The 144,179-nt window shown below is 39.8% G+C and overlaps 1 protein-coding gene across 1 annotated transcript; it reads right to left on the reverse strand.

Moving 5' to 3' along the window:
• Nucleotides 1-9,671: 9,671 nt before the first annotated feature.
• Nucleotides 9,672-78,878, reverse strand: lrrtm4l1 (leucine rich repeat transmembrane neuronal 4 like 1). Its single transcript, XM_079803819.1, has 3 exons — nucleotides 78,381-78,878; nucleotides 59,736-61,378; nucleotides 9,672-10,786 (listed from the first exon to the last, which is right to left on the reverse strand). The coding sequence occupies exons 1-3, from the start codon at nucleotides 78,382-78,384 to the stop codon at nucleotides 10,721-10,723; spliced, it is 1,713 nt and encodes a 570-aa protein (XP_079659945.1). The 5' UTR covers nucleotides 78,385-78,878; the 3' UTR covers nucleotides 9,672-10,720.
• Between the last annotated feature and the right edge of the window lie 65,301 nt (nucleotides 78,879-144,179).

Genomic DNA, 144,179 nt, shown 5'->3' on the forward strand with positions numbered 1-144,179 from the left:
GAGTGGTTATTTCAGTCAAAGTTGCTCTTCTATCAGCTTGAATCAGTCGACCCATTCTCCTCTGACCTCTAGCATCAACAAGGCATTTTCGCCCACAGGACTGCCGCATACTGGATGTTTTTCCCTTTTCACACCATTCTTTGTAAACCCTAGAAATGGTTGTGCGTGAAAATCCCAGTAACTGAGCAGATTGTGAAATACTCAGACCGGCACGTCTGGCACCAACAACCATGCCACGCTCAAAATTGCTTAAATCACCTTTCTTTCCCATTCTGACATTCAGTTTGGAGTTCAGGAGATTGTCTTGACCAGGACCACACCCCTAAATGCATTGAAGCAACTGCCATGTGATTGGTTGATTAGATTATTGCATTAATGAGAAATTGAACAGGTGTTCCTAATAATCCTTTAGGTGAGTGTTTACATAACACAATACAATGACAAGAGGTAAGGTTAAAGTGGATGGAGGGAAAAGGGTCAGAACAGATGGATGAGGTTATGTAAAAAGTCTAAACCTTTGGAAGAACCACCATTAATAAACTTCTTTGTCTGAACAAAGCTGTAGAAGACCGTCTGAGGTAAAATCGCAGGAGAAAGTTAATTGGTTCCGTCCGATGGCATTGACGTAGCAATCAAGTTCTTCTGCATCGATTGAAGAAGAAATGATGAGCTTGCATGGTTGTTTCGACTCCACTGAGGTTGCACATGGCGTGCAGAGTCTGGGCCCTTTGGTCCCTGGTCTTGATATACACTCATTGTTGTGAGAAAAAGTCAGAATTGAGATATAAACTAAAAAAATTCCAAATAAACTTGCAGTTGCGAGAAAAAAAGTCAGAATTGTGAGATATAAACTTGTAAAACAGAACTGTGATTTTATATCTTGCAATAACTTTTGTCAGATTTGTGAGATTTAAAACTTGCAATTACTGAAACAATCGAATTCTTTGCGTAATGTACAACTTGTCATTGGCTTTGGCAGATCGCTTGCGTTGGTTTGCAGTTTGAAGGTGTCTGAACTTCAGATTAGGTATCCATGCTAAGGTGTAATACGCCCCCTGAGAAATGCATAAAATAATGTCATCTGTGCCCTTCTCTTGTGATATGACTCGTGCACCATATGGCGGTCTGTAATATTCAGAATTACAGACTTACTAATGTCTGGGGGGTTGAACTCAACCGCACACACTTGAGATCAAGAGCCGTCACAGACACTTCCTTACGTGCAAAAAATGAGTCAATCACATACAGTGCTGTATGATACTTGGTAGCAAGTATGAGGTTTCATTTATTAATAATTAGCATACAATCCTTCTACAGCATTTATTATTCTTAGCTTATTTCAACATTTACAATAATTAACATTAAAACTGTTAATAGCATTAATGACCTAGGGCACAGATGACATTATTTTATGCATTTCTCAAAAACGTTGGACCTTATTGTAAAGTGTTACCAAAGTTTTTGTTGTATTCATTGCATTTTAGGTTTCATCATGTTTTATGCAATGTAATGAAAAAGTAATTTGACAGATTTATATTCAAACTGAAAATCGATGTTCAATCAACAAGATTTGATTCATATTTAAATAAATAAATATATGCATATTTTTTTGACTAACCTTGCAAACCAGGACCAAAACAGGGAGCCGATGGACAATCTGGAATCGTTCCATGCGTTTCCACTGCAGGAAAGGCAGCAGCCCCCAAAACCTAATGGTCTTACACTAGGAATTCCTAAAGTGGGACAACACAAAGTTGTCAACAACCACTAAAAAAATAACTATTTTGCAAAACTGATGCAATAAGAAAACTAGAGTAGACAAAAATAGATTGCCTGCAGACATATAACCAGCAAGTCCGTTTACAGTACAAACTGATGCAGCACGTTCAGTCGATGGGCATTCAAATTCCTCAAAAATTTTAGTCATTTAACTTTTTAAAGGTGCCCTGCCACACGTATTTAATTACTTTTGTGGTAATCTCTAAAGTTGTCTAAAATGTTGTCTAAAATGTCTAAAAAATTGTGGAAAAAATGCCTTGGTTACCTTTTTTCAAGCCATTCTAGCATGGTATAGAAAGCCTGCAGGAAGACATTGATATTCAATGAGCTAAGCTGCTTGACTCTGATTGGCTAACAGCTAGCCAATGAGAGCCTGGCTATCAGCATCCTTTACCCAGTGCAATAAGTAGTGGAACTTTGTTTACTATCGTCTGGAATCGCTGCAGAAATGGCTTCTTCAGATATATTGCCATAATATATATGATGTTCAGCCATCCTTGCTGTATACGAAAACTGTCACTGAGCTAGACGAATTCTGTGGGCGCGGTCTCAACTGGGCGAGCTCATGAATAGTAATGAGCTCAGGCAACACCACGTCAGACTGACCAGCTTTTGTAAATGGCCTGATTTCTCTGCTTATTTCTTTTCAGTGCACTCTCAAAGATAAGAGTACAAAATTGTACATTTTAAGGTACAAGTGGCCGTCACTGGGGTGGTACCCTTAAGGGTACATTTTTGTACCTCTAAGTCAGGGCTAGGCAAGTTCGGTCCTAGAGAGCCGCTGTCCTGTAGAGTTTAGCTCCACCATAGTATAAAACTAATGGCTCCCAGCATGCATTGCAGCATTGTCAAGTATGTTACCATTGTTGAGATTCATATGCTGATTCTTGATATCTGTGTGCATCTAAATTTTTAAAGCATTTAAAAATCAAAATTTAGAATGTCTGATCTGTGGCAAGAAAGTGTTGTTGGTGAATATTATTTAGTAACATTTATAGTCTTTTGATTTGAACAGATTGTGGGTTTTTTCAAAAAAACACAAACTCACATTAAAAGTCCCCAACTAAAGGAAACACTAATCACCATAATGGTGACATTTTCAATAAAAACATCAACATCTAAACCTCTGTTAATTCTCAATAAGAGCTTCTGTAGATGTATTTCAGGGTTGGAGCTAAACTCTGCAGGACAGCGACTCTCTAGGACCAAACTACTCTACCCCTACTCTAAGTAGAAGAAAACAATGGTATAATTACCCAACAACCAATTGTGTACCTTTAAAGGTACAGTTATACGTTTTGTTCCCCAAGAAACAAAATTGTACCTCCACTGTACCTTTTTTTCTGAGAGTGTGGCTAGAGCTGACAGAGGAGGTAGCAGTTCGTTTTCACATTTACAACATAACGCAAACACGTATGGAACATATTTAAAAAAATACAAGTAGAAACGTTTTTGTGTGGCAGGGCACCTTTAATGTTGTGAAAGCTGAGGAAATTGTATTGCTCAAGGTTGGTCTTTCATAGCTCATAAAACTGGAGTTCTATGTTGCAACAAGAGACACTAATATAGTAAATTTGTTTTTGTTGATCTCATTTAAATAAAAGTTAATAAAGCTATTAACGCTAAGCACTATGAACATCATTTTGTTAAGTTGTGAGCATTGTGTCAGGAGGGAATACCCATAATACCCAGTGTATAATTAAAATATGTATGCTCAGTGAAAGTAGGGGCATAGACATTAGAATTAATACATGCTTTGAGCTCTGTTTAGTAATCTCTTATGTTCCACGGAAGAAAGTAAGTCATGGGTTGTAACAACATGAGTGTGAGTAAATGATGACAGAACCTTTATTTTCGGTTGTAATACCATTAAAACAGATGAGATATTAAATAGATCTCATCTTTTCCCTACATTAACTACGTCAACTTTATCTGCAGACTTGTGGATTAAACAGACTACTGGTTTCATATAAATTAACAAGATGTTGGTCTTTTTTAACCATACTTTGTACTTCTGTGTGGGTGAACTGCAAGGCCGGGTGAACTGGGTAGTCAATATCATCTCCTAACTTTTAATTAGCTGTGAGATGTGTTCTGGAAAGACAATTTCTGGCTGGGTGTTACATCATTTTATTTTCATGCTCCCTGGAGGGTGTGCAACTATATGTTGGCTAAAGATCAAGAATAGGTCAGTTTTCTTCCTTTTGAGATATATTCCCATGAGGCCTAAACTTTTCCAGCAGTCAGTCTGTAATATCATGTGTCAATCATCCGTGATGCAATCATGCTTTTCAACTGATACCCTGTTTTTTAACCCTGACATGATCATGTCTGTCGATTCCTGCATAAATTGATTGAATCAGTTTTTTACTCCTTTGTAAGCATGAATATCCTTGTATTATACATCATATTTTATTTAGTCGTGAATCTCTAGATGGCATAGACTGACTGGTCCTTTACATGCAATCTGCACGCATCTCACCATTACCACATAGCACTGATTGGCCTCTGCTGAACCTGTAGCCAATGAGATTGCTTGCTCAACATTTAAATAGTCAGGTTCAGTGTTCGCTGCAGGCTAGTCCTTTCAGAGTTCCTCTGAAACCCTCCACCTCCCCCAGCTCCACCTGCCTAGATCTGCTATGGGATTTATGTATACTATATTACAAAACGTTTTGGGACGTCTGCCTTTACATGCACATGAACTTTAATTACATCCTATTCTTAATCCAAAATCACTGTATAGGATTGTTTAATATGGAGTCAGCCCACCCTTTGCAGCTATAACAGCTTCAACTCTTCTGGGAAGGCTTTCCACAAGGTTTAGGAGTGTATTTATGGGAATAATTGACCATTCTTCTAGAAGCACATTTGTGAGGTCAGGCACTGATGTTGGACGAAAAGGCCTGGCTCGCAGTCTCTGCTCTAATTCATCCCAAAGGTGTTCTACCAGGTTGAGGTCAGGACTCTGTGCTGGCCACTCAAGTTCCTCCACATCAAACTCCTCATCCTTGTCTTTATGGACCTTGCTTTGTGCACAGTCATGTTGGAACAGGAAGGGGCCATCCCCAAACTGTTCCCACAAAATTGGGAGCATGAAATTCTCCAAAATGTCTTGGTATGCTGAAGCATAAAGAATTCATTTCACTGGAACTAAGGGGCCAAGCCCAACCCCTGAAAAACAACCCCACACCATAACCCCCCTCCACCAAACTTTACACTTGGCACAATGCAGTCAGGCAAGTACCGTTATCCTGGCAACCACCAAACCCAGACTCGTCCATCGGATTGCCAGACAGAGAAGCATGATCCGTCACTCCAGAGAACACGTCTCCACTGCTCTAGAGTCCAGTGGTGGCGTGCTTTACACCACTGCATCCGACGCTTTGCATTGCACTTGGTGATGTAAGGCTTGGATGCAGCTGCTTGGCCAAGGAAATCCATTCCATGAAGCTCTCTAAGCACTGTTCTTGAGCTAATCTGAGGGCCCCACGAAGTTTGGAGGTCTGTAGCTATTGACTGCAGAAAGTTGCTAACTTCTGCGCACTGTGCGCCTCAGCATGCGCTGACCCCGCTCTGTGATTTTACTTGGCCTACCACTTCGTGGCAGAGTTGCTGTTGTTCCCAATTGCTTCCACTTTGTTACAATACCACTAACAGTTGACCGTGGAATATTTAGTAGTGAGGAAATTTCACAAATGGACTTACCCAACCTATCACAGTACCACGCTTGAATTCACTGAGCTCCTGAGAGCGACCCATTTTTTTCACAAATGTTTGTAGAAGCGTGTGCATGTCTAGATACTTGATTTTATACACCTACACTCTTACACCGTGTCCTAACTACACGCGACGCGATAAGATTCCAGCGATAAGCAACATGTCTGTCCACACCAGACGCGACGCGACTGCGAGATGCAATAAATCAATCAAAAACCACAGCCAATCAGAACAGCGTGTGGGCGGGCTCTCGCGGCAAGTGCACAGCACCAGAGCTTAATCTTGACGGCACTCGCAAGGAAATGGATAAGTACTAGTGGTGTCAACAATAATCGATTCGGCAATGCATCGCAATGCAGGGCATGCACGATTCGATGCAGCTAAGTGCCATAATCGATTATGTCATCGTTTATTTTCTGGCCTTGAGTTGGACAATAAAGTTGTGAAGTTTCAATTACTTCCGGGCTCATAACAACAACAACAATCAAGATGGCTGAGGCGGAGGGAGGTTACTGATTAATTAAAACACTTATGTTCACTGCTGGAAAAGGTTGGCTGTTATTATTGCTCTATTTAATTCCAAATGGTTCTAAAGCAGAGAAGAGAAACATTTCTCATTCAAAGCACTGAAAGCAGTGATTTATGTTTTCTTTTTCAGGTTTGAAAATGCCATATCCAATACCCTGTACCATTCAATTTTATTTTATTTAATGACATTTATGTCAAAAATACAGGAGAGTGATAATACACACATAGCAGCCAATAAAATCTGTTGTTCAATATCTGACTGCTTGTATTGCCTCATGACTGATTAAAAATTTGCCTTGTTGTGTGCAGTAGAATTTTGATGCATCGTAATGCATCGTAGAATCGAATTGAATCGAATCGTTACCTGGTGAATCGTAATCGAATCGAATTGCGAGGGCAGTCCCAATGCACACCCCTAATAAGTACATAATCAAATTCACAAATATTACACCATTTAAACATTACTAAAATACTTACTGAGTTACTAAAACAATCTGTCATAGAATATACTTGTTTGTTCACAGTTTGAACGTTCTTGTTTTAATTTGTTTAATTTCAAGATCTGAGGAGAATTACGTTATCCCTTGTTGCTTTTAGTATGACTAACAAAGCTGGGAGCATTTAATGATATTCAAAGTCACATTACATGCTTTTGACATTAAATAAAACACATAAACACTACCTGAGATTATCATTGCCATGTTTTGTGTTGTTATTCCAGCCGTGATGTCGCAGACAAATAGAAACCGTTTCTAAAATAGATTAATCGCGTGTCGCCGTCGCGGCTGGTTAGGAAAAAAACTCTAATTAACATGGAAAACTTTTATCGCGTGTCGTGGCGTCGTGACGCGTGTAGTTAGGACACGGTGTTAAAAATAAAGGTTCTTAAATGGTTCTTTGGTGGGGTGTATTGTTCTATGAAGAACCTTTAATATCCAAAGAACCTTTTCATTGCACAAAAGGTTCTTTGTAGCACAGAAAGGTTCTTTAGACTATAAATGGTTAGGAAAAATGGTTCTTTAAAGAACCTTTCACAAAATGGTTCTTCAGGGAACCAAAAATGGTTCTTCTATGGCATCACTTTGAAAACCCCTTTTTGGTTCTTCCTGGCACTTTTATTTTTAAGGGTATATGGCCATGGAAGTGAACGCAACACCTGAATTCAATGATTTGGAGGGGTGTCCCAATACTTTTGGCAATATAGTGTATGTCTACTCATGCAGCAGCATATCTTACATGCTTACAGTCAGAGAAGCGGTTTAACTTGAGTGCTGCGTTTTTATAATACTGTGTCACATGCAAGACAAAGCAAAAGGCGTGAGTGTTTAACATATTTACATTGAAAGGAAAATGTTGTTCTTTTGAATGGCTAATTACACAGTACGTAATTTTACAATCATTTTCCATCAGTGAAAACGTGCAATAGAAAAAGTCAACATTATTTATCGGAGCAGGTGTTATTTGCATTATTATTTTTTTCTTTTTGAATGATTGAACTTTCGATGTAAATTCTCAAGAAATACAGTAGCAAAAAAAAAACATAACATGATATTGGTTTATCTTTAAAGGCATATAGAGACTAAATCACATAATTGCACAAATTAAACATTTAATAGTATTAGTCCAAGGTTTTGTTTGACATTTAACATGTATTGCACTTTAACTCAAATGGGCTTTCACAAAACCGATTTTTGGTTGTTTGTGCCTGAGCACTCTTGGGATATCATGATTGAGGTTAATAGAGCACACAACAGCCAATATCTGGATGCAGTCGGGTCCTCTGAACACCGCACTCTTCCAGTAGGAGGCCGTGGACTGGGCAAAATGTCAAGGCTCCTTTCTGAACAAGAAGGGACGGGGGCTGATGAATAATTCATGGGAGAGTTTGGTCAAACACAGTGCTGTGTCTGTTTAGCTGTCGCTTCGGCAGGCAAGAGAGAGAAGGGGAGAGATACATCACTGTAGGAAAACACCGGAGCTGATATGCCATCTGGACCTCATATCAGACAGCTTGGAGTGTTCCTGGAGGACTTGATGCGGGACAAACTCTTCATGTTAGCCCCCTCTTGAGAAATGGCATATTTAGTGATAATTATGACATGCCGGGATGCATTTTGAACTTCCAGAGCTTTCTTTGTTTGGAGAGGACAGAGCTGGCACAAATCGAGAGGCTCTCCTTCAGGGTTATGAGGTCAATATTGATCTGACAGCTTTAAAAGATGCGATATATGGGAGGACATTTCCTTGGCTTGAGCATGTGGGTGCAGCCAAGTAGCTTGAACTTTCTTTTACTAACTTGTGCCCACAATGACAGAGATTTTAATGGCTGAAGGTTGGAGTACTGTTGGCCGCTAGTAGATGATGCCGCTGGCAGTGTGTAATTGGCCATAGCTTTTGAAAATCGAATCGCAAATGAGAAAAAAATGCCCAAGTCGTCGCCTCGTTGCCAGAAATCGCCAACACTTACTGAAAATTAATGACTTCTGGTGATTTTGTCCCTGCAAATCATGGTCAGTGCAAACAGCCCCTTTAGTCACACAAACTTTGGAATGATTACAATGTTTTTATGTTTATGAAAGTCTCTCATGTTCACCAAGGCTGCATTTTTTTATGGAAAATACAGTAAAAATAATATTGTGAAATAGTATTACAATTTAAAATAGCTGTTTTCTATTTGAATATATTTTAAAATGCAATGTGTTCCTGCACTGTAAAGTAAAACGTTGCAGCCTGAAATTTTTAAGAACAATCAACTTGGATGTTTAAGTAATGTCAACATAAATTGCGTTAAACTGACTTTTAAACATGAGTTGTTCTTGTATAACTTAAAAAAGTTTAAAATTGCTTGACTTATTTTGATAAGTTTAAACAATGTAAAAACATATGCTGTGATAACTTATTGATCATATAATTTTTACAGTGTGCGATGCAAAGCTGAATTTTCAGCATCATTACTCGTCAGTGTCACATGATAATATTCCAAGCTGATTTTCTGCTCAGTTATTATTCATGCTTATTATTATCTTAAGCTTATTATATTAAGTTGAAACAGTTGGCTGCTTAATATTTTGGTGGAAACTGATACATTTTTGTAACATTATAAATGTCTTTATCTGTCAATTTAATGCATCCTTGTTAAATAAAATAATAATAATAAAAACTAGTTTATATATATATATATATATATATATATATATATATATATATATATATATATATATATATATATATATATATATATATATATATATATATATAAATAAACTAGTTTTTTATTAAAATTTTTTTTATCTATTTTAATATATATATTAAAATAGAAAAGTTATTTTAAATTGTAATACTAATTCACAATATTAGTTTTTATTTTACACTAATTATTGCCTATTGTAATCTAATTTGATCAAATTAATGCTGCCTTGATGACCCCAAACATCTGAATTATACCTCATTACAGTTGTTGAATTTTTATTTCCATGAACAAATGAGCTACTTGAAATGTTCAACAAGTGAAACATGATTTGTTGAGCCTACTCAGTTCTTCTCAGTAACATTTTAATTTTTTTTTTCTCCTGGAAAATCCATATGGCTAAATAAAGTATTAATAATAAATTCATAAAAATGGAATAAGTTGATCAATACTAATTTCCATTTGACAAATGTATATTTCCAACCATTGATTTTGACAACATTCTCATTATAAAACAGAACTTGGTGGTGTACAATTCATACAGTTTGTTACAAAAATGTAATAGTTAAATTAAAGTGGGGGAGCATAAAAGGAAATTACACTTTCAGATGGCAATGTTTCAAGATTGAGGGGCAGGTGGAACCTGAACAAATCAATACTCACTACACTCACACACATGCTCTCTATGACCCTTCTCCAACACACATACTGTTTTAAAGGGGTGTCATTTCTGCACAATTAGGGGCACCAAATGACACACTTCTCCTTTAAACTAGCACTATCTTGACATTTGCTTACACACTCTCCTATAACATGAGACGACATATGTACAATTAAACATTGAGCTTGTCACAGTCAGTGAGATCAGAGCTCATGTTTAAATTATTTGGTAAAACAGTATGAAGTCTATCACTGTCATGAAGGGCATGTACATTTGAGAATCTCCTCAAATAAAACTGTACAAAGAGGTTTGCAACAACTCAAAGCATAACAAATCCAGTATAGGCAGCAAATATAAAGGTTTTAAGTCAAGTCATTTTATTTAGTTATTCCGATACACAAATTTTCCAAGGATTTACATTAAATAACAAAGGAAATGGTAAGTCCTAAATTCGAGGGTATATTAACAAAGTTTATAGTTTATGTATAGGTCCACACGATTCGTCAAAGGCTGGATAGCTTTCATTGGTATGTTCCATTACTCTTTATTGAGTACTATGACCCTGCGCCATATGGCCCAACGGAGGCTTCACCCACCTGACACATGTATCCAGGTGCATTAAAGAACAAAGTGAGGCATCCAAATGTGTGGTTTAGTAAAATATACATCTGAGGCATCTGTTCCGACTGTCTCTCAGATGTCCGTTTGCAATATCCAGCACAATCCGTTAAAGAAGCGCCGACAGCATGAGTGGTATCATGAGAACAAAGCTTGATGCGATTGATGAAATGCAGGTAGGCACAAATCCTCCGCAGGTGGATTATTTTGTGGAACAAAACATTCCTTTAGTGTATGGTGGGTATATCGCCAATCCAAGCTCCAGGTAACGGTCTGGGACACGTGTATTCATTCTGTAGGGAGCAAAAAAAAGACGGAATGATTACTACGGTACAAAACCAGGAGGTTCAGCTTAGAACTGCTACAGGGGTCAATGACATAACAATGCATTTATTTATTAAAAAATTTTATATTTCATAAATGCAAATCATACATGCATGTTTAACTTTCTTTTTTTTTGTTTAAAAAATGATTTCAATATTTTTTGAGGAGCAGGACATAAAAAAATATGGGTTTAATAATATAAAGAAGAAAAACTAAATTAAATTATTGAAAGGAAAACCTTATTAAGTAGTAGTTTTATTATTTTTAAAAGACCCTCGTGACTGTGTGCCAAGGTCAGTTCAGGCTTTAAAATGTCCTGTGGTGCGACAAAAAGAAAAAAAAAAGAATTTACCTTGACAAATATATATATAAAAAATGTATGTTGAACACGTGTATTCAAGCTATACGGGGGGGAAAAAGTTATTACTTTTTTATTGATGGTTACAACACACATTTTTTACAGGTAATTAATAAACTACATAGAAAACTTTTCTTGAAAAACTATAAATTTTTTAAACCATAAAAAAAAACGTCTCGGTTACGTATGTAACCCTCGTTCCCTGAAGGAGGGAACGGAGACGCCACGTCGGAGTACCGACGAATAGGAATCTCGCTCGCGAGAGCCAATCTACTTCGAGTGTAACTAAACGAGCCAATGCACATTGGCATGCAATGATTGCACCAGGTGCTCATGCCACGCCGTGCGGGTATAAATGAGACACAGGTGATTGCATCAAATCAGCCTTTTGCTGAGGAGCCGAGTAGGTAGACAGGCACCCCAGCAGGGTACAGAGGACATGGCGACGGGACGTGGCGTCTCCGTTCCCTCCTTCAGGGAACGAGGGTTACATACGTAACCGAGACGTTCCCATTCAGTCGGTCACTCTCGACGCCACGTCGGAGTACCGACGAATAGGAATCCCTACCAAAGCGCCATGGCCGCTGCCCCCTTCCAGTGCCCTGTGTGAGCCACCTGAGCTCTCTTACCTGATGAGACGGGGCTCACACCGGGAAGTCCATCACTGCCGTTCCGCAAGACCCGCTCAGTGATTTATTGGATAACACTGGGAAGCGTGCCCTAGTGAAGGGGACGCTGCGGAGCCCACATCGTACCCCGAAGGAGTTATGTGGAGTACAATGCTGAGCCGTAGCCCGCAACGGAGAGAGGGGGCTCAGTCCCATTGACGGGAAGGCTCTCCCAAGGGAAAGACACGGGCTTCCCGTAGGAGCGACCGTGGAAAGATATATGGGATCCCCGTAGGGTCACTCATATAACCCGAGCCCAATACCGGTTCTGAAGGATTCAGCGGCAAGGGGCCTGATGCCAGACGTTCCGCCACGTCCGGCACCGAGGGCGGTGGAGGACTCACAGAGTTTGCTTCTGGAGAATATAAGCGCCGTAGCGCAGCAAGCCGACAAGAGACGGGGCCTCTCAGTGCTTCTACCCGTTTGAGGTGAGAACACAGGAGGAGACCGGCTCTACACGTAGGCTATAGAATCTAGCGAACGTGTTGGGTGTCGCCCAGCCCGCAGCTCTACAGATGTATAAAAAATGTATGTTGAACACGTGTATTCAAGCTATACGGGGGGGAAAAAGTTATTACTTTTTTATTGATGGTTACAACACACATTTTTTACAGGTAATTAATAAACTACATAGAAAACTTTTCTTGAAAAACTATAAATTTTTTAAACCATAAAAAAAAACGTCTCGGTTACGTATGTAACCCTCGTTCCCTGAAGGAGGGAACGGAGACGCCACGTCGGAGTACCGACGAATAGGAATCTCGCTCGCGAGAGCCAATCTACTTCGAGTGTAACTAAACGAGCCAATGCACATTGGCATGCAATGATTGCACCAGGTGCTCATGCCACGCCGTGCGGGTATAAATGAGACCCAGGTGATTGCATCAAATCAGCCTTTTGCTGAGGAGCCGAGTAGGTAGACAGGCACCCCAGCAGGGTACAGAGGACATGGCGACGGGACGTGGCGTCTCCGTTCCCTCCTTCAGGGAACGAGGGTTACATACGTAACCGAGACGTTCCCATTCAGTCGGTCACTCTCGACGCCACGTCGGAGTACCGACGAATAGGAATCCCTACCAAAGCGCCATGGCCGCTGCCCCCTTCCAGTGCCCTGTGTGAGCCACCTGAGCTCTCTTACCTGATGAGACGGGGCTCACACCGGGAAGTCCATCACTGCCGTTCCGCAAGACCCGCTCAGTGATTTATTGGATAACACTGGGAAGCGTGCCCTAGTGAAGGGGACGCTGCGGAGCCCACATCGTACCCCGAAGGAGTTATGTGGAGTACAATGCTGAGCCGTAGCCCGCAACGGAGAGAGGGGGCTCAGTCCCATTGACGGGAAGGCTCTCCCAAGGGAAAGACACGGGCTTCCCGTAGGAGCGACCGTGGAAAGATATATGGGATCCCCGTAGGGTCACTCATATAACCCGAGCCCAATACCGGTTCTGAAGGATTCAGCGGCAAGGGGCCTGATGCCAGACGTTCCGCCACGTCCGGCACCGAGGGCGGTGGAGGACTCACAGAGTTTGCTTCTGGAGAATATAAGCGCCGTAGCGCAGCAAGCCGACAAGAGACGGGGCCTCTCAGTGCTTCTACCCGTTTGAGGTGAGAACACAGGAGGAGACCGGCTCTACACGTAGGCTATAGAATCTAGCGAACGTGTTGGGTGTCGCCCAGCCCGCAGCTCTACAGATGTCTGACAGCGAGGCGCCACATGCCAGCGCCCAGGAGGATACAACACTTCTAGTAGAGTGTGCTCGCACCCTGAGCGGACAGGGCACACCTTGTGCTTGGTAAGCCAAGGTGATGGCATCCACTATCCAGTGGGCCATCCTCTGCTTGGAGACAGCCTTTCCCTTCTGCTGGCCTCCGTGACAGACAAAGAGCTGATCTGAGGTTCTGAAGCTTTGAGTTCTATCCACGTAAACCCGCAGAGCGCGGACGGGACAGCGCAAAGCTAGGGCTGGGTCTGCCTCCTCCGGGGGCAGCACTTGCAGGTTCACCACCTGGTCCCTGAAGGGAGTGGTAGGAACCTTGGGCACATAGCCAGGCCGGGGTCTCAACACCACGTGGGTATCACCCGGCCCGAACTCTAGGCACGATTCGTCGACCGAAAATGCCTGCAGGTCCCCTACCCTCTTGATGGAGGCCAATGCAGCCAACAGCAAAGTTTTCATAGACAGAATCTTTAGCTCTGCTGACTGCAAAGGCTCAAATGGGGCATTCTTGAAGTGCTCTGTTAGCACCAGAGCAAGAACCCAAGAGGGTATGGAGGGAGGGCGAGGAGGATTTTACCGTCTCGCCCCCCTAAGGAACCTGACGACCGGGTCGTGCTTCCCAACCGTCTTACCTTCTACATGGTCGTGATAGGCAGATATTGCAGCAACATAAACCTTGAGGGTGGAGGGCGACAGCCTACGCTCCAACCCCTGTTGCAGGAAGGAAAGCACAGACGCGATCGAACATCTTCAGGGGTCTTCTCGGCGAGAAGAACACCACTCGACGAACAGGTCCCACTTCAAGGCGTAAGCCTGTCTTGTAGACGGTGCTCGTGCCGAAGTGATGGTGTTAACTACCTCTTGGGGTAAGTCACCTAGAACCTCCACGTCCCGTCCAGGGGCCAGACATGAAGGAGGTCTGAACGCGGGTGCCAAAGGGTGCCCCGTCTCTGAGTCAGAAGGTCCTTCCTCAGAGGAATCGGCCAAGGAGGGGCTGTCGCGAGGAGCATAAGTTCTGGGAACCAGGTCCGGTTGGGCCAGTACAGCGCCACCAGCAGGACCTGCTCCTCGTCCTCCCTGACCTTGCACAGTGTCTGTGCAAGTAGGCTCACTGGGGAAAACGCATTTGCGCAGCCCCTGGGGCCAGCTGTGCGCAAGGGCATCCGTGCCGAGTGTATCCTCGATCAGCGAATAGAACCACTGGCAGTGGAACGTTTCTGGGGAGGCAAACAGGTCGACCTGTGCCACCCCGAACGGTCTCCAAATCAGCTGAACCACCTGGGGGGTGGAGTCGCCACTCGCCTAGGAGCGCAGCTCGTGAAAGCTCGTCGGCCACACGGTTGTGCACACCAGGGACATGAATGGCCCGAAGCGACCTCAGACACTTCTGACTCCAGAGGAGATGGCGGGCGAGTTGCGACATGCGACGGGAGCACAGACCACCTTGTCGGTTGATATACGCAACGGTCGCAGTGTTGTCCGTGCGGACCAGTACATCTTTGCCCCGTAACCGCGCTTTGAGGCGGCCCAGAGCAAGATGCACCGCTAGCAACTCGAGGCAATTGATATGCCAATGCAGGTGCGGGCCCGTCCAAACCCCTGACACTGCATGCCCGTTGTACGTGGCTCCCCAGCCCATGGCAGAGGCATCCGTGAAAACCACAGCGTGCCTGGACACCTGTTCCGGGGGCACTCCGGCCCGAAGGAACGAGGGGTCTGACCATGGACTGAAAGACTGGCGGCAGGCCGGTGTGATGCTCACCCGGAGAGTGCCGCGTTGCCACGCCCATCTCGGGACTCGGCCGAGTAGCCAATGCTGAAGCGGTCTCATATGAAGCAGGCCGAGCGGTGTTACTGCCGCAGCGGCTGCCATATGCCCCAGGAGCCTCTGAAATTGTTTCAGTGGAACCGCCATCCTGCCTTGAAACGTGTTCAGGCAGTTCAGCATCGACTGGACACGCTCCTCTGGGAGGCACGCTGTCCGTTCAACCGAATCCACACCGAGAAAAGAGATCCTCTGCACGGGGGCGAGTTTGCTCTTTTCCCAGTTGACCCGAAGACCCAACTGGCTGAGGTGTCTGAGCACCAGGTCCCTGTGTTCTCACAACTGATCCCTGGCTTGACTGTGCTAGAATGAGCCAGTCGTCGAGATAGTTGAGGATGCGAACGCCCTGTTCTCTCAGGGGCACAAGGGCCCCCTCCGTGACTTTCGTGAAGACACGGGGGGACAGGGACAGCCCGAAGGGCAGGACTCTGTACTGATATGTTCGACCCTCGAACGCAAAGCGCAGAAACGGCCTGTGTCGAGAAAGAATCGAGACATGAAAGTACGCGTCCTTCAGGTCGATCGCTGCAAACCAATCTTGGGGACGGATGCATCCGAAAATGCATTTCTGCATGAGCATCTTGAACGGTAGCTTGTGGAGGCTCCGATTCAGGACTCGCAGGTCCAAGATAGGTCGTAACCCACCGGTTTTCTTGGGTACAATGAAGTACGGGCTGTAGAAGCCGGTCTTCATATCGGCTGGAGGGACCGGCTCTATCGCGTCCTTCGCCAGTAGGACAGCGATCTCCGCACGCAGGGCATGGGCATCTGCGGCATTCACCGAGGTGAAGCGGACGCCCTTGAACCTGGGGGGGGGCGCCGGGCGAACTGAATCGCATAGCCGAGCCTGATGGTCCGAATGAGCCAGCGAGACGGACTGGGGAGCTCTAGCCAGGCTCGCAGAGTCCGTGCAAGCGGGACAATAGGGACCACCGGCGTACCCACCGTGGGGCAGCGAGGTGGAATGCAGGTACCAGGCTGGGGCGGCTGTCTCGTGGAGGCGGCCCGCAGCGCGGTTGTGAGTGTGCGGTGCACACTTACCTGATTCCACGAGAGGGCAGAGGGTACGTGAGAAGGCTAGGTTGCGTCCTCGAACCGTCCACTACTGTCCACTGGCGAAGGAGGAGGATGAGTGTGGTCCGGCGTTTGACCGTCCACAGCTCTCCGAACCCCCTTGGGACCCAGAGATGGGAAGAACTGCTCTTTTTTTTTTTTTTTTTTGAGAATTTGGGTACCACTGGTTGTGACACCAGCGGCAGAACGGATTTTGACTCAAGATTTTCTACCCGGCCCTCCTCCGGGGAAGAGCAGCCCCGCCCATCTCCCGGTCACCCGTCTCAGAGGTGATGTTTCACCGACCGCTTAAACAGCAGCAGAGACAGGTAGCGTCATCCCCTGCAGGACACAGTAGAGCAGGCTGTGCCAAGTGTTTGTTTTTTTTTGCAGGGGACGACGCCTTTGGCGACGAGCAGACTGAGGGGCGGCCCACGAGGCACTCTGATGGTACGTCGGGGGAGGCTCTTGATTGCCTCAGCCTGCTACCGACTGCGAAGAACTGCTGGGCCCAGTTCTCAACAGTGTCGCCCAAGGCCACCTTGTGAGATGGGAGCATCGAGAAAGCGTACTTTGACGACCACTCACATCTCAGCAAGGCAAGCCAGGAGGTTTTTCTGGACCACTGAGGTGGACATCGTCTGGCCGAGGGCCTGCGCCATGACTTTGATCACGGTTAGTCAACATGCACAGCTCAACCTCAACTCAGAACTACCCTGTGCAGGCAGGGGTGGTCTGCGCACAGCCACCCCACCGTTGAGGGTAGTGAGAGAGGAAAAACTTATGCAGTTTTGGCCCTTTTGGCTTTCCATATCCAAAGAAGTGCCACACTGCCAAGTTTTCCATGCACATCCAGGAGTGATCCCGGGAAGCATGGCTGTTAACTCTGAATCCGATTCAGCGAAGCACACACCATTACAGTGGGCTCAGCATCATCCTCATTCCCAGAGCACAACAGCCCTCTCTCCGATGCAGCGATTGACATCTGATCCTCAGCTGGAGCACTGAATGAAATGCTAGGTTCCCCCATAAGAAGGACCAGCAATTCCACCCAGAGCTGCACAGCTTGCAGTGTGCTAGAGGGGGAGGGGCCCTAGGGGGTTGGTTCCCCGAAGGAGAAGCCCTCCTCTCCTCAGATCACCCCAGCCATTTCACTGAAATAGACCTCTCCTGTTGCCAGGGAGGGCGCTACAACGAGAAATAGGCAAGGGGACAGCGCACCTCGAGCGCAGAGCGAGCGCTGGGTTGCCGTGACAACCCGCGCTACAGCCTAGCACTCAACGGCACACGGCACGCAGAGAAACGAGAGGTCCGTTCGAGTTTCCCCGACGGCAACTCTCGCTGATCTCCGCGGTCTCCCAGAGTGTCGAGCAGACCCGCGGCTGTGCTTTTACACACGAGCGGCGGCTGGCCAACAACAAAGGGGACTCAAGCTTCCCGGAGAAAGATGAGTCGCGACCGGCGTGCCGACGTGGTCATGTTCTCATTAGAAAACATGACCACCCACGAACACAGTCTCAGCATGCGCCCAGACATGTGAAACAGTGTTCGTGGCCGTCAGTGAGGACAGGAAACAACCGCATCCAGAAACACACAGATAGAATGTCATCTTTAAAAAGACGCAAGCTCTATCTGTGTAGCTCTTTTAGGGAAACTGCTCTCCGCGGTGCTGAAGCACACAGGGGAATAGTCGCGGCGACACAGACAGGGAAAAAGTGCAGCCTGACATGCGCGCTCTCTCTCTCATAGAAGGCGATCTCTTACCAGCCGTGAAAACGGCTTTTCAGCGCTCTTAATAGCGCACCGAACCAGCTGTGAGAACAGCCTTTTTTTTTTTGCTCAAAATAGAAAAAGAAAGAGAGAAATCAACCCCGCTGCAGTGCCGTCACTCCAACACCAAACGAGGAGAGGTCCACCGAAGAGCTTGACTCGTTATAATGTTAACACACGCTTTGTAGAGAGTGATTTTAGGACAAACCATTCACCACTCGGCTCCGAAGCAAAAGGTTGATTTGATGCAATCACCTGTGTCTCATTTATACCCGCACGGCGTGGCATGAGCACCTGGTGCAATCATTGCATGCCAATGTGCATTGGCTCGTTTAGTTACACTCGAAGTAGATTGGCTCTCGCGAGCGAGATTCCTATTCGTCGGTACTCCGACGTGGCGTCGAGAGTGACCGACTGAATGGGAAGTTTATTTCTAAGATCTTGGCACAAAGCTATTGATTTTCAATGTATTGTATGTTTGTCATTGACCCATAGACTGAAAGATAAATCTGAAGTCCGGATAATAAATCAGACACATTAGTTCGGCCGCATGCAATTTTGCCGTAAAATGAAACGCTCTTGCATGGCCAAGAAATAAATATGATGATTTGGCAGCCATCAGTAAAGAAAGTCAGAAATCGAAATATGGCAGCACGTTGTATGCTATCATTGTTAAGATGTTAATTACAGTTGAGACGACTGAATTTAGTCAGCTCAAGTGACCTTGCTGTCATGAGCACTCCGTCTTAAATGGATTAAACAAACCGCTGTGAATACTAATTAGCGATATGTATTGAGCACAAATCACCATTATCTCAATTATCCTCAAGTTCAACTAAGGTTCTTTCAGAAACCATGGGAATAGCAGCTATACTGCCCAATGAGTCAACCTGGAGACAAAGATTGGAGTAATTAGTTGATAAAGTGAGGACAAAAGAGATGTCCCTTTTCCAACACTTATTTCCAATAAGAATCTTCACCGTCAAATGGATGAAATCTTTCTCCCTTCGTCTAAATTAACTCACAGTGAATGGGTTGTTTGTCGTGTCTTTAACATGTCAGAGTAAATGCAAAATCTTGAAGCAGATTTCATTGGCTGCCTCTGGTCCCCATCCGCTTTCATTGTATGGAAAAGTGCAGTTTGGACATTCTGCCAAATATCTCCTTTTGTGTGGCGTGAAAAAAGAGAAGTCATACAGGTTTGGAATGATATGAGGGTGAGCAAATGTTGATTGTAATTTCATTTGTATCCCTTTTCAGAGGAAACAGACAAAAAAACAATGCCTAATGAAATGTCTTTGAATAGAGATGTGGGATGTAATACTCAAGTTTCAAGCAGAGATAATGTGCAAACTAGAGATTCTTCAAGACGATGCTCTCGGAAAGACTGCAATTTGCAAAAGTAAGGGAATCTGATGTTTTAGTTATAAAGCCATGTTTTTGTGTTTAACAGCAAAGATGGCAACTTTTTTTCCCACCATTGCGAGACTACGTCGGAGCAGCCTGAGGGTGAGCTTTGATTTTCTTGTAGTCAAACTGGCTGACACAAGCTGTACCCCTGTCTTACAACTGAAATTAACTTCTAGTGAGGCTGAAAGTATTTTCAGCGAGCTCCTTCACAGAGATAGGACAGCATATGCAGGGCTCTATGGCATGAACATTTGTCATTGAAAATTACTTGGGTGTGTATGTGGAAAATTATTTGGCCGCAATTTCATTGATTGATATAATACAGGCATCATCAAAAAAAGCTCCATAATGTATCCTCCTTTATATGCGAATGATGCTTCAACAGTGCATTCTGCTTAATTAGAAACAGAATCCATACGCACGCCCCAGTGTGAAATTAAGGTATACTGCGTGAATATTAATTGCGTCGTGCAGATGTTGCCGGGTAACCTTCTGAGAGTGCCCAGTAACTCTTTAAATATTCATGAGCCATGCCCTCACATATTTGTTAGTTATTTAGTGTATTAGCACCAGGGTTGGGAAGGTTACTTCTTATTTCACTACAGATTACAAAATACAAGTTTTAAAAAGTAATTTGTAACGCATTTCGTTAGATTACACAAATGTTGTAACTTTATCGAAATACTTTGGAATACTAATAAGGTATGTAACACAAAGGGACCACCAAACATACAACTTGGTTTTCCTCTGCATATTATTTTAAACAAAATCAGTTTTCCACAATATTTCTTGAAGCAAAAAAATGCAGACAATATTAGACAATATTTCTCAATGTTTCTCAGTGATGCTACTCAGTTTGAGGTACATTATGAGATGTTTCAACAGTAATTCCTCACCAATCAGCATTAGCAAGTGTGCATCAACAAACCTGTGTGTGTGCGCGCGTGCGTGTGAAATGTATTGCGGTGCACATGCGGGAACTGTATCAATAACAGCGCATATGTTAGCCCAGCACTAACGTAAATGACTGATGGAACATTAAAGTTCGCAAAACAAATCGTGCTCCATCCTTTATCTTTACTCAAAGTAGTAAGAATTACAGACAATCTGCATTAATAGACACAGTTTTAGGTAATACTGCAACCCACAGCTGATTTACAGTAGTATTCATTGTTGGGGGTAACGCATTACAAGTAACTTGAGTTAGGTAATCAGATTACTTTTTCAAGTAACTAGTAAAGTAACGCATTACTTTTCAAATTTACAACAAAATATCGGAATCACTTTTTCACATTTATTTGACTTACAGCTCTCCTGTCCCCATGTTGAGAAAAATCGAGAGTAAGTGCAGAGGCGTTGTGTGTAAACATGATGGTTATTGTAGTTCTATACTAAATGTGAGCACTTATTCATCTCACTTGCACAATAAAGATTCAGTCCTCCTCAAAATGAATAAAATCAGTCAAATGCAAAATCAGAGTACTATGCAAACTACCAATCTACCTTTATTGACCAATGTCTTGCTGCTGACCTTTGATGATTCAGTTAAACCATGAGCAAAAATTACTCTATTTTTTGTTTTTATTGGTAAAACTTTTTTCTCCTGCGTCTTATTCTTCCATTATCCAGAATGGCAGCACAGCAGAGCTGTGCCCTCTACTGTTCATGCGTGAATTCGCATTTTTACCTCAGCCTGAGGCTTATTATTTTAATTTTGGTATGAAGAGGTCGTTACATTTGCACAAAAATAGGACTTTTTTTTGTTATAAAAAACAACAACAACAAAAACAAGCCCAACCCAGCCCAGGTGAGAACGCAAAAGTAACGTAACGCATTCATTTTCTTAAAAAGTAACTCAATTAGTTACTTTTTAAGGGAGTAACGCAATATTGTAATGCATTACTTTTCCAAGTAACTTTCCCCAACACTGGTAGTATTTCATTAAAGGTCCTGTTCTTCGTGATCCCATTTTTCAAACTTTAGTTAGTGTGTAATATTGCTGTTAGAGCATATATAATACCTGTAAAATTATAAAGCTCAAAGTTCAATGCAAAGCGAGATATTTTATTTAACAGAAGTTCCCTTTCAAAGCCTACAGCGAACGGCCGGTTGGGACTACATCCCTGTACATCCTGCTTTAATTACGTCAGTAGAACAGTTTGTCGACTAACCTCCGCCCACAAGAGTGCGCGAAAAAGGGGGCGTGGTCTTGTTGCTCCCGCGTGGAGAAGAGGAAGTGTTGCGTTCGGTTGCGTTTGTATAGTTTGTTTGTCGCCATGTCGTCGAGACGCTGTTATTTTCATCCCGGAGTCAAGTCACCTTTGTTTGGCTTTCCCAGGGACGCTGTACTTAGAGATCATTGAGCGCATGCATCCCTGTTATGGTAAGAGGTGTGACCTTTCCGGTAACGTGCGCTCTGCATGTGCTAAGCTGCTGTCGAATCACAACACGGGAACCGCTGGCACAATCAGAACTCGTTACGTGTTTCTGAAGGAGGGACTTCATAGAACAGGGAAATCTTTCAAGCCGTTTTGAGGACAGTGAAAACAGCGGTATACAGATAAGTAAATTGTGTGAAAAATACTGTGTTTTTTTACACGCGAAACATGAACACATGTTATATTGCACACTGTAAACACCATCAAAGCTTCAAAAAAACACGAAAAACGGGACCTTTAAGACAGTAATAACGTGAGTTAGCCAGTTAGCCAGATACCTACACAATATGAAACACATTGTAGAGCACAGCGTCTTCTCGACATGATGCTATCCGCTGCAGTGTTTGAGGGGGTTCAAGTTTTCCCTGGTGTCTGCTCGCAGTAAGTGGAAGGCCAATATGCTTATGTTTCGTCTTGACGTCACAACAAAACGGCTTGTGACTCATTGGAAAAACGATTCGTTTAATTGACTCAGAGGCGTCTCTTACTTTCGAGAGACAATAACTTTATATATGCTGCACTTTCAGATTTAAAACTTTGCAGGATGTTTTCATTCACTTAGAACTATGTTACACACTACATGAAAGGTAATTTTCAAAAATACATAATAGGGGCACTTTAACATGAAACATGAAAACAGTCATGGATCATACGAAAAACAGTTCAGATTCAAGGGTGTCATTTTTTGGATTGTGGCAATTTGTATAAATTCAGTCATGTTGTCTTGTGGAGTGTATGTAAACATCTATTATGTGAAATAGCTTATTTAGGACAGTACTAAATAAAAGTAACATGCAATTTTTAGGATCCCAGATCCCCCTTATTTTGTTAAAAGTATTAAAATTTTGCATATTATGCAAGGGTATGAAACTTATGAGCAGAAATATATCTGAAATGAGTCTGAGAATCCCCAGTTGCTGTTTACATGAATTGCCCGTTACAGTTTACATTAAAGTGTAAATAAAATACTATCTATCTATCTATCTATCTATCTATCTATCTATCTATCTATCTATCTATCTATCTATCTATCTATCTATCTATCTATCTATCTATCTATCTATCTATCTATCTATCTATCTATCTATCTATCTATCTATCTATCTATCTATCTATCTATCTATCTATCTATCGTTACTTTTAACTTATAGGAACTACAAGTGCTCCTAAACAAAAATGTGAGCACAAAGCCCTGCTACGTATGCAATGAAGGAAAATAGCCCAAAAACAAGCACTTCAAGTCACTCAAAGAAATGCTCGGAGCAGATGCACATTCTAGAATGCTAAAAAAGATGTAGCATAATAGATGATGTTTATTTCTTTGCGTTCTATAGCCGAGTTCATAACCCTGATACAGCATTCGATTCGACCTTTACCTTCAAAATGTTTTGCATATAATACAACATAAATGACAGATTTGTCACTGGCTGTGTATGGAATAGAGCATCTAAAGAATAACTGACGACAGGCCAATGAATTATTTAAAAAAAATAAAGTTTGCTTGATCAGTGTCTTTGTGGGTTTTGGTTGAATGTCACTGTCGTCATTAACTCTTTCCACGCCCGTGTTTTCTAAAAAGAACAAAAAAAATAAATAAAAGTTGCAAGCCAGCACCAGCATTTTTGATTATAGTCACAAAACTTTCATGGCAGTCACTATACCAAAAGAAAGAACAGAGCCTCTGCTTAAAAAAAAATATTCTAGCTTCATTCATTCTTTTTTATCTACACTTGAATGTAGATGTTTAATTAAAAAAAGACCTTCAAAAAAAAAGCTGAGAAAGTCCCATTTTTGACAAAGACTTAATCTGGATCGAGTTCAAAACATACATCAAGTACATGGAGTCCATCATCGAGCTTCACAGTCCAAGCTGTAACCTGTTGTGGGTTCATATTTGTTTCTGTAACATTAAACAGTTTTGATTTATATTCTGTTGATATTGATAAGCAATTGTCATAAGCAATCTTCTATCTACTCCTGGTTTCAGACATGGGTTTCTGGAGGTCGGAGAAGTGGGCTGAAAGTTCTTTATAATTTGTTGTAAAAGCTGCCTGTTAGGGTATAGGGTTATGAATTAATATTAGATGCGCATTGTGTACCTTTCAACGCACCCATTTCTATGACCTGCAGCTAATCATGTCTCCTTGGTTTGCGCAGATCTTCTTCTTTGCTTGTTTTTGGATCCGTAGATGCTGTACTGTGCCAGAAGGCACAACCTGATTTCACCAAGTGCAACATGTTCCTGGATCAAAATCTTTGTTATTACAAACAATCAAGATTTAGTTTTGTCTATTTTGTGTCGACCTAAAACGTACACTTTTAACAATATTGAAGTAGCCAATTAAAATGATTCAGATATTGCGTGCCGTTGCATATTGCGATATGAACATTTGCGATATTTCGATCATTTCCATATATTGCGCAGCCCTAGTTTAGGCTGCTTCTACATCAGTGTTATTCACCATCATTTTCCTCTGATTTTAGGGATAACTTATGGGTAGAAATATGGTTAGGAGGATAATTTTTTTTAGACAGGAATGTTGTTCCAGGATCAATAAAATATATTGTCAGGAACGTGTCTAACTCAGGACTTGCCTGGTCGGATAGAAACCTCGCAAGACAGTGGGTCCCCAGGAGCAGGGTTGCAGACTTCTGCATTACTTTTATTATTTATAATTTTTTCACAAACTATGCCATAAATTGTACAAACTCCAATGTGGAATATTCAACTGTTCAGTTAATCACAGAAATAATCATCAGATGCATCAATTATTAAAATAGTCATTGCTTATAGCCATCGTATTATACATTCAAATAGTAAGAGCAGTATGATAGCATGTGATTGAAAACATATTTCGCAGTTATGGCAGTAGAGACAGAAACAATGACAGGGCAAAACGACAGTCCTGTGATTGCTGACAAGAGCCTCAAATCAAAATTGCAGCAGCAAAAAATGAATATAAATCAGACTTTTCACACAGTTAGAGTAAAGGAGATGAGCATGGCTCTAAATTCCAACAAAGAGGTACACAGAAACCCCGGGTGGCGAATCTATCTTAACTAATTAGTGTGCTAATAAGTTTATCCAGGCTGAACTCTCAGCAACTTCAATTATCACAGGGTAGCAAAATATCCGGTTTAGAGCCAGGTTAAATCGTGGATGATCACTTGTACTTACACTTTATAGGCCAAGGTGATTACCTAAACTGCATTTTGTCTTTATTTAGGAAAGTAAAATTAACCTCACTTCCTCGTGGGCAGAGCTGTAATTAGATAATATTTGTGCGGTTTAATTAGAGGCAGAAATATGTAGTAATTAGCTTGTATTGTGTCGGGAGTGAAGCGCTAAGTGAGACATACAGTATGTATGTCAGGCTCAACCTGTCAGTAAAACCGTGCTGTTTCTCTACTAATATCCGGCCCAAGGCTCCAATTATCCCATTGTGTCTTGCAAACAACGGGAGGTCAGCTGCTGTGCACAGGGCTTTCGTTTTCACATATAGAAAAACATGAAAGAGTGAGCAAATGAGAGAAGTTTCAAACAGAAGGAAAAAAGGTTGCCTTTGAAAAATGCTCCAAACTTCCAGTGAGTTTTGCTCTTGTTGAACTGCTGCCTTTGAACAGTCTCTTTCATGATGCCTGAATGTGTTGATTTTGGCTGTACTTTGGTTTTTGTGTAAGATAGATAGATAGATAGATAGATAGATAGATAGATAGATAGATAGATAGATAGATAGATAGATAGATAGATAGATAGATAGATAGATAGATAGATAGATAGACAGACAGACAGACAGACAGACAGACAGACAGACAGACAGACAGACAGACAGACAGACAGACAGACAGACAGACAGACAGACAGACAGACAGACCATATAATATAGCAATACAATTCAATATTTATCTGCATATATAAAACCAGTGTTATTTTAGTTTTATTTATATAGTATTTAATATTTTGAAATATTTTCATTTTTTTATTTTAATTTTAGTTGTTTAGTCATGTGCTTTTGTATTTTTTATATAAATAAAAATAAAATTGTATATAAATTTGATATAGCTATATTTTGATATAATATAATTTTGATATAATAAAATATTTTGATGTAATAAAATATTTGATATATAAATATTTATTTCAGTTTCAGTTTTGTTGCCATGGCAACATTTCTCATTTTCACTTTTAAAGTTTAAGTTATTAATCTAATATTTATATTTCATTATGAAAACGATTTTTAATAGTTTATTTTTATAAAAGCACTGAATCATCAAATGAATCATCTTAAAGCTGAATCAAATTTTTAAATCGATTAATTTGAACTGATTCAAATGTAACACCATTTTGACGTCAGGAAGAATCATGAAACTAATCTAATGAAACTCTCCTTAGGAGACGTAATCGCTGAATAAAAACGGAATAAATCACAATATTCACGTTGCTTAATGTCTCGATGGACTCGATGTACTTGATGTAGGTTTTGAACTCGATCCAGATTAAGTCTTTGTCAAAAATGGGACTTTCTCAGCTTTTTGTTTGAAGGTCTTTTTTTAATTAAACATCTACATTCAAGTGTAGATAAAAAAGAATGAATGAAGCTAGAATATTTTTTTTAAGCAGAGGCTCTGTTCTTTCTTTTGGTATAGTGACTGCCATGAAAGTTTTGTGACTATAATCAAAAATGCTGGTGCTGGCTTGCAACTTTTATTTATTTTTTTGTTCTTTTTAGAAAACACTAGCGTGGAAAGAGTTAATGACGACAGTGACATTCAACCAAAACCCACAAAGACACTGATCAAGCAAACGTTATTTTTTTTAAATAATTCATTGGCCTGTCGTCAGTTATTCTTTAGATGCTCTATTCCATACACAGCCAGTGACAAATCTGTCATTTTTGTTGTATTATATGCGAAACATTTTGAAGGTAAAGGTCGAATCGAATGCTGTATCAGGGTTATGAACTCGGCTATAGAACGCAAAGAAATAAACATCATCTATTATGCTACATCTTTTTTAGCATTCTAGAATGTGCATCTGCTCCGAGCATTTCTTTGAGTGACTTGAAGTGCTTGTTTTTGGGCTATTTTCCTTCATTGCATACGTAGCAGGGCTTTGTGCTCACATTTTTGTTTAGGAGCACTTGTAGTTCCTATAAGTTAAAAGTAACAATAGATAGATAGATAGATAGATAGATAGATAGGTAGATAGGTAGATAGGTAGATAGGTAGGTAGGTAGGTAGGTAGGTAGGTAGGTAGGTAGGTAGGTAGGTAGGTAGGTAGGTAGGTAGGTAGGTAAGTCGGTAGGTCGGTCGGTCGGTCGGTCGGTCGGTCGGTAGGTAGGTAGACAGACAGACAGACAGACAGACAGACAGACAGACAGACCATATAATATAGCAATACAATTCAATATTTATCTGCATATATAAAACCAGTGTTATTTTAGTTTTATTTATATAGTATTTAATATTTTTAAATAATTTCATTTTTTTATTTTAATTTTAGTTGTTTAGTCATGTGCTTTTGTATTTTTTATATAAATAAAAATAAAATTGTATATAAATTTGATATAGCTATATTTTGATATAATATAATTTTGATATAATAAAATATTTTGATGTAATAAAATATTTGATATATAAATATTTATTTCAGTTTTAGTTTTGTTGCCATGGCAACATTTCTCATTTTCACTTTTAAAGTTTAAGTTATTAATGTAATATTTATATTTCATTATGAAAACGATTTTTAATAGTTTATTTTTATAAAAGCACTGAATCATCAAATGAATCATCTTAAAGGTCCCATTCCGCATGATCCCATTGTTCAAACTTTAGTTAGTGTGTAATGTTGCTGTTAGAGCATAAATAATACCTGTAAAATTATAAAGCTCAAAGTTCAATGCCAAGCGAGATATTTTATTTAACAGAAGTTCCCTTTCAAAGCCTACAGCGAACGGCTGGCTTGGACTACATCCTGGTACTTCCTGCTATAATTACGTCAGTAGAGCAGTAGAACAGACTAACCTCCGCCCACAAAGAAACGCGAAAAAGGGGGCGCGGTCTTGTTGCTGTCCCATGTGGAGAAGCGGACGGTCGCGTGGAGAAAAGGAACTGTTGCGTTGAGTGTGTTTATCGCCATGTCATCGAGACGCTGTTATTTTCATCCAGGAGTCAAATCACCTTTGTTTGGCTTTCCCAGGGACGCTGTAGAGATTATTGAACGCATTCATCTCTACGTTAAGAGGCGTGATCTTTCCAACATGCGCTAAGCTGCTGTCGAATCACAACACAGGAACTGCTGGCACGTGCGCTAAGCTGCGGTCGAATTACAACACGGTAAGCGCTGGCACAATCAGAACTCGTTACGTATTTCTGAAGGAGGGACTTTATAGAACAGGGAAATCACCAGCCGTTTTTAGGACAGTGGAAACAGCGGTACACAGATAAGTACATTGTGTGAAAAATACTGTGTTTTTTTACACGCGAAACATGAACACATGTTATATTGCACACTGTAAACACAATCAAAGCTTCAAAAAAACACGAAGAACGGGACCTTTAAAGCTGAATCAAAGTTTTAAATCGATTAATTTGAACTGATTCAAATGTAACACCATTTTGACGTCAGGAAGAATCATGAAACTAATCTAATGAAACTCTCCTTAGGAGACGTAATCGCTGAATAAAAACGGAATAAATCACAATATTCACGTTGCTTAATGTATGATTAACAAAATTACTGTGAATATATCATCAGCAGATAACGTAGTCCTAGTATGTCTTAAAAAAGAAAGTGTCCGCTCTGTGCCGGTACCCTTGGACTCAATATCTATGACAAATCACATCACACGGGGCATTTCCACCCTCAACTCTCTCTGATCCAAGGACAGCATGGTCTGTTTGAAACCCTGGGGCCGGGTTTATTTATTTTGTGAATTATTGAGCTCATTACTTCTGAGCCACATCTAAGCGTCCAGCCATTCACCCCAAGAAAGACTAATCTTGGTTTTCTAATCTTGAGAAATGCAATATTAAAATTCAGTAGAGAGAGTTATTATGAAAACAACTGTACACATTTTCTTCCACTAACTATAGTGATGCTAATGTCTCATGATTTCCATCAAATGCTATTTCTTGGTCAGTTACACTTTGGAAAGATCTTATTTTATAGAGATACAGGATTAGACTAATTACCCATCCTTCAAGATTATATATAGGCTAGATTGTTATCTCTATTTCTGCACATATTGTTGCCATACCATTCTGTATTTAAGTGTTTATTTAGTTAAAATATAGGGGAGAGTATGTCTCTGAGCAATCAGTGACTATATGAGAAATGTCTTTCTTTAGCTCCTATATTATATCATTTCATCTTGAATGATTTGAGATCTAATCAAGGACAATACTGTATACATGTATAATAGTGCATACAAGGCATAGACTTTTCAAATGTTGTGTCAAAGGTCAAACATGAAACCCAGCCACAAATCCAATTGAACTACATCACAGTAGAATGACTCACACAAATACACATATCTATAGTAATGAACCCCAAAAGACGAATGTCATAGAGCCACGGAAAGACTGTGGATTATTTCCCATTAGTCATTTCAACTGTGTTCAAATCATATTCGGTGTGAGAAGAGACACACACACAAAAAAAAAACTATTTCATAAAAGTACTGCTGTCCCTTGTGGCACAATATGAAAAAGAGGTAGAGAGGGAATGTGGATTGTTTCATTTCAGTGGACTGCAGCCGCCATATGTGAAACATGCATTTGTGTGCCCGCAGGCAAAAAAATAAAATCTCTTCAACCATCTTTTCTGTGCACTGCTTATCAGCCTTTAATAATTCAAAGATTTGCAAAAGAAGTTGCTGAAAGGTGCCTCTAAAAATATGACCAATAATATAAAAACCTACTAAAATGGAGCTATTAAATTAAACCTTAAATGATGCTTTGAACAAATAAATAAATAAAATAATAGGAATATGGGCTATAGGACATGGAAAGTCACTGTTCAAAGATTTTAGTTTGAAGTGCCATACAATGGGATATGCGTTTCTTTAGAAAAACGGAATACTTGCCGTGAGCATGACTGTAAAAAAAGATATATGATCAATAAGTTATGACAACTTATGTTTTTACATTGCTTTAACACATCAAAATAAGTGAAGCAATTTTCAACATTTTTTTAAGTTACGAGAGATTCAACTAATTTTTTAAGTCAGTTTAATGTAATTTAAGGGCGTTTTCACACCTTAAAGTCCGCACCAAGGTCCGAACCGAAGTTCATGTTTTGATACATTTTATACATTCGGTTAGTTTTGGTTTGGTTTCACATTGCAATTATGCGAGCGGACTAAAGAACTTTACATGACACACTTGCGTCCTTGCATCATCATCTATGTGGGCTGCACCTGGACATTGATTGGTTTGTAAACAGACGTGCGTCTGACGTCAGCGTCTTTGACAAGAATGAATGAACAGACGCATATCGTTGCCACTATTGAACAGTGCGCATTTCTTGACTATTTTCTTTTCGTTACGTTTAAAAGTGGACATTTCAAGCTTTCTATTCACATATTTCTCATTTTTGTGAGACAAGTAGCTGCTGAGTCTCGTTTTATTTGAGACGCGCTCCAGTTCATGTAAAGCATGTGATCGCTCCCGCGATTATTGTCTGCTATAGACTATTTTTTTCTTATTTATTAAATACAGGCAATTATCTGATTAAACGTTGATTAAAATTAAGATACAATTTATATGAAACGAAATTCACATTAAAGAAAGGCTTTCTAAGCAAAATCATACAAAATTTCTTTCGAAATCATTTCTGACCTTCTGTCTTCTGACATATTGCGCATCTTTTCACTTTTCATAATCAATGTAGCCTAGATTGAATTTAAAAATAACATTATAATATTTAAACATAAACAGGAACTTCCTGTAAATGGTCTGAAAGTCCGAACCATACAGAAAATGCTTTCACACTAGAAACGAACCGAACCTTTGTTCAGTTTGATCCGGACCGAGACTACCTCTTTTCGTCGGACCAAATTTCATCTGTTTGGTCCGGACCGTGGTACGGGGGAGGTTTCACACCTGTAATTTTGATTCGGACCAAACTGAAAAGTCTGAAAATCCGGACCAAACAAGGTAGGTGTGAAAACGCCCTTAGTTGAAATGATCCAAGTCGATTGTGCTTAATTTTAGGCAGCAACTTGTTTTAAGTGTACGCATCAGCTGATTTGTATTGTAAACAACAACAAAAAATACTTATGCACTGTACTGTACACAAGAAAAAATTACCTATGAAGCAGAGATGGTTACTAGGGATTGGCATTTTAAGGAAAAATTATATTGATAGCTGGGAATCATTCGATTATTATTCAAAAATCGCAACTCCTCCCCGCACGCATGTGTAGGGTAGGCTACACACATGTAAACAGAGAGAGAGAGGGAGAGAGGTCATTCGTGCTCTCAATCTCTATGATAACAAACTGTTTAAATCATTAGGGAAAAGGCTATATTAACTCAAGCAAATGTTAAAAAACATGGTGAATGTGAAAGCAACACTCGGGTGCGCACTTGTTCAGGAAGTAAAGTAACCAGCGCATGCGTTTTAGCCGATTACAATGTCATTAGTTCAATAACATGCATGTAATGGATGATAGAGTTGATGATTTTCCTTAGATTTGAGCGAGAGCGAGCCTGCAGTGTATTTGTGCATAGCGAGTGCAACCAGGGCAGCAAATGAATGGCAATTCACTGTATCCTCAAAAGAGTCTGTTTGCAAGCAGAAAAAGCTGACTTCAAGCAACACACATACGGTAAACCCAAGTGTCGTTTACTCAGCTGTGCATAATAGCACCAAATTAATAAAAAAATATACACTCACCTGAAGGATTATTAGGAACACCATACTAATACTGTGTTTGACCCCCTTTCGCCTTCAGAACTGCCTTAATTCTACGTGGCATTGATTCAACAAGGTGCTGAAAGCATTCTTTAGAAATGTTGGCCCATATTGATAGGATAGCATCTTGCAGTTGATGGAGATTTGTGGGATGCACATCCAGGGCACGAAGCTCCCGTTCCACCACATCCCAAAGATGCTCTATTGGGTTGAGATCTGGTGACTGTGGGGGCCATTTTAGTACAGTGAACTCATTGTCATGTTCAAGAAACCAATTTGAAATGATTCGAGCTTTGTGACATGGTGCATTATCCTGCTGGAAGTAGCCATCAGAGGATGGGTACATTGTGGTCTAAAAGGGATGGACATGGTCAGAAACAATGCTCAGGTAGGCCGTGGCATTTAAACGATGCCCAATTGGCACTAAGGGGCCTAAAGTGTGCCAAGAAAACATCCCCCACACCATTACACCACCAGCCTGCACAGTGGTAACAAGGCATGATGGATCCATGTTCTCATTCTGTTTACGCCAAATTCTGACTCTACCATCTGAATGTCTCAACAGAAATCGAGACTTATCACACAAGACAACATTTTTCCAGTCTTCAACTGTCCAATTTTGGTGAGCTCATGCAAATTGTAGCCTCTTTTTTCTATTTGTAGTGGAGATGAGTGGTACCCGGTGGGGTCTTCTGCTGTTGTGTCCCATCCGCCTCAAGGTTGTGCGTGTTGTGGCTTCACAAATGCTTTGCTGCATACCTCGGTTGTAACGAGTGGTTATTTCAGTCAAAGTTGCTGTTCTATCAGCTTGAATCAGTCGGCCCATTCTCCTCTGACCTCTAGCATCAACAAGGCATTTTTGCCCACAGGACTGCCGCATACTGGATGTTTTTCCCTTTTCACACCATTCTTTGTAAACCCTACAAATGGTTGTGCGTGAAAATCCCAGTAACTGAGCAGATTGTGAAATACTCAGACCGGCCCGTCTGGCACCAACAACCATGCCACGCTCAAAATTGCTTAAATCACCTTTCTTTCCCATTCTGACATTCAGTTTGGAGTTCAGGAGATTGTCTTGACCAGGACCACACCCCTAAATGCATTGAAGCAACTGCCATGTGATTGGTTGATTAGATAATTGCATTAATGAGAAATTGAACAGGTGTTCCTAATAATCCTTTAGGTGAGTGTATATATTGAACAGCATTCTGTTTTCTATCATGCTCATTTATGATGACATAAGATGAATGCAAAAGCACCAGGGTTCAAGTTGAGTGTGAAACCAGACTAACGCTGCCGAGGTGCTGGTAAGAATCACGCACGGACCGCAGCAAACGTGCCCAGTATAAAACACCCAGAGAGTTGATTGACAGCTTTTAGGTGCATTATTGGCAGTGCCACCCACTGGTTACATGAACCAGTGGGTCTACTGTAAACTGAGCGTCATCACCACATCAGCACCGAAAAAAATGGGGATTTTTTTTTTTTTAACTCGCTAACATCCTTAAGCTTGCCCATTTTTCCTGTTTCTAACAAATCAACTTTGAGGACAAAATGTTCACTTGCTGCCTAATATATCCCACCCACTAACAGGTGCCGTGATGAAGAGACAATCTATGTTATTCACTTGACCTGTCATAATGTTATGCCTGATCGGTGTATATACTGTGGTGTAGCTGCATGGCTCCTTTGCCAGTCTGTTAGAATGAAAAATCTAGCCTTTAAACCTATCACTACGTTTTATCAATCTTTTTGTAGCCTATATATGCGGCTTTTCTCTCTCTTAATGTGTGGGTATAAGAGAGAGAGAGAGAGAGAGAGAGAGAGAGAGAGAGAGAGAGAGAGAGAGAGAGAGAGAGAGAGATGTTAATGCATACAGTTTGTCCCATATTTTAATGTATTGCAAACAGCATGCTTAGAGTTTTCTATTGACTTTAAACAGCTTGACACATTTCGAGGTCAGATATTTTCAAATAATGATCGCCGTCAATAGCACCGCTGCAAAACAAACCAAAACTGGCATCTTACTTAACGACTGTATTGAAAATGATTACTCACTTTAAAGGCACAATATGTATGATTTTGTATTAAAATATGCAAAACCCACTAGAACAGTTATATATTTTGTTGACTTGTGTACTTCCATGATCCCAAATATTTCCAAGAATGTTTATATCTAGAGAAATAAATACATTTTAACCAGGTCACGGATCATGTCTGTGTATCGCCAATCTGTGACATCATACCAGTGTTACCCTTGATTTCTCCATTTATTTTGTAGAAACCATGAAAACACCAAATATACCTTAAAGGGTTAGTTCACCCAAAAATGAAAATTCTGTCATTAATTACTTCCCCTCATGTCCTTCGACACCCGTAGGACCTCCGTTCATCTTCAGAACACAATTGAAGATATTTTAGTTGAAATCTGATGGCTCAGAAAGGCCTCCATTGGCACAATGTACTTTACACTCTCAAGACCCATAAAAGGTACTAAAGACATTTTTACAAAGTCCATCTCACTACAGTGGTTCTACAATAACTTTATGAAGCGACGAGAATAGTTTTTGTGCGCAAAAAAAACCTAAATAACGACTTATATAGTGATGACCGATTTCAAAACTGCATCATGAAGCTTCAAAGCTTTATGAATCAGCGAGTCGAATCAAGATTCGCATCGCGTGTCAAACCGCCAAACTGCTGAAATAGCGTGACTTTGGCGATCCAAACCGCTGAATCGACTCACTGATTCATAACGCTTCGAAGCTTCATGATGCAGTTTTGAATTTGATTTTGAAATCGGTCATCACTATACAAGTCGTTATTTAGGGGTTTTTTTGCGCACAAAAACTATACTCGTTGATTCATAAAATTATTGTAGAACCACTGTAGTGAGATGGACTTTGTAACGACGTCTTTAGTATCTTTTATGGGTCTTGAGAGTGTAAAGTACATTGTGCCAATGGAGGCCTTTCTGAGCCATCGGATTTCAACTAAAATATCTTTATTTGTGTTCCGAAGATGAACGGAGGTCTTACAGGTGTCGAACAACATGAGGGTAAGTAATTAATGACAGAACTATGACAGCCTTTTTTGTGAACTAACCCTTTAACCCTTTCATACGTAAGTTTCAAATATTTATGTTTTTCAAGGCAAACGTTATTTAGAACGTATCACTTTTTTGTTTCCATGGTGATGCACCAATGCTTGTCATGTGACAAACTGCAGTCACAATAATGCTGCATGACTGATGATCTGCTTTTATTTCATTTTTCCTTTTTAATTAAAAAGATTCACAAATTTGTTATCTATAGCATGAAATATCTGCTATTCCGATTTTAGAATCTATTGGTTCAGAAAATATCTATTGGATTTACAACACGTGAATTCATCCACTTCTCCCGAAATACATGAAAGTAAGTGGCTGGTGAACTGGAAGAAAAATAGAGTAAACTTTAAAGTTACTTACACAATGTATATGTGATATAAATAAAACTTGTTATCTAATTATAACAGAAAGGATTATTATTGCCGCTTCCATAGATATCAGTGTGCATTTTACAAACTCTAAATGTATTGTTTTGCTGGTACTTATGTGTAGTTAAAATCTGAAAACCTAAAATAAACTTGGTTGAAAATACTGAATAGTCGTTGTATATGACAAGCACGGAGTGCATCTGTCCCTGGCTCAGCCCTAGCCAACGCGCAAAAGAACATTTTAATTTAGCAGTAAATCACATGATGCACTGACCAATCTGATCACACCGGTGTGATTGTATACTCCAGGGACCAGCCAAGACCGATGTGATCGTACGTGCTAAAGGGTTAATATATTGTGTGTTTTATTAGACAGATAAGCAACTGTTTGGATACAGTTTTGCCTGAGTCCCGTCAGATTCTTTTCCAGCTTTGCATAAGCGACCTCTAGCGGCAAAAAATTACATATTGTGCATTTAATATTGTTGTAGTGTTTTTCTTGTTACCAGGATTCTAGTGATAAAGACTCCAGATCTGACTCATTTGACTCTTGTGAACATCTAAGACTCTTAAATGGTAGAACAACCATTCCAGACAATCACACAAAAATCGAATAAACCCAAGTCCTCAGAGACTACAGATCCTTTATTTCACTGTATTCTGTCCTTGCACATTTATTGAAGCTCTTTGGTAAAGATTTACTCTGTTGACTCATATATGGATGTAGACTCATACCGAAATATCACTATCAAAAGCCCTAGTGTTTTACCACCCTCATAAGATTCCATTGACCTATCCAAATGAAAGTTTGCTAGGAGATGCACAAACAGTAGATAAAAATGATTATTTTATTAAATATACTTCCTGTATTTAATTCGAAAGATTTTACTGAGGTTGCACTACATCAACAAAGCTGAAAAGCACATTAGAATGGCATTATGGGGCTAAAGTGTACATCCTCCATCTGTGTAGTCATCAAATGAAAATTTTAATGTCATATTGAAGTTGTGTAAATATTTCAACATGCCGGCTTGTCAATTTACTCATTTTGTTGTTTGTTTTGCCACTGCAGTGGATATTTCTCTCTCCATAAAAGGAAAGAAGGAAAAAAAGAAAGAAAAAAAATCAGGCTTCCCTTGTCTTTGCCTGAGGACTATACGTGGTTCCAGGTGGGGCTTAATAAAACGCGAGACCCACAATAAAGCGTCCATTTGGGGCAAGCTTAGAGTCATTTACAACATACAAACAAGATGATTTGAGTTAAGACGTTCACGCTTGGTTCACTAGAAAAAGTCTTTATTTTTGCTTAATATGTTTAATTCATCATACACATAATCATTTCTTTCACCTGACTTACCTCATGGCCTAGTTTTGTGTTTATTTTTAAAGAGATGGCGTTGACATGCCAGCCTGTTTAAGGGTAAAAGGAGAAGGAGTTTGAAAGACACGTTTTACTTCTCTTTTTACCTTTGAACTTTACTCTTTCTTCACTTGCTTTTAGTGTCTCAAGTGCCTTAAAAGTCCAGTCGACTATTAATCTCCAGAAGATTGATGATTGATTAATACATTTATGGGTAATTTAAGAGGTGTGAAGGAAAACTGGTCTTAAAAGAACAGCTTTTAAAAATATAACGAATGTGAATCATACATTTCCTAACCTTCATAATAAGGCCCGCTTTGTCATCTAGAGGCATTAAAATCGTATGAGGTAATGAGAGTCAAAGGAACATGTGCCGCATCTGACTCATATGATGTCATACAACATCGCTATCGTCTCCAGGAATTGTAGGGAAGAATGCTGCAGAAAATCCAATCATCTCATTCAATCTATCAGTAATCATCACAGACCCAAACACTGGAATTGATGATGCTCTATTTACTATCATAGACACTTGGCATGCTTTTGTATTGGCATTTTTTCCCTATTAAAAATTAGATATCATTTGAATCCTCAAAATTCATCATTCATTCGCCATTTTAAAATTGGACACTGCATTACCATGTAAACTGTAGGGCTGTAATCTCCCAGTCGATTAGTCGATTATTAGTCGATACGTTCTGGCTCGACCAAAATTCTGATTGGTCGATTTTTTGCCGCGTTCATTTCATTAGTTTTGCTGCGTTCATTTAATCAGTTTTGCCGCGCCGCGTTCATTTCATCAGGTGGAAAGCACTAATTGCTAATGGGGGTGTTTTGAGAGCACCCTTGTTTCACAGGTAACAGTCTGCCTTCAGAACACCCCCATTGTTTCCACTTCTTTTGGATTAGCCCAACCCACTGGAGAAGAGAAATCTCTCGCGGGTCCTTTGTTTTTCATTCCCCGCTGGCTCAAACGCACACCCATAGCGGTAAACTTGAGGAACGCCCATCAACATACACATGAGGGGAAGCGTCACAACACCGCGCTATAAGTGGATCTGTACTGTCAGTTTTGTCGCGTTGATTTCATCAGTTTTGCCGAGCCACGTTCATTTCATTAGTTTTGCTGCGTTCATTTAATCAGTTTTGCCGCGCCGCGTTCATTTTCATCAGGAGGAAAGCACTAATTGCTAATGGGGGTGTTTTCAGAGCACCCCTGTTTCACTGGTAACAGTCTGTCTTCAGAACACCCCCATTGTTTCCACTTCTTTTGGATTAGCCCAACCCACTGGAGAAGAGAGACAGATTGAAGAAGGCTAGTTTTCTTGTATATTATTTATTTAATTGTGAGCGTTTTTTCTGCTCTTGATCTGGCTTGTTAATAAATATTCCCTTTTTATTAAAGTGGACGTGCCTTTTGTGTTTAAGAGTAAAAGCTTTAAGTTAATAGTCTATTCGTGTCTCAGCCGCTGAGTTGAGCTCAGCTCCTGTTCGAGCTGCACAGAGCGGCTGAAATGAGTGTCTGTCAGTTATTATAATACATATGACAAAAACAATTGTCTAAATTATGTTGCATATTCCTCAAAAGTTCTTGTGATGATATCTAGTTGACAACATAGTACTATATTTTCGGAAGTCATAGGCTATGATATTGCGCAGGTGCACTTGATGCGACGCTGTCAGAGCCGTCAGACTCGTGTGTCAGACTCATTTCAGAGCAAAATAATCAGCTCAAAAACCATTTAATATACTGCAAATAGCCTACTAGTTTTTTATGTTTATTTATAATTAATTTAGGCAGACAACATGGCTACCAAGTACTGCACACAGTGTGCAGCTTATTCATTAAAAGTTTTTTTTTTCCTAACGTCATTTTAGTCGATTTTTAGTCGAAAATTTCAGGACTTCAGTCGACCAAGATTTTCTTTGGTTGATTACAGCCCTAGTAAACTGTACTTTAAAAACTTTTAGTACACTCCAAAAAATGCTGGGTTGTTTTAACTCATGTTTGGGTCAAATATGGACAAACCCATCCTTTGGGTTAAAAAAATGTGTTCACACTTTAGCTTAGGGTCCAATTCCCACTATTAATTAACTATGACTTTTGATTCAATAAACTGCTAATTACTGATTATTAATAGTTAGTAAAGTAGTTGTTAAGTAAGGGATAATCCACGGCTAGCTGTGCATTAAACAATTTTAATGCATGACGTGGAAGCAAAGTGCAAAGTGCATTAAAATCCTTTAATGGACAGCAAGCCGTGTATTATCGCGCTTATACCGTGGTCAGCATTGACAATTTAAAGCTGCTATTGATGTTTGCAGTGCAATATTTGACCGGAAGAGTAGAATTGACGGTTATTTTCATCAGTTACGGCTTGTTAGGTCTAGCATTCTGCCCATTTTGAATCAGACAAAGAGATAAAGTATATTTATTTGAATGTCTGTGCGCTTCAGCGCATTAAAATAGAACAATGATTAAACTGACTTGGTACTACCTGTGCATTAAAAGGTTTTATTGCACATCTTACATCCAATCAGAATTGAGTATTCAGACAGACCATGGTATAAGTTTAGGTACTGGGTAGGATTAAGGGATGAAGAGTATGGTCATGCCCAATAAGGTATCAATATGTGTTTTATAAGTACCAATAAACAGCAAAAATGCTAATTGCATGATAATAAGTAAATAGTTAATAGTGAGAATTGGACCCTAAACTAAAGTGTTACCAAAAATGTAATATAAACATTTAAACCAATTGGGTTTGTCCATATTTGACCTAAACATGGGTTAAAACAACCCAACATTTTTTTTAGAGTGTAGGCCCAAGGTTTGGATATCAACTTCAAATTTGGAACTCAGCTTAGTTAGAGAAATGGCTTTGATTTTCTAGCAATTTTAGAGTCCAAATTATTTAGAAAAATACATATTTTGTATAAAATAATACATGTTTATTTCAGCACATTTGCTTTACAGTAAACTCAAACTTTTTTTTGAAGTGCTTTCACATCTGCTGAGTGTCTTACACTAGGGGCCTGATCATACACACGCGGCGCAATGCGACGCCAGGCATGACGCAAGTGTTTTTTGCTAGTTTCAGCCTGACGCAGTTATCATTTTCACATCCAGTGCCAAGTTGTTTAAATAGCAAATGCACTCGCACCCATCTGTTGGTCTGAAAACGAGATGTTTTCAGGCATATTGTTGGCACGTTGATATTTTGAGGCAACTGAAAACGACTGCAGCATTGACCAACGAAAACCTGGTCGCAGTATTTTTTGTGTTATTTAAAAGGCACGTTATTAATATGCGCCTATAGCCGGTGCACACGTACACTCTGCTTGTTACACACACAGGGACGCGTAGCAGCACACAAACATTTTTAAATATTAAAAATAAAAGGATTCCTCTCTGGAGAAGCCTTCAGTCTTTCCACTCGCAAATTCTGCCATGTAAATAGCGAATCTGCCATGGTGCAAGAACAACTGGCTTTGGAGATGAGACTCTCATTGGTTTATTACACGTTATGCCTAAAACACACCCATGACTCATTAAGAGACTAGGTACAACCCTTTTGGACCACGCGCCTAACACGCCAACCATTTTTTTCTGTCGTTAAACTAGCAAAAGTGGATTCGGACACGCCATAAGTGCACCTGCGCCATTCGCTTCAGACCATGCGCTCAGATCGTTAAAAAAGGGCCCTAGGTCTGTATTCCAAAGTTCAGATATATGCCCAAAAAGGGAGTGACAGTTACAGGTTATCCAGGTTTCTATAAAAATTTTTGACAATGCTCATCTCAGAGTGCCTCTTTACTGGTAAAGTACCTGACAAAGCATTCATAGAAGGCTTAAGGAGGTCCAGTAAGAGTTCAGTCCTCTCAGACTTTATTTAAATTTTCATAGGGCTATGCCAAAATAATTTAAAAGGCTTGGTGAATATAGAAAAAAAATATTGACCACTAAGGCCCACAGTTGCATTTTAGTACATTTAATACATTTTCAATAAATAAACATAAAAATTACAGGTCAAATAAAGAAACTAGTTCCAGAAGTTTTAGAAATGGTGTCAATCAGTAAGCACTGACCTTGTTGTGCAACTTTAATACTATTCTATATCTAATTATTTCAAAACGGAGATACAATTCAGATTGCCAGCTACTGTTATGTTTAGCAAACAACAACAACGAAAGTATTATTTAATCTATTCTTTAACAGGTTTTCTCAATTGCTTTGGCACATTTTTCGAAAACATTCATCTGAAACATCTGAACTCTATTGAATGTCTGCAAAAATTTTGTTACTCACCCAAAACATTTCATTCAAAACTGTTATTGTGTCAGTAAATTGGCCAATGCCACCAAAATAAAAAATTTTGTCATCGCCTACAAATTTAATTTGTTTTCTACTTTATAGTTTACACTCTGTTTTCTACACAATACAAGAAAGTTTTGTCTAGCCGGATGCTCTTGTGTCTCACACTGAGCTTTTTAGATACAGATTTCAGCAACAGGTAAACAATTTTGTACACAAAAAGAAAACGGACTGGTCACACATTCAAAAAAAAAGTACAATGTCTACAAAAGTACTTATTGTGTTTTCAATTGTATTGCAAAACACTTTTACTGCTCTTGAGGAGCTATACGGGTATGGCTAGGGACAGGTTTGGTATGGGTAGGTTTGAGGGTGGGTTAAGGGGTAATGGAAGGTAAACAGTGTAATTATAGATTTATTTACAGCTGTAATTGCATGAAGTATTAAAAAAAATTGGTACAATGTAAAAACATGTATGTGCGTTGTATCAAATTATTAATTTAAATGTTGGTACATAGGCTAGTAGTTAAAGACACTTTTGCTCAATTTCTTCAATGAGAATTATTGCACAAAACAATAAATTCAGATCTCCGAACAACCCATCAGTTTTGATCAACAAATCATGTGCGTTTAGTTATTGTGCAAATTGTAGTTACGCTTTTACACACATGCCAAAACACATACAATTTGCCTAAAGCAATAAGAAATTAAAATATGTTCAGAGATCTCAACTTATTGTTTTAAGATTCAATTTTTTACAATGGGTCTTCAAGGGTTAAAGACATTCAGAATTGTATGTTTATCAGAAATGTCTATTCATCATTTCAGGGCCATGTTTTTGTTAGGTGTTCATGCTTATTTGTACTGACTTAGCTGTGTCTTTTGTTTGTGTGTTCACAAAAGTCTGGCAGAATCTATTAAGTACTCCACGAGTTTAAGCGAGAGAAATGTGTCTCTGTCCTTGCATATTATTGGGTTGACAGCCTGCCAAGGACTGAATTTAAGCACACAATAGATATTGAAGCACAGTGGGTTCAGTACCCCGCCTAAAACTTGAGTAAATGCAGTTAAAGCACTGAGAATTTTTAGCAAATGGTGCCTACCTAAAGCACTTTTGATAACATTTATTAAGAATTGTCCACTTAAGCCGCGTTTTCACCGCAGGAACTTTCTCCAGGAACTAGGGACTTTGGGGTGGTCCTCGGTGTGTTTCGACTGCAGGAACCAGGATCTAAATGAAGTTCCGGGTAAATATTTCCCCCTCCAAACAGCCCTGCTCGCGAGGTAATACTTTTTCAAAGTTCAGGAACTTTCGGGGGTGGGACTTGGGCACCGAACATGCTGATTGTTTGAGCTCACGCAGCATTTTATTTCAACCGGCATTTTTAAAAGTCTTGCGAGGTTCGTTCTGCATTTAGTAAATATCCGTCTTGCTCTTTCTGTCTGATGGCACGCGTTGTCTCAGCCATTGCACGGTCAATGTCCGTAATAGCTGATAACATACGTGTCCTTATATTAAATCTAGCTTTACGAGCTTTCAGAATACGCTTTAGTATCAGTGCTCGTCTCTTTTCCGCCGTTTTGTTAATTACATCTTTAGTAAACCAATACACAATACACCAATACACAATACGCTGCTTGCATCTCCTCCACTTGTTATTGTTGCAGACAGTATCTTACAAAAATGATTCCGGTCCGTCGCTGACTGGGAGGAGCAGTCGCGCGCAGTCCCACGTCTCTGGACTAATTTGCCTAACCTTCACTGTACTTTAGACTGCAGTAGAAACGCAGACAATAGCAGGTCTGGGGGAAAAGTTCCTGTAAAAAAAGTTCCTGGTACAAATTGTTCCGGGTAACTTCGGTGGAAATGGGGCTTTATTTAACAGCACTCTGGAATGTTTGATTCTGATTGGTCAGTCAAGGTATTCTGCTGATATAATGACAATATACAGGTGCTGGTCATATAATTAGAATATCATCAAAAAGTAGATTTATTTCACTAATTCCATTCAAAAAGTGAAACTTGTATATTATATTCATTCATTACACACTGACTGATATATTTCAAATGCTTATTTCTTTTAATTTTGATGATTATAACTGACAACTAAGGAAAATCCCAAATTCAGTATCTCAGAAAATTAGAATATTACTTAAGACCAATACAAAGAAATGATTTTTAGAAATCTTGGCCAACTGAAAAGTATGAACATGCAAACTATGAGCATGTACAGCACTCAATACTTAGTTGGGGCTCCTTTTGCCTGAATTACAGAAGCAATGCGGCGTGGCATGGAGTCGATCAGTCTGTGACACTGCTCAGGTGTTATGAGAGCCCAGGTTGCTCTGATAGTGGCCTTCAGCTCTTCTGCATTGTTGGGTCTGGCATATCGCATCTTCCTCTTCACAATACCCCATAGATTTTCTATAAGGTTAAGGTCAGGCAAGTTTTCTGGCCAATTAAGAACAGGGATACCATGGTCCTTAAACCAGGTACTGGTTGCTTTGGCACTATGTACAGGTGCCAAGTCCTGTTGGAAAATGAAATCTGCATCTCCATAAAGTTGGTCAGCAGCAGGAAGCATGAAGTGCTCTAAAACTTCCTGGTATACGGCTGTGTTGACCTTGGACCTCAGAAAACACAGTGGACCAACACCAGCAGATGACATGGCACCCCAAACCATCACTGACTGTGGAAACTTTACACTGGACCTCTGCAACGTGGATTGTGTGCCTCTCCTCTCTTCCTCCAGACTCTGGGAACCTGATTTCCAAAGGAAATGCTAAATTTACTTTCATCAGAGAACAGTCCTTTTTGTCTTTAGCCCAGGCGAGATGCTTCTGACGCTGTCTGTTGTTCAAGAGTGGCTTGACACAAGGAATGCGACAGCTGAAACCCATGTCTTGCATACGTCTGTGCGTAGTGGTTCTTGAAGCACTGACTCCAGCTGCAGTCCATAGTGGTTCGTGAAGCATCTTGAAGCATTAAACATTTGAAATATATCAGTCTGTGTGTAATGAATGAATATAATATACAAGTTTCACTTTATGAATGGAATTAGTGAAATAAATCAACTTTTTGATGATATTCTAATTATATGACCAGCACCTGTATGTGTATAAATAAATAACATTTCTTGACAGCAAACTGGTGGTACAATAACACTTTATACACCGATCAGGCATAACATTATGGTGAAGTGAATAACACTGATTATCTCTTCATCACGGCACCTGTTAGTGGGTGGGATATATTAGGCAGCAAGTGAACATTTTGTCCTCAAAGTTGATGTGTTAGAAGCAGGAAAAATGGGCAAACTTAAGGAATTGAGCGAGTTTGACAAAGGCCAAATTGTGATGGCTAGACGACTGGGTCAGAGCATCTCCAAAACTGCAGCTCTTGTGGGGTGTACCCGGTCTGCTGTGGTCAGAATCAGGTGGCTCAGGTGGTCAAAGGACGGAAAATGGGCGGCCAAGGCTCATTGATGCACGTGGGGATCGAATGCTGGCCTGTGTGGTCCGATCAAACAGACGAGCTACTGTAGCTCAAATTGCTAAAGAAGTTAATGCTGGTTCTGATAGAAAGGTGTCAGAACACACAGTGCATCGCAGTTTGTTGCGTATGGGGCTGCATAGCCGCCAGTCAAGGTGCCCATGCTGACCCGTCCACCGCCGAAAGCACCAACAGTCCATGTGGATGTCACTTTGACACATACCACCTACCTAAGCATTGTTGCAGACCAATAATGTTGCAGTTTCATGGAAACGGTATTCCCTGGTGGCTGTGGCCTCTTTCAGCAGGATAATAAAAATGACTTCAGCAGGATAATGCCCTGCCACAAAGCAAAAATGGTTCAGGAATGGTTTGAGGAGCACAACAACAAGTTTGAGGTGTTGACTTGGCCTCCAAATGACCCAGATCTCAATCCAATCGAGCATCTGTGGGATGTCCTGAACAAAAAGTCTGATCCATGGAGGCCCCACCTCTCAACTACAGGACTTAAAGGATCTGCCGCAAACCACAGCACACCTTCAGGGGTCTAGTGGATTCCATGCCTCAACGGGTCAGGGCTGTTTTGGTAGCAAAAGGGGGAGCAACACAATATTATTGTAATATCATAATGTTATGCCTGGTTGGTGTATTTTATAATAATTAACAAAAATATTAGAAACAAAAAAACAATACTGTTACGTGATAAAGCATTCTAGTGAAACATTCCAGAAATATTTGAAGCATGCTCCCCAGCTGTACTGTGATTTTATTTTCACGTATTGCTAGTTTAGACCCAACATATCTGAATCGTACTAAAGCATTCTGTGAGAAAGGAGCAGATGAATAAGCTCATTCAAGTCCAAAGAGCTGCCTGGGCTTTCATTCCTTCTCCCCTTCCTCCTCGCTGCTGCAGATTCCATTACAGACCAAAAGCTACAGCACACTATGATACACGGTTACTGCTCATGATCAGTGCGTCTTACCAGCATCCACAGGGACAGCCTCCACTGTGCATGGGCTGAAATGAAAAGCTCTGAACTCGGCACAGCAACACTGTGCTTGCATAAGCAGAATGGACGCCTGCTCTTGTATTATTAAACATCGGTAGAAACCGGTGTAGGAACAAAAACAAAAAGAAAATTGAAAATATTTCTACTGAGACAACTGAAAGGTGATACAGTTATATTTAAACTATGTTTTCTCCCACACACTTTGCTTTTAATGTACTTGTTTTGTAGTTCTTGTTAAAAGTTTCAAAGGAACTTAATCATAGGAATAAAGAAATATTCTATACATAGGCTCCTCTCCTTAAAAGTTTTATTGCTCGAAGTTACTTGAGGCTCAATGAGTCAAAATGAGATGTTTGAACAAACTAGAGGATGACAGACTTAAAGGTCCCATGGTATGAAATTTAAATTTTATGAGGTTTTTCAAGAGTTCTAGAGTTCTAGAGTTCCCCTAGCCTGAATATTGTCCCCAAGTGGATAGAAATGTTGATCGGTGTAAGACCGAGTTCTGGCTGTCTTTCTCTGCCCTTGAGAAAATGACAGGCCAGACTAGCCAATCCTGAAAGTCTCCTGTTTTGACATCAGAACAGGAACGGTTACCTCCCTTTCCTCCGCCCAGAGAATTTGGCACGCCCATGCAAGCGCCATATTTGTCATTTGTCCTCAGGAGATCATGGCTTGTGAACGAGTGAATGCTGGCAGTTTCTCAGTGTTTGGATGTACAAATGAAAACAGAAGTCTTTTTTCAGTTCCTTCTGATCTGTGATCAGTGATTTCGTATGTGCAGCTAATTATTTATTATTCTTGCACACGCTGCGGCTTCTCTCCCGACAGAACTGTTTTTGTGTTTTCTATCTTGTGAGTCAGTGTTTTTGTACGTCCTCGTCACGTCTATCTGTTCTAAAATGTGCATACAGTCGTTTCTGCTCAACATCAGCAGAGTAACATCTTTAGAGATAAACCTCACGCATGCCGAAGCTCGGGCTGCACTGACCAGTCGGCCTTCAACATCCCCGACCCCCAGTACTGCATCTGGCCCACAGCGGAGGCACCAAAGCGGCGCGAGATTAAGCAGACGGGGGGTAAGCGTGAGAGTATCCGGGCTAGCCAGCCAGCTATCCCCAAAATAAACTGGATTACATTCGATTACTGCTGTTGTGTCTTTTTTGCGCTGTGTACTCAATGCGCGTCACTGACACGTTTCATATGATAGGAACATATCTAAAAATAATGCTATAATCAACACTTACTCGTTCATCTCGACAGCTGTAATGGTACATTGCATGTGTTACAAAGTTGGTAGAATAATGATGAAGACGGACTCGTGTGTGACTGGGACTCGTGTTTATTCAGAACTCTCAGATACAAACACAATAAACTTGCGCTGACAGCGCTCTCACAAATCATCGGTAGTTACTATAAATAATTTTGTTAGCAATCGCTCAATCTCTGGTACATTAGTGATGTCCGGTTTGCGAACAAATCATTCTTTTGAACTGGTTCTTTTTAGTGAACCGAATCAGTTCACCAAATCGGACTGAATCGTTCTAAACGGTTTGCATCTCGAGTCTGCGCTGATCCATCATTTACTAAAGTTACTAACTTTCTGACATGAGTGAAAGCCCCTCCGACTAGAAATAAACTACTAACCTGAAGTATATGCTAGTAACTACAACAGTTCGATGAACTGATGAGAAGTTAACTCAGGTCCATCCGTCTCTCTGGCAGCAGCTCGTGCCTGCTCGTGCCTGGTAGACCTCGTTAAACCACGCTCCCTCCGCTCATTTCAAATGCAAAGATGTCAGCCAATCACAACAGTGGCCGTTTTTACTGAAGTCTCACAGCAGACACGCCTCTTGAAACAGGGCATTCAGCCACAGGGCAAACATCAGTATTGAAAAAATGCCTTTTATTTCTAAATTATGACATTTTATGATGTAAAAATCATACTAACAATATAAGTACACCTCAGGAAACATTATAAAATAATAGAAAAATGCCATGCCATGGGACCTTTAACTCTTTCCCCGCCAGCGTTTTTAAAAAAAAAAAGTTGCCACCATAGGGTTTTTGATTATTTTCACAAAAATGTTGTGGCCCATAGAATATTTTGTTGTATGAATATCTGAGCATGCAATATATCAAAAGAAAGAACAGACCCTCTGCTTTAAAAAACAAACAAAAAAAAAATTTTTTATTCTAGCTTCATGCATTCCTTTTTTTATCAACACTTAAATATGGGTAAGTTTCATAAAAAAGCAACATTTTGAACAAAAAGCTGAGAAAAAAATCACGTTTTTGTCAAAGACTACATCCAGATCATATTCAGAGCGATGATCAAACACAGATGGAGTAGATCGAGTCCATCAACACCCCTAATGCTTGCACAGTCCTATAGCTTGTTCTGGGGTTGACATTTCATTCAGTAACATTAGGCAGTTTTGATTTATATGATGTTTAAAGTTGATGATCACGTTATTTTACATTTGCATCTGCTTACATACGACCGCTTGATTTTCTGTGTCTTCCTCGCCTGTGTTTTGATCAGGAGAAGATGCGTAATAGCACCCCCAAGCGTATAACAGTGAAAACACAGAAACCCGTAAAATTGCGTGTTTGGCAGGGAATCGTTTTCTCACAAATAACGGAAAATTACGTGTTTTTTGGTGGGGAAACCGTTAAGATGATATCTTTAGTAAAGCCCATTTCACACCAAATGCTTTAATGTTAAATGGTCTTTTCACAACTGTTGAAAAGTTTATTCAAGTGTGCTATTAGTATACTTTTTTAAACTAAAAATAAGAATGTATACACTGAAAAAAAAACAAGTACAATTAAAATATTAATGGAATTAAGTAAATTCTACTTAACTAAGTTAGGTAAAAATAACAAAGAAAATAAGTAATTTTAACTTGGCCAGTAAAAGGTTGAGTAATTTCTACTTAGTTGAAATTTCCTTTGCAATACATTTTACTCAAATAATATATAACACTGATTTACACCAAGTTTTTTAAGTGTATGCTTTATTTAGACACTAGTGATGTCCGGTTTGTGAACGAATCGTTCTTTTGAACCAGTTCACCAAATCGGACTGAATCGTTCTAAACAGTTGGCGTCTCGAGTCAGTGTTGATCCACAAGTTACTAAAGTTACTAACTTTCTGACATGAGTCAAATATCCGTCAATATCTGTTACTCTAGTAACTCCAACAGTTTCCTGAACTGAGACATGTTGTGCTGAGAGAACTGATGAGAACTCTCGAGCAGCTGATACTGAGCATGCGCGTGTGCTACCGAACGTACAGCGGTTCTCGAGTTAACGGTTCTCGAATACGGACTTAGAACCGTTTCTTTCGGACACGTTCGATACTGAGATCCTATAAATCTTAAAATGCATTAATCAAAAGAGTAGAATATTTAACATACTGGAAACATGCTTTGACTTACACACTTACACACACTGCTACAGCAGTTCTCGAGTCAGCAAATGGTTGCAGCGATATATAACAGTTAGGTCCGGTTAAACAATTTATTAACCCTTTCACACGAAGTTTAAAATATTCTGTCTGACCCCCCCAGCGTGAGTTTTTCAAGGCAATCGTTATTTAGAACGTATCTCTTTATTGTTTACATGGTGACGCGTCATCGCTTGTCACAATAGTGCTGTATGACCTGTAGGATCAGCTTTTATTTCATTTTTCCTTTTTTATTAAAAATATTCACCAATTTTCATAACTATAGCATGAAATATCTAATATTCCGATTGTCAAATATGGGCTACTGGATGTGTTTTGTTGTTTAAACACCTTTATAACGATCACGATAGTTGAGCTATATGCGCGATGGGCGCCGCCATTTTAGTTCAGAGAATCAGAGATATTGGATTTATAACAATTCATTCACTTCTCCCGAAATAAATGAAAGTAAGTAGCCGGTGATCTGTGAGAAGAATAGAGTAAACTTTAAAGTTACTTACACAATGTGTATCTGATATGAATAAAACGTGTTGTCTAATTATAATGGAAAGGATTATTATTACCGCTTTCATAGACATCAGTGAGTATTTTACAAACTTTAAATGTATTGTTTTTCAGGTGCTTATGTGTATTTAAATGTCGTTGTATATGACAAGCGCTGAGCGTGTTGCTCTCTGGCTCAGTGCCAGCCAACGCGTGAAAGCACATTTGAATTTAGCAGCTGATAGGGTTGGGTACCTGTACCTATATAACCGGTATCTAACCAGACCGAATCAGAATGCAGATTTCGGTGCCTCAATTCGGTGCCACTTAAATTCAAACGTGCTTTCACGCTTTGGCCTGTGCCGAGCCAGGGACAGAGCTTAGTGCTCGTCACATATCACAACTATTCAGTGTTTTCAACCAAATAACATTGATTTTAGGTTTCAGACATTTAAATGCACATAAGTACTAGCAAAAAACACACACTGATGTCTATGGCAGCGGCAATAACAATCCTTTCAGACAGTTATAACTTGACTAAGTGTTTTATTTATATCAGATACACATTATATAGTTAACCATATTGTTTAATCTATTCTTCTCTCAGTTCAGCAGTCACTCACTTTCATGTATTTCGTGAGACGAGGATGAATTTACATGATCTGACAGATCCTATTCTCTGAGGTGCAAACTAACATGGTGCCACCCATCGCTCATTAGGCCAACAGATCAACTAACATGATCACTATAAAGGGTTTTAAATAACAAAACACATTCACTTACACATATTTGAAAATCTGAATATCAGATAGTTCATGACATAGTTAACAAGTTTGTGAATATTTTGAATAAAGAAAAAATATATATATAAAACCGATACAGCTGTCATACATTCGGCCACTGTTTGTCATGTGAGAAGCATGGCGCGTCGCCATAAAAACAAAAAGATGATGCGTTCTAAAATATTTAGCCAGAGAATATGGTCATATTTCTGCAAAATAATGCTGAACAATGAAGCTGGTTTGTAGCATACCAAGAATACTGACTACTTTGCTATTACTAGTCCTGTAACTGTTATTTAGTGTTCAATTAGGCCTATTGTAGTTGGGTTAGGTGGCTTAGGTTTTACTGTGAATTTGTTAAGTAAATTGTGTTTTGTATCTATTTATATATTTAAGTATACTTTAAACTTTAAATAAATTGTTAATTTTAAAGAATAAAAAAAAAAAATTCAATTAAAAGCCATTTTTTAATGTCATCCACCGTCGTTTTGTGGCTCTTTTTTTTAAGTATCGGTTCATGCACCGTTTAGGCACCGGTACCGTTTTAAAAGTATCGGTTTGGCACCAGTATCAATGAGACCCAACCTGATCATGTGATGCACTGACCTTTCTGATCACACCGGTGTGATCGCACGTGCAAAAGGGTTAATTCAATGAATTAAATTATAATCAATGAATGAATTAAATAAATTCTGATTATGTTGGCAATAGGCCCTTCCCTAAAGCTAAAAGAAGTTTCGTGCCTCTGACAAGTACTTTCAACCTTCTTTTTGATCTGAATGGTATGCGGAAAACTTGTCCCACCGCCCTGTACGTAATGCTTTTTCAAGAGCCTCCATACTTGAAAACCTATGGAAAATTACTTTTAACAGGAAATTATGAAATATTTATGTAAATATTTACAGCAGGTCTATTTGCACAGGATTACCAGAGGTAATTTTTCCAGACCTTTTTACAATAGGTAAAAGTCGCTGTAATCTTTAATCAAACATTGTTCGTAATGATTACTGAAATGGGACATTCGGACGGGACTAAAATCACTGATCAACCATGTACAACTAACTATAATCAATGGTGTTAATTTAACTTGAATGGTTTTAGTTTGTCTTAAATAAATGGTTTTCATTTCATTTGAACTATTCATTATTACTTTTTGTTTAGTCCTGTAATTTAAATAACACACTAAATAACTTTTCTTTACACATGTTCGGTGTTGGCAGTCTTGAAGCAATACTAGTTTCATCCAGAACACTACCATAGTGATTGCTTTATTATTAAAGCAATTTGAATTCTTATTGTCCTCAACCCCAGCAAAAGCTCAACACTTCACCAAAATACTGAAACTTTTTAATATCAACATAATATAACATTAAACATTAACAACTCTCTACATTTTCTCATCTTTCTGAAAAATGCTTAAAATAACACTTTATTTCAACATTTACTCTCCCAATTCAGCCCCTTTGCAAATCATGATAGGACGTGAAAGTCCTGTTTGATTGGGTTACATGATTGAAACATGTTTCAAAATGAAATCAAGTTAAGTCCAAGAGTAACCGTTTCAATTCAATTTAACATAAATCTATAACATTTAAACCAGAAACCTGGTACAATGGTATAGTTGTAGCAGAGAACAGAGAGCGCATGCAAGGGAGAGACATTTCTCACTCGTGAGTCGTGTTAATGTATTTGGAATGCCAGAGAAAGACGTCATCCAAACACATTGTTTGCCAAAACCACGTTATTTTTACACGTTATTTTCACTGCTCTTGGTAGATTGTGTTGGTCATAATGTCAATTAACTGGCTATGTCTATATTCTTTAAAGGGATAGTTCACCAAAAAAATTAACATTTTGTTGAACACAATATATATATTAGATTAGATTAGATTAGATTCAACTGTATTGTCATTACACAAGTACAAGTACAAGGCAACGAAATGCAGTTTAGGTCTAACCAGAAGTGCAATAGCAGCAAGTGCAGGATATATACAATGGTTGCGTAAGTGCAGGACATAAAAATGTTCTGAATATATATAAATATGTATAAGTAGAGAGATGGTTATTACTATAAGTAGAACTGAATTTACAGATGAATATATACAGTGAATAAATATACAGATGGCTATTACTATAAACAGAATTTACAGGTGAATATGTACTATGAATAAATATACAGATGGCTATTACTATAAACAGAATTTTACAGGTGAATATGTACTATGAATAAATATACAGATGGCTATTACTATAAACAGAATTTACAGGTGACTATGTACTATGAATAAATATACAGACGGTTATTACTTGAACAGAATTTTACAGTTAGAGGTATACAATAATATGTTAGGCTAATATGAGGAATATAGCAGTGGATTAAGTTAGTACAATAAATTATGGACAGAGCTATCCGAAAGAAAGTGTAAAAGTGCAGTGGAAAGTGGTTGCATATTCCAGTTAGAAGTACGGTGCAAAATGCAAATGTAAACATTGTTACTGTAAATACAGTCGGCAGTGCAGATGAGCATAATCCAGTTACGGTATGGTGGTGCAGAATGCATAAGTAAACAGTTGTTACTGTAATAAACAGTCAGTAGTGCAAATAACAAAGTGAAGGTGGATGTGAGGTAGGAGAGTTATCAGTTTATGAGGGAAGTGGATCAACGGGGGTTTGAGTTCAATAAAGAGACAGCTCTGGGGAAAAAACTGTTCTTAAGTCTGCTGGTCCTGGTCCGGTGGATCCTGAAACGCCTGCCGGAGGGCAGGAGAGAAAACAGTCTGTGGGCTGGGTGAGAGGAGTCCTTGAGGATGCTGCGAGCTCGATGCAGGCAGCGTTTCCTCTGGATGTGTTCGATGGCAGGCAGTGGAGTCCCTGTGATGCGCTGGGCAGTTTTCACCACCCGCTGCAGTGCCTTGCGCTCCGCAACAGAGCAGCTCCCATACCACACTGCCACACAGTTGGTCAGGATGCTTTCTATTGCGCAGCGGTAGAAGTTCACCAGGATAGCCGAGGAGAGCTGATTCTTCCTCAGTGTCCTCAGGAAGAAGAGGCGCTGGTGAGCCTTCTTGACCAGGCTGGAGGTGTTGGTCGTCCACGACATGTCCGCCGAGATGTGGGTCCCCAGGAACTTGAAACTGGAGACACGCTCAACAGCCATTCCATTGATGTGGATGGTGTCGTGTGTGCCTCTTGACTCCTTCCTGAAGTCCACAATGAGCTCCTTCGTTTTGGTGGTGTTGAGGAGCAGGTTATTATCAGCGCACCATGTGGCCAGGTGCTGGATCTCTTCCCTGTAGGCAGTCTCATCGTTGTTGCTGATGAGACCAATCACCGTAGTGTCGTCCGCAAACTTGACGATGGAATTAGTTCCATACACAGGCTTGCAGTCGGAGGTGAAGAGGGAGTAGAGAAACGGACTTAGCACACAGCCCTGTGGTACACCAGTGTTAAGAGTGATGGATGTGGAGCAGGTGGATCCTGATCGAACATTCTGGGGTCTGTCAGTTAGGAAGTCCAAAATCCAGTTACACATTGAAGTGTTGATGCCCAGGTATATATATATATTAGGGCTAGGCAAATTAACGCGTTAACGCGGGCGGTTACATTTTTGCAGCTTAACGCAATTAAAATATTTAACGCAAATAACGCAGCGTCCGTTTTTATATCCATTTTTGCTTAGCGTTACATGATCATCACGCTCTTATTCATGTAAATGCTTCCAAGCATGACAAGACACAAGAGAACGCGCTGTATGCCAATGTCCTGTGTGTCCTGTCTGTGTGGATGCGTCTCATGTCAGCTAATCAAGGGACACACACACACACACACACACACACTCGACGCATAGATAGACTCGCGTCAGTTTCCTGCTCACATCGAGTTCTCTTTTGCTCTTGAACAAACAATAACACAGAGGATTTTGACTATTCTCATATTAGGAGTCTTAAATTAGTTAATTATCGTCTTAAATGAACTTAAAGAGTTGTGAGTAAATGAGATGTGCGTGAGATCCGCGGCTGTTCTTAAAGAGACAGGAGCACTGATGATGATGTCATTAATGTTCATCAAAGAACAACGGGAACAGAGAAAATTTTAGCTTTAATGATGATTCATCTATATTTAATTTATTATTTATGCAGCTAAGAAAGATAACTATTACATTTCTGTATATGTATAACAGGGAAGGCAATGGGTAAACATAACATTTATTATTTTGGGTTTATGTAAAGATTGTTTTAAGTTCACTTAAATTAAAAGTTGTTTTTTTTAAAGCCTAATAAATGTTGAAATTGGGAGCTTTCAGTTATACTGTAATGTAACGTCATTAATGTTTCATAGAGACATCAGTGATACTGGCCTTCATTCATAAAAATATGACAATACAACACATATTTAAAATATGCTGTCTTTAAATTGTTTATACATTAATTTGGAGAGTAACTGAAATTAATACAATATCAAAATATTAAAAACGTAAAATATTAAAAACTTGCGATTAATCGCGATTAATTACAGAAAAAAGTGTGATTAATTAGTAAAAAAAATGTAATCGATGCCCAGCACTAATATATATATATATATATATATAGATATTAATTATTATTTTTTTTATATATATACAAAAGAAATTTGAACAATGTTGGTAACCAAACAGTTGACAGTAATCAGAGTATTGTTTTTCCTACTATGGAAGGCAAAAGCTACCATCAACTGTTTGGTTACCAACATTCTTCAAAAAAAAAATCTTCTTTTGTGTTCAACAAAAGAAAGAAACTCATACAGGTTTGGAACAACTTGAGGGTGAGTAAATGATGACAGCATTTTCTTTTTTGGGTTAACTATCCCATTAAGTTGCGTATTGTCAGTAAATTATCTGTAGACCTTTGCACTCCCACCTGTTTAGTAAATATGGACCTAAATTTAGAAAAAAAGAGAAAAGTAATTTAGATTACATAAAGAATAATTTGTTGCAGGCTTACATAAAGTTGAGAGTTTGTTTTTCGCTCTGATACTAACTCATAAGTGAAATAGGCAACAAAGATGCGAACATGCAGAATTATTTTAGCAGACTCACTCCCAAAATATTTATTTAAATTGGGAATGGATTAAATAGTGACATATTTTGTAGGCCAACCCGTAAGTTAGGATCCCCCCCGGTTCCCTCGAAAAAAAGCTAACTTTTGGATAATTGCAGAAAAGTTTATGATAATTACACATTCATCGTGATACATCGTGACCATGATAATAAAAAAAATTAACATAACTTTTATGAATATTGAAGCCTAATATTCATTAGCCTGACAGAATTTTAATTCAAAAGTGTGAATGTGAATATTTATTCAAGCAACTCGCCAATCACAGGTTTTGCTCTGGTATATGTATCTGCAGCAGCCCCGGACATCTTAATGGTAGAAGCATTTCATTGCAGGACTAGGGAAAAAAAAACACTCTCTAAAGAAAATAAACTTTTTCAGCTGCGAAAGTTTGCATCCGATGTGAATAGCTCCATAGTGGTCCATTGCTCCTATTCAAAATCTTCTTCTAAGACTTAGACTAAGGAATGGTACGAAACCTTTGGAAGGAAAAGAACTCCATTCAGCCCAGTCACCATCAATGGTGAAGACATTTGGGGAGGTATAGGACTACCTGGGTTCCACTTGGTCAATAAACTAGAGTGGGCAGCAAATACACACTGCCTGTATAAGAAAGGGTTGCAGTACCACAGGGCTTTAGCTTAACCCCTAGGAGTCTGAGCTCTTTTTAGGGCCCTTTAGAAGTTTTGACATGCTCTGACATTTGTGCTTTTTTCAGTTGCTTGTAAACACATCAATGGCAAAAGTGCCATTACACTGTATTCAGCACAAACTGGGCTACCATAATATGTGAGCAACATGTAGGTACAGGCTTGTATTTTTTAGAAAAAAATGTTTTTGCATGGTTTTTGAAAAAAAAAAAAAAAAAAAAAAATTAAAATTAAGGCCTCAATACACACAATAGATATGTGTCCACAAGACTTTTGACTAATGGGTGTTGTTGCCTATAGTTTTTGCTTTAAACTGATGTGAGAATCATTGAGCCTACTCATTCACATAAAACAATATATTCATTTATAATTTGTAAGACACGTTTTCTTTACAAAGCCAGTATGCGAGGAGATGTGAACGATAATGAATAATGCAGGGTATCACCTGAGATAACAAAAGACCTGCATAATGACCCGCATAATGAATTAGCTTCAGGTATGTGACTGAGAGAGCAAAAGAATTCTCTACTTATTTAGTTGAAATTGTACTTATCTAGTAAATGCATCTTGATTTAAGAATGTTTAAATATTTAGACTAGAAACAAGACAAAAATGACTATTTTTTATGACTTTTTTATGTTTTTAAAAGTAGTCTCATGCTAAAAACTTAATAATAAATAATTAAAATTAAGATACAATTTATACAAAATGAAATTCACTTTAAAGAAAGCAATTAACTTTCTACAAAACAAACAAAAAAATCACTTTCTACAAAACAAAACTCCAGAATCATTTCTGACAAACTTTTATATTAAATAAAAAAAATAACATTAGGCTATAATATTCAAACATCAATATGAAGCAAAATACGTTTGACTGGTGCTATATTTATAGCATCTGAGCAGACATTTGCGAATAAAAGCTTTTTTGCTTTGACACTAGGCTCTTTTACAATAAACACGTTATAACTGTTGCTCTAAGAAATTAACAGCTTTTCATGAGGAGAATAAATCCAGGATTATTTCTCAACGCGTCTCAAAACGATGTAGCTGAAGTAGGCTATAGCAGTACTTGATGTGTTTATTTGAGTTGATGTGTGGGAGTCGACTCTGGATCTACAGTATTTAAATCTCAATATAATGCGCGCTCCGTGGGCGTGGTCGCATTACCGGATAATGAAGTGGTTCGCAACTGACTGACATCTATCTCTTTTCAAACAGATTACATAAACACAGAATATTTGTTTTCGATTTGGTTTACATTGTTTAAAACCTGACATTTCAACGTTTCTTTAGACATACGTCTCATGTTTGTGTGACAAGTATTCACTAAGCTAGAGTTCCTTTTCTGAAGATGAATTCTGAATTAACGTCTTTGACAGAAAGGCTGCAGATCGCGCATCATGTTTGTTTTCTTTATTTTGCAAAAAGCAAAACATTTTGTTTTTATTGTGGCTGTACAAAAAAAAAATTTTTACTTAACAGATTATAATGATGTATAACACTTGCCTGAATGATAAAACAAACCACAGAGTTATTTGAGTCTCTTTGGCACTGATAAGAGAAAAAGCAAGTCGCGACCGCCGACTCGAGGGGGTTAATCAAGAAATAGGCTATCAAAAATCATGAAAACCACTGGTAACACTTTATGTTACAGTGTCCTTGTTACATGTTACATGTACTTACCATAGTAATAACAGTAAATTATGTATAATTACATGCAGCTAACCCTCAACTAAACCCTAATCCTACCATAACCCTATAGTAAGTACATGTAGTTACTTAATATTACTCAGTACTTAAATATATAATTACACTGTAACAATGACACCTTAAAATAAAGTGTAACCAAACCATCCATATCATCGGGTTCCATGAAGTTCCTTCTTCCCTGCTGCTATTAAGGTGTGCAACTTTCTCTCAGCTGAATATATTTATGAAGAAGTGTAGCTGCTACAATGCAAAGTGTTGTCTTACTTTCTCACAATCCAACACAAGAAGTACCTTCATGGGGTATACCACCAAGTACATTGACAAGGTGCAAATTAATCTGTCATGTAACCACCCACCCATTAAGGTGTGTTTTATACATCATCTTTAAAATAACCGACTAAATCTGAGGTATCAGTTAAATGGAAACTTGTATTGTCTTGAATTATTTTAGCACGTCTCATTGCCCTATTCTCTATGTTCATTGTCTCATTAATTCAACTCAGTGATTTCATTGCTCAAACTAAACATTTACAGATTTTAATAGCTATTCTTATTCAGTGATGTTTGGTTACCTCCATTAGCTAATTTGAATAAGTAGATCACTTCCAGTTGAGCATTTTGGTTTCTTGCCATATACAATTTCTCTTTTAAGTCCAAATAAACATTTTTATCAAACATGCATTGATAAGGTTTATCTTTTTGCACTGAGACATACTATAGAACATCAAATTAGGGAAGACAAAAATCATGATTTTACAGGTATACTCCTGGCTGCACTCTTTCAAACTGATAAGAAAAAAAGCAAGGTAATCACACTGGGGTGACGGAAGACCCCCAGGGGGATCAAATATCTCATTCAGGTCTCCACGGTCATTGTTTGGGACATGAAATATAACAATTTTTTTAAAAATGCAGCCTTTAAAATCTTCCAAAACAGCTGCTTAAAAATCACTTATGGGTTTCGACAGATAAAGAGATGACATGACACAGAGTGAAGTAGGCATTTTGCATGCCCTAATGGGTTGTGACAATCAATATATCATTAGCCTGCACTGCAATTTTAATTATAGACAGATGTCTTTTTATTTTTATTTTTTATATGTTATTTATGTTGTATTCTCAGAAGCGAAATGATGCAAACCCATTCCCAATGTAACAGGCATGGTTTTGACTGTCTTAAAAAGTCTCAAATCAGAGGTTTTCAGAAACCCTTTTACATCTCAAGTGAATATCAATGTTCCTAACACAAGCATACTAATCATAATCATGAGGACAAACAAAAATGAATAAGCCTTTCACAAGTGAAATAACTTAATGAGGCCAAAATCAAGATGCAGATGTGTGTGGCAGGGCAGTGCTTTTTGGTAAAGGAACCATTGACTCCTGGATTATGATTTACCTTGTACAACAACATTAGGGATGCGGTCATATTGGTATCAACTGATAAATATAACTTTTAAATGTCATCATTATCAGTCTGATAAGTAAAAAAAAAAATGCAGAGATATTTATTATGATGTTTGATGCCAATTTAAGCATGTGAGAGATCTGGAATTTCAAGGTGAGTTTTGCAATCAATCACACAAAATGTCTACTGTTACATAATATCAGCCAATTTACTGGTTATGAGCTTCTAAATACAAATAATCAATGTATCAACTAAAAATGTCCATATAGGTGCATCCCTAGACAAATTATCTATCCATTTAAAAAGTGGAGGCAAGGAAAGTAGACTAAATGAGACAATCCTTTCATGAGACAAGTAATTTTAAAGGACCTAAGGAGTCAAAGGTGCTTACCCTTGCTCTGGTGAATATTTGCAGCATGCACAATTAAGAATTTACCTCTATTTCCTGAGTCGGTCATTTGTTTTGATCTGATTTGATTTTAGGCTGCTTTCACATGTCATACCTCACATTCCCGGGAGCCGGATATGGTGCAGGTGCAGGTACCTGTCCCATTGCCCAGCACCTCCAAGGCTTCTGGCGTGGCTGCGGGGTTGTAGCTCATGTAATATTCCTGGAGCTGGGAGCTCAGGTTCTGCTCTGGTTCCTGACTCTTTTTCCTTCGCTTTCGGCCCACTGAACTCTGCTGCAATAGCCGGGTGGCACCAGGGTAACGTTTCCAGGAGATATAAATTATAGACAGGAGAAGGGACACTGAAAGGAACAGTGCCACGCCACCCATTACCACTTTGTGAAATGACATGTCCTGCTCAGGAGCTGGTGTCACTAATAAGCTGTCGGAAGATGAGGGTGTCCATTGACGGGAGTCTCTGGGATCTATGTTTGAATGGCTGGGAAAGGTGGGGCGTTGAGCCGGGCGAGGATGGGGAGGAGGAATGGGCGCCTCAGAGGCAGGTGAAGGCAGGGGTGGAGGCGGTGTTGTAGGAGCCATTGTCGAATCAGTTGGTTCAGGAGTAAGGTCAAAATTCGGATCAAAGGTCTGCAGATACAAAGGTGATTGAGCAGTAATTTCATAGTCATCACAGTCAATGAAGCTCTTTGAAGCCTCCATGACCTTCTCCCCTTGAAGGTGCTTGGGACTGCTGCAGATTATACTAGTGTCCTTGGTGCCTCTGAAATTCTTGAGCCAGACAACAAGAGGACAAATGCCTGGTCCGCAATCCCACATGTTGCCTGCAAGGCTAATGGTTGTTAGGGAGATCCAGGCAGCCACAACTTCCTGAGACACATTGGCCAGTTTGTTAGACTCTAAGTTGAGAACCTGAAGATTGGGAAGGCATTGAAATACTACAGGATCTAGTACCTGTATCTCATTGCCAGAGATATCAAGCTTCTGCAAGGTATACCAGCTCCACGGAAGGCCTTGGTTGACAGCTCGAATACGATTCCACTGTAGGTACAGGGCACGAAGGTTAGCAAGGCGAGGAAAGAGAAAGAAGTTGATTCGTGAAAACTGATTATGTTCCAGGTGGAGTTCCATAAGTCGAGACAAACCCAGGAATGCCGTGCGAGTTAGAACCCTAAGCCGATTATAGCCCAAGTCTAGAAACTCCAAACTTCTGCACTCCAGAAAGGCCCGGACAGGGATTGTCGTAAGCCCGTTGGAACGCAAGTGCAGATTCTGCAGTTTTCGAAGACCATAAAACTGGCCTGGCTGCAGCTCTTGCAACTTGTTGTAGGAGAGATCGAGACTGCGAAGGTTAGGTACTCCATGAAAAGTTACATTATGGAGCTGTGAAATCCTATTGGAGCTCAAGATCAACTCCTTCAATCGCCGCACCCCCTGAAAAGCACGACTATCCACAAATGTGATTTGATTGTGGTCCAGGTATAGCCACAGCAGCTGGTTAAGATGGGCAAACTGGTAGGGGAGCATTGTGTGCAGGTCATTGTAGCGCAGGGATAGACCTTGGCAACTAATCGAAATATTTTCTGGGACATCCTGGAAGCCAGCTGACTCACAATGCACAATTTTTCCCTCGCAGCGACAGCTATAGGGGCACATCCTTTCCCCAGAACTGAACAGCAGCAGGGAGGAGGCTTGAAGGATGAGGAGGCCTGCTAATCTCCTGTCACAAGCAACAGAACCTGCAGAGGGAAACAGCACAACGTCAACTTATGTTGTCTAACAAGAAGATCAATTTTATTTGGCTAAATATTCAGTTATCAACATGTATAATTAAATGCTGCTTCCATACACACCTACAATATTTTTGTGAGGTCAAGAGGTCTTTTTGACATAACTGTTTAATTCTCTTCTGTAATGTTTAAAAAACTGTTAGGGACCGTCAGATTTTATTTTTATTATTTATTTTTAAATCAAACACAGAATCATTTGCAATCTTGATGAAATTTAACTAGGATTGACGTTCAAAATTAGCAAGGGTGTTACTGTGTACTTGTATCACCCTGAAGTAATTTGTTTTGTAATAATGTCCACCTGACTATACATCATCACAAAATAAATAATAATTCAAATTAAATAGAAAATAGTAATACAATAAACATGAAAGATGCTGATTTTTAGCCTAGAAATCTAGACACACCCTAGCGGCAGCAAATCTAATTTGCAGCCAGGGCGTCTAGCAACTCTCCATTGGCTTGCGAGCTGGAAAAACCAAACTCTAGGCCAATCACATCGTGTATAGAGTCGATGGGCGGGCTTAACATAATGACGGTAGAGTTGCGGCGGTTCCGCATGCTACTTGAAAACAAAGAAGCTGGCGAACAGCGGTCTTTCGAATCGGCAGAGTTGTGCCAGACGACAGTTCCGTGTGAATTCCCTGCTACTTCTCTTCTAACAAAGAAAGGCACTGAAGTCATTCTTAAAAAAGGAAGATGTGTTCAGAGTCGGATATGGCAAAAGTTTAATCTATCAACTAGCTCTGCTTCACATTCTTCGTTGCACTGGTTGGTTGTAGCACTACCCTATTGCGTGCAGAGGGAATTTGAAACCATCTTTATCACGCGTCTCAGATTGAGCACTGTCAATGGTGTGTTCCCAGACCCAACATCTTGATGTGGGTCTGGCTTGTCAGACTAGCAGATTTTGTCTTCTGGATTTCTTTTCAAACAAAATGTGTTGCTCAAGGCACATTTTGTGGATCTTTTAGCCTCTTTGTTTGCTACTTATTTCAGGATTGGTTGACTGCATAATTGGAATTTGGGGTTTGTCTGTCTCTCCAAACTGAGCGGTAATAAATCAGTTCGTGAAATAAAACCTTCCCAATCCCTGTCAAGATTAGCACACACAAACCTATTACCTCTGATTGGTTTGCTTTTGACATCGGTCTCAGAATATGAGAGATCTTATATGCATATTCTATATTAATGAGATCATATGAGATCTCATATTCTAGAAAAACATCATAAAGAGCACCAGTATATGATGTAGAGTGTTTAGGAAGTTCTACACAGCATAAAGCAAATCACTATAAATCAATTTAGTTTTTGCCACTCTCTTTTGAATTAGACGAATTACATAAAGTGTCTCAAGAGAGTCATTTGGATTAATTTACTTGGAACCATTTTTAAAGCTTAGTAATTATCACCTATGAACTAGTCATCTTTAAGATATGACTAATGTCCAGCAATATCTTTAATGCCACATTTTTTACTGTTCTATGGAAATTGATTAGTCATTTTAAAGCTGAATCATTACATCAAACATAATTACTTTGAATCCATTTCCCCTGCTATTTGAAATGTGTTTCATATTGCATTATCCATGCCAGAAATGATGCAAAATGGACAATTTCATTACAATCTTTTGCATCTCATACGTTTTAAGTGACTGGAATTTTCTTTGCCAGGAAAAAAAGAATACAGCAATATGCAGAACAAAGAAAAATTGATCGAAGTCTTAATGTATAACCATTCGGTTGAAGATCTGCACTGCGTGTACCATGAACTCATTGTCTACTGTAAAAAAAAGGAGGACTGGGGCCATCCAAGCATATACAGCAAACTACAGAGTCATCAGTTTTACCAAACTATAATCCCATTGGTGCAGTTAAGAAAATTTCAGAGGAGGCTGAAGGAAAAAAAAAAACAAGAGATCACTGTCATTACATCTTACATCACTGTCCAATGGTCTCTTTTATGGGCTTTACGGTGACAAAACCAATTCAGAGTCAAAGCAATAAATATCATAATTACATATCATTGTCATCAATTGTGACATGGTATAGATTTCCTAGTAAACATATGGCCATGGAAACCATCAAACCGCTATTACCTGTCCTCTGAAGCTTTTTGAGGAGAAAAAAATGGCCCTGGGGCATCTCTCTGTGTTTCCAACTGACTTGTTGACTATTTCCAATTTGTATGCTTCACTGGTAGTCCATTACACTCACACATATTATTTCCCTCTCTACAAGGACACACATTTGCGAAGGGTCATTATGTTTGGGTCATGTTGTCCCACAGTCCATGCAAGTCTTAAGAACAAGAAAGAGGAAAGATAAAACGAATTAGAATAGATTAACCCTCACAGTGATTATGTAGAAAAACACACAGCACTGTCCATAAACTGTAGCCGCAAATGTAGTCCTAAAATACCCAGCCTCAAGTTCCAAAAAAAAGCTGTTAAGTACAAAGGTGTACAAAAGTCCAAGAACTACCTGTTTGTCATCCTACAATATAATATACATTGTTAGCCAAGGTCAATGTTTGGCTATAGTACATTCTTCAAATAGATCATCTGGCTGCAAAGAGCATATTTCTACTGAATTTCTAATGCCACAGAAAACTAAATTATAAATTACCTAAGCTGTGAATGTGGGTTACCACGCTGAATTGAATGTAATGAGACATTGTACTTCAAAATAATGGCAAGAAATGTGTATTTTTACTGAGATGTAGTTTACAAGGTCTCTTCCAGGCCATTATTTGAATAAAATGTTTTAATAACAAAAACAAAATTGCACAGCCAGTAGGGTTGTGCCAATAGACAATATTGTCAGCTATCTTCAATATCAAGAGGATTTGGCATCAGTGTATTAAAACATTAGGTATATTTAACAATGAATTATATCATTAAAATGATACTATAATAACAGTCTATAATATGTTAGAACACTGCAATAATTAGTCAATGAAAATTAAGAGCAGCTTTATTCAAACACATGCCCCTGGTTTCACAGACAAGGCCAAGCCCCACACTAAAATTTATATTTGAGCTGTTTTAATTGAAAGCAACTTGCTGATATACAGTATCTTAAAATACGTCACTGCAATTGTTTTGTCTCAAGATGCACAGCAGTAATGTTTTTTTTATTAATGGCATGTTTATAAAAGCTACTAAAATGTCCTAGTTGAACTAAGGCCTAATCCTGGCTTAATCTAAACCCTGTCTGTGAATTCGGGCCCATCTTTCAAAAAACAACTTATTTTTTCACTACATATGGGCCGCAAGAGATATTAAAGTCGTCATGAAATCAAAATCGATCTTATTTACTTTGTTAGCACACATTAGAGGTCTTAAGGTGAACAATTAATCCATGCAAATTAATAAACAGAAACAAATTGTTTGCCGTGGTAATCTTTAATCAAAATCTGAAAAGTAACTTCCGGTCTGAAATGGCGTTCCCTTTCCGATGAAAGCAGTTTGACGGCTTGGGTTTGAATATCCTTAACCACTCCCCTCCAACCGTTAGCCTGCTATGAGCGAGAGATGGAGAGGAGCGCTGAAGTAAAACCCTGCCCTCTATTCAATATTCCGTTTCACTTGGAAATACGTCACAGCACTGAAATAAAATCAGTTGCAACTTCCGGTTCACTGAGACTTAATTTATTTTCTTAAAGGCTGATTTGTATAGTAAAGAATAACGAGTTTACAGTAGATGTACGCGCTGGAGAATATGCTTGTTCAATGCCCGATCGGCGTATGACAGCAAAGTCCCGCGAGAGAGTTTCGAGAGCAAACGAGAAACGATTCGCCCTATGTACCCTCATTCTCCATTACTCCACTACTCCAAAAACGAGCCCACAAGCTTGAAGTTAACCCTATTGCTCTTTACTTGTGTGGCACTGAACTTACTTCGAAAGGGTAATTAATAATAAAGTAACTAATAAGCATTTCATTAAAAAAATAAAGACTATTTTTATGTACATAATTTTTATGTACTAAACATTTTACTGGAGAAGATGCAATTTACAATAAATATATTTAAATATATCGGCTTGTTTAAACATCTGGTTGAGGAAGAAAAAAATACGGAAAACTCAATCTTCATCCGCAGCAATAGTGTAGGGGTAAGACGCATGGCATCAAGATTTGACACAAATTGATCAGAGGTTTGAATCCGCCTTTTGCCAAACTCGCTCTGATCCTTTTTCCCATCACATATCAGATCGGAAAGGCATTTATTTTCAATGAAAATTAAGAAAATGTTAGAAAAGTGAAAATAAAGCTTCTAACGCATTTAATCAGTATTTATCAGGGTGTGTAAACAGACATGTGCTAATTAGAGACGATAAAAGTGAGTGGGTCCAATATCATTGGTCTTAAAAAGTGTTTGGGTCGATGTCATCTCCTGGCGAAACGCAGGAATTCATTCAATGCACTGCGCGACTCTCACAGTGCATTATGGGTGTTTTCTAGCCGTCAAGCATACATCGGTTGTAAACTCGTTATTGTGGTGCATTGTGGGATTGAATGAGTGCACTTAATAACGTCCACTATGGCCTTGGACACCACTAAATGGCTGTTCCCTCAAATAGTGCACACAGCTGAATCAATCATCCATCCATCTTCCGAACCGCACTGGTCCAGCGCAATATCATGCATACAGGTATAAATTATCCATTTTAAAATTATTATTATATTGTTTGATTAAGGTTACATGCTAGTTTCCGTGGCAGAGTTCAAGATAAATCTTTTCATTATTACTGTAGCTGGCAAACAGCAAGCACCAACTGCACAAACGGCAGCCTTTCCGGCGAACTTTGTGTCCGAAATCACTCACTCGTTTTCGAAGTGGACTATATTAGTGGACTAATGTAGGGAATAGTGAATGTGGGTATAGGGGGGGATTTCGAACACAGCCCATGTTTCAGTTTTAATTCGCGTGGTCATGAGCTGTGAAGGCCCCGCCCTCTGGGGTGGGGAGCAGCAGCTCATTTGCATTTAAAGGAGACACACACAAAACAGATCATTTTTCTCAAACCCAGAAATTGGCATTTTCAAAATTGCATGTTAAATGATCTGTTAGGAATTTGAATCTGAAACTTCAGACACACTCAGAGGACACCTGAGACTTATATTACATATTGAAAAAGGGGCATAATAGGTGCCCTTTAAGTGTATTAGCAGGAGTTTAATGTTGTAATGCTAAAAACATCTTGGTCTACATTTTAAATTCTGCAGCAAACTGGTATCAATAATTTTCATATTCCAGTTGCAATATTTGATATTCAAATCAACAAACTGCCAGCTACTGCCAGCTGATAACAGTAACTCTCCAATTTAGGATCCTTATCGACCAAGGCAGCACCAATCAATGGCAAGTTTGGCAACTGAGTAGGGTTGGGCATCGAGAACCGGTTCCAACTTGGAACCGTAAAAAAAAAACGATGCCATTGGAATCATTTAGAAAATTTGTTTTCGATTCCGATCATCGGTTCCAAACACGAAAGTTTTTGTCTCCATAGTGGCCACCGGATTTTTGTAAGTGCTTGCCACGCCCGTTTGTTCTGTTGCAGCCATGGAGCACGGTAAGCAGCGCTCAAAAGTGAGGCTTTATTTCACTTTAAAAAAAACCTGGGTCGGCACAGTGCAACACATGTGACAAACTTGTTTCTTGCACGGGAGGATGCACTACAAATATGTAAAAATATGTGGTGTACAAATGAACGAGTGTAGAATGTTTGACATGCTGCGCAGGTCCACTGTCTCGTCCCCCTCGGGCAACCCTGCACTAACCAATGTTATTAAAGGGATAGTTCGAACTGAAATGAAAATAAAGCCATCTTTTACTCACCCTGCTGTTGTCCCAGTGCCCTATGTCCTTCTATCTTTTTCGAACCTCAAAAGCGGAAATAAAAAAAAAATTGTCCTGCACGCGCTCCTTCCTATTATGGCAGTGAATAGCGAACAGGCTAAAACATTAAAAAAAATAAACAAATGTATCACGCAATGATACAGGGAGACGCGCGCCGTATATGGAAAGTGTTCAGAGGCATACTATAAGGTTTTGCGAGAAAGAAACCTTATTATTCAGTCAAAACACTGAGCTCGGCCATTATTCTGCGCACGTTCCTGTGTGTGCGCACCATGGTGTCAGCAAGCGCCGGCGCTCATGCCTACTATAACTCGCACTGTTGTCATTGCACCCAGGATAAGCACACACACGCACCATTTTGAGAAATCAGACTCAATAGAAACAAAAACGCGACTCTCGTCTTTTCTATAACGTATATGATAAGAAATAATACAAAAATACTAATAATAAAACCTCCTGAAGCGAATGTTGTGTACCGGTTGTCATGACATTATTGCGTGAGGCAACTGACGGCTTGGAGTGCGCACACACAGGAACGCGCGCAGAGTAACGGCCGAATTGCCCACGCTAGTAGCAGTCCTAATATGACTGCTGCTAATGCTATTGCTAAACCGGTGGAGACTCGGTGTGAAACTCCATTCACCTTTGCAGCAAAGCAGGGAAAAATGCCAGCGGAGAAAGTCCCAAAACTAAAATTCATTATTGAATCAAAATAAAATGTTCCTCTGTGAAATGAGCCTGTGACATGTTTTGACTCCACCCCTCAAAGAATCGGAATCGAGAATCGAAAAAAAAACGAATTCGAAAGTGAGAATCGGAATTGGAATCAGAATCGTTCAAATCAAACCAAACGATGCCCAATCCAATGAGGTTAATTATTTACAATACTCCTCACCAAAACTCAGACTCTGAATGTCTTTGATACGACTCAAACCAAGAGAATAACTAGCAAGCCACATACAAATGCAGCAGCACAGTAGTATTTGACTGCAAATGTCATTCAGTGTAAAATGAATCAGAGATCTATGGCAGACCGTGGTGGCAAGTGTGCCACCTGTATTACTGCAGATACGAATCGATCCGGACACCACTATTTTTACTCCGCAATTTAAAACACTGTGAAGGCTCATGCACCATAGCTCATCCAAGCTTAGTTTATTTAAAAGCCACTCATTTAACATTGTACAACTGTGGTAGACCCTTTTCAAATGGCTAGGGAAGATGCTGGCACATACAGCAGAGTCAGCTGTCGTATTCCTTGGCACAGTGACAAGCTGATATTTCATATAAATGCTACGGTGAAGATAAAGGCATAGTTCACCCAAAAATGAAAATTACCCCATGATTTACTCACCCTCCTCAAGCAATCCTATGTGTATATGACATTCTTCTTTCAGATGAATACAATCAGAGTTATATTTAAAAATGTCCTGGCTCTTCAAAGCATTATAATGGCAGTGAATGGTAGGCCAAAATTTAAAGCCCAAAACAAGTGTATCCATCCATTATAAAAGTGCTCCACACGGCACCGGGGGGTTAATAAAATCCTTCTGAAGTGAATCGATTGGGTTTTTATAAGAAAAATATCCATATTTAACACGTTATAAAGTATAATATCTAGCTTCCGGTGGACCGCCTTCTGTATTCAACTTACAAAAAAAGAGTAACTGGCGCAATGATGATGTCGGATGTAGCGTAAGTATTTTGAATTACAAGAGGCGTTACACTTTCTTCTTAAGTTGAATACGGAAGGCGGTCTGGCGGAAGCTAGATATATTACTTAATAAAGTTTTGAATATGGATATTTTTCTTACAAACCCATCGATTCACTTCAGAAGGCCTTTATTAATCCCCCAGAGCCGCTTGGAGTACTTTTATAATGGATGGATGCTCTTTTTTGGGATTCAAATTTTGGGCTGCCATTCACTGCCATTATAATGCTTGAATCAGCCAGGATATTTTTTAATAAAACTCTGATTGTATTCGTCTGAAAGAAGAATGCCATATACACCTAGGATGGCTTGAGGATGAGTAAATTATGGGATAAATTTCATATTTGGGTGAACTATCCCTTTAAGGCTATTCTCTAAAGTGCCAAGATAATGGCAAACCTGGATACAATATGAATTTTTGAAGCAGAATGGAATCAAATGGTTTTAACTCATAAGTTTGTGCATTTATATTGGTTTCACAAGACTAAAACTTCAAATATATAACTGGTATCCCGCTGCTTGCATCAAGCTCAGCTGTCAAGTCAACACTAATTTTAATATCACTTCATCCATATGATAGATAAATGTTTAATGAAAAGAACTGCACTCACCATATTAAAACTCCCTCTAAACTAAACTTTGAGAGGAACACCGAGTACAAATGTTACATTAATGGCTACCGTGAGACCAGCATGGCTACAGGAAATGCAAATGTGCCTATTCTTAGAATATAAAATAATGGTCATTTTCTCTACAAATCCAAACTTTCCCTCAGGTAAGATGAACTAGGACTCATAGCCAATGCATGATGTGTTTAAGTCCTACTCAAGTTTGTTAGATTCTCTATAGGATCCTCTCTTGAGCATGACTTGGTCCCATTTAAAGTAAAAATACAGCCATGCATATGCTAAACAGTCCATTCCCAGAGACTCCTGAACCATTTCACAACACTGATTTATGAGTACTGGGGCAAGACAGGCTGTAAAACTAGAATAAATAAAAGTTTATGTTTCAAGGAATCATTATGGATTAATCTATCCAGCGTTTTTGTAGGTATTTACCCACAAAATTAGTTTTTTCCTTGCCTCAATATGGGTCAATGAAAATATTTATTATAATTATTGGTAAAGTTGTTTTCGTCAAATGAATGAATTAAGAAATCAGGGTGGTTTCAAATTGATTTTCAGCTCGAATTGCCACCACAGTGAGATAGAAAATCAGAATATCACAGTTGATGCAGCTTTTTTGTTGGGCAACTAATATTTACTATACTTAAAACAAGAAAAATAATCTAACAATCCCAATTTCTTTTTTAATTATAAAAAGATAATTCATGAATTCAAATAAATGCAAGTACTCTATCAAGACTAAACTGACATTGTAGATTTAGAGGAAGATACTGACAATGTAATGTCATTATTTTGATAAAGTAATGAGAAAATCCAATTGGTATAGGGACACGTTTAGTTCCATCTCAAGAATCATAAATAATCCACATCAATAGTAATCCATAAAAATCAACTGAAACTGCACCCAGAAAGGCTCGGTTTTTATTTGGATAGGGCTCACCGTGGCTATTCCATAGCAATGTCAAGACCTGCTCTTTAATGTGTTCTAAGATTATAAAAAGTTTTAGGATAATTACATTTTAGAGTGGTTAAATAAGAGATCACTCAGCATGATGGAATCCATCCAGTATTTAACAAGAGATAGTAACAGCGCTCCAATCACTTGCATGGTTCCAGAGCTGGGATTCTGGATGTTATCCACATGTGACCACAGCTCAAGCACATCATTTACGCAGTCGAACCAAAGCTGCGATATTAAAATGATAGATTCAACACACATTAATTGTGAGATTGAAAAGTGCTGTAACTGAGTCACGCTCAGGATGTGGAGCGCAGAACAAAGGAGTGATTTATACTATGAAAGCATTATTTATGGCAGAATTGTGATTGTAAAATCAGCTTAATCCATTGCTATGAATAAAGTGTGTTGCAGTAGCAAGACCGATATACATTTGAATTGCACTTTAGTAACAGGATGCATGATGCGGCTCAAGATTAAAAATGCTAAATTTGGTGGTGATTGCTTGTAAATAAATTAAATGCTCCAATAAGATAAAAGAGAAGCTCATAACTGTAAAGACAGGCGTGCATAGACCAGTCATCTTTCATAATTCAATATTAAGAGAGGCATATTGCATACTGTGCAGCTGAATACTTTGTTGTGCCCATGGTTTTTAAAGGAATAGTACAATATCTGTCATTGTTTCAAACCTGCATGATTTTCAGCAGATATTTTGAAGAATGCTTTCACGTTTTGTCTATATAATGACAGTCAATGAGGACCGAAACAACACTGGGCACAAGAGCTGCACATTTAATTGTTAAAAGAGGACGATCTCGATTCAAACACTCACGGGATCTCATTCCTCAAATGACAATGTTTCGCCTATAATAGATCTTTGACAAAATCATACCGAATCTGCATTGGCGCTGCCACTGACCCAAGAGAAAGCAATTATCATGTGTAAGTGTCCCGGTGTGTTCTGGTTTTGTTTCCTGTTCATGTTTCATGTCTTTTATTTTGAAGTTTATCACTGTCGTTTCCTGGTTTGTCATGTGATTCCACTGTGCCCTCATGTGATCATGTCATGTGCTTCCCTAGTCTCTTGTGTCATTTTATGCCGAGTTCAGACAGCACGATTTTCAAACTCGTCGGATCACTGCTCTTTTCACACTGCATGACTATCTGGGCCAGCATTCAGTTGCTGCTGTGTTCACACTGCACGATGGATTGGCGACAGGGGGTTTCACACTGCATGACTGTACAAAAGGAAGAATCGCCGACAGCGCTGTCCCATCCGCAAATTGCGTTTCACAACCAAACACACGCGAGAATTGAGAAGGAAACAACGCAAGATCACACGTGCGTCAGACTGGAGTTCTCTCGCGAGACTGGAATTTGTTATTAAAAATATAGACTGCAGTGCAGAAACTTGAGATCCAAATTGTATGTGCGCTGATTTGCAGCAAAAAGGAGAAAAAGAAAAAGATTATGGCAGAGGAAATGGTTGGGGAGACACAGGGAGCAAGTGTTGTGTTCTGCAAAGAGAGTTTGAGGTAAATATATAATTTTGCACCGTGCTGCTGTTGCGGCTGGTCAAGCTAATGTTTGTGCTTTGTTTCTGTTTGATATAATTGTAAATATATCTATTAAAATACTGATATTCTGGTCCATAACTCCTCCTCGAACCTCCCGCTGCCCTGTTTCTTGCTCTCTCATTGGCTGTCGGTCATCGCAGATGTAATTGTCAGTCAAAACACATTTCATACAGCAGGAGTTTGAATCGCTGACAGGTCCAGATATTAAGCATGCCAAATATATCGCATTTTTTATCATCCACACTGCGTGATTGTCACTCACGTGCACAAGCACCGATTTGCCTATGATTTCGGGCATTTGTCTGCGATTTCGCAAAACCTGTCGGCGAGTCAAAATCGGGCTTAAAATCGGCACTCTGAACTCGGCATTAGGTGTGTTTGACATCGGCTGCGGCTGGATAGCGCTAAAACCAACCAGAGCAATGAAGAAGGTGAAGCGAAGCCAGTTGATAGATTAAACTTTCGCCGTATCCGGTCGGCAAAACTCCGAACACATAATCCTTTCTTAAGAATGACTTCAGTGCCGTTCTTTGTTCTTTTCTCAAAGAAAAGCTTAACTCCAAGTCTTCCAGAGTCGCGGCCAAAGCCGATTCGAAAGACCGCTGTTCGCCAGCTTCTTTGTTTACAAGTAGCACGCACGCGGAACCGCGGAAAGTTTTATTTTGATAAACATAACATCGCTACATGAAAAGAGGTTTACCTGTTATAAAATACAGATTTGTGAGCTGAGTAGAACTGAAGGTTTTAGAATAAACACGAAATGCACGTGATTGTTGTCATGCAGTGAATCCGGCCAATTGTGGAACAGTTGTGTCGTCATTAGCTCTCGTGCAGTCAGACTGTAGAAGCTACGCAGAATGCACCAGCCGGCTGCTCTCGAATCGCTCTCGCTGCACTTTGATGGCATATACGTCACAGTCACGTGACGCCGGCGCTGCCTCAAGTCGGACAAAATTTCGAACCAGCATGTTCTCAAGAACAAGTCAGCCAGCGATCGGTCTGCGCTAGTGATGTGACATTTGAACCGAGGTGTCGGAGCTTGTGTCGAGAATAAATGGCCGTGCCAGATGAAGCCCCGATTTGAGGCTTGTGTTGTTAACGGAGAAATCACGTGACCAATGACAAACGAGGAATCGGTTTGTGTGGAATACACCATCGGTTTGGTCTGAGTGTCGTTTCGGGTTCGAAACTCGCGCCACCTTGTGTTGTGGCGTGTCAGGACAGAGTAGTAGAAGTGTGAGTGTCAGAGAGTTATAGAGTTGTGTCATTGTCGTTTTTGTGGTTCATATGTGTTAGGGCTATATATTATTACATTATGCTATTATAACGACATTATTACTATTAGGTTAGATAGTTTTTCTCTAATAGAGTTTCCCTCTATTATTAGGTGTCTGCTGGATATACTGTTGATCACAGTATAAATAAATAATTAATTAATAGTGTGTCTGACAGTTGTCTTTGTGCAAGTAAAGTCAGACAGAGAAAGATACATATTTTATTTTATACCCAGGCAATGGACAAATGTCTGCTGAGGTCATTGGCTCAGGATTAATGGATTTGTCTGCTATTTCTTTGCACAATAGCTAGGTGTCACTAGTGAGCAATGATTAATGAAGCTTTGGGTAATGAACCTTTTGGTGAAGCAATGGGCTGCAAGGTCTCAGAGGTCCAGGACGCCGAACAAGTCAAACAAGCCTGTTGTCATTGGTTGATTTAGTCATGTGGGTTCTCAGTTCATTTCCGTCATTGGTACATTGTCTTGATTGTTCACAAGTGTGTCTTGTTAGTCATTAGTCTCTGTGCATTTAATGCCGCGTTCCAGGCAACCCGTAACCAGAGTTTTTCCAACCTTCTACCCGTGAAAGTACACTGGAACAGCAGTCAAACCCGTGACTTCCCACCTGTGAACTCATACTAGATCGATGCACTCCCAATTACGAGCTCTGACGTCACGGCCCGCGAAACAACAATGGCAGCCCCTACGGATGCGGTGTTTATGAAACAAATATACAAATAACGTAAAATAAAAGGTATAACAACTTCTCTTGCCGTATGCGCCATTTTTTCTCCACCGTTTCCCTCAAATAAGCAAGGATTAAGCACCTTTGGCGATAGAAATGATTATAAATGAGCATAAGCACAGTACGGACCGTCATGCTTTGTTTATATCTAGCTACTACAATTCCTCGCGCTCAGGCATTTTGCCGTGACTTTCCCTGGAACGTTACAAAGTCGCGAGTCGTGGTTTGAAGTCGCAACTTACGGGCTCAGAAACCTCCAGAACACAGCATAAGCCCTCATGTTTGCCATGTGTCTTTGTCTAGTATTGTTTGTGTAAACCTCTGTTGGTGAGTTTGTTTATATCAAGTCCAGGTTCGTGCTGATTTCAAGTTTAGTTCAAGTCATGTTAAGTCTAGTTAATTCAAGTATGTTGTTTACATTGCATCTGTTCACATTGGCATTGTATATAAACTGCACATGGGTTCTTCACCAAGCTCGCCTCCAGTGGATCATGACAGTAAGTATGAAATAGCTTCACAACAGTCTTTTCAACCACACAGTATCGTTATTTATTTCTGTGTTACAAATATTCTTATGATCACAGAAGTAGTGGATTAAAAGTTTAAAATTGTCTGTTCAGAATTGTGGGAGAATAAATTGATTCTCAGTTTTTCCAGAATCGTGCAGCGCTACAGGACATTCTATCATTAATTCTATGGCATTTTTCACTGAGGCATTTTTTATGAGGCGTCTTTTTTCTGTTCCACTGAAGAAATAACATTTCATTAATTGGGTCTACTGTCTCCATAACATTTACCAGGCTCACAGCAGTTTTAACGCATTGTTCTCAGTTATAGATACTTTAGGTATTGCTTTGACAGGGTGAAAGAATATACTGATATAACCTAGTAGAATGAAAACATTTGTCTTCTTTCGAAACCTATTCTCTCCAGTCAAACCAAACTAGAAAAAACAGCTTTGAAAGATACAAGGTCTGTGTAAAAAAAAAAACAAGTACGAATGTGAGTCACTTTCATCCCTGAAAGGTTGTTTTATGTTAGAAAAGAGAAGAAAAATCTAAAAGGTGCAGTAAGCCATTTCTGAGAATTCATCTTTGAAATCAACCCAAACATACAAAACCCTCCCTTCATTGCTCCGCCCCAAAAATGCATGAATGCAATGCAAGAATGGATGTCTCTTTATCATAGCTGAAGTGAAGCAAAATAAAGCTTAGCGGAAACTATAGTGAAGATTACAAATGAACGTCAAGGAAGGACAACAAATTTACCTACAGTACACAAGTATAGTAAGAGTTGGTTGTTGGTCGCCAGCAGCACACACTCAAAACCAATGTTACTCATCTATGGAGCAGAAACAACACAACCTGAGCGTCTGTTTTCACGCCTTTCCGCTGAGGTCTCTCCAGCTCTGGAAAGCTTTTCTAATATTAACACGGGTCTTAAAGGATTAGTTCGCTTTAAAATGAAAATTACCCCATGATTTACTCACCCTCAAACCATCCTAGGTGTATATGACTTTATTCTTTCTGATGAACACAATCAGTTGTAAGTTGAATACAGAAGGCAGTCTGGCGGAAGCTAGATATTTTACTTTATAGATTTTTAAATATGGATTTTTTTTTACACATCGAAGGCCTTTATCAACCCACCGGAGCTTTGTGGATCACGTTTATGAGGGATGGATGCACTTTTTTGAGCTTCAAACTCAATGGACCCCATCAATGCCATTATAAAGCTTGAACGCGGCAGGATATTTATTAATATAACTCAGATTGTGTTAATCAGAAAGAAGAAAGTAATATACACCTAGGATGGCTTGAGGGTAAGTAAATCATAGGGTAATTTCCATTTTAAAGTGAACTAATACTTTAAAGTCCTTGCCTGATCATAACCCTTCTTTTTCCAGTGGTATTCCTCTGAGCCTTTCTCTTTTGTAATGTCTCTTTGCCATCTCTCTTTCTACAGTCTTTCTTCACATCTCCCTCTTGCTCACGCTCTCTCCTCCCCCATCATGAGTGGACACGCCCTCTATTGCTGATTGGGTAAAAATGTGTTGTGTTGCTTGGTCCAATCCACTTTCAACAGCGTTTTTCAGAAATCGCTTCCTGCACCTTAAGGGGATTTTGATTGTGGCATGGTTGTTGGTGCTACAAGGGTTGGTCTGAGAATTTCAAAAACTGCAGATCTACGGGGATTTTCACTCATAACCATCCCTACGGTTTACAGAGAACAGTCCAAAAAAGAGAAAATATCCAGAGAGCAGCAGTTCTGTGGGCAAAAATGCCTTGTTGAGGTCAGAGGAGAATGACCAGACTGGTTCGAGCTGATAACCAACAGTAAATCAAATAATAACTCGTTACAACTGAGGTATGCAGAAGAGCATCTCTGAACGCACAACACTCCGAACTTTGAAGCAGATGGGCTACTTCCAGCAGGATAAGGCACCATGTCACAGAGCTCAAATCATCTCAAACGGGTTTCTTGAACATGACAATGAGTTCTCTATACTCAAATGGCCTCCACAGTCACCAGATCTCAATCCAATATGCACCTTTGGGATGTGGTGGAACGGAAGATTCACATCATGGATGTGTAGCCGACACACATCTGCAGCAACCGCATGATGCTATCATGTCAATATAGACCAAAATCTCTGAGGAATGTTTTCAGCACCTTGTTAATATGCCACGAAAAATGAAGGTGAATAAACAACCCAGTACTAGTAAGGTGTATCTAATAAAGTGGCCGGTGAGAGAATATTAAGTTAGAACTGACGTTTTAATAATTAAACTTCAAACACATTTAAAATGTATATAACCTGGAGAAATATTCCCTTGACTAAGTTGTGACAAATAGCCTCAGTCTCCCCTCTAGGCGTAAACTGCACTGTAAAAACTGTTTTGCCAGGTAATCTAGATCTAAATGAAATGGTTACCATTAATTAAATATTACTGCTTCTAAAGGAACAGGTCGGATTGAAACTGCTCTATAAGATCACAGCGTATTCATCGTTTACATTTTGAAGACAATAAAATGGTTTTAAAAGGAGTGAATGGAACAGACTGAAATCCTCCTCAGTGACTGGATGCTCCACTAATCTATCAAACTTCTTTATAGGCTACATGTTGTTGTCTCGGCTAGCCATGTCTGATTTGAGAACAAAATTCAACGAATCATTCTTTTGTATTACAACTTTTGGAGTGAGGATTTGACTAAAGGGGTGAAAAACTCATTTTAAAGGCAGAAATGTTAACAGTTAAATCTTGAGTGTAGGCCAAATGGCAGTTTTACATAGTTCTAATAGTACTTTATTAAAACATAATCTTTTCATACAAAAGATGTCAATTAATTGTAGATAAGTGTAGTTAGGTTCTAAATATTTTAGAACAAAATGTTTTTTATGAACGGAATCATGATTGTAAGAAACTAAACAGGGACAAAATAAATCACAATATGAATAGCTAAATCGAAAAACAGAAATGAACAGCAAAATCTGTACAAATTACTTAATCGGAATAAATCGTGTATTATGCCACCCTGTGATGTCAGAGACCACGTCATCAAAAGATGTCAATTAATTGTAGATAAGTGTAGTTAGGTTCTAAATATTTTAGAACTAAATGTTTTTTATGAACGGAATCATGATTTTAAGAAACTAAACTGGGACAAAATAAATCACAATATGAATAGCTAAATCGAAAAACAGAAATAAACAGCAAAATTTGTTCAAATTACTTAATCGGAATAAATCGTGCATTATGCCACCCTGTGATGTCAGAGACCACGTGATTACTTAAAAAAAGCTGTTTTTCTAATCGACACAAAATTGTACATTCGTACAATTCACAAAACACAAAGAACAGCCCATCACTAATTTGTGCGTTGCAATAACAAAAAAGCCAATCATTTTGACAGGCAAGCCAAAAATTATTTGAACACCTTGATAAGATTTTAATATTGGATGAATAATCTGACAAATGAGGGGTGAAAAAATGTATTCCTAAATTTCCTAGATAGCCTATGTAAAAAAAAGAAGGTGCATTTCTGTTTAATTTTACATAAATATGCAGACTTGTTTTAAATCTGCAAATTATATAACATCAATTATAAACATAAAGATATATTTTTTAATGAATCATCAATGGTACGGATAAACTTTATCCCAGGATGCCAAGTAGGCTACTCACCCATATCAGCCGCGCGCTTTTGATTCCACTCGCGTTTAATCCCTGCGGTTACTGCACAGATATTCAGTCTCTCAGGATCCACTCCAACGTAGACTTTTACCTTTTGTCCGAGCAGAATTACAGCCGAACTAAAATCATTATCAATCAGACTCCATGTCGCAAAACACTTTAAAACATACTGCGTCCCCCGTTTAATCCAACAAAACGGCAAACCGGTACATATCCAACAGCATTTAACATGATGGTCATCCGTCGATCAAACGGAATATGATTCAATTCTCGTTACGCAGCAATCAACTGTCTGAAGAAAAGAGCAAAAGTTGTTCTGGGTCGCATAATTGGAGCAATAATGCTTAAATCATGCGGAACTTATCGACCAGAGGTAAGCAAAGGCAAAAAAAGAACGAGTCTTGAGGGCTTTGTGTGAGAGGAAATCTGTGCTCGCCGCAGCAGTGGAGTCTCAGAGCAGCTCCGTCCCTGAGAAATATCACAGACCGTGATGATTGCGCGCTCCCGCCCTCAGGTCCTCCACAGTCATAATAAAGGTGACCCGGAGGCAAACCTGCTGCGGTAAACACTAGCAGAATGCCAGAACAGCCCCATACCCAACCAAGAGTGTTGATGAATGTAAATGACACTCCTTTAACCGCTAATAGAGACCCAGTGTGTGTATGGTAGGCTACCATTACAGGTATGGACACCAACAATGATTGACTGATTGTTTTTTCCCCCTCAGTATGACATTCTGCAACAGTAATTTATTGCTTTAACAATATTGACATAAATGATTAGATTATGCTAAACTAGTTTTGACCTAATTCCTCAACTACTTTACATCATTATCTCTGGAAAGGTTTACATTTAGGCTATGTAAAGATGATTTAGGCTATGCTCCATATAATCAATCAAATGAGAAATAATGAGAAAGAAAAAAAACGTTTGAAATAGTATTTTTTATAATATAACTATATATAATTTAAGTGACTCCCTGCAGTATATGGAACTACAGAGCTGTATGAATCTGACCCTTAACATTTTTTTCCTAATGTACTCAGGTTAAGACATATATCAAAATATTTTTTTATAAAATCACACAGATCTGGAATACTTGTTTCTGACTCAATCATGGAATTATGCATCAATATTTTATGTATAAACTGTATATTTGACCGAGGCAACCTTGCTCTGGAAGCTTTTTGTTCTCACATCTTCAAATAATTTCAGCTCAAATCAATATTTAATGTCCATTTATTTAATTACTTGGTAAGGCCCATGAGCAAGATAATGTATAGTCAATCCATCATTAGCTGTACGTTGTGTGAAGATACATGCAAAACTGTATGTGAACAGACAAATTAAAGAAAAGGACTTATTATTTATAATTATTATTATTTAATATATAATATAATATAATTATTTAATGATGAACAAGATATGGAAATTTCCTTTTTGGTCCCTAATTTAGTACAAACAGCCAAATTATGTCCATGAGTTCCAATTTTGTGATCAAAATAGTGGAGAATTTAAAGTCAACATGAAATAAAAACTGACAATTTAAATTTTTTAATGGAATATTGCGGTATTTATCATACATAATTTATCCGTGCACATCATTTTTTTTTTTTAAGAATTCATGTGCCTCATAATCTTTAAACAAAATAACTCCCCCTCCCACTTGCAGTGGCATCTCTAATCTTCTTTGGTGATGTGTTTACTGACACGAGGGCGGGACAACCTGTCACTCACATGAAATCCACCAATAGCAAACCACAACCATCCAATTCCATGGAAAAGTCAAGTCCCGCCCTACATTTTTTCTCATTTAAGAAGTCATTTCAATTGGATATATGTCCGTAGTGAAGAAAAGTCAATCGCAACTGCCGTTTCATGCCAACTTTAACTCTTGTTGTTTTGTTATTCTTATTGACATTATTTCAAACAAAGTTTTTCTGGCAGTCTTGAGTAGTTATAAAAGAGAGCCAGCAGCTGAACTAAGAAAACCCTTTTGTGATCTATGAAAACCAATTATTCTGATTTATTTTCTGGTTTGAGAAGCAGGTTTGTTCCATGCTGTTCTTGTGTTCTGACTGACTTGTCCATATATGATTCAAAGCAAAGAAAAGTAGCCACAAAGAAATGTCAACTTTAAATCACAAATACTTTAAATTAATAGGAATGTAGTGGTTAGGACATTTTTTTTTTACTGTCTATCCTGTGGGTAAATGTAATTGGCATTGAGCTGAAATGTGCATGTTGATGAGTTTTCTTCCGGTCTTTACCTGTGAATCCGTCTAATTTTATGCTCGGCAAGTCGATTATTTTATCATGGGCTCTTTTAACAAGGTGCAACTACGGTTTTTGAAGCTTTCGAAATGTTTTTTTGGCAGATTATCTGCAAGTGAAAAAGACAAGATGATAAAGCCAGGACTACAATTTTTCTTATTATTATTTTATTTTCACAACTCGGTTCCATCTTGGCTGCCTTAAACAAGATTTTCACAATGAAAAAAGAATTTCTTGGAACTTTCGCACATTGGCAATCGTGATATGAGTGGATTAAGGATGCTATGGCTTTATTTGATCTCTTGCCGCATTGAAGACATGCAGATAATTTTAAGCAATGGAATACATTTTAGCAGGGGATTATCCAGTTTAAGCAGTGCGAGTAGTTAGGCACAAACAGACAGTAGCCGATGGCAATGTAAGGATGGACCAAGGCAAAACAAGGTCACTGTTAGCAGCAAAGCTTAATTCGTCATTGTGTTAGCTGCTGTGTCGAAAAGAGATGTTTATTTACTTACCAAACCAATGATTAATGTAAGACACACAGTCTTGTAAGGAGAGTTTCTAAGCATGTGATTAATATCATTTAATTGAACTAAAGTAATGGTTCACCCAAAAATAAAGTTCCGTCATCATTTAGTCTCTGTCATAGGACTAGCTGCTGATTTATAAAAAGCATATTGTCTTTTGAGTCTGTATAGAGAGAGTGAATGATGGATGTGATAATCAGTGGTAAAAAAAAAAAAAATTCAGCCCAGGCAGGAAACCAATTGTCACCCATTTGTCTTGAAACAACACCAAAAGCTTCTGCTATGCTGATGTAAGCCAATTACATGGTTCTCAATATCTCTCCCAGGGCATCTTAAATATTTCATGATTATGACACATCATAACATTCATTCTGGATGGAAGTTCACACATTAAATTACATGCTGCGCAACACAAAAAAAGTTCTAGCCTGATGTGATTTTCTTTGCTTGGAAAAAATGCATGCATTCCCTTGAGGATGTCCTCAATAAGCATGTGACATTTTGAAGGTAATAAAGGAAATGTCGCATAACTGGTCAGTTCTGTCTGCTCCATTTGAGTGATTCAGAACTTTAACATGGGTTAGGTTGAGTTGTCTTTCTATTGATTGTCTTTAAGAATCCTCTCTCTGGAGGGAATCTGCCGTTTTACCAGGCTCAACAACTCATTGCAAGCGGAAGGTTTCATATATTGAAGTGATCATATCATGCTTTTTTTCCCCCCTATCATTAGGGTGTGAGGACCCTATTGTATTTGCTCAGCCTTTATTTTTATTCTTCTCCCAAATTGATCACATTTTTGAGGGCCTAAACATGCTCGAAAGCTCATGAAACTTTGCACCCGCGTCAGAAGTGGTGAATATTTACGTCTGATATGGGTTTCAGAATTAAGCGTGGCAAAATGGCCCGATAGCGCCACCTACAACATTTCAACTAAGGGTGTACTCACACTAGGCATGGTTGCCTTGTACCGTGCCCGAGCGCGATTGTCCCCCCTCCCCACTCCCCCGCTGGCCTGCACTCACATTGCACTTAACATACCGGACCGGAGCACGCTTACGTCATTCATGATGCAAATTTTTGTTTTGAAGAAAACGGGAATAAAAGTGTTTTCGCTAATAGACTGCCTAAAACATTTATCATTAATGCCATGCAGCGATTTTCACTTGATTGCACTGCACATATCAGAATATTATTACGGAGGCAGCTGACTTTGACAGAGGAATTTACAGCTTTACTCGCAAACTACAATTCATGTTCATCAATGAGGTGAGAACCAGGACCGTTATAAACGTGAATATACTTGATTTAATTGGAAAGTGTATCCAAGTAGTAATAGTTTGATGTTTGCTGTCGTAATGTTGATAGTAGCGCGCAGCTGTTCCGTGCTCCAGCACGGTTAGCACTCACACTGCATGCGAACCGCGCCCGGGTCCAACTGAACCGTGCTCTGGCCCACCTCTTCCAAGCGGGCCAGGGCCGGCTAATCGAGCCGCGCCCGGGCACGGTTCGGATCACTCACACTAGTCAAACGAACCGCGCTTTGGTGGTCAAACGCACTCGGGCACGGTTCAAACTGGCTAGTGTGAGTACACCCTAAGTGCCCCTCCCGCTATGTTTCACGTACTTGTAGGAAATTCGGTAGACACATGTAACAGCCCAATACCTTCAAAAAAGTCTCCTAGTACGAAATCTGAAAACAAACAGGAAGTGAGATATTTAGAATTTTCCATTTTCAGACGTTGTACTGGAAATCCTAGAGATTTAATCAGATCAACATCACATTTGGTCAGACTAATGCAATGTTATATTGTGAAGATCTTTAGTTTTCCCCGAAGGGCGTGTCCGTGGTGGCCTGAGAAGTTTCGATGTTTCGCCATGAAACAGGAAGTTGCTGTAACTCGGACATACAATTTCTGATCTGCCCCAAACTTCACATATTTTATTAAAGTCCTGGCCTGAACACATCTACATGCCAATTTTCAGTTACAGGCATAGCGCCACCTGCCAAAGGCCATGTTTTACACTGTAATTGCTCCTGTGATAACTCCTCATTGAGATTTAACCAGAACAACATCATGTTTGGTCAGTCTAATCTTAAGGCCTTGGTGATGTTAAATTGTGAAGATTTTGAGTTTTTGCTGAAGGGCGTGTCCGTGGTGGCCTGTCAAAGTCTGATGTTTCGCCATGACACAGAAAGCTGTTGTAAGTCAGTCATACAATGTCCGATCTGCCCCAAACTTCACATGTTTGATAAGAGTCCTGACCTGAAGATATCTTCATGCCAATATTCAGATAGTCATAGCGCTACCTGCTGGCAACAGGAAATGGCATGCTTTACACTGTAATTCTCTCCCAGAAACACATTTAAATATGCCATTAAGTACCAAACATGCTAGAAACACATTCAATCATGCAACACTGTGCCAAGTGCTAATGTATGCGATTAACGCCATGAAACAGGATGCTGTTGTAGCTCAGGCTATAGTTATAGTCAAAGTGCCACCTGCTGGCAGAAGGAAGTGTGGCACATCAAAATGACTTTGCTGTATTTCTCCTATATTTACCCGCTTAAATGCATCTTGCTCACTATTCGCTGCTGAACTATTTCTTTTTTATTGTTGTTGTTGTTGTTGTTGTTGCTGCTGAGCCTATGCCGTTTGCATGTGAAATATCGACCAGGATGCAGACTTTGGGCCCTATCATACACCCGGCACAATGCGACACCGGGTGCGGCATAAGTGTTTTTTGCTAGTTTCAGCCTGACGCAGTTATCATTTTCACATCCAGCGCCACATTGTTTCAATAGCAAATGGTGCAAGTGCAACTGGCTTTTAAAGGGAATGAGAAATGAGGCTCTGATTGGTTTATTACACGTTACACCCAAAACAAACCAATGACCAGGGCTGGACTGGGGCTAAAATTCGGCCCTGGACAAACCCAGCCCATCTGGCCCATGAGTTTCCCCGTGAATGTTTTTGCTGGGGTTAGGGCCTTAAATTCGAGTAAATAAATAAAACTAGGACAGGGACAAATAATGATGGATATTATTGAATTTACTGCAAATGCAGTTAACAAATTTAATATTGCACTTTTTTCACACAGAAATGCACTTGACCCTCAAGTTGTTCCAAACCTGTTTGACTTACTCTCTTCTGTGAAACAAAAGAAGATATTTTAAAGAATGTTGGCAACCAACCCATTTTGGTTTGGCTACCATTGAATATTGTATGGACAAAAAAAAAAACAGACTCAAAAAATATTGTAAACACATGTAGAAAATACTGCAATATTTAATGCAGTTAAAGTGCCGTTCATCACTTCATAGAGCAGCAGAAACGCAGCGCACGTTTGTTGCAACACTGTGCGGATATTCACTTTTTGCAGTTTCCCATGCGCTCAAAAAAAGGGAAAAAAAAACAGGTATCTCTCGCTTTGACCGGTCAATTCAGAAGACAAACCAATAGGCCGCAGTCCCTGCATGATGGGCCAAATCCGTGGCAAAAAAATTTAATAAAATAACCATGTAGGCTATCGACTCCAAAGTGCGTCGGCCCACCGGTAAAATGCCCGGAATGCCAGATTACCAGTCCAGCCCTGCCCATGACTCATTAAGAGACTATAGGTACAACCTATTTGGACCATGCGCCTGGCGTGCCGACCTTTTCTTTTCCACCATTAAACTAGCAAAAGTGGATTCGGACGTGCCCTAAGTGCACCTGCACCATGCGCTTCAGTGCGTTAAAATGGGGCCCTTAATCTTGACTCTGAGTTTTATTGAAATCTAAAATTTTCATCACAACCAGCGTAGCCCGATTTCCAAATCAAATCGCCATTAAAGGATTAGTTCACTTTCAAATAAACTTTTGCTTATAATTTACTCACCCCCTTGTCATCCAAGATATCCATGTCTTTCTGTCTTCAGTCGAAAAGAAATGAAGATTTTTGATGAAAAGATTTCAGGATATTTCTCCATAAAATGGAAGTCAATGCCCTCCAAACGGTTCAAGGTCCAAATGAGAGGTTCAGTACAGCTTCAAAAGGGCTTTAAACCACATCAAACGGTACCAGACGATCAATAAGGGTCTTATCTAGCGAAACGATCCGTCATTTTTTTTTAAATAAATAAAGTTTAAGTTTTATAAGCACAAAATGCCCTTTTGAAGCTGTACTGAACCTCTCATTTGGACCTTGAACCGTTTGGAGGGCATTGACTTCCATTATATGGAGAAATATCCTGAAATCTTTTAATCAAAAATCTTCATTTCTTTTCGACTGAAGACAGAAAGACATGGATATCTTGGATGACAAGGGGGTGAGTAAATTATAAGCAAAAGTTTTTTGAAATTGAACTAATCCTTTAATGGTTCTATTTAGTGAATTAAAAAAAAAACAGCCAATGCTACGAATATGGTACAAAGCATTAATTTGCAGAATCAAAAACATATAGCATGATCCAAAAACACACTGTGAAAAATGTAGCCCTATTCCAAAACCACTGGTTCTTTTAAAGTTGTCATCGGATTCCCATTTTCCACAAGTTGGCATGATTCTTTAGGGTCTTCATGTAAACTATGTAACATACCTTGGTTAAAATTTCTCAATGTTTGTGTAAAACAACGCTCTTTTTACCTCCTTTTACCTCTCTGTTCACAGCGACCCATTTCGGTGCATGTCCTTTAAATGATAATGAGCTACTGCTCACCCCACCCCTCTATTCCGTGGGGCATGATGTGCTGCCTTGGCGGACAGTGTACAACTGGCTGAGGGCGAAAATATGCTAATGTGGGACAGTCCCTCAGCGGTCGTGAAAATTAAAACAGCTTGATTATTGAGAGTGTTTAGGCTTTTTGAGGATCAACAAAAGGAGTGAATGAATCTATCTGTTACAGTCGTCCGGTGCAGCAGTGACGAGGAGAGTTGGGACTTCCACAAAGATAGGTTTATTCCAAAGTAACATAGGACAGAACACCACACAACGTGTAAGTACAACAGGTAGAATAACTGAGAGTATAACTGACACCAGACAAGGAAGGAATGAACAAGAGGGAACTAAAAACAAACACTGATGACTGACTAACGAGGGGCACAGGTGATACAGATGAGGGTAACTAAACACAGCTGAACAGAACTAGACTAACGAGGGTAACCAAGGAAACAGAGAAAGTGGCGGGAAACATAGACAAAGGAACATGTGACCAGAGTAAACAACACGACAGAAACACAGATATGTAACAGTATCATAGTTGGGTGGTTGTGTCCACAGTACACACCATATAAAAGTGAATTTTGCATCCGATGACCCCTTTAAAGTTAGCATTAAATGAATATTTACCCAATCTATTTTCTAAATGCATGTTATAGATCTTGTGAACAATTCATATGTGCATAGGTTTCTTTTATTTAAAAAAAAATTATAATGTTTTGACCTCGTAATGTCATAACTTGATCTTTCGGTGTAATGACAGACTTCTCTAATCATTTAGTCTGCTTAACCCTCTGGGGTACTTCATTTATGGGTCACACTCAGGACCTTCGGGTCAAAAATGACCCGGAAATTAATGGGAAATTGGCAAAAATATGAAAATACAGAGTTTTTTTGTGCATACAATCTACAAATCAGCCAGGATGCAGAAAAAAGGACTCAACAGTGAAGGGGTGGATCTCTAAAACATCAAGAGTGCAAAACAGACAAAAAAACGCACACACACACACAAAAACACACGCACATACAAGTGAACGCGTGCCATTCCAAAAGCTAATTGTGTTTTTGTGTGTGTGTGTGTGTGTGTGAATGTGAGGTTTTTTTGTCTGTTTTGCTCTCTTGATGTTTTAGAGAATCACCCCTTCACTGTTGAGTCCTTTTTTTCTGCATCCTGGCTGATTTGTAGATTGTATGCACAAAAAAACTCTGTATTTTCATATTTTTGCCCATTTCCCATTCATTTCCTATGGGGGTCATTTTTGACCCGAAGGTCCTGAGTGTGACTATTTTTTTTTACGACCACTTAGACTTTTCAAATCCTGTCCCCAATTTTTTTTGTGTTCATATATCAAGTACCAATAAAGTCACCAAGTTTCGGACCATTCCGATGAAGCTACGATTTTTTAAAAAAAATTATAAAACGCTTCAGGTCTTCTTTCGAGGTCATTTTTGACCCGAAGTACCCCAGAGGGTTAAACCCTATGCAAGCTCTCATTCATCTGCCTCCACTTTTATGTGCAACACACACACACACACACACACACACACACACACACACACACACACACACACATCTCAACATCCAGTCCACAACCGATTGATAGAACCATGAACCAAGTCTCTTTTCCAATAATCTGTTAGACGAAGAAAATATCACAGTAGCCAGTTGCATAAATACAGTTACTATAAGCCTAAAAGAGCACCTATCATGGCATTTAAAATGTTCCTGTAAGACCGCATGAATTCGCTCCAAGGATCGGTAGCGAACCGCGGTGAAGGCCGCACGCGTTCAGTGTTTCAGCTGGAAGAATGGATTTGATTATAATATTCTTTATCTGACTCCATTTATCATAGTTATCACATTTAGAAGAGAATCCCAACCGGTTGTTTGGTCATCTATATTTGATAGTTAATCATACATTTAATCGTTCCGTTTTAACCCTTTGTTGCAATTATACCGTTCCACATTGGAGATAGTTAATAATTAAAGATTAATTCAGAAAGGATCAAAAATGTAACAATTTATTAACAATCAAGTAAATGTAAAATGTCAATTACATCATAGACATAAATCTCTTCTAAAAGGAAACACAAATTCTAGTTATGGTTACACTCTAAATAGTTTCAAATAGATGTAAACATAAACCATTAATTATGCTCTGTAGGCCTCTGCCTAGAATGTTATCTGTGAGAGAGAGAGAGAGAGAGAGAGAGAGAGAGAGAGAGAGAGAGAGAGAGAAAGAGAGAGAGAGAGAAAAAGGGAGAGAGCTAAAGAACAGCTCTCTCCAGAGAAAGCCAGAGAATCCAAAGAGCGCGAGCTACAGATGAAATCCTCTTTTATACTCTTCCCTGATGTCACCAAATTCAAATCTGACTCTTGTAAAACTGACCAATCAGACCAAACCGTGAGACATTTGAAAATAACCAATCAGGCAAAACTTCCCCCATTGTATCAAAGGTGCGAAAACCTCATTCCTTTGTCCTTCTAACTTCACCTGGCCCTTCTGATGACTTTAAGGGGGAGGGGGTTGAGTCAATTTCAATATCCTGATCACGACGATGGCTGCTAACAGCAAAGCAGATGATTTTGTTCCATTTCAAATATCTTTGATTATTTTCCACCTTACATTCCAAATATTGTTTTAGAAGTCCCCAACAACAGTTTTGCATGCATGCAATGACAAAAAAGACTTTAGTTTTCTTATAATATGCATTTATTTTTACCTGTTTTGACAGCGATTCTCAAATGATTCCTTTAGTGATTCACTTTTCAAAACCCCGCCTTTATGCGACGCTAATCTGCAGTGATTGGTCCGATGACCCAGTCAGTTGTGATTGGTATAGTCTGTGCAGATATTTTCGGAAACGGAACGCCCATCAAAGTCTTATAGTGACAGTAATTTGTTAATATGTGTCAGGAGTTATGAATATGAAAACCGTGTCTGTACCTTTTGATTGTAATATGAGCCTCAGCTGATCTCATTCATAAAAAAACTCCTCTATTCTCCTCACGAAGACTTGCGACAAGTCAACATCCCTCAGTGCTTTTAGTTCAAAAGTGTGCAGATGAGGAGACATATTGATAGATTCTCATATGTCTGTGTCAAATTTCTAAACAGAGGAGTATTTTTTATTCAATACTTCCTCAAAATGCGCAGATATAGCCTAATCATGAGCGATTGAGTCTCTTATGTGTTGTTTTCAATTCATACTGGCAGCCGGAGGGCGCTCTGTGCACATGTAGTCCACGTACAGACAGACGAAGAAGAACCATGTGCCATAATAGAAGTCCATAATAAAAGCTTCCTGAGATCGCGAAACATACATTTGACGACTAATAAACACTCCATCGCGACGATGGAGTGTTTGTCTTCAAGCCACTTAGTCTTCAAATGCTCATCCTTGGGCAGATGAAAAAAGTTTGCTTTTGAGTCACACTTCAGAACACAGCGTCTCGTCGCCATGATGTTTTCTAGTTTTCACTGGCGTCTTGGAGCGCAATAAGTGGGCGTATCGTATTCAAATAACTTGACAAGTTGACGTCATCTAGTCAGAGAAAAAGCTTCGGTCTTCTAACGATTCTTAAAAATGACTCAGAGTCGACTCTTACTTTTGAAAGAAAATAACTATATATACGATGCACTGTCATATTTCAAACTATGCAGGATGTTTTTGTTCACTTAGATCTATGTTACACACTACATGAAAGGTAAATTTCAAAATTCCATGATAGGTGCTCTTTAAGAGAGTCTTAAGAGTCTTAGAGTCTTAAGAACTAGTGTTATCCAAGGGGCAATCAATCTTACTTTTCAGATTCAAATTAGACTAAATACCTTTTAAATAACTTACTTAAAGTTATGATCAGTCTTGTAAGACTCAGTCTAAGCTGTTTTTGCAACTGGCCCCTGTTTTTACTTCTGTTTCATTTTAACTTAAGGGAATTGGATCCAAATAAATCAGAATTGTGTGGAATTGAATTGAGAGGATGTAACTCAAATTGAATTGGGAAATCTCCATCGATGCCTATTTTCATGGCCTAATACAGCAGCACAGAACACCCAACAGGCGTTGTTAACATGTGCCATTGAAACTAGTTCCCAACAAAGTCACAGGAGAATGAACGTTGTATGTCTCTGAGCAACACAGTGGCATAGATAAATGAATCAGTATTTCCCTTTCGAGGGAACTCAAAGCTGCGTCAGAATGTTGACGCTATGGGAATGCTTCTGTGTGACAGGTTTCTGAAGCACTGAGACATGCCATTATAACTATAAAATGGATCATGCATTAGACGTTATAAGCTTTTTTATCTTAAAAATTTACCTCAGTGCATTCGACCTCTGATTTTTCAATCTGCGGAACAGGAGAGTATAATACATTTATACACTGTTCGGCTCTGAACATTTATGTCCAGGCATCCTTTCAGTATGGCATTGTGGGTATTGATGTTCCCATAGTGTCAACGTTCTGACGATGTCTCAGGTTATGACTATAACCCCGGGTTCCCTGAGTATGGAATGAGACGCTGCATCTCATTGGCATACTTACTGCATGCCTGAGTGTCTTCCTTCAACCAATCAGAAGCTAATGCAGGGCCCATTTTATATTCGTAATGGCGCACCATTTCACGTTATATGACTGCCGTCGGCCAATAGAATTTCACACGTGATTCTAAGGCTGGTCATGCGAAAGCATTCCCATAATTGACATAGTATCTTGTTCCCTACTCAGGGAACCCAGGTAATAGTCATAACATGAGATGTTTTGAACAACTTGATTGAGCGAATAATTCAATGACTTCAAGGGTTATCACCCCCACTAATGCACAGACTGTGGAAATTGCTAACAAAGTCTTTAGTGATACAAATAGTCCCAGTGCTGTTAGACTGTTAGCTATATCAGCACTCTTGGAACGCCACTCAGCCGATCAAATTCAAGGACCAGAACTAACTATTAAACTAACTGCATAGCAGTATATACACTACATAAAGCACTATACATATTATAAGAAGATATATTCAAGCACAAACACCTAGACTCACAAATATGCATGCCACAAGCTCACACACAAATTATCACAGGCTATGAGGGGTAACTAAACTTGGCAGCGGAAAAAGGAGGATATTTACAGCTCTCAACAGCTTGCTGAAAAAGCAAGGAAGACATTAATTGCATTGCGCTGTCGATGTCTTGTACTGTATGTATTGATCAACCAAACATAACACCCACTACACCACACTGTGAGCACAATAACTCGGATGCTAATCAAATAATAGAAGAAGAGATATAAGCATGGCAAACAAATCTGCAGAGAGCAAAGAGACAGCACCCATACATGGTCTAATAGTCACCTGTCAAAGGCTTAATCACTAATGCTGTCTTCCTGCAGGCCTTTCCCTGGAGTGAGCTGTACTTATGGGTCTGTGTGATTAAAGGTAAATGCATTAATATGGAAAGGAGGAGAGGCCAACATGTGACCTTCCAAAGGACACAAGTCAGAACCATTTACATCAAAAGAAAACCTGACTTCAAACAAACATTGAAATCCACTTAACAGTTGTTCTGTGGTGGTGTCAAACACATGTGTTCTCATTCAATTGTCTCTGTGCTTTTGAATAAAAGAGAGATTGAATTGTTAGAATGTGTTTTTTTGGAAGTTTTGAGGCTGGTTGATTCCAGATCTTTGGAAACTGGAGTTGTAACATCATACACCCGGCGCAGTGCAACACATGTGTTTTTTTGCTAGTTTCAGCGCGGCGCAGTTACCAATGGGCGTGATGGTCTGAAAACGAGTTGTGATCTGGCGCATTGTTGGCGCGTTGCTATTTTAAGGAACTGAAAATGACTGCGTCATTGACCAACAAAAACCTGGTCTAAAATCAATAGTGCAGTATTTTTGTGTTATTTAAAGGGGCACTTCAGCGCTGGGAAGATGAATGTGTATTTAGACTTTGTCATTTATGTAGTAGAAATGTGAAATTTTTGAATTTGGTGCCTTCTAGACTGAGAAAATACTGAAAATAATTTATTTTTGTCTCATGTGGATGAAAGACAACAACTCCCAGAATGCACTTGCTTCACTGCCCTACGAGGCCACTCCCAAAGCCACGGCTATTGGTTATCACTTGCCCACCGCGGCACCGCCCCACTGTCGTTTTGATATTCATAGTAATAAAATAATTTAGTTTAGTTGTAGAATAGACACTACAATTGAAAACTGAACGTGTCTTTTCAATAAAGTGTGAGTGAGCCGAACGACAGTCACGTCACAGACGCAGCAGAAGTCAGATTTCATTCATCACAAGAAGAGCTGAGCAGAGCTGAGGTAAGCGCGGCTGTCATTCACGGCGCGTGTCCAGGCTGGTGCGTTATCAGATCGCATGTGGAAGCTAAACTTTCATAGGAATTCATTGAAAAGTTGAAACACTCACTTTGCTCTGTACCGCTCCGTTATGAATGCCCAAGCCGAGCGGCAGTGGCTGTGCGCATTTGCATTCTGTGAGTGAGATCCCTCCCCTGTGGGCGGGTTGAAAACATGCGGAACTAGATCCTGTAGTCTCTAGGCTCTGGCCAAAAATCCTCCGATGACGCAAAATTATGATATTTGCGTCATCTGAGGATTTTTTCCAGAAATAAAATGCATAATTGTCATAATTGGGAAAAGTACCATAATTCGAATATACTACCGGGTTTCTACTGATACAAAACTTAATGCTAAATCACTGAAGTTACCCTTTAAAGGGTGCGTTAGTAATATACACCTATAGGCGGGTGCACAACGTGCGTACACCCAGCTTGTTACACACACAGGGATGCGCAGCAGCACACAAACATTTTTTAAATATAACAAATAAAAGGATTCCTCTCTGGAGAAGAGTTCAGTCTTTCTGCTTGCAAATTCCGCCATGTATATAGCGAGTCCGCCATGGTGCAAGCGCAACTGGCTTTTTAAAGGGAATGGGAGATGAGACTCTGATTGGTTTATTGCATGTTACGCCCAAAATACACCCATGACCCATTAACTAGGTACAACCCTTTTGACTATGCCTCTGGCACACTGATACAATAGGGCCCATAGTCTTTATTGTCAGCAGTTTGGAACTGGTTTGGCCAATTACAAGCAAACTGAGCTGTCAAACACAAACACTGCGCATAGAATACTGTAAGTGTTCTGCCAAGATAAAAAGTAAATTATTTAAAACAACATCCATTATTAAAGTATAATTATTAAACATGAAGACATTCATGGGCATCACAGAAATTGTTTAGCTTCTTGTTTATGATAAATATTTTATGCCTATGCAACATTTTCCCCCATTCTTTCCTTTTTTAGAAAAAAAAAAAAAAAACTAAAGGGGGAATATCTCATGCACAGTCTCTCAAGTGTTTTTATGACTTTTCTTTGTTTTGTGGAGCTCACTTAATTATTTTATCACTTTACTAATAATGTTTCAACACATACATTTATATGTCCAATCAAGCTCAAATATCTTTCTACTCTATTCCTCACTTTCAGGGAATACCAATATTTAGAGACAGCATTAGTTCAACCCAAACAGGTATTTATTTAAACATGATAAATGCAAGCAGGTGAGTAATGGAGAAGTAAAGGAGATCGCTGCAGTATCACATGGAGATATCAGGAGTCTTAGGAGATCGCTGGAGTCTTCTCAGGTGAAGATAGTGTCATATTTTCTAGTTTACTGCGTGAATAAATAGCACACAAAGGTAATGAGTCAGTAATCCACATTGGAGACTGGACAATGAGTGACTGAGGTGTGCTCAAGTACTGTTTGTGATTGGCGTGCTGATGAGGAACAGGTGTGGGTGATGAAGATGGATGGGACCAGCACAGACACAGGAGTCCTGGAAATCGCCCCCTGTCCCTAGGGCACTTTTTAAGGGGACAGCCATTTGTAATGGTGTCCGAAACCATTGTGAACATTATCGAGTGCACTCATTCAATCCCACAATGCACCGCAATAATGAGTGTACAACCTGGTACGCTCACCCATAGATATCCATAATAAAGGCTAGATGTCTCGTCCGCACTGCTGGCCAATTGAGGTCGACGTCCGCACCTGGCGGCCATCTTGTCACTTTATCCAACTTGTTATTGCCTTCCGTGTGTGCCTCCACGACGCATGCGTGAGAATATGACGCAGATCCGGCGTTCGGACAGATGACCCAGAAGCGATTTGTTGACAAGCAGAGGAAGACGCACGTGTCTAAGCTGTTGGATTCTACATTGATCGTGCTTTAGGTCTCGGCGTAGTTCTCAAAATGGGACTAAAGTGTGCATTTCATGGATTCCCGAACCCCGGCGCTACGTCATATTCTCGCGCATGCGTCGTGGAGGCACACACGGAAGGCAATAACAAGTTGGATAAAGGTGTTATTTTGATATTTTTTTGCGCACAAAAATTATTGTCTTCGCATCGTAAAATGATTGTAGAGTCACTGTGGTGAGATGGACTTTCTGGGTCTTGGGAGTATTAATGTACTGAATGCCAATGGAGGCCTATCTGAAGCCTTTCTCAGCCATTAGCTTTCAACAAAAATATCTTCATTTGTGTTCCGAATATGAACGGAGGACTTACAGGTGTCGAACGACATGAGGGTGAGTAATTAATGACAGAATTTTCATTTTTGGGTGAACTAACCCTTTAAGGCACTTAACGATTCGATCCAATTCCGATTCTGGGACTAACGATCCCATCCCCAAAACGATTCTTAACATACATTTTTGGTAACTAATTATCCAGCTGTGCAAATACATGAACTTCACATTTGAACCAAAATTGGTGCTAATATGTTTTTTGTTTATAGCTAGAATATCTGCTTGACAGTATTGCCATATTAAAAATGATTATGAAGATTTCTTTCAATACTTTTATTTTATTAACCAAGTTATATTCAAGATTAACAAGTGCTAATGAAACATAGTAAGCCATACAATTGCAAAGAACAATCATTCGTTGCACCACTTCGTTATTTTGGCTCAGAATTTCGTTTGCTGGAAATATGAACTTAATTTATAAATGCTTTTGAAATTAAAAACTTTGCATTTAATAAGCAAAATACATTTTTGAAATGGGGAGGCAGCCGCTGCAAGCACAGACACAGAGCGGCCAGAGAAACGGAGGAGCGACTGCTGTAAGGCGTTTGTGCAAAACTGCAGAAAAACTGCATAAAAAGTGCGGGTGTTGAACCCTCTCACTGGGAAAAGTGTCCCCACGGGTGTGACGCCCCTGAGTAGGTCCTAGTTTGTCCATTTGATCTTAAACGAAGCGAATTCACCAGCATACGAACGTTCGCCTATCAACAGGGTTTTCTGTTTGGCCAGTGACTGCGCGCGCGCACAGTGGTGAAGTGGGCGTTTGAATTGAACACAGAATCGATTCGGAATTTTTGAGAATCGATTCGGAATCGTTAGATAACGAATCGCGATGCATCGATGCATCAACCTTTTCTCCCACCCCTACTCCTGTTTCAACAGTCCGTTCCAAGCAGGACTCAGACCCAGGTCCGCCGGCATGAGAGTCGGGCGCTCTAACAAGGATGCTAAAGGCTGCAACCTCTAGCGTCAGTCGCTAGAGCGTCTCTTGAGATCAGAGGAGTGAGGTTTACTCACACAGCGACTACTAGCTGGCCTCCGTTACACATTCAGTGTCCAAATTCACTCACTCCTTCTTCAAGTGGACTATATTAGTGGAGTTATGTTGGGAATATTGAATGAGGGTATAGGAGATTATTTTGAACACAGCCTTGGTTTGGGAATAGGAGGGAACTAGGGAGCCCATTATATTGATCGGGCTTGTAGGCACACGAAGGGGATATGGATGGGACCCAACTCCACACATTTAAATTCCACTAAAATCCCCACTGGGGCGGCCATGGGTGCCGACTCTCACACCTGTTCAGGCAAAACGACTGTCTCCAGGACGAGTAGGGCTGCAGGCTCTGTGTAACTAATTGTATTAATTCCTGTGATGGAAAATTAGCCATTACTCCAGGCTTTAGTGTCACATGATCCTTCAGAAATCAGTTGTGTCCCAGGATTCTTTGATGAATAGAAAGAAATATATGTTTAATAAGATAAGATCTTCCCCTTAAACAGTTTCAAACTATATCGCCAAAACCTAGACAGAGTATTGTAAAATAAATTGTTATCATTGCTATTACACCGATCAGGCATAACATTATAACATCCTTATATTGTGTTGGTCCCCCTTTTGCTGCCAAAACAGCTCTGACCCATCGAGACATGTGGACTCTACTAGACCCCTGAAGGTGGGCTGTGGTGTGCAGATCCTTTAAGTCCTGTAGGTTGCGAGGTGGGGCCTCCATGGATCGGACTTGTTTGTTCAGCACATCCCACAGATGCTCGATTGTATTGAGATCTGGGGAATTTGGAGGCCAAGTCAACACCTCAAACTTGTTGTGCTCCTCAAACCATTCCTGAACCAGTTTTGCTTTGTGGTAGGGCACCAGCCTTTGCTCCCCACGTGCATCAATGAGCCCTGGCTGCCCATGACCCTGTTCCTTCCTTTGACCACTTTTGATAGATACTGACCACACAGACCCGGAACACGCCACAAGAGCTGCAGATTTGGAGATGCTCTGACCCAGTTGTCTAGCCATCATAATTTACCCCTTGTCAAATCCATTTTTCCTGCTTCTAACACTTCAACTTTGAGGACAAAATGTTCACTTGCTTTCTAATATATTCCAGCCACTGACAGGTGCTCTGATGAAGAGATAATCTGTGTTATTCACTTCACCTGTCATAATTTAATACCTGATCGGTGTATATGATTATTGTAAATGATACAGTTATCAATGGAGATTGAGACGGACTCAAGGTCATCCACATACATGTTTCACAGTACCTGCAATTCGACTGTTAGAAAGGTTGGCAGCATGTTCAGAAAATCCTCTCATTGCTGCAAGGTTTTCGCACAACAAATCACACATTCATCACAATCAAAAATAGAGCAAATGTTATAACAGGTCAATTCTGTCAGTGAGATGAATTAAAAAAACAATAACCCCATTTTTGCTCTGTGGCAACAACATAATGTATGCCGCTTATCCTTGAGTTTGAAAAAGACAGCTTATTTAAAGGCAACAGCAAAGGTAGGCATGGAGCTGGAGGAGGAATTTAAAAAAGCACATCAAGCTGAGATTGTGTCTTCACAAAGACCACGCAACACACACTGTCTGCACTCTCCGCTATTACATTAATACCCCAGGGACCGGCCACAGTGATCTACTGTACACACGTGACTTCATAGCCATCTTCACTCTCTAAAGTCAGAGCAGGTGCACAAAGAACAACAGCACAGTGGCTCGACCCTTTATCTGGTAAAAGGACTTAATTATAGATATGGATCTAACCAGTCAGCATGTACAACAAAGACATTAGCTCTAAGGAGCCGCTCTTCACGTGTCTCCAAACACTACCTGCACTCCCCATGAGATTCAAGCAGCATCTCTGATTGTCAACATGACATCGAACGTCTCGGTTACGGATGTAACCCTCGTTCCCTGAGGAGGGAACGGAGACGTAACGTTAGTGACTAACGAATGGGGGTTTCGCTTAGAAGCCTATCAACTTCGAGTTTTGAGAAAACGCCCAATGGCGTGCCAATGCCATGGGGCATGCGGAATTTGCATACGTAGCTCCGCCTCACTGCGTGAGTATATAAGGAAGTACGAGGCAATATCGCATTATGTTACCTGCTTGAGGAGCCAAGACTGAACTCCTGCGTTCCAGGCAACACAGCTGATGTGGCAAGGGGACGTTACGTCTCCGTTCCCTCCTCAGGGAACGAGGGTTACATCCGTAACCGAGACGTTCCCTTTCGTTCAGTCACTACGACGTAACGTTAGTGACTAACGAATGGGGGTCCCAATATAATCCCGCCACTCAGCTGTCTTCCAGCGCCCTGCGTAAGTGTGAGTACCCTGTCGTAAGACTAGTACGGACGAAGGACTCCCACTTAACACAGGATTACCAAGGTACACTGGGAAGCATATCCCAGTGAGGGAATGCCAAGATGCCTACCCGTGGGGAGGACTTAAGAGACACATATGACCCGGAGAGGGTTGCATATGGGAGATCTCTAGGGTACCAGCCGAAGGTGGATTTTTAACCCTAGGGGTGGCGGGGACACGCCAAGGGAAGAAACCCGCTCACTGCGGAGACTTACGGTGAAATACACATGTGGGGGTCGCCAGAGGGAACCATGCACATGGGGCACCTGGCCGGACATGAGGGTCTGGGCTCGAGAGGGCAGACTGAACTGATGTCGGCGTCGACAGTGCTGGAGGAGCTCAGGGCTCTCGGGGAACTCACCTGAGGAAATATCGCACGTATCCAGTCCGTGGAGTGGAGTGGCGAGCAAGCGAAGACACCTGAACCTGGTCCTTACCGGCCCCTCGGGGGAGCGAGTACATAGTCGGACACTGGCTCCACTCGGAGATTATAGAATCTGGCGAATGTGTTGGGTGTCGCCCAGCCTGCAGCTCTGCAGATGTCTGCTAGCGAGGCGCCATGCGCTAGAGCCCAAGAGGAAGCCACACTCCGGGTGGAGTGTGCCCTCACACCAAGGGGACATGGTCGGCCTTGCTGCTGGTAAGCCAAAGCAATGGTGTCCACTATCCAGTGAGACAGCCTTTGCTTTGAGAGAGCACTTCCCTTCCGCTCTCCACCATAACAGACAAAGAGCTGGTCTGAGGTCCTGAAACACTGCGTCATGTCTACGTAGGCGCGGAGAGCGCGTACTGGACAGAGCAATGCCAAGGCTGGGTCTGCCTCCTCCAAAGGCAGCGCTTGCAGGTTCAGCACCTGGTCCTTGAACGGAGTGGTGGGAACCTTGGGCACATATCCAGGCCGGGGTCTCAGGATCACGTGAGAGTTAGCCGGCCCGAACTCCAGGCACGCTTCGTCAACCGAAAATGCCTGCAGGTCCCCGACCCTCTTGACTGAGGCCAATGCGGTCAGCAGAGCCGTCTTCATAGACAGAAACTTAATATCGACCGACCGCAAAGGCTCAAAGGGAGGTCTCTGCAGAGCAGTTAGTACTACTGCGAGGTCCCAAGAGGGTACGAGAGGAGAGCGAGGAGGATTCAGTCTCCTAGCTCCCCTCAGGAACCTGATGACCAGGTCGTGCTGACTTACCTTTTTGTTCTCCAAGAGATCGTGGTGGGCAGATATTGCGGCCACATATACCTTGAGGGTGGAGGGAGACAGCCTTCGCTCCAGCCCCTCTTGGAGAAACTCAAGCACGGACCGATCGGACATTTCCAGGGGTCTTCTTGGCGGGAAGAGCACCAGGTGACGAAGAGGTTCCACTTCAACGCATAGGCATGCCGAGTGGACTCTGCCCTAGCGGAAGTGATGGTGGCGACCACCGTAGGTGGTAGGCCACTCAAACCTGCCGGGTCCCGTCTAGGAGCCACACGTGGAGGTTCCAAAGGTCGGGACGCGGGTGCCAATGGGTGCCCCGTCTCTGAGTGAGGAGGTCCGGTCTCAGAGGAATAGGCCAGGGAGGGGCTGTCGCAAGGAGAATGAGTTCGGGGAACCAGGTCCGGCCGTGCCAGTACGGGGCGACCAAAAGGACCTGCTCCTTGTCCTCCCTGATCTTGCACAGAAGCTGTGCGAGTAGGCTCACTGGGGGAAACGCATATTTGCGTAGGCCCCGCGGCCAGCTGTGCGCCAGTGCATCCGTGCCGAGCGTGCCCTCGGTCAGGGAATAATACAGGCTGCAGTGGGAAGAGTCGTGGGAGGCAAACAGGTCTACCTGTGCGTCGCCGAACTGTTCCCAAATCAGCTGAACCGTCCGGGGATGGAGTCTCCATTCACCCGGGAGAGGCTGAAACCGCGAGAGCTCGTCGGCTGCGTGGTTCAGGACTCCCGGAATATGGACAGCACGAAGGGACCTCAGGCGCTTCTGACTCCATAAGACGAGATGGCGGGCGAGTTGAGACATGCGGCGGGAGCGTAGACCGCCCTGGTGGTTGATGTACGCTACTACGGCCGTGTTGTTTGTCCGGACAAGCACATGTTGACCCTTCAGCAACGCTCGGAAGCGGTGCAGGGCGAACCGTACTGCCAGCAACTCGAGGCAATTGACATGCAGGAGACGCTGGGGTCCTGTCCAGGAGCCCGCGGCTGCTTGTCCATTGCACATGGCACCCCAGCCCGTGGCAGAGGCATCCGTCGATACGACAACATGCCTGGAAACTCGTTCTAAGGGCACACCGGCCCGTAGAAAGCTGAGGTTCGACCACGGGGTGAGTGTCTGTAAGCAGGCCCGAGTCACTTGGACCCGGAGCGTGCCAGACTGCCATGCCCATCTCGGGACTCGATCGCGAAGCCAGTGCTGAAGCGGTCTCATATGAAGCAATCCGAGCGGCGTTACCGCGGCTGCAGATGCCATATGCCCCAGGAGCCTCTGAAAAAGTTTCAGTGGAACCGCATTCTTGCTCTCGATTTGTCGGAGGCAAGTCAGCAGAGACTGCGCGCGCTCGCTCGAAAGCTGCGCGTACATGGCGACCGAGTCGATCTCCATACCGAGAAAAGAGATCCTCTGCACGGGGCAAAGTTTGCTCTTCTCCCAGTTGACCCGAAGGCCCAGACGGGTTAAGTGGTGGAGAACCAGATCTCTGTGTCCGCAAACCTGCTCTCGAGAGTGGCCTAGTATGAGCCAGTCGTCGAGGTAGTTCAGGATGCGGACCCCGTGCTGCCAAAGGGGCGCAAGGGCTGCCTCGGCGATCTTCGTGAAGACGCGAGGGGACAGAGATAACCCGAATGGGAGAACTGCGTACTGGTATGCCCGCCCCTCGAAAGCAAACCGTAGGAACGGTCTGTGTCGAGGAAGGATGGAGACATGGAAGTAGGCGTCCTTCAGGTCAATCGCTGCAAACCAATCGTACGGACGAACGCATTCGAAAAGGCGTTTCGCAGTCAACATCTCGAACGGAAGCCGGTGAAGGGATCGGTTCAAGATGCGAAGGTCCAGGATTGGCCGTAACCCACCGGTTTTCTTGGGTACAATGAAGTAGGGGCTGTAGAACCCCGACCTCATTTCGGCTGGAGGGACAGGCTCGATCGCACCCTTCGCCAGTAGAGTGGCAATCTCTGCACGCATGACGGGGGCATGGGCCCCGGTCATGGTATAGCGGACTCCCCTGTAACGGGGAGGAGCCTGCGCGAACTGAATCGCGTAGCCGAGCCTGATGGTCCGGGCAGCCCAGCGGGACAGCCCCGGAAGCTGAAGCCAGGCTTCCAGAGACTGCACCAACGGGGTCATCCGGACGACAGACGTACCCTGGGTGGGGCAGCGAGGCAGCGTTACCGGCGCGGACAGGGGAGGCTGTTGGGCGTCCCCGGGTCGGAGCACGGTTAACGGCTGCGCCCTGACAGAGGAGACCAGGGAAGGACTCGCGTTCCACTGGGGTCTGCTCTGCCAGGGGGCTGGCGACAGAGAGGGATGCGAGTGGCGAGACCCGAGGGTGGCGCGCACTGTCATCACCGGTCTCTGGGTGCTCAGAGACAGGAACATGAGTTCTTCCCAAGCGCTGCTAGCCCGGGGGCCAGCAGCGGAAGGATTTTCCCCCGGCCCTCCACCGGGGGAAGGAGAGGCCCTGCTACCATCCCCTGGGAAGAACTGGAACCCATCTCTGAGTTGTCCACCTCCATCCTGGCGTTTAACCAGTCTGGGGAGCGGACTGGGCGACATCCTCAACCACCTCCACGGCGCGGCCCAGGTGAAGGCTGCTGCTGGGGCCGGGCGGGAAGAGGGAGGGCGCCCTCGGCGGCGAGCGGACTGAGGCGACGTGTTGCAGCCTCAGTCTGCTCTGGGGCGGCCGAGAACTGTTGGGCGCAGTTCTCAGCCGCGCCGCCGAAGAGGCCAGCCTGGGATATGGGTGAGTTGAGGAGGCGGGCCCGCTCAACGTCCTCCACATCACCAGGTAAGGCCTGGTGTTCTCCCGGACCACAGCTGTGGACATCGCCCGACCCAGGGAGCGTGTGGCCACCTTCACCGCCCGGGGGCGGGGTCAGTTGCGGCACGCAGCTCAATGAAGAGCCCTGGGTCGGCTCCACCCTTGTGCATGTGCAAAGGGGCGGCGGCCTGCCCGTAGCACTGCGAGACCACGCCACCGAAGTAGACGAGCCCACAGGCTTTGGGGGGGGTGCTTAGGACAGCCACACCACGCCACGTCAAAGCCCTCTGTGGACACCGTAGTGCGCAACAGAGAGTTCAACAGTGGGGGGGGAGGGGGCCCCAGTGTACCCTAGGCCGCGGCCCCATCAAGGGCAGAGAAGGCGGAGGAGGCCACCAAACGGTCGCGAGAAGCACAGGGACTTCCGGGACCGCGTGATCTCCTCATGCACCCCGGGAGCGAAAGGCATTGGGGGCGGGGCCCAACAGCTGTCGGGTGCCGCCCCCAAAAACCAATCGCGCAACCACGAGCACCCGCGGCTGGGCGGAGTTCCACACCAGCGCGAGACTCGCGGCTGCCCGAGATAACATGGCTGTCAACTTTAGGTCAGATCAGGCAGTGCTGACACACCCGGAGGCGGAGCACAACCTAATCGTCATCCCCAAAGGACTCCAGCCCACCTTGGGATGCGGCGATCGACATCTCACTGCTATCCGGAGCGTGAACTGAACGAACGGGGCGTCAGAGACGGGCCGTAGATTCAATCCAACACTCGCGGAAGCGATGTATAAGAGGGGGGTGTGGCCCGAGGAATGAACGTCGGGGTTCTTAATACCACAGCACCGCCCTCAGGTCACCCTGGCCACCAGCCAAAGTACCATCTCACTCGGGGACGGTAGATTGGGGTGTGGCAGAGGGGACTCTCTCTCCTCACGGAGATCATTGAGTCTCGACCGTGACATCGCGATGGTCACGCCCCCGCAATGGAAACGTGACACATCCGCAAACACTGCCCGTGCGCGCTGAAGCCCAAACACGCTCGAGCAGTGAATGCGTCCTCAGACAGCAGCGGAAAATCGATCGCACCCGGAAGTGCACGGGCGAGCCGTCTTGAAAAAGACGTGCCACGCGCAAGCTCTTTTTGTGAGAGGAAAACCTTGCAGTCGATGCCGAAGCGCCCAGGGAAACACACACCAGCTGTCAGGCGGACCACTGCACAGATCAGCAGGCAGGAAGTATGCGATCACTGGAACGCGCCGTCACACCAACACCGACTGGAAAGCTGCTCGTCTCGAAGAAGCTGACAGAGTCTCAGAAGGCTGTAGGAGTGAAGAGGTAGGTACTCTTGGCTCCGAAAGCAGAAACATAATGCGATATTGCCTCGTACTTCCTTATATACTCACGCAGTGAGGCGGAGCTACGTATGCAAATTCCGCATGCCCCATGGCATTGGCACGCCATTGGGCGTTTTCTCAAAACTCGAAGTTGATAGGCTTCTAAGCGAAACCCCCATTCGTTAGTCACTAACGTTACGTCGTAGTGACTGAACGAAAGGGAACTTTACTTCCTTAATGCAGGTTACTGGTCTCATTCTGCATAATTCATCAGTGCATATTGTTTCAAAGAAAATAAATGTTTTGTCTTTTTAATTTTTTATCGAGATATCAGTCCCTCCAACCATCTTGCAGTATCTATTTACGATGCTGTTTATTTCATTGGAAAAAATGAAAGTCATAAAATGGAGGTTGCAATAGTCTTTTCTTCCCTGTTGTAATGTATAGCTGAGTGAAACGGAAAAATGTGAGACAGGACTTGATTTTTTCCATGTGGAATTGATTGGATGGTTGTGGTTTGTTATTGCTGGATCTCGTGTGATTGACAGGTTGTTCCGCCCTTGCGGCAGTAAACACGTCATCAGAGAAGAGAAGAGATGTTGCTGTAAGAGGAAGGGGAAGTTATTTTGATTAAAGATTATGAGGGCAATGAATTTAAATAAATAATGATGTGTACCAATAAATCATTTATAATAACATTAAAGGGGTCATGAATTGAGAAATCAACTTTTCATCCAGCCTTTGATATATAAAAGTTCATCGCGATATAAGAATATCCTGTAAGTTTCAGAGCTAAAACCTTCATTGTTAGTCAAAGAAAAGCTTTTAATGACACCAGGCCCAGCAAACACTCAATCTCAGAATGTGCCAACCTGTTATGTCAGAGTGTGGTGAAAAACGCCAAATAACATGGGCCTACGTGGAGCTAAACGGAAGAACACAGTGGAAGAACACATTCGCTGCATAAGCTTCCTTCAGATTCTAAAATTAGGAATGTGTGGTTGAACTTTATTTTTAATGAAGATCCATCTCACGGGTAAGACATGGCACATTTGTTCCTTCATTTCACCACGGATTCGTTTGTAAACAAGAGACTGGATTTGCAGACAGGATGAGATTACATGAATGAATAAAGCAAAACAATTATGTGAGTAAAAAAAAATGTTTTTATAATGTGATAGTATTGCATTGTTACAGATCGTTTGATATCTATTGATTATGTGTACGTCTCTAACTGAACATAACTTAGCATGCTGTCACAGGGTGGAGAATCCTTTATTTGAGGTGTTGTTGGTTCATTTTGCTGCGATTCGTGATCAGACTCGGACATGTATGAGCCAGGGCTCGCAAAGCCCACCGTCCCGGGGCTATGTGTTTTCCAGACGGGCTACCATAATGTAAGCCTGCCGGCAGGCCAGTGAATCTTAAATAGTGAAATAACATTCCTTTCTTGATATGCGTTGTTCACTCTCTTGACTTGATATTTGAAGGAAAAATACAATCGCGGAAATTTTGATCACGCTGATTTGTCCGACTCTGCAGTGAGGCTTGCGCGTGTGTGTGTGTTAGTGATGCTCGGTTCATGGTTATATCCACCGATCGGGTGGGCCAAGTAATAAAAAATAACATTCCAATTAATTGACCGTTCGCAAAGACCCGCCCCCTTTAGTTACTGTTGCTATGTCCAACAAGCCATGGCGCTCTCACACCACACATGTTCTCACGTAGAGAAAATAGATCTAGATATAAAACAGAATCTAAACTTTGAAATTGTCATTTTTTTTAAAGAAATTAAAACAATAAATACCGTTTTGTGTCTCTTTAATGTGTCATCATCGCTGTAGCGCCTCAGTTAAAGCTGCTCGTGAACCGAGTATCTGTTTCTTGTAGTTCATTGATAAGCACAATATAAACATGAATGAACACTAAAAGAAATGTTGTTTCAACCGTGGAAAGACGTCAGTAGTACACACCGTTTTTCCAAGTTCAAGTCCACCAACGTTAATATACTAACTCTCCTGATTGCCTTGTCGGACAAAACGTCAGATTCGGCGACTTGATTGGTCAGATCGCCTGTCAATCAAACTTGTGGCGAAGGGTGAATTGCGGGTGGATGAGAGATAAATCATTGCGTTTGTTTGATAAAGACATTTTGCGATCCGTGTGGGCGAATCATCATTTCGGTTGCCGTTTTCCCACACGCTTTCAAAACAATTCCTCAAGTGTACTCATGGGGGAGCCGGAGCTCAATAAAATTTGCAACGCTTATCCAATCCTAACAGTGGCCGTTTACTTCCAAGTCTTCAGTGCGGCATTCCCATAAAAACCAAGTGTTCCATGAGAGGCTCAAAACCAGGGTAGCAAATGAAGAGTTCAGATGCAAAAGCCTCTAAGTCCGTCTGAGGTTTTTCTTTAAAATAAGCATTTTTGTCAGGCTTCTATGTATAGGTTTCTACCCAAGTACCGGTACTTCTTAATGGGCTGATGCTGGGATTTAGTGGGTTTGAAGTGAAAGTATTTTATGAACGTATACTATATGCGGAGAGCATTCACTTTCTCATTTTTGACCGAAGTGGCTTTTAGAGGCTTTTGCAGCTGAACTCTTCACATAGCCTATTACTTGTTTTTGAATGTAAAAACCACGCAAACGTCATAAGTTGACCTCAGACAACAGTATAATAAAAAATAAAAAAAGCCAGTTCATGACCCCTTCAAGAATTCTACATTTTAAATTCATAGTGATTTTAATTGTAATGTTTTTGAAAGTCTCTTATGCTCACCCAGTCTCCATTTATTTGGTAAAAAATACAGTAAAAACAGTAGGATAAAATTGTGAAATATTTTTACAATTTAAAAGAACTGTGTTCTAATTTAATATTTTTTTAATTTATTCATGCTACGGCAAAGCTGAATTTTCAGCATCATTACTCCAGTCTTCAGTCGTCACATGATCCTTCAGAAATCATTCTAAATTGCTACTATATATATATATATCTTTTATTTTATTTTATTTTTATTTATTTTTTTACATGATCAGTGCTGTATTCTCAATTGGGGATTATTAAACTTATATGAAATAATATAGATTTTATTCAATAAAAAAAAAATTGAACATACAGTAGCATTGAATTAAAATGAAGTTAATCCTGTCCGTGATCCAGCCTCCTGGAGCTGTGGCGGATCGCAAACAGGGATATTTTCAGGCAGGGAAGGGTCGTGGGTGGCCATCTTCATTACTTACACTTTGTCTCCTTCCATCAGCAGGGCGATCATGAGGGCCAGTGGAGTCTGCTGTCAAGATGCTCAACACTAATTGATTTCTCTGCTTTTGACAATGCCTGGCAGCCAGATAATGGATGACAGGAAAAATGATGGCTGCTACTTGATTCCTTGCCTTGCTGACACTCGGATAAACACTGTTTATAGATAACATGCTGGAGGTTATCAGAGGGTGTCTTGACAGCGCGGAAGCAAAACCAAAATGTGAGACTATTTTCCTACGGGCCTGATTCTGTGCTTAACATTACCCATAGCAGCGCTCTTTTATACTTTAATGACTATGGAACAGACAGTGTTTGCCATCAGAGACACCCCTAGAGGCATCTTTCTCAGAGATCCCGACCTCTTCGGTTGAAAGCCACTTTGTGCACAATCTTGCAAACACTGAAGAGGGCCTCGACAGGCCATTCGATATTTCCATGTACAGTGCTGCTTACATTCACAGGCAGCAAGTCCAAAAATAATGGCTAATAAATGGCATAACTGCAGTTACAAGACAGTGTTTGTCCCCAGTGCCCTCACAGGTGAACGGAGGTCCTATAGGAATACATTATAGGCATGCAGTGACATTCAGCACATGCTATTACTTTGTTGCACTTGAATCATTTATATTTTATAAGTATTGCTGAAAAAAAAAAAACTTTATGAGCTTGCTTCATTTGTTACTGTATCCCAATGGGTAAAAAAGCGTCATTGTATTGTTTATGATAATAAATTGCTCACATTAAAAGCTGCAGCAACTAGGTTTACATATACAAGAGCAATGTATCATGAATTTTCCCTTGTAGAACAAAGATTATCTATTTGACAATTTGTGCAAAGACACAGTGCTGTTCAGGAAACATACTTTTTACATTATTTAATGTGTATTATTTTTTTATATTTTCTTTGTTTAATATGTTATACTTTTTTGTATTATTAATTTGTAAGTCATTTCAAATTGAAACATCTGCTAATTATTTTGTGTGTGTGTGCTAATTCATTCAGTTAGAAAATGTTATTAGTGTTGTATGGCCGAATCACTTCATTCTTTCAAATAAACATATGCTTTTTTTCCTATGACATATTGGATCAGAATGTAATGTGAGGTTATCTTTGCATTGCTTTTGTGATGGTAGTAGATGGAAGTATAATGAATGAAGATGCTTGTGAAGAAGTTTGTGTTATGGTAGTGTTTTTGGAGGTTACCATTGTGGTGAAGTGTAGAGCATGTGCTTGGGGTGAGGACATACTAATAACTATTAAAGTTGTTTTAATAATAAAATAAACTATATTCTGGGCATGCCATGGATGTAACAAAACCATCTTCTGGCTAGCCATTAAAATCTTGTATAAGATTTTTTAAATGCATTATAAAGCTATTCTTTGAATTAATGTAATCAAATATGGAAAGGATTTCCATGTGATTTAATGGATTTCTTTCAGCATTAAGCACTTTTGTTAGGCTAACTTAAATAAATTAGTTGGTCCAAAACATTGCTAATTAGTTGGGCTGACACTATTAAATTAAGCTGTACCTAACCTTAGTAAATAAGTTGAATCAACCTTAATAAATTAAGTTGACCCAACGTAAGTATATTAAATGGGAATAACAGAATTGCATGATGCTGAAAGAAAGCAAGTTAATCATGTGGAAATACTTTCCATGATTTTTTTAATGTTCATTCAAAGAGTTATTTTTTTGAGTGTGTGGTATCTGGCAGCAAGATGTTAGCAGCAGATCCTTTAAGTCATGTAAGTTGTGAGGTGGGGCCTCCATGGATCGGACTTCTTTGTTCAGCACATCTCACAGATGCTCAATTTGATTGAGATCTGGGGAATTTGGAGGGCAAGTCAACACCTCAATCTCGTTGTTGTGCTCCTCAAACCATTCCTGAACCATTTTTGCTTTGTGGCAGGGCACATTATCCTGCTGAAAGAGGCCACAGCCACCAGGGAATACCGTTTCCATGAAAGGGTGTCCATGGTCTGCAACAATGCTTAGGTAGGTGGTACATGTCAAAGTAGCATCCACATGGATGGCAGGACCAAGGTTTCCCAGCAGAACATTGCCCAAAGCATCACACTGCCTCCGCCAGCTTGACTTCTTCCCGTAGTGCATCCTGGTGCCATGTGTTCCCCGGGTAACTTATGGCACGCAACCGGCCACATGATGTAAAAGTATGTAAAACTGTATTTTGATAAAATAAATGCTGCTTTGCTGCTCATAAGAGACTTTTTCTTTCAAAAACATTAATACATTTTACAGACCCCAAACGTTCAAGCGGTAGTGTGTATATAAAATGTTATGGTATTTTAATAATACTATAACTCAATCAGACTCACTATGTTTTGGAGAAAGGAAGACGTTTAAAATATCCATTACCTGAGGGTTATGAGACACAGCCGACAAAATGATGTGCTATTTATTATTCATTCATTATATTTCCATCTGCTACCATCAAAAAAGAAGCAATAACGATAACCTCACATTACATCTTGATCCAATATGTCATAGGGAAAAAAAGCATATGATTATTTGAAAGAATGAAGTGATTCAGCCATACAACACTAATAACATTTTCTTACTGAATTAATTAGCACACACACACAATGAATAGCAGATGTTTTTTTCTGAAGTGACTTACAAATGAGTGATACAAAAAGGTATTAAATATACTTTATAAGTATTTAATATTCTAAACATACAAGCACCCGGCCGTCCACTTGATGTAAAAGAAAACGTAATTCATCAAACCAGGCCACCTTCTTCCATTGGACCAGTTCTGATTCTCATGTGCCCACTGTTGGCGCTTTCGCCGGTGGAAAGGGGTCAGCATGGGAACCCTGACTGGTCTGCGGCTATGCAGTCCCATACGCAACAAACTGCGATGCACTGTGCATTCCGACACCTTTCTATCAGAACCAGCATTAACTTCTTTAGCAATTTGAGCTACAGTACTACATGGGCCAGCCTTCTCTCCCCACATGCATCAATGAGCCCTGGCTGCCCATGACCCTGTTCCTTCCATGGACCACTTTTGTAGATACTGACCACTGCAGACCGGGAACACCCCACAAGAGCTGCAGTTTTTGAGATGCTCTGACCGAGTAGTCTAGCCATCACAATTTAGTTAAACTTGCTCAAATCCTTACGCCTGTCAATCCTTACACGTCAACTTTGAGGACAAAATGTTCATTTGCTGTCTAATATATCACACCCACTAACAGGTGCCGTGATGAAGAGATAATCAGTGTTATTCAGGTTTGGGGAATCTGTCATGGATTTTTATTGTTTATTTATAATTAACAAAAATATATGAATTACCCATCAATGCCTCAACGAGTGCCTACAGCATAACTAACTAGAATTGTCACCGAAGAGCACAAAAATTGTCTCAATTTGAAAACCAACCGTACAACCGACCTTTATTAGATACACCCACAGATATTAATCTTTTCAGTGTATAGTGGGAATGTTTTATGAGAAGATCGCTAAAACATAGTGCACCCACTATTGACATGATGATGAAACAGCTAGAAGGCTTCTGCTCGGAATTTTTTAGCATACACCCACAGGATTCATACAGATTTATGATCATTACCATAATATGCAATAGGATTGTGCAAGAGCTTAAGGATAGATGGTTTTTAAATTGTCATTTTATGAAAAAAGCACACCAGCACTTCAGAAATAGTGTTTGAAGGATAACACATGGACAACTAATTAGGTGGGGAGTGGTTTCTAGGACGTGTCCTTAGTGGTTGCTACGTTACACACTGGCTGACCTTCATGTATGATATTATACTCCCTAAATATACAGTACAGCAGCTAGGTTCCCTTCTAGAATGTTACTGTTTATGTTGTCCATCACAGCAAAACCAATTACTAAGTAACACAACTCAACATAGAACATTTACATTCATGATACAATCCGCATTGCATTGGAAAGAGCATCATACTGAATATTAGATTATTAGATCACTGAGATCATTAGATCAATAAAGCTTTATATGCAGAACAGCACACCATGGGGTGACCTCTGCGTCAAGCCTTGAATATTCATTCCAGCCCTTTCAGAAATGTATGCTTGGATTTTTTTCTACATTCCATATATTTATTCATTTGTACATTTGCTCTCACTGGAATCAGCACAACAATTGTTGCAGAAAGCGAATCACTGTAAGAGCTCTAGACACAGGCCTATATATATATTGAGGAGTGCTTTCATGAGCATCAGGACGGCAATTCAATCACAAGATCTCATGTTTGTGAACACTTATAGGGAGTTCTGGGACACAAAGTGCAAAGTCGATATTGCTGAAAAATAATGCAATTTCTCATTAGACTACTCCAGCTGGAAATTAAAATTGCACTCAAGCAAACAGTCAGAAATCCGCAAAGGAAAAATAAATATGCAACTACATGCTGAAATGGATCATTAAAGAAAAACAGAAATATAAAATTAAAATTTCTACCTTTTATCTCCCCAACCATTTATTTATGTTTTATATTGTATGTGATTTGTTTATCATCTCATTATTGGCAATTATTTATTTTGGAAACAACACATTATCTTAAAATTAATACAATTTTGAATAATATATTAAAGGGTTAGTTCACCCAAAAATGAAAATTCTGTCATTAATTACTTACTCTCATGTCGTTCGACACCTGTAAGACCTCCGTTCATCTTCGGAACACAAATGAAGATATGCGTCATATTCAGTTGAAATCTGATGGCTCTGAAAGGCCTCCATTGGCACAATGCACGGTTCACTCTCAAGACCCTTAAAAGGTACTAAAGACGTCATTACAAAGTCCATCTCTCTACAGTGGTTCTACAATAACTTTATGAATCGGCAAGAATAGTTTTTGTGCGCAAAAAAACCCTAAATAACGACTTATATAGTGATGACGATTTCAAAACATGGCATTATGAAGCTTCGAAGCGTTATGAATCAGTGAGTCGAATCAGCAATTTGGATTGACAAATTTCAGCAGTTTGGCGGTTTGACACGCGATCCGAATCATGATTCGACTCACTGATCCTGTCACTCAAAGTGGCCACACCCTTAATTATGCAGAACTTTAAGGCTTTATATAATGTAAGTATATAATGTAAGAGTTATAAAAAAAATCACCTCCCTCACAGTTGTCATGTTTATAAATGAATATTTTAATAGTTTGCTTTGAAGCCAATTATTTATTTTGGAAACAACATTCTGTCTTTATAATATTAATATATTATATTGGCCAACTTTCCCTATTAAGGCGAGACACTACAGGTGAATAGGGATTTTTTTTTAATTACAAGATATCACTGTGAAACTTCTCCAGTTTATTACTGGCATAAACATAAGAAAAAAATGTATTACAAGTTTTGTGTAAATTAATGTTTTAATATGCAAATGAGGCCTTATATACTTAAATATATGCTCATTTGCATACTTTTCCAAAAACAAAATCTGGAAATTGGAAAGGACCATGTTTAAAATTCTTGGTTCTATTTGTTGACATGTTAGATGAGAGGGCTTTTACAGAGGGGATTCTGGATATCTTATTTTGTGCTTTAGTAAATTAGAGAATACTGACAATAGCCTTAAAAAATCAATTTTCGCCATGTTTTTTGGAGTTAAAGGGCCTATAACTCAGGATAGGAATGATATATCAACAAATCCCTCTGTAAAAGCCTTCAGAATATAGTTCAGCATAAGACTGCTAAAGTTGGTACTTGTAGGTGCTCTTGAAGTGGATATATCTGACTCTGAGTGTGAGAAAAAACTAATTCTGAGAAAACGGCCTTTAAAGTTTTATACTGTATAACTGCATACATTTCTATAAAACCCCCAACCTACAAACAAAATATATATTCAGTTAATTAATATCAGTAGTGTATAATATTTAAAACACGTGGAAATTGATAAATGAATAAATTATTAATAGCAATAGCTATTAGAGAACTACCTTAAGAGAACTACCTTAACAAACACCAGTCACAAAAACTGCAGACGAACTGTCCCTGTTTGTTGCATATGTCCATCTATAACTATTTGAATCTAATTCTGACGGGGTTTCGTCGTCTAATCTGTTGTTGTTTACTTTCTTTTTACTTGCTCTTGCTACTTGGTCTTTTCTGTGAGCGTTTATGAGCCGATTTCAGCGTTGTCTGCACTTTCTCTCAAGCAGAGAATACACAAGCAAGCGGCAGCGCGTGAGAAATTCACATCGACCAATCAGATGTGGTGTTCGGCTGCAAACTTTCGCGGTTGGTTAGTTCTACAAAGGAAATATCCATATTTGGATTAGACAGTGCTGTGTGTGAGACTGCGAGCTTTATAATGAGACCAAGCATGACATGTTTCTGTGAATGGAGACGGCACGAGAGATCGCGCTAGAATAACTTCTGATGATTTCGGGTAGAAATCTAAAGGCGCACGGTGACAAAATATAATGAAATAACCAACTTAATGTGTAATGTTGACATTTTTTTTATTTTGACATGAAAGCTTACATGTTAAGGGAGCAAACTGGCCCAAAATCTAAAAATTGACCACTGCATGAAAAAACGATGTTTTCACCTGCCGTGTCTCGCCTTAAGTCTTTCTAGTTTTCTTATCCATTCCAAAGTTGGAGACAAGCAACAGCAGCAGATGAGCGATCTGAATGCTAATTCGAGTCGTTGCTGATTTAATTATTTATTGCAGTTCATTACACTACATAGTTGGCATCTGTACATGACAAATTAAAAGACTAAGCAACTAGGTTTTCTTTGAATTAGCATCATTCATGCCTTTTCATACTCACACTTTTGAAGGACATAAAGCTGAGGATTCATTATCACCGTAACATTGAAATGGCTTGAAAATAACAACATTATTCTTTACTTTTTATTCACTGACAGTTATTTTAAACCCATGTGGGCTGAATCCAGGATGAAGTCAGCTAGGCTCTTGCCTTCCTAAACCATAACATAATTTAATCTTTCCAGGATTCATGCCAGCATCTCTATAGTGTTAATATGTGTGCTTGTTTCATATACATTTTTAGGATACACAGCACCCAAAAAAGCACACTTTAAAAATGTTTGACTGTCATTGTATTAAGTGACAAAATCAAGTCAGGTGAGGTCTTCGGGTGTTCAGGAGCAACTGCTTAATCTATCCGGATCAGATACGTGACAAACAAGATAAAATAGTTTGGCAGAGCTCTGACAGCAAATGTATTCAATAGTATTAATCTCATCAACCAAATTACTCAAGAATGGCAATTTCTGGTTTGGTGAATTTTTTTTATTTTGTCAACTATCATTTTATGTAAATACATTATATTTACATATATATATATATATATATATATAAATTTATACTATTTATATTATTCAAATAATAAGTATTGATTCAAAAGAATAATTTATATTTTGTCAACAATACAGTAAAATGATTTTCATTAAAGGTCCTGTTCTTCGTGATCCCATTTTTCAAACTTTAGTTAGTGTGTAATGTTGCTGTTAGAGCATTTATAATACCTGTAAAATTATAAAGCTCAAAGTTCAATGCCAAGCGAGATATTTTATTTAACAGAAGTTCCCTTTCAAAGCCTACAGCGAACGGCTGGTTAGGACTACATCCTGGTATTTCCTGCTTTAATTACGTCAGTAGAGCAGTATGTCGACTAACCTCCGCCCACAAGAACGCGCGAAAAAGGGGGCGTGGTCTTGTTGCTCCCGCGTGGAGAAGAGGAAGTGTTGCGTTCGGTTGCATTCGTATAGTTTGTTTGTTGCCATGTCGTCGAGGCGCTGTTATTTTCATCCCGGAGTCAAGTCACCTTTGTTTGGCTTTCCCAGGGACGCTGTACTTAGAGATCATTGAGCGCATGCATCCCCGTTATGGTGAGAGGCGTGACCTTTCCGGTAACGTGCGCTCTGCGTGCCCTAAGCTGCTGTCGAATCACAACACAGGACCCGCTGGCACAATCAGAACTCGTTACGTATTTCTGAAGGAGGGACTTCATAGAACAGGGAAATCTTTCAAGCCGTTTTGAGGACAGTGAAAACAGCAGTATACAGATAAGTAAATTGTGTGAAAAATACTGTGTTTTTTTACACGCGAAACATGAACACATGTTATATTGCACACTGTAAACACAATCAAAGCTTCAAAAAAACACGAAAAACGGGACCTTTAAAACATATTGTTGACAATATATCATCAACAAAAATAACACTGCTAGATATTAACAATGCATTTTTCTGAAGATGGAAAATGTAGAAAGAATGTGATTGTTTTATATAAAGCAGTCTTGTCTGCTTTATCAGATCTAATTTTGAAGTCAGCATATGTATCCTTCACTATGGATGGACGGACGGACGGATGGATGGATGGATAAATGGTTGGTTGGATGGATGGATTATGGATGGATGATAAATGTGTGAGTGGGTGTTTAGGTGAATGAAGGGGTGGGTGGGTATATGGATGGATGAATGGAGTGGTTGGGTTGGTAGACGGATGAATGGATGGATGGATGGATGGATGGATGGGTTATGGATGGATGATAAATGTGTGAGTGGGTGTTTAGGTGAATGAAGGGGTGGGTGGGTATATGGATGGATGAATGGATGAATAAATGGTTGGTTGTATGGATGGATAAATGGGTGGTTGGGTGGGTAAGTGGGTGGATGGGTGGATGGATGATAAATGGGTGGGTGGGTAGGTGGATGAAGGGGTGGGTGGGTCTATGGATGTATGGGTGGATGGATGAATGAATGGATGGATGGATGAGTGGATGAGTGGATGGATGGATGGGTGGATGGATGGATGGATGGATGGATGGATGGATGGATGGATGGGTGGATGGGTGGATGGATGGATAAATAGGTAGTTGGGTGGGTAGATGGATAATGAATGGATAAATGGGTTTGTTGGGTGGGTAGATACATGGATGGATGGATGGATGGATGCTAAATGGGTGGTTATATGAATGGATTGATGAATAAATGAGTGGATGGATGGATAAATGGGTGGTTTGGTGGGTAGATGAATGGTGAAATGGGTGAATGATAAATAGGTGAGTGGGTAGGTCAATGGGTGGATGGATGAATGGATGATAAATGAATGGGTAAATGGATGGATGGAGGGATGGATGGATGGATGGATAAATGGGTGATTGGGTGGGTAGATGGATGAATGGTTGGTTGTTTGGTTGGTAGTTGTTTGGTTGGATGGATGGGTGGGTGGGTGAATGAATGGATGGATGGGTGGCTATGTGGATGGATAAATAGATCTTTTTTTGCTGCTAATGTGACCACACCTTAAAATGTTATTTTCCTTGACTAAAACTAGATGCTATTTAAGTAAGTGTAAAATTGGTTAAAATTACTAAATGACATGACAAAATATTTACTAAGTTAAAAAAACTAACATGAACACTTCTATCGATTTCCAATTAAAAAAAGAAAGGTGTGCAGAAAAGTCTGATAATAAGTAAATCTCTTCCTCCCCACCTCACTCTACAACTCTGGCAGTCTCTCTCGCTCGCTCTATCTCAAATTCAATTCAATTCAATTCAAATTTATTTGTATAGCGCTTTTCACAATACACATTGTTTCAAAGCAGCTTCACAGAAAGTGCATTTCATAAATGTACATTGAAAAATGTTAGAAAAGAGAATGTTAAAGAAAAAATGTTAGGATAAGTTAATCAATCATGTATTATTTTAGGCCATAACAACGCTGGCGTTGAGTCGTTTCTTCACAGGCGTCGAGTCGTCTCATCACAGGGGCATCTGAAGTCTCCATCAGAGGCTGGATACAAACTGGAGCTGACGAACTAGTTACCTCGGGACTAGTGTCCCGAGATAACAACAGAAAAGCAGATGGGAAATAATTAGCATAGCTGCTGTTCAGAATATTAATGCTGTTGGTGCGATTTAACTGTAGTATAAAACTTAATTATAATGTGAATGCTTGGCTAAAGAGATGCGTCTTTAATCTAGTTTTAAACTGGGACAGCGTGTCTGAACCTCGAACAATATCCGGAAGACTATTCCAGAGTTTAGGAGCTAAATGTGAAAAAGCCCTCCCTCCTTTAGTGGACTTGGATATCCTAGGAATGACCAGAAGCCTCGAGTTTAGTGATCTTAAAGAGCGCGATGGATTGTAGGGCGATAAAAGATCAGTTAAATACACTGGAGCTAGCCCATTTAGGGCTTTATAGGTCAGTAGCAATACTTTGTAATTGATACGGAACTTAATAGGTAACCAGTGTAGAGATAGAATGCAGAGAATGTAGAGAAAGAGGGTCAAATGCACAGCTCTCTCCACTGGTTTTCATTTAATGGGTAATGCGACTAAGAGTTCATTTGTTTTTCATCCTGATCACTGTGTCGCACTGAGCCAGCGAGGCCCCAAATCCTCTTCCCAGCAGTGTCGGGCGAACCGCTAGCTTTACCTCTGTTGTGCCATAACAGGCAGTGTGGGAGTGCCCCACTTTGCTCCGCATTAGCGGGTCTATTTGAAGGGATAATGATGCACTAACTTGAACACTGATGACTGGCAAACGGTTCACAGCATACATACAGATCTCCTCAGCGTGAGGCCAACATCCTGGGCTGCAGGTAGGCTGATGTCCACCCACTCAGATACTGACTCAGAACAGCCCCACACGTGCTGCAGAACCCTTCTTTGAAAATCACTTCACACATGGTGGGAATCTTGCAGCGCAGTCAACATCAAAAGATTTGAGCTTAAATATATTTGAAGTACATGAACAGACGTGAAAAGCATGCTTCGGTGTTCATCTGAAAAACAGATATTTGCCATTTAGTATGTTTGCGTTTTGCTTTAATGCACCAATTCTGGCTGATTTCTTTTTTAATGTTACGGTAGATTACCAATTAATGGCCAACAAATACGATTTTCAATAAATAACACTAAAAATGAATTGTTTTAAAGGGATAGTTCACCCAAAAATAAAAATTATATTATAATTTACTCAACCTCATGTCATTCCAAACCTGTAAGACTTTGGTTCATCTTCAGAACACAAAGACATTTTTTATGAAATCTGAGAGATTTTTGTCCCTTCAGATGTAATTTAGGCTTTATTCACACCTAAATGTTGATCAGCAAACGTACATAGATAGAGCACATCAAATATGGTAAACAGAAGCTCAACTGTACTTGCTTGACACACCAGAGCCAATAAGGTTCATTCTCGTATGTTACGCGGCACTATTGAGCTTCCACAAGAACCAATGAGGTTTGTTCTAGCGCATCAAGCATGTACGGTTCTGATTATGTTCGCTAATAAATGCTTATATGTGAATAAAAGCATAAATTACATCTGTTCATCAAATAAAGTAATCGTGTCTCTTCAGAAGACTTGGACTGAACCGATCGATGCGTATGGATTTTTTTAATTAGCTTTTTGCTTACATTTTGAAGCATCAGAGTTTCAATGGAGGGACCAAAATCTATCAATTTCGTTAAAAATATCTTTATTTATGTGTTTTTTTTTGGAACGACATGGGAGTGAATTTTCATTTTAAGATTTGCTAAAGACTAAATTATTAGTGTTTTTAAAGATTACCATGACAAAGGCAATAATATAAAAATATACAGGAATACATATAAAACAATAAACCGATATACATCGATCAGGCATAACATTACGACCACCTAATTGGTCCCCATTTTGATGCCAAAACAGCTCTGACCCATCGAGGCATGGACTCCACTAGACCCCTGAAGGTGTGCAGTGGTAACTGGCACTAAGATGTTAGAAGCAGATCATTTAAGTCCTATAAGTTTCGAGGTGAGGCCTCCATGGATCGGACTTGTTTGTTCAGCACATCCCAGAGATGCTTGATTGGATTGAGATCTGGGGAATTTGGAGGCCAAGTCAACACCTCAATCTCGTTGTTGTGCTCCTCAAACCATTCCTCAACCATTTTTGCTTTGTGGCAGGGCACATTATCCTGCTGAAAGAGACCACAGCCACCAGGGAATACCGTTTCCATGAAAGGGTGTACATGGTCTGCAACAATGCTTAGGTAGGTGGTACGTGTCAAAGTAACATCCACATGGATGGCAGGACCAAGGTTTCCCAGCAGAACACTGCCCAAAGCATCACACTGCCTCCGCCGGCTTGCCTTCTTCCCGTAGTGCATCCTGGTGCCATGTGTTTCCCAGGTAAGCGATGAACACGCACCCGGCCATCCACGTGATGTAAAAGAACACGAGATTCATCAGACCAGGCCACCTTCTTCCATTGCTCCGTGGTCCAGTTCTGATGCTCACATGCACAGTGGACATGGGGTCATCATGGGCACCCTGATTGGTCTGTGGCTATGCAGCCCCATACAAAACAAACTGTGATGCACTGTGTATTCTGACAACTTTCTATCAGAACCAGCATTAACTTCTTGAGCAATTTGAGCTACAGTAGCTCGTCTGTTTGATCGGACCAGACGGGCCAGCCTTTACTTCCCACGCTGTCTTTCTCATTTATTGTCCATCCCTAACTAACCAAATACTTTATTTATTTACAGATTAAAAAAAAAAAAAAAAAAAAAAACTAAAGATTTTAAGTGTGCTCTCAGACTTTTGAATCCCACTATACAATTTTGAAATGCCCCTCACACACATTTTTAATTTGTTACTGCACCCCTGAAATCCCATGTTGTAAGATCAAACATCTTTATATCAGAAATATTTCCATATTTGAAATTCAAATGATCTTGTGTTAATTTTCGCAGCCAACCTTGGAAAGCAATGTGCGTTCTTGGCATACTTCTTTTTTTTTTTACATACAGAAATTTTCACCATCACGATAGTGCATTGTGCTCTTTCCCCTGAACCGAGCAGATTATAGACATTTGTTAAGCAGGGGTGTCATTTTCCTGCTTAAGTGGATTAAACCTTTGCAATACATGCCCAAATAATTGACCTGACAAAACCGCCTACTTTATATTAAAACAGGTAGATTTGCTATAATAACGTCTCTCTTGCAAGCTGACTCACTTGTGATATAAGCAACATTTATTTGGGTATCTTTTCATTGCGAGATCTTGCAGCCCTGACAATCTATTCTCAAATAATTCGGTCTTTATTTACAGTAACATTTAAGGTTGATAGGCATCAGCAGATGGTGCACAAGCCTGCGGTATTAAGATAATCAGAAAGTCCGTGTTTTGGTTCGAAACCATGTCACATCCATTACACGGTTATTAAGAAACAGATCAGTTGCGCAACAACAGCTGTGCTCAGTGATTTAGACGTAGTGTTTATCTGAGAGCTAACAGGGCTTTCTCAAGGGTTTCTCCTGGCGTCGCACATCAATTACAGCTAGTCACACATTTAAAGATGTCCACAAGATGTTGGTACAGCCATCATTTCTGGAGTTCATTTAAGGCAAAGCCCCAGGGTGACTATATGGGTAAACATTTTAACTAATAGATATCACCATACATCCCCAGTTGATTAATCAAAGTACACCGAGACAATAGAGTGCAACAATCTGGGAGTAAAAACTCCATTACATTTTTCCATAGGGAAATAGATTTTGAACATTAACATATAGACAGATGTACTGTGAGCTACGAAGTTGTTAATTTATGGTATTTGCCTCTGCTGAAGCCGTCAGCGCACATTATTTCAGTTTTTTTTTTTTAAATAATCCAGTTTAACAGTGGGATTCCTTGTGAAAAAGGACAATACCCATGACGCTGTACTGAAAATTACACCAATCGAAGAGATTCAAAAAAGAAACATGGCAAAATAGCTCTTTAGCTCCGCCCACTCCAATGAAGCACTGCAAATGATGTAATCATGCAAATTTGTAAATGACTAGTTTTATATTTCCCCATTGTTTTTAATTGTATTTTGCTGTTTGCGATTCTTCATGGGATTGTAGGTTATTTCCCTCACTATAACTGTTTTTACTTCAAATCAAAGGTCGTAGTTTTGTGATTCACCTCGGTTGGTTGGTTCATGGCTTATAACCCTTTAACAAAGACTTTTAAAAAAATCCTTTTGGGAAAAATGAATGGAAAAATACTTCCGGAACCAGCAACACAAGGGAGTGGGCACTGCACTCTATTGTTTTGTATTACAAAAACCCTGAACCCTGGATAATTTCATTTTGCTGACACATTAGAAGGTTATTACAGAGAGGATTTTGGAAATCGCTTTTTAGTTTTTATCAAGCCGTGTAAGAAAATGCTGTCAATGGCCAGAAGAAAAACAGTTTTTAGAAATAAAATGTTACATTAATCAGTGTGAATGATATATAAACTAACTACAGAAGCTTGTTTTTGCCAAGGAATAAAAATAAAAGAAGGTAATTGCATAATCAAACAATAATTTATCTCAAAATTCAGAATTGTGAGGGAAAAAGTCACAAAATATCCTTTGTTTTTTTTTATTGCATGGGGGAACAAGCGTCCATAAACATCTCAGATAAAAATCTTCAGAATACAGATAGAAATAAACCTTCAAAGTTTGGTGTATGTAAGTGCAACTAAACCGGAGATTTCTGGATCAGTGCATGAGAAAACAACAATGGTTTTGCAAATCAGCTATTGCAAGTGCTTTGGGATTGTAAAGCACACATTGAGCTTATGAGAGATTTCTGGTGAAAATCTAGACTCCAAAATATCTTGTCTTTTTTATTCAAGTCATGTTCTAGGGGCCAAGAAATAAATAAGGAATGAATAAGACCTTAGGTGAACCTTCTTATCGCTATAAGTTGGCTACAAAAATCAAACTTGGAGGCAAACACAATTTCACATTCCCTTTCGTGCGGGTGAGAGAACTATAATTAGTAGAAATTTGTAAGAGCAATATTTATTTATAATAAAAATGGCCTGCTCATACCATGTCTCATCCTTTGGGCTTGTGTGTCGTGTACACAGATAAGTTCCTCTATCAATTAATTTTGATTTGCACTTACTTGACATTTAGTACTCAGCCCCAGGCTATAGATTCAACCCTATGCTCATTAAAATTATCTGGCTTTTGCTTAAAGAGCAGTAAAGTCATACCATCATCATACAGTATTGAGCAATCTTCAAAGTTCCTTATGACCATTTTTTCTTTATTGGAAATGTACTAGCTGGGTGATTGAACCAATTTCACTTGGTACCAAGATGAAATGACTGCATGGTTGGCGGATGACAAATCAAGTCATTTCAATTTCCCCACTGCATTTTCCATGAAAACAAACTATCGAGATGATGACTAGCTCAGCGGTCATTTGGAGATATGGTTTTACTAGGTTTTTACTATAGCACAGAAAACTTAGACAAAAACAAGAAAAGGAAACACTTTTGGAAGCAGCATGTTCAAGAGAATTGAAATTAATTTGTGGAGTTGCCCCATAAGGCCTCATTTATTCCAGACCTCGGAGTCATAACGGAAATGCAAGAGCTTTGAAAGAGGCTTGTTTTGTCTTACTTAATGTCAGCAGAGATCCTGTCAACAAGACAATCCCCTGTGAAGGCCTCGTCGACACGACAGCCATCGGCACAGATCTTCAACAAAGACCACGAGAACCAGACAAGTCCTCTGCACAGACACAGATGGATTTTGAGTTACTTGCCAAAATTAGCTAGATATAAGGCTATTTACAGGAAATTTCGGAAAGGCTAGCAATAGCAAGCTAGCTGTTAATTTACCTGTCTCAAAGCACATAACATTACAATAATACTGAACGTTAACAACTTACAGAGCCCTTACCTGCACCACCTGATTGCTGCAGATAATTTCGGCATTGATAGTGTTGACATAGAAACGCATAAATCCGAGTCTGAGGACGTGAACAGCTCCGGGTAGAACGTTATGAATTGCCATCTCATAATTACGATTATGACATGATGGGAACTCAGCATAAGCTTGTTGTTTTGGTTTAGAAGGAACTGTAACAGTTGGCTGTTGTTTGTTTGTGGCGCTCAGTGACCGTCTACAACTCTGCATAGCCTTATAAAGCACACAAATGATGTGTTATGTGTGTGCAAGCAGCATGCATGGAGATATGTTGACAGGAAGGAAGGACATCATATCATGCATTCGGACCAAATCGAATGATTGGACATTTTTGAAAAGATTTTTTGGGATGAGACTTCCACAAAAGATACACTATATTGCCAAAGGTTTTGGGACGTCTGCCTTTACATGCACATGAACTTTAATGACATCCCATTCTTAATCCGTAGGATTTAATATGGAGTTGGCCCACCCTTTGCAGCTTCAACTCTTCTTGGAAGGATTTCCAATTCATCCGTACTAATTAATTTTTATATTATTAATGTTTTATCGGGTTGAGGTCAGGACTCTGTGCAGGCCAATCAAGTTCCTCCACACCAAACTCGCTCATCCATGTCTTTATGGACTGGTGTGCCGTCATGTTGGAACAGGAAGGGGCCATCCCTAAACTGTTCCCACAAAGTTGGGAGCATGAAATTGTCCAAAATGTCTTGATATGCATTAAGAGTTTCTTTCACTCGAACTAAGGGGCCAAGCCCATCCCCTGAAAAACAACCCCACACCCACATGTATCCGACGCTTTGCATTTCCCTTGGTGATGTAAGGCTTGGATGCAGCTGTTCGGCCGTGGAAACCCATTCAATGAAGCTCTCTATGCAATTTTCTTGAGCTAATCTGAAGGGCACACGATTGTCTGTTTTTGGGGTCTATAGCTTTTGATTCTCTGTAGCTACAGACCTTTGTGGCTGAGTTGCTGTTGTTCCCAATTTCTTCCACTTTGTTATAATACCACTAACAGGTGACCGTGGAATATTTAATAGTGAGGACATTTCATGAATGGACTTATTGCACAGGCTTGAATTCACTGAGCTCCTGAGAGCGACCCATTCTTTCACAAATGTTTGTAAAAGCAGTCTGCATGCCTATGTGCTTGATTTTATACACCTGTTGTCACGGAAGTGATTGGAACACCTGAATTCAATGATTTGGAGGGGTGTCCCAATACCTCTGGCAATATAGTAAATAACGCTGGCGCTGGGTAAACTCAAAAACAAAGGGAGATTTAGATCAATACACCAAAGAGTTTAACAAAATAAACATAACAAAACCACAACAGAAACCAGAGAACAGAATAAGCCGTACCAAACGTACATTCATATAGGACAAGACTCAACAAGGAACACAAGAAATGATGGGGTTTAAATACTAGAAGGGTAATAGGTAAACAAGACGCACCTGGGAGTGATCACAGAACTAGAAAGACAATAAAACTTGGTGCAGAACAGGGGCCCGTTCTTCGTACGTTGCTTATTACATCTGAGATGATTTGACAGATCCCAGATCCTTTAATCGTGATAACTGATCTCAGGCTAATTTGGTTCTTTAAACGAATTTGCGGATTGGATTAAAATATCTGGATTAAATGATCTAAGATCACTGCGCGTTCTTGTGTTCCCTGAAGAGGGCAGATGCATCGATACTCGAAACCATGATCAGCAATGCAGCGATTGGCTGGCGTCAAGACAGCAACGTAATGACATCATATAATTAAAAAAGCCACCTGGCAAAAAACTTGACAAATTATACAATCTTTATAAGGAAACAGCCAAACCACCAAACTAACATAAAAGTTATAATCTTTAAATGATAAATGTTTTTTGTTTTTTTAACATGATTACCAATTATTTATATTCACGATTTTATACAGTATTTGTACACCCTTTACATTTTTATTTCAATGTTGTAATTACATTTTTAATTCAATTTGGAGCAGATTTGTAACGTGACAGTATTAAAGTTTCTTAAGGGTCAAGATCAAATGATCTGCATCTCTTGCGCTGCATCAAGCCACTCCCATAATATCTGTGATCACTTAAATTAATGCACGGCTCAGAGTAACTGTACAACATGTGTGGAAACCTCCAATAAAATTATAAAGTAATTATTCCATCACAAATAAATCGCTCAATCAAGTGGCTGTGTCTATATTATTATATACAACATTATAATATTATATACATTCTCATATACATAAACAATATAACATTTTTATATTATTATTATTTAAAATTATTATTATTGCCCCTGGTTCAGTAATGAACTCTTGTAATAAAGTAGCAGTGGCTGGGACAGATTTTAAGTATCACCTCAAGATGCAATCTAATCCTGTTTACATGAAATAAGCCTGCTCATGAGCAGGTTTAAGCTTACGGACCTGTTACTATGACAGCAAGTCCAGGATGAGCTTCGAAGAACCAAACAATCCGAGATCATGTCAAATCGTCAACAATCAAATCCAGCTAACTGAGTTAGCGACGTACGGAGAACGGGCCCAAATAACATAAAAGTCCACACAAGACCAAGGAAACACAAGCTGGGATTATGACAGCTAAATACAACTAATAAAACTAGAAAAAGAAGACTACTACAAAAAAATAAGGGATTTCTGGGCAAGGACTCAAGTGAACCAAATTAACTGATTAATTTAAATAAGAGGATGATTTATGTCAGCACGGCTCTTAGATCAGTTAATGACTATAAATTACTAGCTATAACTAGAGGCAATATACATAGATGAAAGGGGTATATAGCATATGTACCATATATTATTTTTTTTACTGTAGCAGTGACAATTAGGCTATTAGGAAATATCCTGCTGTATGACACAAATCATGCCATGTTAGATCATAATAGTATGATAATTCATTTTCATAATCCATCTGAAATTTTTTTTTAAATCTAACATTTTCTGAATGACTTTCATTTAAACAGACCCTCATAAATAATTAAATGCAATTTTGCGACAATACGTACTTTGATGTACAGTATATTCTTCAAAAGGCCTGTTTAAGAGCTTTCTCGTTTGCCTATTAATATTTTATGTGCTCAAAGACATCAATTAGAAGTTTGATCACATCCACTATGATGATGTAAGGCAAGTGAAACATTTTCTAAATGAAGTCCCTTAAGTCCGACAATTATTAATGACTGTTACATTTGATTGTCTCCTGATATTTAAAGTAAAACGTATTATGAGGCTAACTATGAATTAATCTAAAAAATACTGATAATGTGCGAGATCACTAGTCGTTAGCAACATTAGCTTGTGACTGGAAAAGCTACACTATTTTATAGTAGCTGTTAGTAATGTCTTTGAATAGCTGTGGAAAGTTTCATTTGCTTGAGTATTATATAATTATGAGTATTTGGAGAGATTTCCCAAAGTTTACCAAACAGCTTATGTAATTTCACAGCTAAAGTCACTGTCGAAGTCATCTCTGTAGCCGCTGAACAATAATGACATTTCATTGTGCTGCTTTACAGTGTCTTCTGCACTATTTATTATTTAAACCACCTCATCTGTCAGATATCTGCATAATTATGAGGTTTCCTGAGGTGTTTTTTCAAATGCCCAGAATATGCAGACAAAAACTTCAAGTTCGGGGAGTTTGCATTAAAATGAGTTCAAAAAGTTAAACTATGAAAACTTTCGGTTTAGAAACAACAACATTTGGTCTTTTAATGTGTGTTACAGTAAGTTTAATATATGTATAAAGCCTGAATAAAATAAAGGTTGTCACTGGCCTTTATTTACGGTGGTAAAATAGCATTTAAGACTTTATTAAAACTTCCTTTTAAATGTTAATGAGGTTACATTGCAAATCCTTGCTGTTTATCAGCCTGTATGCTGCTAATGTTTTTTAATTGAAACTTCCACTCAGCTGGATTGCTACAAGGTTGAAGCTGTGTTTTACAATAAATACAGCAATTGCGTTTTAAGATATTAATAATGGATGATGTGAGAAAAGAACTTGGCAAAACAACAAAGGACAACAACAACAGCAAAACCGCTCTCTCCTCAGCTTTTGCGACATGTTAAGTTGTTCTGTTGTGCTTATTTCTATTTTGAACCGCACTGAGGAAACAGATGGAGGCTCACACGCTGTATTTTTGCACTTATAACCCTTTAGTACGGTAATAATTGGCCTTTGATGTGATTTTAATGTGTTTTGTGTTTGGAGGTGTGAAAGACACATAAATTCTTTGCTAATTGCACAGTTTATGCCTTGTAGAATAATAATCTTGTTATCTTTCTTTTTTTTGGATGAATACAGAACTCAGTACTAAAAATGAAAATTCTGTCATAATTTACTCACCCTCAAGTTGTTCCAAACCTGAATGAGTTTCTTTCTTCTGTTGAACACAAAAGAAGATATTTTAAATATCAGATAAAATACCAGATAGTTGACGGTAGCCATTGACTTCCATGGTGTGGCGAGGTTGATGAGCGAGAGACGTGGGAGGAGCGAGCGAGACCGGTGCATGATTCTCCGCTCGAGTCCTTTCATGAGGGAGCCCGGAGGCATATAAGGACGAGCGACACTAGTGAAGGACGAGAGCGGACCAGGCATGGACTTTATGTTGTGTTTCGTTTACATTTTGTTATGTGTGTGCGCTGCAGTCGTCCGTGAGGGGCTGCTGCTTTTACTTTCATTTTTTTGTTTATTATTTGATTAAATTCTTTTAACGTTCGCCGGTTCCCGCCTCCTTCTTCCCATATCAACGAACTTCATTACACATGGTAATTGTTTTTCCATACTATCAATGGCTACCATCAACTGTCTGGTAACCAACATTCTTTAAAATATCTTCTTTTGTGTTCAACAGAAGAAAGAAAGGTTTGGAACAACTTGAGGGTGAGTAAATGATGACAACAAACTAAAACTTTGTATGTGTTTTGGACGTTCATTTACATGACAATGACGTTTTGGGGACCTGAAAATGCAAACTTTTGAAAACGGATTTCAAATTGCACGTTTTTGAATGATATATCATCTCTGTGTCAACTACAAAGATGTCAATCTGTCAAAACGTGGATCATTGTCAATTTGTCATGCGCATGTGTGTTCAGTCTAGGGCTGTAATCTCCCAGTCGATTAGTCGATTATTAGTCGATACGTTCTGGCTCGACCAAAATTCAGATTGGTCGATTTTTTGCCGCGTTCATTTAATTAGTTTTGCTGCTTTCATTTAATCAGTTTTGCCGTGCCGCGTTCATTTGATCAGGTGGAAAGCACTAATTGCTAATGGGGGTGTTTTGAGAGCACCCCTGTTTCACAGGTAACAGTCTGTCTTCAGAACACCCCCATTGTTTTCACGTCTTTTGGATTAGCCCAGCCAACTGGCGAAGAGAAGTCTCTCGCGGGTCTTTTGTTTTTCATTCCCCGCTGGCTCAAACGCACACCCATAGCGGTAAACTTGAGGAACGCCCATCAAAATATACATGAGGGAAAGCATCACAACACCGCGCTATAAGTGGATCTGTACTGTCAGTTTTGCCGCATTCATTTCATCAGTTTTGCCGAGCCACGTTCATTTCATTAGTTTTGCTGCGTTCATTCATTTCATTAGTTTTGCTGCGTTCATTCATTTCATCAGTTTTGCCGCGCCGCGTTCATTTGATCAGGTGGAAAGCACTAATTGCTAATGGGGGTGTTTTCAGAGCAGCCCTGTTCCAAAGGTAACAGTGTGTCTTCAGAACACCCCCATTGTTTTCACTTCTTTTGGATTAGCCCAACCCACTGGAGAAGAGAGACAGATTGAAGAAGGCTATTTTCTTGTATATTATTTATTTAATTGTGAGAGCGTTTTTTCTGCTCTTGATCTGGCTTGTTTAATAAATATTCCTTTTTTATTAAAGTGGACGTGCCTTTTGTGTTTAAGAGTAAAAGCTTTAAGTTAATAGTCTATTCGTGTCTCAGCCGCGAAGCTGAGCTCAGCTCCTGTTCGAGCTGCACAGAGTGGCTGAAACGATAGTGTCTGTCAGTTATTATAATACATATGACAAAAACAATTGTCTAAATTATGTTGCATATTCCTCAAAAGTTCTTGTGATGATATCTAGTTGACAACACATAGTACTATATTTTCGGAAGTCATAGTCTATGATATTGCGCAGGTGCACTTGATGCAACGCTGTCAGAGCCGACAGACTCGTGTGTCAGACTCATTTCAGAGCAAAATAATCAGCTCAAAAACTATTTAATATACTGCAAATAGCCTACTAGTTTTTTATGTTTATTTATAATTAATTTAGGTAGACAACAAGGCTACCAAGTACTGCGCACAGTGCGCAGCTTATTCATTTAACGTTTTTTTTTCCTAACGTAATTTTAGTCGATTTTTAGTCGAAAATTTCAGGACTTCAGTCGACCAAGATTTTCTTTGGTTGATTACAGCCCTAGTTCAGTCTATATGCGCTTAGAGTTTCTTTAGAAATTGACATCGCCAACTACTGGCCTGGCATGAATAATGCAGCTTTTTTTTGTCCTTTTCATGGATCCTTATGAACAGGGGTTGTTTTGACAATGTTGTTGTCTGTATGCGAAAAACACAAAGGAAAAACTTTGAAGTACATCACTGTCGTGTAAACGTACCCTATAGTCAAATCAAAACTGTTTAATAGCTTTGGTTGTGAATAAGGATGAGGTCATGGCTTTTCAATACTGAATCAACCAATATTTACACTGCCGTTTAAAGGAACACTCCACTATTTTTGAAAATAGTCTCATTTTCAAACTCCCCTAGTTAAACAGTTGAGTTTTACCGTTTTCGAATCCATTCAGCCGATCTCTGGTTCTGGCGGTAGCACTTTTAGCATAGCTTAGCATAGATCATTGAATCAGATTAGACCGTTAGCATCTCGCTCAAAAAATGACCAAAGAGTTTTAATATTTTTCCCATTTAAAACTTGACTCTTCTGTAGTTACATTGTGTACTAAGACCGACGGAAAATGAAAAGTTATGAAAAAGGCCGATATGGTTAGGAACTATTCTCTCATTCCTGCGTAATAATCAAGGAACTTTGCTGCCGTTACATGGGTGCAGCAGGCGCACTGATATTACACAGGAATAAAAATAGGAAAAATATATAAACTCTTTGGTCATTTCTTTGAGCGAGATGTTATCGGTCTAATCAGATTCAATGATCTATGCTAAAAGTGCCAGGCCCAGAGATCAGATGAATGGATTCGAAAACTGTAAAATTCAAATGTTTAACTCTAGGGGAGTTGGAAAATGAGCCTATTTGCATCACAGAAATAAATTACATTTTAAAATATATTCAAATAGAAAACAGTTATTTTACATTTTAATAATAATAATAATATATATATATATATATATATATATATATATATATATATATATATATATATATATTTTTTTTTTTTTTTTTTTTTTTTTTATAAAAAATGTTAAAAATTATTATTATTATTCACATTAATGAATTTTATATTTTAATACTATTAATAATTTTGTGATCATGATAATAACAATAATAATCCTATTTTTATAGTATACTATTATTAATATAAATACATGTGTTGTTAATATTAATCATTATTTTTGTTATAGTTTGTAATCATGATATTAATAATAATGTATTATTATTCATGTTGCTTATATTAATTAGTATAAATATTACATTTAATATGAATATTGCTATTAATAGGAATTACTATTGTTATAACAACAACATTAATATAATAATAATAATAATAATAATAATAATAATAATAATAATAATAATAGTAGTAATGATAATAATTACTATTATTATTAAAATAAATTAAGAAATATAAATAAATATTGTATTATATTCAAAATATGATATATTTTGGACCTCACTGTATTGCAAACACTGTTTCCAAACCTTTAAAACTCCACAGTTGCGAAACAAGAAAATACTCTCATATTTTTCCCACTCAATTTCATAGCACAATATTTTCCAACCTTCTGTGAGAGTCCAATGGAGGAAGGTGAAAATCTGCCATGTTAATGCTAAAAATAGGCAGATGCAATCCCATGCTCCTGATGAGGCTCGGAGGGAAGAGGTGGGAGGTGGAAAGAGCTAAAGTGAGATAGAGCGATGGAGGAAATGAGCAGGGAAAACCTTACACCTAATGGAGAGATATTGAGCGCAAGGGGCTTTTTAACTGTATTCCCCAGCTGTGCTATAACTCTAAGCTTGAGCTAAAGCCTACGGCCCATCAAGCTCATTGTGCAAGAATCAATGTATGCGGTTTCTTGAACGATGTGATTATATTGCCATTAAGAATAAGGACAGAGCTGCTCATGAATGTCACAAAATGCTAAACACGTCACAGTTATCTGTTCCCATCCTACTTAATATATGCCGGTCTCTCACTTTTTACCAGGGTGCATATTGTGGGCAGTGCTCGTTTTACCATTGCTAAGCCTTTTCAGGCGGCGGTGGCAGATATGGAAGATGTGGAGGAGGAACAGATCCATGTGTGCTTGAAAGTATGTATATAGCCCACTGCTTTTCTCCCAGCACGACTATGTCAGCCCCTTCACTCATATATTTCTGGTTCACTCCGGTTGTATTTTTGGTCACTGCATGATGAGGGAACGACGGCAAAGCCAGAGCAGATTCTATTCCTCGCCTTCCTCTGATGGATTGGGGACGGAATCTGAGTTTGCACTCGCCTGAAGGAGGGTTCCCCGTCTCAGCCTTTCAGGGTGGAACTATATCTAGGCTGCATGTATCATGATTGTCATGGGCTTCCTGCAAGATTTAGTATGCTTTGCCGTTGACAAAGGCTCTGTTTTAAAAGTGATTACATGTTTAATTCATACAGCCGCTGTGGCCATGTAGCAGTCCAAAAATAAAGACAAAAGGAGGACAGGGTATGTTTATTATTAATAATAATTAAGCTTGTGAAGGGACACAATTGATGCCAAAGGTCACATGACAATGACAACATGGCAGATGTACAGTAAAATCCAACAGTGATTCTAACCAACACTTTTTAGTTAACTTTACTTAATGTCTTAATTGTAAAAATAAATAAAGTTATCTGCACTATTCACATACTATTCCTTGTTTAATTGGTTGGTTTGAGTGTCATTTTGTCAAGCAAAAAAAACAACAACATATTATTATACTGTAACTCTGTTCCTATTGATGCAGTGATACAACATTAAATCACAGTTATTTGGTTTCAACGGAAGAAATATGTTGCTTTTAAAACTTGACCTATAGCTTCTGACTGAATCATTAACTATAGTTAATGGTTTAGTCAGAGATTAAGGTCACCTTTTAAAATTAACCTATGTAATATTTCCCTTTATGTCATATAATGATCGTTTATAATTTTATTTCTAACACTTATGTCATAAACACCTTGTGAAACTTTTAATTGGGTTGATATAACCCCTCTATATTTGTTACAATATCTTGCAGTTGATCATGCAGTTGAGTCGCACACAGACTTCAGCAATGAAAACAACAATGGTAGCTATACTAAGTCAAGAGTAAACCTAAAGTAAAGGATCAAGTACTCTCTACAGTTCTTTTTTAGTTACTAGAACTCTTGTGTAAGTGAACTATACTAACTAAGCATTTGTTAGCACAACATACTATTCCTATTTCTCTTTACTTGTTTTTTTTAAGGCAATCGGTTTGTATGCTTTTTTAAGTAAGTCTAACTAATTCGATTTTACAGTGAATGCCTGAATTTCATTCATTCCACACACATTCATATTATATAGAACATACTTTTTTAACTGTCGCAAAGTAATTATTTACAAGTACGTATGTGATTTCGGACGCTGCCCTTATACTGACCTGCGGTTTTGTGATGTTTCTGCCCCATTTGGCCCTGTTCTCAGTGTCTTTTGTTTTCCTCTGAAAGCGTCTTAGATTTGTTCTGGCAAATTTCCTGTTTGCAGAAAACTCTGCAGTTTATGTCATCATATTACGCTTGATTTATAGAATGTGTTGATAACCTTGAGGGCATTTTTCAAAATTGAGGTAATCTGGATTGATCTGCAGTATAGATAGCTTTTGCTGTTAATTTGACTTCAGAAACTGGGCTGGCATTCAAATGATGGTCAGCTTGGACATTCTCCAATGGAGAAGTGTAGGAGTGTTGGCTCATCAGATGCGGTCTTGTTCCAAGACTGATCAGTCACAATAGACAGCCTCATGTGACCAGACCCGAGCCATTAAGTACAAAAAACCCAATCAGGCTAATGTGTAGCATCACTCTCAGAGCAAAAACTCGCCATCAAGCTCATGAAGATTGTGGGTCTAAAAATTGGACATTTACCAAGGAAGAAAAACACAAGTAAGGGTCTGACTAGTGCGCTGAAATGCAAAAACGTGTCCTGTGTGAACGGCCCCTAACTTGTAAACAATTATGACTATTTTTTTTTGCGTGAAACTCAAAAGATACATTGTGATGAATATCTTGAGCACTCTTTTCATGGTGATGAAAATGGCTGAGGAAGATTGGAAAAGTTTATTTTATAATATAAATATATAAAACCTTACTGCACAACATTTCAAGTCTTCAGAAGTGATATGATAGCTGTGTGATGAACAGACTGAAATGTATGTTTTTATTGACTGAATATCTTGACATCTGCACTAGCTCTTCTTGGCATGTTCGTTAAAGAAGTAGCTATCTGATTCATGAATTAATCTTTTTTTATTTTTTTATTAGATCTTCTCTATGAATTACTTGATCCCGTTTACAAAACCAGTACAAATGATTTGATCACAAATCAGACTGTTCTTGAATTCAACTCACTGATCATCTCACAAGAGTTACATTTAGGTGTTTGTCACAGAAAGCTGTCATTCAAGACTTACAGCATGCATTCTATGCGCTATTTCTTTTAAAGGTGCTTTTAACAACTTCAATGTCAATTTGTTCAATTCATTGTAATTGCTTAAAAAACAGAGGCCAGAAAATTATTCAAAATTCCTCCTTTTGTGTTCCACAGAAAGAAATGTTTCATTTTATTTTGATGGTCCTCTTAAGACTTTCTATTGATTAAAAGTAGTGTTGCATTATAAGTAATATTAATTAACTCTCATTAGAATATTAGTTGAGTATAGAATGTCAGCTCCTTTGTTTGCTCTTCTATTTAAGCCCTGTGTATCTTTCAGTTCATGGTCAGTTCTATGTCTATGTAATATTGTGTTAAGTTGGCTGTTTTGTTCTTGAGTATTTGAGTTTGTTTCTGAATAAAGACTGCTGCACTTAGCTCTTACTTCTTCTCTGCTGCAACCAAAGCGTGATAGAAGAACTGACCTATTAAGATGGATCTACCTGCAGTCCAATTGTTGTGTTTGGACCAGGAACAGCAGTCTCTCGAGGCCCACACCGGGAGGTTTCAACAACTGGCATGCCTTACTAACTTTCTAGATCAATCACTGTGTATATTCTACCTAACCAGCTTGAATGTGGAAATGAAGGTACGCCTATCCAGAGTTGGTCCAGTGAGTAATGTTCCTGAGTCCATTCCAGTGACTCAATTCCCACTCCAAGGATTACAGCATTGCCAATTCCAGTGGTCACAATGCTTCCAGTGAGTGATCTTCCCGAGTCCACTCCAGTGAGTAATGTTCCTGAGAGTGAGTTCCCTGAATCTGCTCCAGAGAGTGAACAACCCGAATCCGCTCCAGAGAGTAAAACCCCTGAGTCCGCTCCAGAGTGTGAAACCCCCGAGTCCGCTCCAGTGAGAAATTCTTGAGTCCACTCCAGTGAGAGAAATTTCCAAGTCCACTCCAATTCCAGAGCCTGTCCTTCCTGTCTGCCCCGGTGGGATTGAAGAAGTGATCCTTACCGTTTATGTGGCTGCCATTATGTGTGTTTGGGCCACACACACAGCCACTCCATCCTCTGACCAGAGTCTAGTGATGGCTCCAGCCCTTGACTTGACCAGAGTCCAGTGATGGCTCCAACCCTTGACCAGAGTCCAGTGACGGCTCCAACCCTTGACCAGTCACTGAAGTGACAGCTCCAGCCCAGTGACAGCTCCAGCCCTTGACCAGAGTCCAGTGACGGCTCCAGCCCTTGACCAGAGTCCAGTGACGGCTCCAGCCCTTGACCAGAGTCCATTGACGGCTCCAGTCCTTGACCAGAGTTCAGTGACGGCTCCAGCCCCTGACCAGAGTTCAGTGTTGGCTCCAGCCCTTGACCAGAGTCCAGTGATGGTTCCAGTTCTTGACCAGAGTTCAGTGACAGCTCCCTGGTCTCCTGAGCTGCTGGCGCCTCCCTGGTCTCCTGAATTGCCGGCACCTACCTGGCTCCCCGAGCTGCCAGTGCTGACATGGAGTTCTGCTAAGCCACCCCTCGTCACACCCTTGTATTACGACGCGAGGACGTGCCTTCCGGGGAGGGGGGGGGGGTACTGTCACGTGAATGGTCTGTTTTTGATTCAGTTTTCATTATTCTGTTTCAGTTTGAGTTTTCTTTTCAGAGTTTTGTCGTCCTAGTCACCTGCCTGTTTGTTCGTCAGCTCCTTTGTTTGTCCTTCTATTTAAGCCCTGTGTGTCTTTCAATTAATGGTCAGTTCCACGTCTATGTAACGTTGTGTTAACCCTTAATCGCCCCTCAAGTAGGGTTTACGTTTGAGTCCCTTGGGGTCAGATAGACCCCAAACTTTTACAGAGCGATTGCATAAGGAAATATTTTTTTTTTACATGGAAAACTATATATCATTTTTTTTATTTAGTTCTCAACTATACATTTATGCTGTGTTTTTGTGGGTATTTGGTAGTTTTTTACCTATTTACTGCACAAATACTTAACTATGTCATAAATTGGCTCATTAAAAATTATTTTTTTATGAAAAAATCACTTGAATGATGATCTTAAATAAATATAAATAGTTTTTGGACATTACTCTATGTGTTAGGGATAGAATACCGCCATCTGTAGGTTTGTGGAAAAACTTTAGGAATTATAGTTAAAGAGAAAGAGAGTGCAATGACCACATTATCCACTAGAGGTCCATAGGGATGTTATGCAAAAGTTAAGCTGCCTTTCATCTTTCTTTTATTTGCCCTTTTCCCTCTCTTTCTCATGATTGTTCCATGTTGCATTTGTGCTCTAGTATTTGTCCTTCATTTATGTATGGAATTTTTTCAGATTTATGCCAGTTTTGTTGATTTTATTTGCCAGTTTCTATAAAAATGCTCTCTGTTGCAGTCACACACATGTGTGTGTTTGTGTGTGTGTGTGCATGTGTGTATGAGACAGAAAGTTCATTCCACTTTGTGTTTATGCTCTAGGACCAGACCTTGATATAAATGTGGAATTTTCAGATTTATACTGGATTTAGTAAAAAAAAATTGACAAAGAAAGTGATTTTTTTTATTTTTTACACTTTCCCATTCATTTTCAATGTGGGGTCAATCTGACCCAGAGGGACTTAAACGGTAAATTTTTTTATACACACCTTTAGAACAACCAAATCAAGCCCAGATTTTTTGTGCATGTTTAGATAGATTATTTAGGAAAAGTCACTGAGTCTCATGGCCCTGAGATGAAGGGAACACTTTTAAAAAATGGAGGAAAAGTCCAGTGGGGTCAGCTGGACCCCAAGGGACGATTAAGGGTTAAGTAGGTTGTTTTGTTCTTGAGTATTTGAGTTTGTTTCTGAATAAAGACTGCTGCACTTAGATCTTGCTTCATCTCTGCTGCAACCAATGTGTGACAGCATCACAATAAAGAGTTTGCAAATATTAAGCAGATAGTCTATTAATACTCTAGTTAGAGCTAGTTGACATATGTAGTTACAATATTACTTATAGTCAACAGAATGTCTAAAGGGGAATATCAAAATAAAGTGTTACCAAAAGAAAAGTTTGGAATCACATGTTGGTACCGAAAATAGCATGAATTTTAATTTCATCTTAAACACAACATTGGAAGGCATAGATATATTTTCCAAACCTGCAGGTAATAACATTCAATAATTGAACCTGTACACAAATATAGCCATATACTGTATGCCATACTTCTGGCAAACAAATTACTTAAAGACTACCTCAAATAAACCTTCTGTTCTCATAGTTGTAAAAATAACAACTTCAGACCCGCAGGACAGTTTCAGGACATGTTTCAGCAGCTACCCAAGACTAAACTCACGGCCCCATGATGATTCCTGACCCTGTTGTTTTATTCTGAGAGGAATGCAAAACTGTGCTGAATCACCCATGGCAGGTTTATTGTGTCATTTTCTGAATGTGAGTCTTTATACTAGAGACACGTTTTGTGTTCGAATTTTGTTTCCATGCCAGGCACAAATCATAAATATACAAGGGAAGGGCCTGGTGAAAGAATAATAAATGATGAGGGAAATTAATCAAAATGTACAAGGATGACAGGGTTGAAGTATATTCACTGGCAAGCTATACATGACACATTTTAATCCTTTAAAGCTTGACTCACTCCGTTGTAAAAGTACAGGAATAGCACAGGCACATGCAATAATAAATCAATAATATTGTCTGCAATCCCTCTGATTATGAAGGTTTGTTCGGGCGACCATGCATTTTTCATATATTTATTTTCGATGCATGCTTCTTGACATGTCTGATTATTTGATAAATGACTAGCTGTCTTTTCTTGCATTATGCTGTGCTCAACATGTTCTTTTATCACTCATCTTGCTAGCTTAAGCATATTTGCAGGAAATGTCAATTCTTTTAAATTCATAAAAGTGAAGAAGTGTGCTCTTCAAGAAGAAGAGGGGGAAATGTATGACCTGCATTAAAAGTATATTCACTATGCACAGTCGTATACTTCAAATCTTTAAATGTCGTACATTTCAGTTATGTGTACAATGGGTGTGCATTATATACATTTCGTCATCAGCATAGCACATGCATACCGTAGGTGGACTTTTCTATCTGCGCACACTCTAAAAATATAAATAATTATATAATGCTTATTTTCTCACTTTTACTGTCAATTTTTATACAGACCTTGTATGTAAGACTGTAAGATGCAGGGACGTTTAGGCTAAGGAACAACTACTACCGAGAAAACAAAAGATGTTTCGGGAAATTAACATTTGAACTCTCTCTTGTGCATTTATCGCACTAAGTTGATCACCCAAGAATTGCCTTAATTTACATTTCTTTCCCTTCACTGCCTCTTCCCCCATCTCTCCTATTATAGATGTTTGGTATAATTTGAAATGTGCGATTGGTACAAAGGTCTTATTCCCACAGAACTCATTCGAACTCATTCCCCCTGCCAATTAGTCTTTACCTCCTGTCCTCAATAATGTGTAAATTACAGGTCTACAGGATGTTTCCATTGAAAGAGGTTTCTGTCTTGGTCTGTATAAGGAAATGTTGCAGAAGGGTCAGGGTGCGATTCTGTAACCAGATCAGCCCGTAATGCTATGCATTATGTATTCTATTTCCTTGAGGTCAGGTATGAAATCTCTTGCGCTTTACTTCAGAGTATTTGATGTATTGTATTGATTATCTTTGTATTGATTATGTAATTGGCATGATACATTTACCTGACTAATAATAAATTGTTACATTGATTTAGTCTGACTTACTCTGGAATTATTAACTCTAGTAGATTATGTTAAATCAATAACACCACAAATCTACGCTCAGGTTAGTAACAAGACTGCAGAGGGGCACACCAGACTCATGTTTTAGAGCTCCGACTAACACAGTGGCATTAGTTACATACTTAGACTGTAGAGGCTAGTAGACCAAATGGGTCTTCCGTTGAGAGCAACAAAAATTTGTTAGACCAATCTAAATAGGGTGAGCCTCAACTCCTGATTATTGTTATATTGTCTAATTATGTTTATGTGGGAAACCACGGCATGATCATGTAAAGTTACCATTAGAGGAAGTTAAGTTGGTCGCTTGGTTCTATGGTAATGGTCATGTTCCAAACTGTTTTAAGCCTTTATCTATTGCTGAAAAGATTTATTTTTACAATATATGTTGAAATGAATGCTGAAAGGGTTAGTTCATCCAAATATGAAAATTAGCCCATGATTTACTCACCCTCAAGTCATCTTAGATGTATATGACATTCTTCTTACAGACGAATAAAATTGGAGTTATTAAAAAATGTCCTGGCTAATCCAAGCTTTATAATAGCAGTAGTTGTAGCTCTGTTTTTGAAGTCCATAAAAAATGCAGCTGTCTGTCAAATAACGTGCTCCACACGGCTCTGGAGGGTTAATAAAGGCCTTCTGAAGCGAATCGATGTGTTTGTGTGCCTTTATAAAGTAAAGTTCCGGCCGTGAAACCCTTGAAGTCTTCCATTGAAACCCGTGGTGGTTAAGTGTTTTTCAGTCACAAGATGGCGCCAGACAGTCAACGACAGCGGTTAATCGCCTTTGTCTAGTGACCAAGACTGATTAGTTTGTGACAAAGAGATCGTAATCCGGCCGGTACGAGACTCGAAGTGTTATTGGGATCCGGATGAACGGGTATGATTTCAACAAAGGGTTAAACAGAATAATCAAATGTGTAGTTAAACTATTATACAAATAACCAATCGGCGTTCTAACCTAAATTCGAGGTCATGATAAAATGGAGTCAGATAAAAGTAAATTGGAATTAAATTACTTTGCCCTGCTGAAAAGACCGAACACGCAAAAACCTATCGGAAACTGTCGTTGGGACGATTGGACGGGCCTTACATATAGTATATAATGTTCTTTTTTACCCAAAGAAGTAAAAAAAATTGTACTGAGGTTTTTGGGAATCCATTGTCTTGTTCACAGCCAATATTCACTCTCAGTGTGATTAAGAGCCGCAAGATGCTATCAAAGTTACTGGATCGTGTCCAGTTCACACAGGGACAGAGATTTTAAAGAAAAAAACATCAGCTTGTACCACTTCTAAAAAATGCTCTGGATGCCGCAGCATCCTTTGATTACTGGCTATTGGCCTCTCCACATCTACATCAATATTAGATTATTGCGAAACCACAAGATCCAAAATATTATTGATGCATGATGTTGTGTGTGTATGGACTTGAGAATTGTTGGCCTGGTAATCGTTTTATACTTTTGTTGCGAGTACAGATGTCTTGTATTTTAAGAACAACAACACAATGAGCTGTAATTGCATGCAGTCACAAAAGCTGGCACTGAAAAATGAAGAAAATCAAAGGAAAATGAATACTTTGAGAATAAATGCAGACAAAAGAAATGCTTTGAAGATACATTATAAGAAGACTTTATCGTCTTCCTTTACTCATCCTCATGTTGTTCCAAACCCACATGACATCATGGAACAAAAAAAGGAGATGCTTTAAGGAAATGTTCATGCTGTTCTTTTCCATACAGCAAAAGTGGGATGTCAGGCTTCAGCAATGACAAAAAGCACTATGGGAGTCTCATAAGTGGCTCATAAGTTTTTGTATTCCACTGTGCTGCTTTTCCATGGTTTTCTACATGCTCTAGTCTAGATGGACATGTTTCACCATTGCGCTCACGTCTTTTGACACCTCATTCTAAAATTGTGGCGTTCGAGTTGAGAAATCAGGAGAAATAAAAATGTTCCTTGATCTTTTGTCATATAAGAGGTATTTGTATCATTAATACACCCTGCATTTCCATAACTTGAAACGTCCTCGTCATCAATAAAAAAAGCATTTATGTAATCAAGCTGTAAAAAAGCTTCGTTTGGATATGAGGTGGCATGTGGTGTAATTTGCATGCAACCTCTGGAGCAAGACAACAATGCCTACTTTTTCATCATTGCATTGCTGTCCCCGCCCACTATTGTTCAGTCGATGAGCAGCGAGTGGATCTAAAGTAGTTGTTTACGATAAGATTGTGATAATAACAAGATTGCGATGCCACACAGATGTTGTGCTGTTCCCGGCTCTGGAAAAACATCATCTTTGCATAAGCTGCCGAAGCATCCCGATGTCAGAGAAAAATGGATTTGGTTTATTTTTAACGAGCATCCTAGTCACATCAGTGCTGACTTGCATGTTTGTACTGTCGCAATACAATAATGGCTTTCCCTTAAAACTTTTGCTCAAAGACCAGGCCGTGCCAACCGTTCCGGAACCAGAAAACTGTAAGTAACATATTTCATTTGTAAACCGGTTATGACAGTTCAATTCATAATGAATAATCCTGCTATTTTTACTTCAAAGAACGCTCTCTTTATAATGGCTGAATCTGTCGATCACGCAGCGCAAGTTTATCTGGAAACTTGCCAAAACTCCTGTTATAGTGACGCTCTTACACTAAACAATGAATCTCTTGATTCGTGCGATCAACAGACTGTCCATCATCTGCTCAATGCTCATCACTGCAACCTTCCATGTAATGGGAATAAATCGAAATATAATGCTATAATCAACACTTTTCGCGATTCGTTCATTTCAACAGCAAGTAAAAATGTAGTAAAAGTATTCGAGAGGGTTCCACATGTAATACTTATTTCATATGCAAAGATGTCAGCCAATCACAGCAGTGGGCGTTTACACAGAAGTCTCACAGCAGACACGCCCCTTCCAACAGAGGGCTAAAATCACAATGGAAAATAGCCATTTATGTCTATCAATTTTTTTTGATGCAAAAATCATATTAACATTATAAGTACACCTCAGGAAACATTATGCAATAATAAAGTTCATGAACCCTTTAAACAAGTTTAAAAAAACGTATCTCTAGACCCTGCATTTTTTTCCACTGACCTTTTTAACCACACAAAAAAAAACTTGTTCTGTGCAGTCTTAAAAAATACAAAGGTATTGGTCCCACGAAAGGTTCCTTTTAGTGAAAAAGGTTACTAAAACATTCTTTTACACCAGGAAAAAATGGTTCACTGACAGGTTCATAAGGAGCCAACATGGTTTCTCTAGCAACCCTTTTGAAACATATTTTTAAAGTGCCCCTATCATCCTATATTTTAAAGGTTTCTAAATTTTGTTTGGGAGGTCTCCTACAACAGATTGGTGCAATCTGCTTGTGATTGGTCTACCGCTTACAGCATGTGTCTGAATTTACCATATATCAAGCATTCTGTGTTAGTTCAGGCAGGCCACGTAGTCAAGCTCCGCTATCAGTTGATTGGAAAAAAAGCCCATATCAGCTGATCTGATTCCTATCTGATTCCTATACACCCAGTTGGCAACTCTCAAACAAGGGCGCCTTACTTAAGTGCAGCTAAAGTGCAGCCTGCCTGTTTGGCTGCTTCCACTGCATGTTGCTTTGCAACCCACCTCCTCCCCAGCTCCTCCTTAAACTGTGTTTAACTTAATCAATGTCATTCTATGCATGATCTGTTACCAATGGGGATTTAAAGCTGCTGCTGTACTCAGTCTTAGCTTTTCATGGAGTTCATGAAAAGGATGGGAAATATCGCCAAATGTAAATTTAGCAAAATATGCCAATAAACAAGTTGGCAAAAAGTTTGTCTATGGTGTTTTTGACTTAAGTGGACCTGATTGAACTGAATTTCAGCTCCAGGGGCTTCCTCAAAGCTTGGATACTGTAATATCAATTATTTATATAAATATTTCCGTATCAATTCCAGCGCGGGTCCTCATTCTTTTGAAATGCATGCAAAGTGGATTCGCATTGCTGAAAACAACGTCTTCTTGACACAAACCAAACTCTTCCAGGCCTCAGCTGCTACAACAACGTGTTTGAGCCGAGGACAGGTCTAAGTAGGCGTTGTTTGCCGGCAGTCAATGAAGATCATAATTTGGCATTATGCAAATTTGATACATTGTTACATAGGTATGTAAAAAGATATGAGAATTGATTCTTTCTTTTAGGAGGCAATAACTTTATTTGTTGTGCACTTGATCTTTAAAAGTGTGTGAATGACCCCAAACAGTAGCCAACATGACTTGTACACTATATTGCACGTCATTAACAGTAATATATATATATATATATATATATAATTGTGAGGAACAGACTGAAATTAAGGTTGTTTTTTCAATTGTAATCATACCGTAGTTTTACATTTATAAGTTTTGGTTTATTCACTTTGATTATTGTAAAGATAAGCATTCCACAAATAGGGAAACACACTTCTGCCCTGACAATTATGAAAATCCAATATGTCATCTCTTGGAGGCAAAGGGATTCCGTGTTTTCATCATGTTTTCATCAGTAACCACATGCTGTGGAAGAGTGTGCTCTGAGATTTCCGATGGGGATGCCTTCACCTCTAATGGATTCTGCTATTTGTTTTGTTTTGTTTTTTCCACCAAAGAAAAGATTGTTTTATCTCAATGGGACCTCAGTGGGATTTATTTCTAGCCAGTGCTAATTAATAAGAAGAGAAGGCCTAAATGGGTGCAAGCAAATACCCCGAGAGCTAAACTTTAGATTTTCTTTATTTGGAGAAAATTAAATTATAGTACTACTCTCCTAGGGAGCAATTAACAATGAAGTCTTCACCTCCAGACAGCACAGACAATTGGGTTGTGGGTCAAAATGAGAATATTTTGAAAGTAAAGCATGTAGTTCTATAGAAAATATGTAAAGGATATGACACACTATGCATATGAACATAATGTTTCTGAGACTTGCCTTTATTTTACAAACCTCAATGTCATTCCACTACTTGGGTAAAAAAGGCTATTAGTTTGAGATTATACTTCATCAAAAAAAAGTATATATCATGCAAAAAAATCTGAAGAGTTTGCATGAATAAATACTGTAGTGGACACAAGCTAAGCTTTTGTCTTAGATAATTAGAGTTGGTTGGACCTGTGTGTGTCTACTTACAATGACTCACAATGCAATGTGTCACATTAGTTATCACTAGGTAGTGCAGAGACACGCTTTCCTTCTCTGTTCTCCTGTCCTTTTTAGCATGTTTAATTACAACCTGGGAGTAAGAGACAACTAGTCGAAAGCAATTTATCTAAAGGGACAACTCATCATCAAATTCAATTAACATTAACCTGAGACTGCTCGCTTTGTTTGTGCCATTTCCTTCTGCATAATTCAACACGTTCATGCACTTTGGTGCATTAACAAGTCTGAGCAGCATGCCATTCAAAATTTTAATCAAAGCTAAAATGATTTGGATTCAGTTGTTGTTCAAGATCTTGCCTTTTTATTGGGCGGAATCCTGTCAACATTTGAAAATACATTACTTTAGACAGACATTCTACTAACTATAAGTAACTTTGCAAATACATGTCACCATTGGTAGCGTTAGGCATGTAGGTGCAAAGTTACTTATAGTCAGTAGAATATCTGTTGGGGGAGCATCAAAATAAAGTGTTAGATAGTAAGCAGAATGTATATTAATGAAAGTTAGCTGACAAGTTGCAAAGTTAGGCTACTATCGAAATAAGGGGCCCTATCATACACGCGCGGCGCAATGCGACGCCAGTGTTTTTTGCTAGTTTCAGCCCAAGTTATCATTTTCACGTCCAGTGCCACAAGGTTTAAATAGCAAATGTATTTGCGCCCATTTGTGCACCCATGGGCGCACTGGTCTGAAAACGATTTGGCTTTTAAAGGGAATGGGAGATGAGACTCTGATTCTGGTTTATTGCACGTTACAAGTCAACTTTATTTATATAGCGCTTTTAACAATGCAGATTGTTTCAAAGCAGCTTCACAGTGTTAAACAGGAAAATAATGCAACAGAATTTTATTCAGCCGTATAGCCGTTCTGGAGAAAACGGTGATGTCATCAGCTCATTTCAGTTATCATACAGTGACAATGTGGGCATTAGAACAGTAATTAGATCAGTAATTTAGTTTATATGGTTAATTTAGTTTAATAATTAGATTTATTTGGATATTTAGTTGGAAAATTTAGTGTCCCCAACTGAGCAAGCCAAGCCAGAGGCGACAGTGGCAAGGAAACCAAAACCGGGTCCAAAATCAGGTGACCTAATGGAGAAAAATAAACCTTGGGAGAAACCAGGCTCAGTCGGTGTGCCAGT

This window comes from Gobio gobio, assembly GCF_949357685.1.
Source record: "Gobio gobio genome assembly, chromosome: 22".
Lineage (NCBI taxonomy): Eukaryota > Metazoa > Chordata > Actinopteri > Cypriniformes > Gobionidae > Gobio > Gobio gobio.

Coding starts and splice junctions, on each gene's coding strand:
- lrrtm4l1 (XM_079803819.1), bottom strand. Junction 10,787..59,735: donor CCGGCTCCCGGGAATGTGAG/GTATGACATGTG, acceptor TGCTCCCTACAG/AATGAATACACGTGTCCCAG.